Genomic DNA, 129,443 nt, shown 5'->3' with positions numbered 1-129,443 from the left:
TACTAGGCTTCTTTGTGCGCGTGGTTTATGGACGCCGTGAGCCGCTATCTTCATCTTTCCGCTTTATATAAAGTATATAAATTATATATAAGCATATGGACTCAAAATCAGAAATCGAATCCTAGCCCAGATCATAGTCGAATATATATTTTTTATATGTATAAATTTACCTGTATATTTTTTCAAAAAGAATATCCATACAATGTCAAATAAAGAAATTACGAGTGTTCTCATAACATGGGCCCTTGGAGTATGGTTAGTTAGCATCCATTGTAGTACGTGTTACGTAAATACCGACAGAATTAAACATGTATCACCCCTCATCTTAATATAGTGACACTTAGAAAATTACATACTTCCTCTATGTGCTAATGTATGACGTTGGCCCGTTCAAAAATAAACTAGCCAACGTTATAAAAAAAGTTTGGAGGCAGTACATACTACCTAGTTCAGTCAATGGTTACCCGACTTATAGCATGCAAAATTAAGCTGATAGGTTTGGACGTTGGAGCTGATCAATCGAGGATAAATTAACATGTACGCACTACTAATTAGGAGTAATAACCTTCATGATCATTAGAGCCAAGCTTCGTCATCTGAGCCACTAACGATAGATCTGGAGAGCCTCGATCAAATGCACCAACTACTGGATGCTTCAAATCCTCCATCCCTTGGTTCTTGAATGCATAGCAATTAACTAACCAAACAGATATAAATTTCATTACAAACAAGCAGTGAAAAACAGATTATTATATATCAAAGTTAATTTCTGATAGCACAGATCGATATTTACGTACCATTTTCATTTGGCTCTAAAGGAGAGCAGAAGTAAGATTTTTGGTGGCCCAACAATTCCATCACTTCGGCAAAATACAGCGTTGACGTCCAGTCAGTTGAACAGGGTGCCCTCATCCTGACGGTGAAGTTGAAGTGATGAAAAGTCTTGTGGTAAATCTCCACATTAAAACAATGAAAGAGTAGTTCATCGAATTGGTAATCAAATTCCTACAACAGTAGCTGTGGTGGTTAATAAAAAAGCCTCGTATAATAATATAAACAATTCAAAAATCAGAGTTAAACCTTCAGATGAAAAAAAAAATTAGAGAAAAACCTTAAGATCATCTCTTCTTGCAATGTGCTTTTCAAATGCCACCATCACCTCCTCGCTCATCCAATTCTTTTCAGCTTCATATTTTTCTGGCAAAGACTGCCGAACCTTGATTCATCGTCACTACACGCTGACCGGTGTGAAAATATTCAAAAGTCTCCTCCAAACTATCAAAGGTATGCTCCTTTAAGTATTCCTCGTATTCGCGTATCTTCTCTGACCTAAGTAAAATCATATATAACCATATTGTCAGCAAAACTTTGTTTGGGAATTCCCAAACAAGTGCAAACCTTTTTGCTGGTACATGACTTCATCTATATTATCTGCCATATTTTGGTCAGGCTGATTGCGATTTAGTGGCAAACTATTATTCTTTTGACAATTACTGTAATGCAAATAGGGATGTTATTACAAGATTCGAATTTAAATATTAACAGAAAATCTAAAAAATATCATTGACAAACGTCTAAGTCTAAAAAATACCATTGTACAAACAAATTTGTCTGAGAAATACCGGATTTCCATTCATTTTTTGCCGTTAAATATACTATTCATACTATAGAACTTAACGGAAAAAGTTAATGGAACCCTAACGGTGATGGCATTTTTTAGACAAATTCGTTTGTATGATGGTATTTTGTAATGACAGGCGGGAGGCGAGACAGAGGACGCGCCGTGGAGACGTACGGCTGCGGAAGAAATCGCGTTCGTAGATGGAAATCGATATCTGATACCAGAGATATAATTCATACAAGGACTATACAGATCTAATCTAACTCTAATACGTAGTGACAAGAAAGCTGTTGTATTTCTCTGCACCTGTAGTTTTTTTCGTAAGATTTTTTCAAATTAAATCCAGGTCTCCCTTATGCCTCTACTCTCCTAACAAAGAGAAATACTCCAGAAAAGATGATCATTTTCGTTGCATGGGTGATTGTTTTGGCTTTTTATTTAAAAATGACATATTTACTAATAAAAAATAATTTACAAATAAAACTTTTATATATGTATTTAAAAGCCAATGCTAGAAAATTTTTATCAATGAAAAAAAAAACACAATCACCCCCAATAGCCCATCAAAATATCAGTGCTCATAAACCACCACTTGGCACCAACGCGACATGCAAGATTTTATTCTACTCAAAAATATTTCTAGAGGATGAAAATTGCCCTCACCTCTGGTGGCTCACATAGAAATAGCATTCTGGATATGAAATGGTTCGAATGGTAGCGCAGCCTGCAATTGCAGTGTAAAAAAGGAGTGAGGCTTGCAATATGTGTATTTTCGCCGTCGTACGAATGAAACATGTGCCAATTTGTTGAAATTGTGCTTTAATTTAATTGGCATGCACCAACTAATGTCCACCATATAATAGCATAGATTACCCTATATAATACCAGCCCCAAAACCTGAAGTAACCAACCTAAGTTGGACACGTACTCGTCACTTTCCATATAGAAGCATCCGTGGATGAATTGCATGTGCATGCATGGGTCCATTTTCCCAATATGCCCTCAACAAAACGTATGTGTTGCATGAAGGTCCATCACTTGTAAAGAAACCGATTTTAATTCAATTCCCAATGTGCATAACTTGCAATTTCTACCTTGCGAGTTTTTCCCTCCTTCAGCACAGTACAATACTTTGGTGGATTGTCATGGTATATATTCACTTCGTTCCTAAATATTTGATGTCATTGATTTTTATATACGTTTAACCATTCGTTTCATTCAAAAAATTGCAAAATGTGTAAAGCTATATATATATATACATAAAAGTATACTTAACAATAAATAAAATGATATAAAATAATTAATAATTATATATATTTTTTGAATAAGACGAATGGTCAAACGTGTATTAAAAAGTTAACGGCGTCAAATATTTAGAACGGAGGTAGAAGTTGGTTATATGAACAGAAAACTACATAATGTAGTTAATTATTAATGTAGATTAATTGTTAAGGTATATAGGTCGTGTTCTTGACTATGGATTAGCATATGATAATTTTTCTACAAGTCCATTTGTATAGTCTATCTCCCGTGCGTTATGATAATTTTTCTAGAAGTCCATTTTTTCCAGCTTCAAGTTTGGTCTCTTGGCACCGTATGTGCACGATCAGATCGAGCTAGGATTAATTGATAAAATCTCACGGTTACATACACACACCCTCCATTTATTTATTTGACATCATCGACTTTTTGTCAACATTTTCTTATTTAAATAATTTATATTATTAATAATTATTTTATAATTTAATTTTACTAAATAAACTTTAAGTACGACTTATAATCTTGCAAATTTACATAATATTTTTAAATAAGACGAATGGTCAAACATAAATTAAAAAATAACAGGGTCAAATAAAAAATGTATATGGACATGTAGTAAATGATTAATTCTCGCTAAACCAAGCTATAAATTGTATGTACTTCATGATTATATTTTTATTGTTATTAGATGATAAAACATAAATACTATTTTATATATGATCTTTTTTAGTTTTTGTCATAAAATTTTCAAATAAAAAAGTTCAACCATTGGACATAAAAATCTATAAATAAAATTAAAATGCGACAGAGATAGCAGTATGTAGCTAGGCCTCCTCAACACTCATCCTACAATCTCGAAGAAAACTACTCGCGTGAATTCAAGGCTGTCTGCCTATCGTGATCGACATGACGCATCAACCCAACGGATCAAGGGCCGGTTTAGAGCATCGAGCAGCTCATCTCTAGCCGACTACTGCCGCGTTAGTTAGTTGGGAAAGACGGGTACGTTATCGGTACGAAAAACATAGTAATAGATTAATACATGATTAATTAATTATTAAATAGATTAATCTGATTTATTAAAACAACTTTTCTATAAAAAGTTTTCGAAAAAAAACACCGTTTAGCAGTTCAGAAAGCGTGCGCGAAAAAAGAGAGAAGTGAGATATCTTACCGCCGTTGCCGAACATGGCCTACTAGCTCTAATTCATCTATAGTCAATCTAATAGCCAATTCATACAATAGTTAACTACAAAGCATTAATATATGGTCTCACATATCATACACGTATTCATCTTGGAACCCGTGCTGCAGCTAGCTATAAATTAGTAGCTCACTATTATTCTCTCTTCTCTCTTATCTTTTTAAAATATATTTACAGCTAACTTAGAGCATGCTATTGTACCTGCTGTAAGAGCAAGTTGAATAATATAGCCAACTACTGGCTACAAATTGTCTATAGCCAACTTAATAGTCAATTCATACAATAGCATATACTAATAATTAATATTTGGTTCCACCTGTCATACACACATATTTCATGGAGTTCGTACTGTAGCTGGCTACAAATCTATAGCCCGCTGGTCTTCTCTAAAGGGGTGTATCTGCTCTAAAGGGGTGTATAGTTAGGGAAATAAAAATTTTTGGTGTCATATTCGACGCTTCACCGGATGTCCCAAGTGATTTTCGGACACGAATGAAAAAAAGAATTTCACAGCTCGCCTAGAAACCGCGAGACGAATCTTTTGAGCCTAATTAATCCATCATTAGCGCATGTGGATACTATAGCACTTATGACTAATCATGAACTAATTATGCTCAAAAGATTTGTCTCACGATTTCTCATATAACTGTGCAATTAGTCTTTCATTTCATCTATGTTTAATGATCTATTTTTGCGTGTGATGTTTTTTGGGGAATATTTTTGGGAACTAAGCAAGACCTAAATTTAGTCATCCATATATTCATTTGGACAATCATATAAAACAGTTTCATACTTAATATCTCTCTGTACTCCAGTAGATCATCTATATGTGACATCATTTACATCTCTTTAGATGATGGAGAGAGAATATCCAAAAATAAACGATGGGACGGATGAGGTACTCTCACTTTGGGCAATGGAGTACACTACAAATAGGTAAAAAAATTAATTAAGTTTGGTTTAGACATAAATATATAAACACAAAGCGCCTTTTCAACTAGATTTTTTTTCTCTTCATCATATATATAATGTATTATATTGCATTGTTACGAATTTGTTGATATATATAATTGGTTTATTCTATTTTTATCTGTATGGAACTATTGTTGGGCTTTGTGCATTTTGATGTAATAATGGTCAGGTTATATGATATCTTAAAAAGTTACAACTAACTTCGTCCTTTATGGCATAATTGGTTTGGAGGAATGTTAGTACGTAGAGACAGGAAGTGGAGAAATAGGAATGCATACTCACACCAATTCATAAGAATTTTTCTACGAGATTTAAATAGATGGATATTTTTCTATGTTTTCTCTCTAAAGGCCAATTTTATTTGTTTTCCTACTCTTTAATCATACCAACCAAATGACTTATATAGGAATTATTCCTTAAGAATCAAATCCTTGGTTTTTCCTCAAAACTAACTAGACCCTTAATATTTGACATTGGGCAATATATTATTTTTGGTTGTTATGGATTATTTTTCTTTGAATTAAAGTACTCCTACTATATTATTTTACTTTGAAATAAAGTGTATTTTAGAGTTTTTAAGTTTGTCTAAATTTATCCATTATTATTGTATATGTTTTATTGTTATATATATATATTAGATTTATTACCATACATGTGAATTTAGATTAAAAAACTTATAATGCGAAACGAACTAAGAGAATAGCTGACTACTCGGTGGATCGTGCAACCGCAAAGAAAGACGGAATCGAAAGACGTTGCGAAATCGGATTATAACATGGCCCCCTTTGATTCAAAGTAATTTCATAGGAATTTTAGAGGATTTTATTTCTAGAGGAATTTTTCCTATAAATCCCTTTGAATCAAAGCAATAAATACTATGAAATCCTATGAAATTCCTATGGAATGTATTTTCCTATACAAGTTTTGGAGGAAATTTAACAAGAGGTTGATCCTCATGAAAAAAATCGTTTGAGTCTATCTCTCTTCAAATTCCTATGTTTTTACTATGGTCCAATCAAACGGTCATTTCTACGTTTTTTCCTGTGTTTTGCGATCCTCTGTTTTACACATGCATTTCTGTAAGAATCCTATATTTTTCTTATTTCTTTATTTTTTTATTCATGTGATTCAAATGGGCCCTAAAACATCGTGTCGTAGATTCTGACACCACGAATGGGACGAAGCAATCGCTTCGTCAGACACCGTATACGACTTGTATACGGATGTACCATATAGGTCTGTCAGTATATATATTTTTGACTGGTTTTATTTGACTTGAAGTTAGGAGAGATTACAGAGTGGCAAGACTATTAATTAATCAAGATTAATGATCAATTAATTAAGATAATTATATAATTAGTTTAATTATTATAAATTATTAGTAATGTGTCTATGCTAATGATACGGTGAAATAATATGTTCGATAATACGCTATAAAGTAAAAAAACATTCGAGGTGTCCAGCTAATAAGCAAAGCAAGATTTAAAGTATGTCCAGCTATGTATGATCTAACACTAAAAAACACAAAAAATATGATCTCCAGATAAAAAATCTCGGAATTAAAAATTAAAAATTCTACATAATTAAATTGTTCTCATGAAACCAGAATGAAGGTAAGTGATATATCGTCAGGATTAAATATCAGGAAGGATATGCAGCTGCTCCTTGGCGATGAAATTGCCAGGCCTGAGGATGGGCCGGATGTAGGGAGCGTGCCAGAATTACCTACACAAATTAGAACAAAATAATCAACGAAACACCTCTGAAAATGTCTTTTATGTACTTAACCATTTTCTGTTTGGTGAATTTGTATGACCTACTATTACTTTTTATGGTACTTTCATAAACTTGTGGGTTTCTATCAGCAAGGAAAAAACTTGATAATGAAATTTATTTTTAATTCAAAAGGTTGGCCAAATATCTTGATCATTGCTTGACTTATATCTGTATACTGTCAAAACATCGTAGTTGACTTAATTTTTGCATTTTGATCAGTCAATTCACTAAATTATTGCTTTGCATCCTTTTGTCATTATAATAAAATCTTAAATATGCGTATACAACAGCAAAAATAACATAATAAGACAACATTTAAAGTAAAAATGCAGACACTTTTTAGAGATGAAGAATGGTGAAAATAGCAAAGTGAATTTCAGGACTTTCAGAAACATGCGACCTGAGGGCTGGAAGTACTCCCTTCGTTTCATAATATAAGATGTTTAACTTTTTTACTCGGAATGTTTGACCATTTGTCTTATTCAAAAAATTATGGAAATATCGTCATTTATTTTGCTTGTGACTTACTTTATTATCAAAAGAATTTTAAGCACGACTTGTCATTTTTTATATTTGTACTAAATTTTTGAATAAGACAAATGGTTAAACGTTGTAACAAAACAGTTAAACATCTTATATTATGAAACATAGATAGTAATAACCCTCTACATATACTGACCAGACGGTTATTTTGATATTTGTATATTCTACTCATATACTGGTGTGATCTAAACAAGCATGTTTAGTACCATTTCCTGATATAATTTTTGGTCCTTCAGTTCGGATTAGATATGGTGGTCTTAGTACCTCTCTGCAGTTGTTAGTAGTTTATTATCAAATTTCAGGACCTTACGATCATTCATTACCATTGCACTTTTTTCAGGAGATTATTGTCAAGTTTCTTGACAGTAAACATCAACAGGAAGGTTGTCAAAAATAACGTATACTAAATTGAGAAAATACCCTGTAGGAAAAAAATGCATCATATACCCCTCCGGTAAAAACCATGCAATCATTTGTGGGAAGTTAAAATATTTTCACCATGGGTCAGCCCGTCGATACAGAATTGAAACGGATCAAATGTAGTCAGTATAAACTTATATTCAGAAAATGTGTTGAAGCAAAATTGAGTGATGTAAATGCTAATCCTTCAGCACCATAGAATCAGATAGCTCTTTAAATGTTGAAGATATTACACGTTAAAGGTATTGCTGCATAGTGAATCAACTAAAAGATATTGTAGGAAAATTTTAATTTTCCTTGTCATTCCAAACTATACACCATGGATCAGACTCCTATGATAGCCAACATTCAAAAGATTGAGTAAAACATCAACAAGGTTGGTCGTCAATTAGGCACCCACCTCCACCTGTACGTCATCCTCTGCACCACAGAAGATATACTAAATCAAACTACCACACAGTGAAAGCTCATTACCAAGTTTATTCTAACCCACTGATAGAGTTTTGGGTAATCAAAAGGAAGCTCATAAAGTTTATTGAAATATCGGACAATATAATTTAGTTGTTGCAAAAAACATCCATGCATAGTGGTGTATGGAATTGTGAGCATAAAGTTGCTGAATAAGTAAACACTACGAGGCAAAAAATGTTAGGTGGAAGAAAATGCCAAAGGCAGATCAGCGACATGCAACACGCGGCGACACGTCGGCAGAGAGTAGGACGGCGACACTTTACGTGCAACACAGTACAAGGATAAAATATAAATCTGGTGACCAGAGAAAAAAAGGAATGGGAATTGATGTTCTCAAATTACTTGCAAAATTAAAGTATAGAGTAATGGGTGGCAAAACTATAACAAAATAGGTATAGGATTTTAAGCAAAGAAACCAGAAAACATTGTGAGAAATGAACTGGAAATAGTTGTTTTTTAAGATTTAGTTTTTTTACTATGTAAGGATGTGTTTGGATGACATGATACGGATAGATATGCTTTCGCTGCCTGATTATTAGATGTGTTTAGTTGCTGAATAAAAAGAGGATACAGTAACCTATTAAAAAAATATTCCGCTCAGATACACGACGAAGAGCTCCGTGCAAATTGCCCGGATATAGCCGCCCACCCGGACAAAGCGAGCACAGGCCTCCTTCGCGTCACTCTCCCGTGCGAGACCGGACAAAGCAAGAAAGCAGAGGCGGGAACCGGCGCGGGAGCAAGGGCGGCGGCCGGCGGGGGAGCGGGTGCGGCGGGGCCGCCGCCGACGTCGAGCGACCGGGATGGCGACCAGCGCGGGAGCCGCGGCTGCCCTCAAGCTGGGGTGGCGAACGGCGTCGAGCGACCAGGGGCGGCGTGGGCGCGGGAGCAGGAGCGGCGGCCGGCGTCGAGCGAGGTGGGGCGATGGCCGGCGCGGGAGCCGCGGCCGTCGTCGAGCAAGCTGGGGTGTCGCTCCGCGCTCGGCGCGGGGGCGGCGGCCGGCGCAAGAGCCACGGCCGCCCTCGAGCTGGGGCAGCGTGGGCGCGGGACCGTTGTCGGCGAGCGGCGTAGAGCAGGGACGGCGACCAGCGAGGGAGCGGTGCCGGCGATGGGTCGACGACGATGGATCTACGACGATGACGATGACTGGGTGTTGATGTGCTTTTTTTCTTTCTTTCCTTTTTTTTGTTTCATGTACTGTATGATTTTTTTTACTCTTTTTTATATCTTTTCGTTCCATGCTATTAGAATTGATAAACTCAGATTGCTTCTAAGAGAGAAATATTGTTTGTTTTGGGGTATTCTCACGAAAAGTGATTATAACAACTACCAAACAAAAAACTAGCTCGACATATCCCCTTCTTATCCCTTAAACCAAACAAAAAATTAGCTAAATACTACTCAGCAACCAAACAAAAAAAATGTATAACCATATTCCTCAAGACATGAATGACCATATCCTATCCTTGCTTGACCATGAACCAAACGCATCCTAAACAAAGATGCAATCAAGTCATTGAATTATTTAGTGACCGAGTACAAGTGGTAGTGTTTGTATGATAGGTTATCATAAATAATCCATTACCACACTCAGAAGGTAGTAAAATCAAAGGAGCTATGATCTCTACATCCATAAGATCTTTAAGAAAGTAACAACCTATATATAGAAATTTGTATAGTTTAAACAACATGTGAATTATATATTATGAAAGTGTCTCTTACAATGGATCTAGAAACATAGTAAATCTTATGATGTTACATTATACAAAGTTTGGGGGAGGGAGTACATATATATTTCCTTTGGCAGCTGCAGGTTGGGCAGAGTTGTGAGAGAGCAAGGAGGCAAGAGCAATCGAAGGGAATGGTGCCCATGGTGGAGTGTGGATGCGCGCGGCAGCAGTGGGCCATTGACCTAGAGCACAGAGTAAACATCATGCCCTAGAGTTTATCCATGGGCATCTAGCTAGAGATCAAGATGGGGAAGGTGGAAGAGCTCACCGCGCGACGACGAGGAACTGGGAGGATCGGTGCAGCGCGTTTGGGAAGGAGATCGAAGAGGCCGAATAAAAATATATAGACGGTGCGCGCGTGGGTGCAGGCCGGAGAGCGCGTCCGGGATTCCGGGAAGAGGAAGACGACGACGACCTCGCTCTTGGATCATTTTATGCTTGAAGCCTCCCTTTAGGTCGGTTTGAGGGTGGAGTGGCCAATGGTCTGCACCATGCCGTATACGTACGTGTTGGCACGATCAAGCTAATAGAATTAGTTAAAGTTAAAGTTTAATTGCTTTGTGTAAAGTTTCCGTACATTGGATATGAAACCTATATATATTAATGGTTAATATATTAATTTCTACTTTATAATCGAGAGAAAAATATGCTCGTGCGTGTGTCCAAACCTTGCTTAATTATTACTATAGCTTAATTAAGTGATTGATTAGGACATGTTGGAGACCACACGTGAGAAGAGCTTAGGTGCTCCGCATTTCTCCTTCGCTGCCGCCGCCTCCTCGCTCCCCGATCTTGCCCTTGTCGCCTACTCCGCCCACACCCGCGCCGCCCGCGGACGTGGACGTCCCGGCGGCTCGACGCCCTCGCCGGCGGTAGCTGTCCACGATGGGCCCGAAACGGCAGTGGCGGCGGCTGAAGGGGGAAAAGAAAGCGGGTGCTGCGGCGTTGGAGGAGGAGGTCGTCGCGCGGGAGGAAGAACCCTCCGTTGATGTAAACGCGGCGCCTGCGGACACTGGCAGCGCCACGACGTCGGCGGAGAGGCAGAGGGTGGCGGCGCGTTGCCCACCGCGGCGGGTGGTGGAGGTTATACTTATACTGGCCCAGAGGGTGGAGGGGGAGGGCAGTTCGTCTCGGGAGGAAGCGCGTCACCGCCACGCGCGGCGGCGACGGCGCAGTGCGACCCACGAGCGGCAGCGACGTAGGAGGACGCGCCACCGCCACCCGCGGCGGCGGCCGCGACGGCGGAGGGCACGCCACGCGAGGCGGAGACTCTGCGGTGCTCGCCACGAGGAGCAGTGACGGCGCCGGGCGCGGCGGTGACTGCGCAGAGCGCACCAAGCGCGGCGCCGGCGGCGCAGAGCACGCCAGACGGTGCTGCGACGGGGCAGACCTCGCCACAGGGGGCGGCGACGGCACTGAGCTCGCCATGCGCCGCCACAACCGTGAAGGTGATGGAAATTTGCTCCCTTTATTTCTTTCTTTGCCTCTCTTACGCTAATAACGAAATATATAGAAGCCTAAGGGGGAAAATTAACTATTGTTTCTTGATTGACCTGGCTTAAAGGATTTGCTACCATTCCTCTACGTATGGGTCGGGTCGATCACGAGTAACCATCTCTGGCTCACTTGATACACGTTGGTAATTAAATGCCATGTAGCAATATTTTTGCTTCCCTCTAACGAGACATGAAACCTGATCGACCCTGTAATCCTGTATGTCAGGACACAGCAGCTGCTAATCCAGTGCAGGCAGGCCACCACTTAGGGATGGCAATTGTCCCCGCAGGGTCAGGGCCCCGCCCTTTCGGGGGCAGGGGCGGGGGTATTTTGGCCCCATGGGGATTCGGGGCCGGGGCCTCGGTTTTATCGGGGGCGGGGGCGGGGAAGGATTATCACCCGCAGGGACCCGGGGATCCATATCAGACTTTAAAATTTGAAAGGTCTGGTAACTTAAAAGCCCAACACACCAAAAACCCTAATCTGGCCCCCTACGCTCTCTCGGTCTCTCCCTCACCCTGTCTCTCTCTCTCTCACCTTACTCTCATGCGCGAGACAGGGAACGCGGCGGCGACGACCGTGCGGAGGGGCGGTGACGGCAGGCATGGAGGCCAACGGTGGTGGGTGCGAAGGCCAGCGTTGGCCGTGCGGACTGCGGAGGGGCGGTGGAGGCAGGCTCAAAGGCTGGTGTTGGGGCCGGCGGCGGGCGTGCAGAGGGGCGGCGGCAGCGGCGGGCACGGAGGCCAGCATCGTGGCCTCTAGTCCGGGGCGGTGGCTGCGGGCGCAGAGGCCGACATCGGGGCCAGCGACGGCCGTGACGGGCGTGGAGGCCGGCATCGGGGCCACCAATCCGGGGCGACGGCGGCGCGGAGGGCCGGTGTCCTCGTCTTCCTTGTCTCCGGCGACGGTGAGTCCATGCTTCCTCGACTCCTCGTCTCCGACTCTCCGTGCATCATTGTGCGGGGCGTCGAGGCCCCGTCCAGGGATGGGGATCCGCTGGGGACGGGGCCGGGGATGAATTTGGCCCTGATTTTGCTTTCGGGGCCGGGGCGGGGTAATGAGTTCGGGGCCAGGGCCGGGGCTGTTCTTGCCCAACCCAGCCCCGCCCCGTCTCGTTGTTGTCATGCTCTGAGTTTTACCCTAGCTAAAACTCAATTAAATAATACAATAAAAATAATTTGTTTAATTAAAGTTCAGGAGAAAACCTAGTGTATAAATTAATTTAATTAATTGGAAGCTCTTCGCAATATTCTGAAATGTCTCGAAAGCATTTGAAATTATTAATAGGATTTAAACTCAAACTGAAGAGTATAAAATTTTGCCCAAAAAGTTAATCTAAAATTCGGTAAAAGTGGGGTTTTTCTTTTCCCTCCTTTTTCTTTTTTTTCCCTTCCTTCACAAATTGGGCCGAAGTCCAATTTTCCTCCCCTCTCTTTTTTCTTTTTTTTTCCTTTTTCTTTTTCCCCTCTCCCTTCCCAGGCCGGCCCAGCCAAGCCGGCCCACCTCTCCCTCTAGGCTAGCCCAGCCGAGCAGGCCTTCCCGCCCGTGCACGCCTCCCCTTCCCCCTCCGCTTGGGCCGTCGGCCGCTCGGCCCAGCTGGCCGGCCCAGCGCGCTCGCGCCGCGCGAGTTCGCGCTGCCTCCCCGTCGCGTCCGAGCCGCCGCCGCGCCGCCGCCGACTCCAACTCCTCCACTGCAACCGCCGCCGCCGAATCCGACTCGTCGCCGACTCGGTCTCCTCCCCAACAGCCGTCCCACCCTAGCCGACGCCTCTCCCCTTATAAAACCCCCTCGCACGAGCGCCGTCGCCGCCTTTTCCTCGTCCGCCCAAACCGCCGCCGCGCCCCCCTTCTTTGCCACCGCAGTTGATCTCATGCGCCGCTGCCGCTCTCGCTTGCCGCCGGCCGTCACCCCATGTCCCGCATTCTCGCCGACTTGCCGCCGCCGTCCTCGTCGCCGGAGAGCCGACGCCGCTCTCTCCCTCCCTCCTTTTCCTCTCCGGGGGCCGTCGTCGAGGTCGTCACCGCCGTCGCGCGCGTGCGCGCCTGGATCCTCGTCGTCATCCCTCCGCTCGCCGACAATCTCGCCTCCCTCCTGCCGCACCGTCGGCGTCGTCCTCCCCAAGCCACGGCCATCCTCCCCTTGACACCGCCGCTCCCCGCGTCACCGCGGTTCCCGAGCGACGCCGCCCGTCGGGTCGTCGCCGTTCGCCGCCGCCCGCTGGCTCGTCGCTAGTCGCCGCTCGTCGCCGGTCAACGCCCCACGCCCGAGCGTCGCCGCCTCACCCCGCCGTCCGGCCGAAGCCGTCCCTCCCCTCTCTGTTCTGTGCGACCGACATGTGGGGCCCACGCGTCAGCCGGTCAACCCTTCCCCTCTCTCTCCCTCTCGCGCTGACCAGTGGGCTCGGCCTGTCAGCCCCTCCTCCCCTCTCTCCCTCACCGACAGGTGGACCCCACCTATCGGCGCGCCTCCTCTCTCCTCGCTGACGTCAGCAAGCCCTATTAATTGCGCAATAATTGATTTAGGACTTTTCTGTTTAGTTAAAAAACCCAGAAAATTTCTAAAATTCATTACTAATTCATCTAGTCTCCATTTAGGTCCATTCAAGTTTCATTAAATCTAGAAAAATACCAAGAATCCATTAAAAATAGTTTCTTTCTCTGTTTCAGTAGTTTTATAATCTGTTTTTGCTTGTTTTGTCTTGTTTGTTGTAGGTTTTGACCCCGTCGTAGCGCCGATCATTCTGGAAGTCGTCACCGAAGTTCCTCGTGGGTCTGAGCAAGGCAAGTGGCAGCCTCCTTTGAACATATTGATCCCATGATTATTAAATCCCCGCTTTATATTCAAACATGTATTGTTTTATGCAAATCAATTTATTTTATTTATCTATTGGGCTATTACCTTTATACCCGTTGATCCCCACTTATTATTATTGTTATCCCAGGGTTAATTTAACTAGAATTAGGGTTAGTCAATGCTTAGCCATGCTTAGTTCAACTAGCTCACCAATTATCATTTAATTAATTGTTAGACTTTGATAGACCTTTAATGGTTATGATCATAATTAATTTCGCGATGTGGATTAAATACAATTAAAATATTGCTTATGGTGTGCTGTGGGTGCATGGTTTTGAGAGTCGTGCCCATGGCAATTAAGGACCGGTTCTCAGGAAACCCTGGAAGTCTTACACGTACTAACCACAAGCTAGAATGGGCAATGCTGAGACTCGTAGTCTAGCTTGTGCCTATTCGATGTACCCAAGCAAGGGTGGGTGTGATGGAGTATGGATGGGAATCGTGGTGTAACGATGGTCCTATGCTGCTTCCGAATTCACCTAGACACAAGAGGGGGCTGCCCGACTTGGTGTAAAGGAGGGGGCAAAACCTGAAGTGTGGTGCGATTATCTAGGGAGGGTTAGGTGAAAGGTCTTATCATGGTTTCTGTACTAAGCTATCGTGGTGATACGTTGGGGCATGGTAACATGCTTGGGAGCCATGTCTTGTGAGTAAAGTTGTACACCTCTGCAAAGTAAAAGCTATTCAAATAGCCGTGCCCGCGGTTATTGGGCGAACTGACAGACTCACTGGGATTAGTTGAATCATTAATAGCTTGAGTAATTTGGAACTGGTTTGACCCTGTGCAATGTGGTGTAACGTTGGCAGTGGTTTGGGTCTGTTGCAACGTGGTTTAACGTTGGGTAGAGGGTTGACCCTGTTGCAGTGTGGTGTAACACTGCACAGTGGTTTGGGCCTGTTGTAACATGGTGTAACGTTGGACAGTGGATGATTATTTTAAATGTTTACTTTACTTTTATTTCAGTCTATTTTATTTACTATTTTGCCAAATTACCGCAGCTTTTGTGCAATTTAACCTTAGCCTATCCTTGAACCCTATTGTATTCATTATTCTTCCTCTCTTGGGTGTTACTTGTTAAGTACTATGGTTTGTACTCAGTATTGCTTAATTTTTTCCCCACCAGAGCAAATGTCAGAGCCTAAGTCAGAAGTCAGAAGGTTGTTCCGAAGGTTGAAGTGAGGTTCAGTCCACCGTCAAGAATGTCTGTGGTGTGGAGCCGTCATCGCCAGCTGAAGCTGAAGATTAGAGTGTTTAGTTTGTTCCTTTTTCCGCTGCATTTCGATAGATAATTGTTTTTATTTTTTTAAGTTGTGGAACTGTGTATTAATTTGTCATAGTGTGTACTCGGGCTGATTCCTGGACCGAGATTTAATACATGCTATTGTTCAGGAATTTGGTGTTAATTTCTGGACGTGACAGTTGCCAACCCTACCACCACTTCACTCATCTATCACTTGCCTTGGAAGATAGGCGGAGCTACAATAAGATGTGTCATTTAATTTGCTTGCTTTATTCAAATTGAGGTTAGGTTGATGTGAGTGTCTTAAGTTTAAATTTGACGGGGTGCACATATGGTGAATATATGCATAGGGTTCACAGCCACCTCCAAGTCATTATATAACTTCAACACAATATTCCTGACTCACATTATAATTTAGTTTACAACAAAATCAATGGAGCAAGGAAATCATCGATTTAGATTTGGCTTTATGTTAACACACTCTCTTCCTCGCATGCATGAGTGTATTGCTGTTATGTTTGGAATTTCCTTTTGAAAAACATCAAATAAATATGGATATTACGAAATTACAATATTACCAAATACTTTCTATGCAATATTGTGGTTCGAAATGTCAATATTTTGTGGATATTGATATAAGTTTAGCTACATCAAAATGTGATCATAATGCAAAAGATTATGATGTATGCCCCTTAAGCAATATATCTCCATTGGATCAAAATTTCAGCATTTCAAAGTGTTGCCTTGAAGTTGTGGTTGGAGTTGAAAAGGATTTATTTTATCAAAAAAGCTTCAAAGTCTTGTTTTCAAAGAGTTATGATGATCAAGTATAATGGGACAAAATGAAGTATGATGTTTTCTTGGTTAACATTATGACCAAAATGAAGATTTCAGAAGTACTTTCGCCTGATGGTGACACAACAAAGCTAGGTGCCAGGGAAAAATTTTGAATTTCGAGAAAAAGGGTAAAGTGTTTTGTTTATAGCATGATTTACTCACTCTCTTGCTTACAACATGATTTACTCACTCTCTTATTTTGTGTGATGTTTGGTCTGCAGATTAACCAAGTGTGCAATGTCTGTGGTAAGTCATTTGACTTATAAGGGTTTCATCCAAGCTGCTGAAGTGAAGAACAACTCTGTATTATCAAAAATGTTATTTCAAATCTAAACTGTGTCCATCATAACAAAACAGAGATGGTGTGGGCTCCTACTGGGAGTGGAAAGGCATGCACAATTGTTGCTTTGGTTGAGGCTATGGCGTATCTAAAACTGAGAGTACTACTGTGCTTGCTAAAGATAAGGAATGTCCTTAAATTCCTAACAAGTCTAAAGAAGAACTCTGCACTATCTAACCTTTTTGGCGGTCTATTTTTGCTCAACAGTCTTAGTGGTGTAGCGGACTACAATGAGTTTGAGATCTTCGTAGAGAATAAATTTGAAGAAATCTATTGTTGCTTAGCACTGTGCAAGGGTTGGATGAGACAGATGGCTTGCCTATTAGATGTGGATGGATATTATCATATACATTGTCCTCAATCAGGTCATTGCCTAAGATGTAAGAAGAAGGGGTTACTAACATTCTCTACCAGTTCTTTTATACATAGATTTGACATTATATGAATCAAGGGTGAGCTGACTAAGATTGATAGATGTCATTAGTAACTTCTTGAATTTTACCAAATTTGATGAAAGAGATGATTATCGGAAACTTTGCATTATGCACTCTTCTATTGTTATCACGACTCCTGATTGTTCAACTTAGTTGTATAGGCTTAAATTGGACCCGTTTGATGTGTTCATAGTTGATGATGCCGGAAAAGTCAATAAAATTGAATTGCTTGTGCCTCTAATTGTTCCAGTGAGACATTTTATATTTTTTGGTGATTATCTTCATTTCCAACCAAATGTTAGAAGCAAGGTAATATATCTCTTTGTTGCTATTATTTTATTATCATGACTATATGACACAATGGAGTGCCTTTTGCTGATTGTTAAATTTGTGGTACAATTAGCTGTAGTGATATTCTATATTTTGCCTTTTTATTTTGAACCAAGACAATCTTGTAACTTTCACTCGTAAATTGTTAGATTTGTGAAGAAACTGGCTACGGAATAAGGATTTTTCAAAGATTGCATCCCATGGTTTTCAAAATGCATATACTTAAGGAAAAATATGTGATGCATCCTTTTATTACTCAATTCCCAAATAATTATTTATATGGTGCAAAAATTGTTAATGCTCCAAATATAAAGTCGATGTTTTTAGTGTTTAAATATCAACTGATTCATAAATTGTTTTATTATAATTTTATAGTAATTATGAATTAGGATGTGTTGAATTAACCAATTAAAACAAATTATTGATTAAAATATGATAAATAAATTATTTTTGTAAAGTTAATTCTTATTATGAGTTTATTATATTTTCATAATAGTGAACACTAATTGTTATATCAAATGTTTGAATCTAACTATATTGTGCATTACTTGTACGTAGCCATGTACCCACATATTATATTCCATAACCAACACATTGTCATCTTCCAACATATTCTAGGTTTAATGAAATTGGCTAAAATTTCAGTAATAAGCTATGAGTGATGAACTAATTAATGTCATACATTTGTTGTAAAATAAATTTTATTTTGATATTTTGATATTTGTTCTTATACTATATTATATGCCTTATGAACGCTAATAGAAGACTTAAAACTGTTATACTGTGTATGACTAGCAATGTAGCTAATGTTGTTAGAAACAAATTAAAATCGAAGAGTGAAATATATGGCATACTAGATCTACGAGTAAGCTCCATTGATTGCTTGGAAGAAGAATTGTGTGATATTATAATTTTATCGACAATTGCTAAAGATAACACAAAGGAACCACTTTGTAGATATTTTAGCTTTTATTCAGAATAAAATAGGTGATCATGTTACGTTGTATTTTCTTGTTGTTTCATTTGATATCTGGTTGTTATTTATATCATATATCGTTTGTTAGTTACTAACATTATTTACTTTTCTTAATATGTATACACATGCATATTCCGTTAAAGCCTAGGGACAACAAAATCTTTAATAAAATCTTAGAAAGCATGTTTAGAAACTAAACAAGACTTTAATTGGATTATGGATTATGATCTATGTAGAGACTGTGGATTGTGTTTGTTATTACAAACGTTATATTCTAATAATGGGACAAAAATAATAATTACAATTAATGAATATTTCAATTAGTTCGAATAAAACATTGTGTCTACATTAAATGACAAGTCAGTAATGTAAGATGTTTCTAAACCTAGGCCAAACTCAATGAACCGAGTGCTAGAAAGTAGGAAGCAAAGAATAAAGAGAATAAACTTATATATTCCATTAGTTGTTTATGTTTATAAGTATTCATAGAGAGAGGAAGGGGTGTGAACATGGTGAAGGCATCCAATTTGTGACATGTGTTAATTGATCATCCACTTATCTTATTTTTTCACTCTTTTCATTGAACCAATTGGCTTTTGGTAATCATTCTTTTGATTCATCTCGTTAGAAAAACTACTCAAAACCCTCTAAAAAATTTGAGACATATTTTACATACAATATTCTTGTCTATTTAATAATTATATAAATGACCAAGTGATCTAAATTATTTATAGATTGGATAAGAGTTTCTTTGGTTCGAAGTCCACATAGGACTAAACATATTTTAGCTTTTATTCAAAACAAAATAGGTGATCATGTTACGTTGTACTTTCTTGATGTTTCATTTGATATCTAGTTGTTATTTCCATTATATATCGTTTCTTATTTACTAATATTATTGACTTTTCTTCATATGTAGACACATACACATTCTATTCAAGCCTAGGGACAACAAAATCTTTAATAAAATCTTAGAAAGCATGTTTATAAACTAAACAAGACTTTAATTAGATTATAGATTATGATCAATGTAGAGATTGTGGATTGTGTTTGTTATTACAAACGTTATATTCTAATAATGGGACAAAAAATAATTAAAATTAATGAATATTATAATGAGTTCGAATAAAACATTATGTCTACATAATGTTTGAAAAACTACTCAAAACCCTCTAGAAAAATTTCAGGAAAAACCACTTTGTAGATATGCCACTAAAGTTGACATCATATATCGTTTACATTTATTATATTTAGACATATTTTACATGCAAATTCTTGTCTTTTTAATAATTATATAAATGAACAAGTGATGTAAATTATTTTTAGACTGGACAAGAGTTTCTTTGGTTCGAAGTCCACATAGGACTAAACATATTTTAGCTTTTATTTAGAACCAAATAGTTGATCTTGTTACGTTGTATTTTCTTGATGTTTCATTTGATATTTAGTTGTTATTTCCATCATATATTGTTTCTGAGTAACTAACATTATTGACTTTTTTTAATATGTAGACACATGCACATTCCATTCAAAATGTAGGGACGACAAAATCTTTAATAGAATCCTAAAAAGCATGTTTAGAAACTACATAAGATTTTAATTGGATTATGGATTATGATCGATGTAGAGATTGTGGATTGTGTTTGTTATTAGAAACGTTATATTCTAATAATGGAACAAAATTAATAATTAAAATTAATGAACATTACAATAAGCTCGAATAAAACGTTATGCCTACATTAAAGGACAAGTCAGTATTGTAAGATATTTTCAAACCCAAGCCAAACTCAATGAACCCGGTGCTACAAAGTAGAAAGCAAAGAATAGGGAGAATAAACTTGTATATTTCATGAGTTGTTTACGTAAGCACGATTACAAGTATTTAATAGAGAGAGGAAGGGGTGTGAACAGGGTGAACACATCTAATTTGTGACATGTGTTAATTGATAATCCACTGATCTTATTTCCTCACTCTTCCCCTTGAACCAGTTGGTTTTTGATAATCATCCTTTTGATTTATCTCATTGAAAAAACTACTCAAACCCTCTAGAAAAATTTGAGGAAAAAAATACTTTGTAGATATGCCTATAAAATTGACATCAGTTATGACCATTTCGCTATAAATTAGTATAATTTCACATAAAACCATGTAAAAAATAGTATATTAAGTTATCATATATCATTAATAACCCCTCAAAAATTTCTAGCCTTGGCTTTTATATTGCTATGAATATATATACATATATAAAGCCTCTATCCTACTACCAGGTGTAGCTACTTCCTTCACGTCTAAGGTGCAGAAACACCTCCATACATATTTCTACTCTCTTCCAACAGAAAGTACAAACTCTATACATATAGTTATATCATTCATATGAGATTTAATAGTGTTTATACTTTTTGTTGGGTGGAAGCAAAAACAGTTATGAAAGTATTTTTTATCATGGACGTGAAGGGAGTAGCTACCTGATAGTAGGATCTAATTTTCATATATATATATATATATATATATATATATATATAAGTTTTATTCATACATTATTATTCATTTAAAAATATGACATTTGGCTTTTTTATTGACAAAACGAAAAGATAACCCCACAGAGGGTGCTATCCATCTCTAAAATGTTGTGTCGACTCTTTAATTTGTCTAACGCTGTACAGTGATAAAAACTGGAGTACTCCGTAGTTTGCATATGGTTGCATGTCCAAATCTACCACAAAGGCCAGCTTGGGTTCAGGTTCCAAAGCACCTGCAGACTCAAAACCATGGGCTGTCTTCCTCCAGCCCACCATCTCCACGTTGGGCTGGGTCGGGAGGCATGCTTAGCACTAGAACAGCGCAAATAAAAGGTGTAGCTATGCTCCCTCGACTATCGACCGAATTTGATTTTGCTCACCCAACCACAAATTAGATATGCAATGCTCCCTCAACAATCAAAACCCGTGTTGATGTGGCACTTACGTGATAGTTATACTAGAAATAAAAAGGTGTAGCAGACATGCCAGCCACAGGCAAAAATAATAAAAGAACTAGTGAGGCCCACACTTCAAGCTTATTAGTGGTGCATTTTGTGTAAAAATATTTCATATAAAACTTCCTCGTCAATTTTTTGTAGAGTAAGTTTTAACTTTATAATAGTTAAATAATCCCTTCTACCCTTAACTAGCTATCATAAAAATCATATAATATTTTAATTTAGCTATCTCAGACAGCACATCAATCAACCGAATATCTCACTTCTGCACACATTTGATTCTGAATTAGAGACAGTGGCTCAGTCCTGCAAATATCTCTGAGTTTCAGATGTTTGCATCCAGCCCACAAATATAACTGCAATTTTGCTCCTTATTACCGTACTGCTTTGAAACTCAATCCACAGAGATTCTAAAAGAGAGGCCTTTGTTCATCATGCATGACCATTGACCACAATGCAAGCAAGCAGCAACCCAACTGTTGTAGATACCTTGCCCAATGCTGCAAGCTAGCCGTCCAATTGGAAAGCATAAGCAACTACTACTAGTAGCAAGTACTCCTACACAGGAACATGGAGCATGAATCAAGCCTCGGAAGGAAGAAAAGGAAGCTTGGATCCCAAAAAAAGGTGGTTTTTTTTCTTCACTGATGCTAGTAGGTTTTACATAAGCGCTTGTAACACAGTAAAGTTCTTGACCGCATTTTCTAAAGTTGCACACAGCTATCTCACTCTCACAGTCTGACTGCCTGTGGGTAACTAGCTAATTGGGTACCACATCACCTCATCACAACTAAATCACTATTCTGGAGAGTTCCAAGGCAAATGCCTTTTGAAAAGAATTTGCAGATCTCATGACCTAATGATGCAGGGTTATCCTAAACCCCTGATCCAGTGGCATGGATTCCAAGGACAAATGCTGAATACATGACAACGATAAATTAAGAACAGATCTATCCAATTCACACGCATTACTTGACTGGATTGCATATACCACATTGGTTTGCCCCATTCCTTGCTTCCTCTGTCTGTCAGTAAAAGGATTCTTCAGTCTACTGAAAAAATGTGCAATTACTTGTGGTGGATTAGTTTTTACTGAAAGACCAGTCAGATTCCATATGGAAAAACTAATCAAATTTTAAACAGAGATTGTTTTCAAATTGCTGGACCACAAGCCCACAACAGCATGTGTAAAGTGTAGAGAAGATCATTATGCAAGTTTGTTTGGCTTTGACTCTAAGCCTGGAGCCATACATACACAAACCCTGACATTGTGCACACATATTCAGAAACAGGTGAACTGTTCAGACTTGCAGACTGATCAAGCAAACAGTAGCCATGCATGCAAGACGCTTCACTGTGTTTGTTCAGTCACCCACATGGGGGCTTCATGCATGTTGCAAAGCTTGTCCTTGACATGTCTCCTTCCAACTCCCATTTCTTCAACCTAGTAGTATGTCATTTTGACATTTACTCCGTATTTCATAAGAACTACTAGTGGTAACAAGTGTACTAGCAATGACAAAGAATACTTGGTACATCATCTCTCTATTTTCTTTCTTTCATTAATGATGATACCTGTGGTTTCCTCGGGAAGTACCAACAGTGCAAGAAGATACATAGGACATGTGTGGATAATGGGTTATGAAGGATGAGATTGAGAAATTTAAATGGATGAGAGGGTTACTATGGATTTAGGTGGGAAGAATTAATGGATGGTTGGGATTTAAATATATCTTTTGATGGGTGGAAAATCATTTTCCAAACCCATTAACCAAAAGGTCATAGAAGCTTTGACCGTATGCAAGTATCCTTCACACCAAACGGATTGTTGCCATGAATTATTTACTCCACAACTTTAATACATTTCCTAAAAATCCTTTCTTCTACCCTATTGCTTAGACTACATGTTCTAAGTTATTCGTTAAGTTTATTTCTTAAAATATTTAATTTCTCTCTCTATATATAATGAAGTATATGATCCACGACAGTAATTCCAATCAATGATCTATCTCAAACGGGGCCTAAAGCATCATCAAGGGAGCACATGGGCTCTGCTTTTGTGGTTGATGTAAGATAAAAGATTATCTGATTTGTATGGTATTAAATAGTATAAATAATAAAATTAAATACTATAAAATAAAAATCTATTCAACAAAGATAATATGGTAAACTTCTATATATTTTTTTTTTAAAAATATATGTTTTTTAATAGTTCGAAAAGCACACAAAAAACCTGGTAAACTTCTATATATATTTTTTAAAAAAAATATATGTTTTTTAATAGTTCGAAAAGCACATAAAAAACCAAGAAATAATCTAGGCTAAAAAAGGCAGCCATGATGTTTGTACATTTGATTCCTCTGAAAAATCAAGTCCAATTGTTAAATGCAGAATGGATTGAGGAGCTTTTCAGAATAAATAAATAAATATTTTTGTCTTATATAATTTGTATGGATGCATTAATTAGTTGCATGGTAGATTACATATACCATTTCATCTACTAATCACAATTCACTTGTTTGACCTATCCAATCGCAGGAAGTACCAAAGGAGCATGCACGTACTTGGTATCCAATGCAGTTGGGATGATACTAAGATAGGGTTAGTTAGCTCACGCATAGTTTGGTGTATCTGGATTAGTTGAAATCTTGTCTCCATTAGGATTTAGATTAGGGATCACATATTTTTTTTTCTAGTTGGCATCCACTAACCTGCAAAACCCAACCCATCAACAGGAGATGCAATCTAAACCGTGCTTCATATTTTATTACTATGACTTTGTTATTAGTACCAATCAGATTGTTAGGTACAAGTCAGAGCAATTAACCTGCTAAACGTGGACGGCAGAGGTGCAAAATGTTAAACATAAAATTCTTAAATAAAAAAGGTGTTTTGTTCTAAAGGTTGTTCTCTGTCAAAAGAGCCAGGGGAGGATAAGAGTACATGATGAAGAAAAGAAAAATACTTTGGATGTTAGCAGGAGCTATGAATACAAACATAGTATCCTATGAATGAGTGCTGTCTATGATAGGACTTGCTACCAAAACTTAGTTCTTATCCTGTTACCCAAGGATGTATTAACGTCCATGTATTCATTATCTAAAGCTTTAAATTGATTTTAGATTGCAGATAAGCTGAAAAAAATGTTACACTGTGTTTTTGACACTTTGGTGAATTTTTTTTATTTTGAGAGAGAGAGATGAAGGTGATTGAAGTTGTATTTAGGCCTTGTTTAGTTTGCAAAAAAAATTTGCAAAAACATTACATCAAGTTTTTAAGTACACATTTGAAGTATTAAACGTAGTCTAATTATAAAACAAATTTCAGATTCTGCCTAGAAACCGTGAGACAAATCTTTTGAGTCTAATTAATCCGTCATTAGCACATGTTGGTTACTATAGCACTTATGGCTAATCACATCCTAATTAGGCTCAAAAGATTCGTCTCACGATTTTCTCCATAACTGTATAGTTAATTTTAATATTTATTATATTTAATGTTTCATTTAGCTGTCCAAAGATTCGATACGATATTTTTGGAAAATATTTTTGGAAAAAGTTTTCGCACTAAACCGACGTGCCTACCCCAACTAACCACAGTGACTGGACAAGATGACGTCTGAATCATTGGAACTTTTCTTGAAAAAGGAGAACTTTGAGGAGGAAGATTCTCTTCTCTTGTGTCTTCTGCAATTCCATTGTCATGCAGCAGCAAGTGTGCTTCCTACTAGTATGATGCACTGCATCCAAAGCTTATCAGGATGACATCCGGTGCATTTGACCTCTTGCTAACTGCTATGCAAGAAATGTATTATCTTAAAAAAAAACAAATGACTAAATGAGTATACAGTTCATGAAAGAAGGATGAACTCTGCACATTGCAGATGGGTTTTGCATGTATATTATGTGTAAAAAAATGCTTTACTTTTGTGTAAGGCTTCAGTTTGATATGTTGATCTGATTGGTAGCACTCCTACATTTTTTACTGAAGTTTGGATCTATTTGCAGTTGTGCAGTGTATTCTGCAGTCAAATTCTGGGACCATTTACTCCTATCATTTATCAACGGAGTACACGAAGCAAGATACTTTATCCTAAAAGTATACCGGATTTTCTATGGCACTTCAATAAGCGTTCTTGACCAATACTGTACAATCATCAGCTTACAAAAATTAGTTAACTAAAAAGTACAGAATACATGTCCTCAGAAAAGGTAAAAAATACACTTGGTGGGAATAAATTAAGAATAACTATCATGAAGGAAATACAGGACCAAATGTATGAACTAGGGGTCAAATGTTTGACTTTTTCATAAAAAAAAGCCAAACAACATATCTACAAACGACCAATAATTTATAAATAAAACTTTTATATACGTATTCTTAACGATTTAAAAGTCAATGCTGAAAAATAAACTTCAGTAAAAAACCTCAAAATAAACTATAAATTTAAAGTTAAATATCCACATTTTGACATATAAGTATAAGCGAAGTGAAAAATGGTGTAAATTATAAAGTCAAATAGTAGAGGCAGTAAAAAAAATAGCGCAGCATACTTCTCAGTCTCACTACACTGGCACTGACACCCATCTTACTCTTTACTGCCAAAATCACTTCAAGTTCTGAATCATGTTATTTATTAGCATTTCATTGGTGATCACTCCTACATTTTCAAATATCATACCAACATATTATGTTCTGTATGTATCCAGTATTCCAATTACAAAACATACCCTTTTGAAACCTTCTTCGGAACACAGAAATTTCAAAAGAAACAATTCAATTTATCCAAACTTCCTTTAAAAATCCTTCGAAGTGAAAGAAGCGCCGAAGCCTTCAAAACCAACCTTTTTTAAAACCTAAAACAAAGTCATCACACAAATCTGCTCCAACACATCAGAAAGTTAGTGGTACCATCTTCCTTAGCCAAACTCCTGCAAATCCGTTGCCACTGTCGCTGCTTTCAACAACCAAAGCTAAGATAAGCAAGAACACCTCCATTAAAAACAGAACTACCACTACCAGTGTACCACTCAAATCCAGCAGACAGCACAGCAAATGCAGTGGCAGAGAATTTCTAACCAAAAGCTGGCAAATTTTCTCTCCCTGCCACAGACAATCCGGCCACCACCACCACCTCTTCCTCCATTTGCGCTCTCCCTTCGTTTTTCTATCGAGTGGTGGGGTGCATCGCTTGGATTTTCTAAAGCCAATCTCCCACCTAACTGTCTTCTTACCTGGAGTTGCCATGCAGATGCAATTGCTAGTATTCTACTGCCATTGTGCCACATGATCTGCCTCTCTCTCTCTCTCTCTTTCTCTCTCTTGGAGTTGGAGCCCAAAAGCATTAATGGACATCTTCCTCCTCTTCCTCTGAATTGTTTCCATTGTGTTTTGAGTGTGGTGATCTTGGAAAGATCCTTTTATTGAGACTTTCCAGTGGTGTTGTGTAGTGCTTTACTGCTTTGTGGTGGTGTGTAGCTTGCGCCAACCTTGCGTGGAGTAAAGCTTATGCATGGGGCTTTAGAGTTTAAGATAGGATTCTTGCTCTCCCTTTTCCCATCCAAGGTGCTGCATTCAGCTCCGGGCTTTTGGACTTTAGTAATTACTGCTTGCTACCTCAACTTTCGGCATCAAGATCCAAGAAAGATCAGGACCAAAAGGTCTTGAGCTGCAATCATTAGGATTTGGATTGTTGGAGATTCTTCTCTCACAGCCCTTAGTCCTCTCTCCTTACTGTTCTTGCTCTGGCATTGGATCAAGAATTCAATTCAAGAGTACCCTGTTTCTCGAGGGAACAAGGGAAGAAGGACAAGCTCAGGAAGAAGCAGGTTCTCCTCAAGGTAACATGCTAAATCCTAATATTGCTGAAGTTTCTTGGATTTCTTTGATTCTGTCCCAGGTCAGGAGGTTGCAATATTATTTTCATTTTGGTTGTGCAGGAGTAGTTTTGGAGGAAGAGATTACGGTCAAGGAGGAGCTCTAGATGCAACAATCATAAGGTGCTGGAGGAGATGTTCATTACTGTTCTTGTTTCAGCTACCTGTTTAGATTCCATTTGAAGTACATCCATTGATGTCTTCCTGCTCTGCATGCGGCTAATCATTGCAAAGTGCTGGGAATCGATTCCTTCAGCCGTGATCATTCTTTCTTGATGTGAGTTGTTTGAGATTCCACTTCACAGCCCAAGCTGATAATTGGAGTCCTTTTCAGCTTTTGTGGGGGAGAAAAGGCAGATGAAGCTCTGCATAGGCAGGTTGGGAGGCTTCTTCTGCTTGAATCATCTCCTGTGAAGAACAAAATCTCTTAGTTTCTTTGGATGGAGAAGGAGGCAATGGAGGGTCATGTGATTGTTCCACTGGAGAACTTGAGCTTGGAGCTCCCCAATGGAGGAATCATGCTCAACCATGAAAAGGACATTTCAGCTCTGCAAGGTTTGCACAGACATCACTTTCTTCAGTATTTCAGTACATGTGTCGGTGCACAGGGAATTTGCGACAAATAGTGATATAATTCTTTGATTTGATTTTGTTTCAGTGGAGATTTCTGATCTACGATCAAGGCAGAGACATCTTGACCACAGAAGGCAAGAGGCACTGGACAAGCTCATAGACCTGAAAGGTACTGTCCAATGTCCATGATACTAGATTGCATTTGGTCTTGTTCACTGCGTAGTGCGTAGAACTACTTCTTGCATGTGCATGTCCAAGGAACTCAGTTTGTCTAAAAATTCAGGAAGTATCAGGGTGTTCTGCCGGGTCCGACCATCGATTTCGACCAACAAATTCTCGACCAAATCACCAGTTACAGTCGAAAACGAGAAGATTGTAGTTCGATCAGTGGGGATCAAGAAAGAGTTCAGTGTTGACAGGGTGTTTGATGAGGAGTCAACGCAAGGTAGCTTGCTCTTACTAGCTTGTCACTGCACACTGCTCTTGTTTACTCGAGCCAGTCATTTTCTCTTCTTCTTAGATGTAATTGGTTAGAGTTCTTGTTGATAACTCAGAGGATGTTTTCCAAGAAGTGAAGCCAATTCTCAGATCTGCACTTGATGGGCACAATGTCTGCATTCTTGCTTATGGTCAAACTGGGACAGGAAAGACATATACAATGGTACGCTGATGCAGTTCAGGCCATATTGGAAATACAAATTCAAGAGAAATCAAATCTGTATTTCATCTTACTGGAAACTTTTTGCAGGAAGGAACTAGTGGCAAGCTTGGTATCGTGCCTAGAGCGATTAAAGAATTGTTTTCTCATGCTTCTCAAGACAGTTCAGCCACGTATTGTTTCTTCATAAGCATGCTTGAGGTCTACATGGGGACTGTCAAGGACTTGTTGGCTCCAAGGCAACCTCTCTTCAGATCCTCAGAATTCAACACGGCATCGTAAGATTACAAATTGATCTGTAAATTACTGACCAATATAAATCGAAATTACTGAACTGGAAAATGTATTCATGTTTTTATTGTATTTTTTTTTCAGAATTATCAGCATACTATCAACTAAAAGTGGTGCTGTAGAAGTTGAGGGGCTTACAGATGTTGCAATACAAGACCTCAAGAAGGCCAACCAGTGGTACTGCAGAGGACGGCGAGCACGGTCGACATCTTGGACAAATGTGAACGATGTTTCGAGCCGATCACACTGGTGGGTTGATGAGCTGGTCAATTACAAATTTTCAGTTAGTGCAGTATGGTAACTTGGACAGTACCCAATTTTATGTGCCTTAGCTCTGTTTGTGTGTAGCTTGACAAGAATTACCATAAAGAGAAGTGGAGGTGCCACTGAAGAAGTCAGCAAGCTATGGCTTGTCGATCTCGGTGGAAGCGAGCGGTTGCTAAAGACCGGTGCATCCGGGTTGACAATGGATGAGGGTAAGGCCATAAACCTCTCTCTGTCAGCCCTTGGTGATGTCATTGCTGCACTTAGGAGAAAGAGAAGCCATGTTCCTTACAGGTAAACAACTCAAGTATTCAGTCACTTTGTCAAATAAGTTCTGAGTTTAAATTACATTTATGGTTTCAGTACTTTGTTACATTATTATTTTTTATATTTTGTAGAAACAGCAAGCTTACCCAGATTCTAAGTGATTCTCTTGGTAAGGATATTTTTTCTGAATAATTTGAAGCATCTAAAGTTCATTTGAATAACACTTAACATTGTTGAATTTCTAAATAACAGGTGACGGTTCAAAAGTTCTGATGGTAGTACACATCAGCCCTTCTGATGATGATATTGGTGAAACAGTCTGCTCACTGAGCTTTGCCAAAAGAGCAAGGTCAATCGAGTCCAGCAAAGAGCTTTCAGAAGTAAGTATCAATATTTAACGAGATTCTGTGATCATGAGGAAATGTTTCTCCTGATATGTAGAAATGCATCTTTTTATGATTTTAGGACATAAAGAAGCTTAAGCAGAAACAGATCGCAGAGCTTGATAAGGAGATACACGACGCCGAGCAAGAACTCAAGGATCTCAATGAGCATATAAGGAAAGCTGAAATCTCACTTGAAGAGAGGAAGAAGCTCTCATCATCTGCCTGTCAGGCTCTCAGCGACGAGAAAGGGTCACCAAGAAGCACACTAGTGGTACTAGGACACATAGATTCTGCAGAGAGCCCTCAGGCAACTGAGAAGACAAAGAGCAGGGTGTCTCATGGTCATGGATCAGTTCCTCACTTCATGTCCTCAACAGTTTGCAGCAGGCAAAGACATAGTTCAGCAAGCCACTCTGCTACTAAACCAAGGCTGACAAAATCAGTGATCAGGTACCCAGCTGAGCTCAGTGGGAGCCAGTCCTTCAGCTACTCAAGTTGCAAGAATGCAGCCAAGGCTAAGTCAGTGGCATTCTCATCTAGTATGCCTAAGATGAAATGTTTGCTAGTTAAATCTGATCAAATAAACATGAGTACCAACAGCATTGATTCGACGGCAGCGTCGGCGCCTCAACGGAGGGAAAGCTTCAGTTCCAGACCAGGTCAGAGAGCTCCTTTGCATCAGCACAGGAGAAGGATGTCTAGCCTAACATAATCTTACATATATACTGATTGAACAGTTATGTTTTTTTAACACCCTGGTTAGTGGTGAAATGTTTATTTATGAAAGTTTTGTCTGTATTGGGCGTGTTTGATGGCTTGTTTTTTAACGACGTAGTTCTTAACCTGTAAGTATTTCAGGCCCTTCCTTTGCTTGTTTTTGGTTTGGAATGGAAGGGCAGAAGAATGTGGGGGTCATATTTAGTAGTACTGTAATGGATTTAACTGATGCTTTTGATTGCTATATGACTTTGTAATTTGACATCAGAAAAAAAATATACATAGTAAAACTAATAAGGTATTATGGTGTTACTTTCATCATTTTGATATACAAAAAGATCTACATACCAAGAAGAATCCTTGCATTCGCTCTCTTTAAATTAGAAAATGTTGAATCACATGTACATGGCTGCTGTAAGAAAATAGAATTTTGTATTTCTTCATGAAAGGCATAGTCAGGAGATCATATCTGAAATTTTCTTGCCAGTATCTTGGTGTATAGTATATTAGCATAGAGCTATATTTTCGATAAGTAACTTCAAGTTTCTGAGATTGAAATAAAGAGTTAAAAAACTGCCATAAGCAGATGAAATGAGGTAAAATGGAACATATGGTAACAAGTTTGAATTTAAGAAACAAGGGAGCAACATGACCTTATATTTAGAGTTTCCAAGTCATACCCAATACCCATCCTGGTAATGAACAGTTCTGTTCATTAACAAGTTTTCTTTCCCCTTTTTTTGACCACTAAAGTTCAACTTGTTAATAGAACATTACACAACATTAGCAGATAGCAGCATGCACAATCATTCAGTTGAACTGTATGTTTAACTTTCAGAGCCCAGAAAAACTTGAAGTTTAGAATTAATATTACTACACAAAAGCATATAACCCAGGCCACTTTCATTAGCATTGTTTTGTCCCCTGATATCATTTGGCAAGAGAGACTTTTTTAAATGTCCCTTATCCCTTTGTCCTGATAACGCAGATCATGTTTCTTTCTCTCACTGCAGCAAGATTCTAATAGAGGTATAATAGAGTGGTAGCAAAGTTCCAGATGCAAGTCTGCGAATGATGTTATATCCCGAACAGCTAGGATGATGTCTTAATACTGTAGTTCACTTGAAATTTAGTTACACCAACTGAATACAAAAAAAAAGCCATGCTAGTTTTCTTTCTCTAAATTATAAACCTATTCTCCTATACTGAGAACTCAACCTAATTTTTGGTTCAGATCTGAATATTCTGAAAAGGACTACAAGTTTTGTTGCATCTGCTTGTCTAACCATTTTTTCTTACTATTTCCTTCCTGAAAACTTGGCTGCATGTAGTTGTTCTAGAATATTTGTTGTAGGCACTTGACAAACGTACTTGGAAAAGTATGAAGCTATCTCCAGAAACCATTCTGAATGTTGAGCACAATAGTATGCATGTAACATGTATGCAATAAGTATATTATGGCCGCCCAAGAATATTATTCGCATTTAACCTAGGTGACTTAAGAATGTGGAATCACTAAATTTTGTTAACACATTTCCTTTGCTTATCATGGAAGTCATCTTTATGCCATGGGGACATGTAAATTCAGCATCGAAAAAAATCTAGCTTTATAAGGCCTTGTTTAGTTCCCAAAAAGTTTCTCCAAAAACATCACATCGAATTTTTGGACATTTAAATGGAGCATTAAATATGAAAGAAATGAAAAACTAATTACACAGTTATGGGAAAAATCTTAAGACGAATCTTTTGAGCCTAATTACTTCATGATTAGCTATAAGTGCTACAGTAACCAACATGCGCTAATGACGGCTTAATTAGGCTTGAAAAATTCGTCTCGCGGTTTTCAGCCGAGCTGCGAAATTCGTTTTTTCATTAATGTCCGAAAACTTCTTCCGACATCCAGTCAAACGTTCGATGTGACCCTTCCTCCAAAAATTTTTGCTATCTAAACATAGCCTAAGTGTAATTCTTAAGTTGCTATGAGCTATGGTAAAAGCAACCCTACAACAGCAGTAGCCTAAACCCTGAAGCATCATGCTGAGAGAACAGAGAAAAAGCAGAGACACAATCAAAACTATCTAGTCCTTTTCAGCTAATAGTGCCACAAATATCTTCCTTTTTCTCACATACAGAGATACAAAATATCTATGGCATAAGGAAACATGCATGATGCATCCATCCTCCTTGATTGATCCCAAAATGATGGCCATTCAAGTTTCCTGCAGGCAACAGCAACAGCAGCAGCAGCTTGTCATATTAATTATAACCTGCCCCTACTTTCTCTTGAGTGATCCCAACCAATGACAATTACCTGCTACTGAGGCATCTGAGATTGTCCATCAGCTCCAGAATATGATGAAGGGAAGTTCAGAGTTTAGACAAATCTGCTGTACTATCTTCGACTGCAACAATTTGCAGAACATGCCAATGCAGAATCTAGCAACTGAAGAACCGCAGCGAAGTTCATGGACGGATTCATCACTCCATAATCCAACCCAGATGGTTTCAAAGAACAATCAGTCATCAATCATAGTCCAAAGAAATCAGTGTCTAGAGATTCTGACAGTGAGACGCTCGACAAGTACATACTGCATATTCCCTGGATCTCAGGGCGCACCGAGATTTACACCAAATTGCATCCAAATCTCTCGCTTTCATCTCCCAGATTCAGATCTAATTCGCCCAACCAAATCCACAGAGAAGCCATAAACATAATACTACTTCTGTACTATAATAATTTTATTTTTTGTTTTTCCATGTCTGACCACTCGTCTTATTTAATTTATAAAAAACTTAAAAAATAGTCACGCATAAAATATTATTCATATTTTATCATCTAATAAGAATAAAAAATATTAATTGCAAAAAAATTCAAATAATATAAATAGTCAAAACATTATATTAAAAAAACTGAAAAATGAGTTTATTTTGGGATCAAACAGAAGGGACTACAGTGTTCGACGCAAAGGTTGACATGTGGGCCTACACGCGAACCTGGGCCCACATCGACAGGGAGCACGCCACGTGGCCCACGCGCGGGCCCACGTCCCTGTCCGACTGGCAGTGGGCCAGCCGCACCAGATCCCTTCTCTTCTCCTCCCTCTCTTCGCGTGCAACAAAAAAGATCGAGTTTTTATGTGGAAACGAGAAGGAGAGGATAAATTCTTCTCCGGCAGTATAAATTCTCTTCGAATTCCTCTTCTTGCTTCAACCCCAAGGAGCTGGGGTTCGTCTCCCGCCACCGATTAAATCCCCAATTCTTTTCGCTCCCACCGTTCTTCGGGAATCTCCACCCCCACCCGAATCTTGCAGTTCATCGTTTACCGCCGATTTGTTCTTCTGCTTTTGTGGGCGAGTAGCTTATTGTGCAGTGTTGAGCACAAACGCGAAGTTATTTTTTCCCTCCCAATTCCGCCGCCTTCGTCACTATCTCGTGGAAGATTCCGGGTCAAATTTGGACTTTTCGGGTGTGGGTTGCGTGCGAGCGGTGGTGATTTCTTGGAAGGCAAGCATCGGGGAGAAAGATTGGGTTTTGGGTTGGAAGCGGCGGAGGAGGAGGTGGAGTGATGGAGGTCGGGTTGGGGATGGGGCTGGGCGAGCCGCCGGCGGACTACGGATCGATCGCGGCGGTGGGGCTGTTCGTGGCGCTCATCTGCGTCTGCATCGTCGTCGGCCACCTCCTCGAGGAGAGCCGATGGATGAACGAGTCCATCACCGCGCTCATCATCGTGAGTCGAGGAGTTGCGATCATCCGTGGTGGCTGTTTGTGTTTGAGATTTTGGCCGCTGATGGTGGTGGTTTCTGCAGGGGCTGGGCACTGGTGCGGTGATTTTGATGGCGTCGAGCTGGAAGCATTCGCGCATACTGGTGTTTAGTGAGGATCTGTTCTTCATTTACCTGCTCCCGCCAATCATATTCAATGCAGGGTAAGTTGTTTCATGCGAATAAGATGTTCTAATATGGTGCTAGAGTTGTCTTTGCAAAAGTAGTGATAAAGGAAGAAGTAGCAGACTAGCAATGCAGCAATTTAGTTGAGCTGATCTGCATGCTGGAATGTGTTATGGGTTTTGGTAAATGATGCAGCTATTACTTCTTTCCTTGAAATATTATGCTAATTAAGACATCTAATTGTTTTTCTTCAATCTGTAGTCTTTGGAAGGGGAAGTATTACTTCTTATCTTTTCATTTGAAATTGATTTTGTTAATTAAGGTATCCCTTGTTGTCAACTTCACAAACATGGTGCACATAATTATACCAATTCAATGCTCTAATCTTAAATGCTACTTTTTGACAATAGTAAGAAACAGTGGTATACATTAAATTTCATGAGTACATCAGTTAAAGTTTAACCTTAATCGGCTAGCTGATTTATGGCTTACCGTTTTGTTTTGTTTCCTGAAACAGGTTCCAAGTTAAGAAGAAACAGTTTTTCCGGAACTTCATGACTATTACATTGTTTGGTGCGGTTGGGACCCTGATCTCTTTCACTGTAATTTCCCTCGGTAAGTTGTTTACCTCTTTAAATTTAACCTGAAATGTTGCTTTGTGCTCATCTGATTCACTTGTATATTCTATCACAGGTGCTATAGGACTAATATCAAGGCTGAACATTGGTTCCCTTGATCTTGGAGACTATCTTGGTCAGTTCTTAGACCTAATGCGCAAGCATTTCGATTGCATGTCTGTGTTTCTTGCTTTTGACTTGATCTATATGTGAACTTTTTTCAGCACTTGGGGCAATATTCTCCGCAACAGACTCTGTATGCACCTTGCAGGTGTTGAGCCAAGATGACACACCCTTGTTGTACAGCTTGGTTTTTGGGGAAGGTGTTGTCAATGATGCAACATCAGTTGTGCTTTTCAATGCAATCCAGAACTTTGATCTGGCAAATTTCAGTAGTGTTAAATTCTTGCAATTTATTGGCAACTTCCTTTATCTGTTTGCCACAAGCACCTTTCTTGGAGTGGCTGTAAGTTCTCTCAAGCTCACTCCAATCTTTAGCTCTGTCAATATTTATTTTTGCTAAAGTATGCTATGACTGCAGGCTGGACTTCTTAGTGCTTTTATCATAAAAAAATTGTACTTTGGCAGGTTTGTACTTAACACACTGCATTATTTGGTTCATACCTGCATGATGAATCAACAGATATTCTGAAATAATTCTCTAATCCATTATTTCCCCCCTTTAACTGTACATTCATTCCAGGCATTCCACTGATCGTGAAGTTTCTATTATGATGCTCATGGCTTACTTATCCTACATGCTGGCTGAAGTAAGCACCCTGTACTATGAACATCATATAGATACCGCACATTTCAGCAACATTAGCTTAAATGTAATTGTACTTGATACTGACCTGTTTCTTTTTGGGGCAGTTGCTTGATTTGAGCGGTATTCTCACAGTGTTCTTCTGTGGTATTGTAATGTCGCACTATACCTGGCATAATGTAACAGAGAGTTCCAGGGTCACAACCAAGTAAGTATCTCTATGGTTTATTTCAGAAAACTTGCCATCCCATTTTCATTTTTTGGACTCGATGATTCCAAATCTGCCATTCTTTAAATTATGGACCTCACTGATGCTTCTCTAATTACTCAACAGGCACGCCTTTGCCACATTGTCATTTATCGCAGAGACTTTTCTGTTTCTCTATGTTGGTATGGATGCATTGGATATAGAGAAGTGGAAGATTGTTAGCGAAGCATACAGGTATGCTCTCTGTGCTTGTTTGTGTGCGTGTGAAGTAAACATATGAAATAGTTCAGTTCCTAATTAATATATGGTATTTCTTTTTCCTGTGAAGCCCAATGAAATCTATTGCCTTGAGCTCCACTCTTTTGTTCCTGGTGCTGGTTGCAAGAGCTGCATTTGTTTTCCCACTATCATTTTTGGCAAATTTGACCAAAAAATCTGAAGGGGGGAAGATATCTATTAGGCAGCAAGTGAGTGTTTTATTTAGCAGCATCTTAGGCTTGTTATGTTCTCTTTTAATTCAGGTTACTTACTACATGATGTCGGTTATTCAGGTTATCATTTGGTGGGCGGGTCTGATGAGGGGTGCTGTCTCCATTGCTTTGGCCTACAATAAGGTTACACCTTATGTCTGATACATTTGATCTGTGCTTTGGCTTGTATCATGGTCAAAGGTTGTGTGATCTCGAAATGTCATATTTGCCTTGCTGCCTGGTAAAGACATGCAGCTGGCCTGCTTATAAATTGATTGATGAAAAGGCTGTTTTTTTGTGTGTTAATTGTTTTTTTCAATCTGTGTGCTGATCCAAAACTTGTCACTTTGGCACTTGCAGTTCACAAGGTCAGGCCACACTCAGCTCCCTAGCAATGCTATTATGATCACCAGTACAATCACTATTGTTCTTTTGAGCACAATGGTAAGTTCTCTCTCAAACAATCACACTCCTGTCCAGTACATCCTTTGATTTAGCAAGTCACAGCTAATATGAAAGCCATTATCCAAACAATGTCACGACTCAGTTTTGGTAAAATCAAATATCTTTTGTTTTTCCTCAGGTGTTTGGGCTGCTGACAAAGCCATTGATTAGACTCCTGATTCCAGCAAGGCACCTCAGCAGGGAAGCGAGTGCGCTTTCAGATCCACCTAGTCCAAAATCCTTCCTTGATCCACTGATCCTAAACGAGTCTGAGGTTGATGCTGAGAATGGTACTGGAATTGGCATTCGCCGACCGACGAGCCTCCGTCTGCTCTTGGCGAGCCCGACACGCTCAGTCCACCATTACTGGCGCAAGTTCGACAACGCCTTCATGAGGCCAGTGTTTGGGGGCCGAGGATTCGTCCCATTCGTCCCTGGCTCACCAACTGAAAGGAGTATGCCATTACTCCAGGCAAATGATAACTAGAAAACTTCAACAAAGGATTCTGCCATTATCCAGGGAAATGAGAGCTAGAAAACATAAACAGCAACTGATGCAGTTTCTGTAAATCTGAGGTAGCATTGTTCTTGGTAGCTGGTACATGCTTATGTATTATATGTAGGTTATTTACCTGATCTGTACATAACATGGCTGTGTATGTAGCCTTTGTAATTTGGCAAGAATGGTGCTGAAAATTTTGCCACGATTCACACAATATTCCATTCACTCCCAAATTAAACGGATCCAACTAAAAATTTAGCCCATTCACTCCCCCCCCCCCCCCCCCCGGCTAATTTGAGAACTCCAAAAGAACAGTACATCAACTCCCAAATTAAACGGATCCAACTGAAAATTTCCATTCACAGCAAAAATAGAAGGGATCAACTAAGAAACACAGTGAAAAGTTCAATCAACACAACCTTCTAAGAGCTAGCAGCACGGGCAGAACAACAACATCAAGCTCCTTCTAGGAGATCCCAGGAACCATTAGAGAGGGGATCTCTAAGAAAAGGGAGCAAGAAAGGCAAGATCTTTAATGCATAGCACGAAAAGAGAGCTCCAGAGCTCACTGCTACTTCTCACCCCATTCTCTTGCCTCCTGCTGCCGTGGGTAGCTGCCCCATCGCCGCCACGAGTAGCTGCCACGCCACTGACACACCTAACTGCAAGAAATTGGGCATTATACCACTTCCAATATTTGATTTTGCTAAAATACCACTCCGCGGAATCGCACATTTAAAATGCCACTCCGAACTCGTGTTCAACATTTATTTTACCATTTTAACCATTCTGGCCATTTTTGCTGGGTTTCCTCACATGGACGGACGAAAATACCCCTATAGGCTGATGAAGTGGCAGGAGAGATGCCACTGCTCTCGTCTTCCCTCTTCCCCGTCCGGTCTCGCCGTATGGAGAAATTGGTCATCGCAGGCCCACGATAGAGACGATAGGCGGCTTGGCTCCAACGATGGCGTATGTCGTCGGCCTCTCGTCTGCATCTGGGTTGTCGTCTTCGTCACCCTCATAGCTCTCTATGTTGCTGCCGGGTCGCCGAACATCGCGTCGGTATCGACAGCGTCAAGCTGCGGGGTGGACGGAGGCGACACCGAGGCAGGGGGACAGGTGAGACGAGGACGTCGGGACGGCCGCAAGCTGCGGGTCCTACTGTGAGGGTGACGACGAGGGCGAGGGTTGCAGCAAGGCGATGATGCGCCAGGAGCCACTGTGACAGTGGCGCACGACGACCGGGGGTCGTTGACGACCGGGGGTCGTTGCCTCGTCGTTGTCAGAGAGGAGAGGAGAGGCTGAGTGGATCCCGATTTGGTTTGGACAGTGTCTGCCCCGATCTGAACAAGCCCCAAGGGTGTTTTCGTCCTTTTGGGACAGGAAACCACTAAAAATGCCCGGATTGACCGAAATGGCAAAATAAATGTTGAGCATGGGTTCAAAGTGACACTTTAAATGTGTGATTCTACGGAGTGTTATTTTGGCAAAACCAACTATTCCGAGTAGCATAATGTCCAATTTGTCCCTAATTGTTGTGCCATTCTTCATCAGCCCCGCATACATAGCCAGCTCCTTCTCATGCAATTTTCGCAGGAAGAACGAGAAAGAGATTTGGCGCGATGTGGTGAGCAGGAGGGAGGGGGAAGGGAATTTTGGTGTGACGGGCGGACGAGCGCGCAAGGAATCATGGCGCCAGTGTCGACTTGCAGCGGCCTTTACCATGTGTGGTGGAGGTGTCCACTTGCATGGGAGCACGAGCTTGAGCCGTCGATGAAAAAGACGACGAGTACACTCTCTTTCCTCATTTAATAGTTGATATGTCGGTTTTTATAATCTCTCGCATGGCTATATGGACCGGTTGGCTTAGAGCAGGTGCAATAGCAGACTACAAGCCAATTATAAACATATTTTAAGGAGATAAGAGAGAAGAGAGAAGGAGAGAATACCAGCGAGCTACAAATTTACCGCTGACCGGCCGGGGGTGGTTGGCGGTCCGACCGCGGCGAGGCCAACATGTGGTCCGCTTTGGGCAAGCCGGAGTGAATGCCCTGAACAGAGGTGGACTGGCCCCGGTCTTGAAGGCATTGGCGAGAGGGCGGCTTCGCGCCATGAAGGCGGGAGCAGTCCTGCACCGCCCTCAGGCGAGGTGCGGTCAGCGGGCGTCGGCCTCCCTCTCCACCTGAGAGGGCCACAGGTGAGCGTCACTCTCCCTCCTCTGGGTTCTCCCCAATCGATCTGTTCTGAGCCGCTGGGAGATGAGGGGGGATGTGGCTGGAAGCCCTCACGGGAGTGGATGGGGGCGGGGAGCGGGTGGGGGAGCTGGCTGGGGCTTGCGGAGCGATGGCGTCGCCGCCGGCGACCTCCCCTCGGCGGGGGTCGCACGAGCAGGGGTCATCCTCCTCCGCTGGTTGCAGATTGCTGGTTGGCAGAAGCTATCTAAGAAAGCCTAAGAAAGAGGCATTTAAAGAGCTAAAACTTCAGAAATCCTCTGATGACATACACAGCTAGCTTATTTCCTTGGTTAGAGTAATATAATATACTCTCTTCTCTGGTTCTCCCCTCTAACCCATCTGTGAAAGAGTCCCCATTCCATTTGTTCTAATTCATATTTTGTTTTCAATATTTAGTTCGAAATTTCTGACAGAAATCTGAAATTTCACAAGTTCCCCCCCTTTCACGACAATTCAAAACCCTGTGCAGCCAACAATCAGAGCAGAAATATAACAAACCACACACTGGGGTAAATTAATTGACTCGCGAGAAATGTTTTTGCACTTGTTACATGAATGGAAGGATGGGACCACAACCTGATGGTTCCACACTCGTATGCTCAAAGGAGAGCGCACACACTGATCAACTCAAGACACACATGCATGCAAACATGTAAGCAAGTGCCCTGATGAAACACACACAAATCCCTGATACATGAACATAGCTTGCATCGATGGAATCAGCAGCCATTGCTCAAGCTACCACGCTAGCATGCGTGCATTGATCAGATGCATGGCACATTGATCATGCATCATGCAGCAATTAAGCAGCTGGTAGCTAGGAAATTATTTAACATATAAACTGACACGCACACAACATTATTTCACGGATACATGAGCATTACATATTTACAATTCACAGGGACAGACCACACGCATATACATGAAATTCATCCTGGGAGCTGGTGATCATGGAAGGATGGAAGGCTGTAGGATATGCGTGGAAGAAAATCTTCGTTTTGTCCTGCGGCAGGCTAGTACTTGTTCTTCAACAACCATGAGCATGCTGAAAACCTTGCATCATTGGGGTCTTCTTGTGCCCTTCCATGGTCCTGGTCTTGATGCTCCAGCTGCCTGAGGGTAAGAACAGGTTGGTTTCTATGTGCTTTGATGTCATCCCTCACCTGATCAGGGACATGGTCACCAGTTAACTCGAGCTCCTTCAGATTGGGAAGGTTGGTGATGCCCGAGAGTGAATTCATCTTGGTGAAAGACCAGATGATCTTCTCGAGCTTAGGAGCTGCTCTGTCGGTGAATTGGATCTCAGTGATGCCAGAGCACTTAACAATAAGAATGGCGAGCTCGGGAAACTCATTGTTGTTGAAGATAAGCTGGCTTTCGTCGTAAGAGTGTTGCGAGAGCACTAGGCAGCGGATTCTTGGTTTCTTGCCAAGAATTTGTAGGTTAGAACGATCCAGCCAGGTAGAATGAAGAGTCACCTCTGAAACTTTTTTGGCATTCTCAAGTGATGAAAGAAGCAACGACTTGTTGCCCTTCAACTCAAGCTGCTTAAACTTGAGAAGGTTGTTGGCCCCAGAAATAGACATTATGTTGGCGAAGGACAAGACGGCCTTCTCAAGCTCTCGAGCTCCACCAACTTCAAAGGTTATGTCTGTCTCCATGTTGGGGCCCTCAACAAGTAAGTATTTGAGCTTTTGGAATTTATCCTTCTTGAAAGTGAGAATGCTACGAGTGTATTTCTTTTGAGTTTCTACCTCTTCAGAGAATGAAACGAGGAACCTGTTGCTCTTCATCTCGAGCTCTTTCAACTTTGGAAGGTCTCCAAGCCCAGAAAGAGACTTTGTGTCGGTGGAGGACAGTACAATCTTCTCGAGCGCTGTAGCTGCTCCATTCTGAAATTCAATGCTGATCATGTTGGAGCCCTCAACAAGAAAAGATATCATCTTTTTGAATTCATCCTTCTTAAAGGTGAGAGTTTTGTCTGTGTATCCATTGTGTCTGAGCCTGAAATACCGTAAGTTGGGTAGCTCACCAAGAACCTTGAGATTGCCTTGGTTCAATGAGGTACTACTCAGAGTTACCTTGGCAAGCTTACTGAGACCTTCAGCTAATAATGCAAGAAGCTGACCATTGTGTGTGTAACCATGGATTCTTAGACTCTCAAGAAACTTGGGACGGAATCTCAGGCAATGACGAATGTGCTGTTGTAAATCTCCACTAGATGCAGTGGCCTCTCTTTCGGTATTGGGAACAATAGAGATTGACAAAGACCGGAGGCACTCATAAAGGTCACTGATTGCTTTAAGTAAATTCTTTCGATGATTGTCCTTGTCGTTGATAACCACACCGAGCTTTTTTAGCTGCCAGAGCTTCCCAATGTCTATCAACTCTTGACCATTTCGTGAAGCCTTGACATTTGACAATACCTCCATGCCTGCCATCTTTTTTATCTCGTTAGGAACTTGGACACTGGAGAATAATGGTGCCTTCTTTTGAAAGGAGAATGATGAAATCTCATCACTGATCGAATTTTTGATCTTATCATTGCTTGAACTAATCAAATCAGTATGGCCAGCTAGCAGGCGCTTTAGCTTTACAAGGACAAGATCTCTTGTTGCATATGCAGGCACCTTAGTTTGCCGGATATCCAATACCTCCAGCTCGTAGAGATTGTTGATTTCACTAGGTAGCATGGTAATATCTGTTCTCCTTAGGCTTAGATACTTGAGTAGTAATATATTGCTACATATGTCCTTGAGGCAGTGTTGGTTATTCTTGAAGTAACGACAACATTCTAGATCTAGCACCTTAAGCATTGACAATTTAGATGATCCATGGAGCTTTTTCAAGAAAGTATCAATTCTATCAGAGACTTGGAGTTGGAGATCATTGAAAATGGAGAAATGATGAGCCAAATGTTGTGAGAGTCGTGGTTCTAGAATGTGTTGTTTCTTGGCAATCTTGGTAATAAAGTCATGAACAAGATCACTTACAATACAACTCTTTACCTTCCCTTCACCATCAATATCGCCGGGATATACAAGCCACCGGTCAATTAGTGCTTCAAAACATCTCTCAGCATGACGTACGGCACTTGGCCATTGTTCCTTAGCTATCATCCCTTCTGTAACCCAACGTCCTACTAAGGTTGACCGTCTAATGCGGTAACCAGGAGGGAAGATTGCTAGGTATAGCAAGCAGGACTTGTATTCTTTGCGAAGATCATTGTAGGAGAAATTGATCATCTTGTTGGCATTAATGGCCAACGATTTTTCTGGATCCATTGAGGCAAGCAACTTGCGCAGATCTTCATTGCTCCTTTTCGGATTAGTGTACATGGCATGAGTGAAGATTTTCATGCAGAACTCATCTGGACACTTGTCAACTACGTCGTGGAAAATTTGGTTGACACCTTTATTCATGGACTGGCTTATATACTGGAAAATATCATGGTACATGCTAACAATAGAATTGGTTATGGGCTCTCGCAGTGGATAGCAAATTTCTTTGGCCCTTTGAATGCTTGTGGTGGTCACTATCAGTGCACTTCCTGAGCTTGTCAGAGGGTTCAAAGCATTTCTGATCTCCACCCACTCTGGTACATAGTTACCATAATCTTCAATGATAATCAAGGTCCTTTCACATTTCAACTGTTCTTTAATCTTTTCAACTACTATTTGGATCATCAACTGTTCCTGAATATTTGATTCGATTTGTGTAATCTTTTGCTTGGTTTCTTTGATTGCACTGGCGTATTCATCCTCCTGATGATAACCTGACTTATGTGGTGAGGCTGAGGCTTGCTCCTGCTTCACAGGTTTGCCTTCAGCTTCCGGCAACTGGGCAAGCTGATGTTGCTGCTCCTTTAGGATGTCTTGTAGCATGTTTTGTATGATCCTGTAAATGATTTCTTTGATCTCAACACTGCTGACTGAAGTAATAGCAGTAGCCGAAACATCATCAGGAGCTGCTTGAATACCATCTGAAATGCCAGAGCTAGCAGCTTCCTGGGGCTCCTTGGCTGGGAACATCTTGTGTAGTATATGTTCATATTTGGTCTGCTGGAGACTAATTGGGAACACAGTTTTGGCTTCTTGTTGTTTCCCCTGTCCAAGATCATCCTCCCTTGTTTCGCCGGGAGACGGAGGTTCTGCTGCTTCAATATGTTGTTTAAGTTTCTTGGCCGTTTCCTTGACAATCTTTTCATGGTCCCATAGTAGCATATTTACGAGTTGGGGGAGACTTGTTGCTAGATCAGAGGTTTCACCTGGTTGAATGAGAAGATGCAGCGCCTTCAAGAGAATGCCCAAGGGTTTTTGAATCCAGAGAGCATTAGACAATGTGTCGATGGCGCCGTCGATGGCAGCTTCTACTGCTTGGGCATGGTCGGTCTCCATTTGTTTGATCTTGCTCTCGATCTGTTCAATCTTTGTCTTCATCTTTTTAATTTGGGAACCTGCAGCGATTTCACTAATAATGTTGGATCTGTCCCTCCAGGCGTTGTCCCGCACATCCTGCTCCTGCGCGTCGCCATGATTTTTCTGTTGATGATTCTGCTCCTGGCATTCACGCAGGATATAGCAGAGGGTGTCAATGAGTGTTATGGGATTGCCTTTTGCCACCGTCCAGGAAGCAATATTAATGAAAGGGATAAAAAATCTAGTATTTCTCAGCAGGTATTTCTTATGCACATTGAGGATGTTGATCCACACTGAGCGCCTGAAACGGGTGGTCGCCACAAAAGCCAAAGCATCACGTGCATTGGCCCCAGCGGTCTCTGGGTCTGGATGCGGTACAACAATTGCGATCGATGGTATGCTTTGACACCAACGATCTCTAGCGGCTGCGGCACGGGCATCGCTATCGAGCCACTCGACTATCTTGTCGCCGCAGTAGTCATCCAGGGAGCGAGAGCGAGCGAGCTCCAGTGCTCTGTGATGTAGGATAGAGCTGCCAACCACCGTCGTCCTTGTCTTCTTTGCACTCGCTTCGTCGTCGTCGCCGCCGCCGGGTGGCTGCTCCTGCTTGGTCTTGATGGTGACCACCACACCGTACCTCTTGCGGCGCTGTGCGACGTCGTACGCCCGCTCCTTGAGCTCACGCAGCTCGATGCCAGCGTAGTGCTGGTTCACCATGTTCTGCACCAGCCAAGGTGCCCAGCAGAGGCTTCGCCGGAAGACGCCGACCCTTGCGCCGAGGACCGCGGCCGGGTTACCGCGCTGGAGGTAGATGTCGACGCAGGTCCTGCAGTCGCCGGCGAGCTCCCGGACCTGCTCCATCCACGTCTGGACCTGCAGGTCCTGATCCTCGCCGGTCTCGGCCAGTCGCTCGAGGAAGCTCCGCATGCTCTCCATCTCATGCTTGATGAACCGCACGTCGCTCTTCACGCGCCCCAGGAAGAGAGCCTCGTTGCGGATCTGCCCCAGCAGCGAGCTCACCGCGGCCACCGCAACCTCAGCCATCCGGCCCCTGCCCCAGGAACCGAGCTGGATCGGGCAAAAGGTTTGAATTCTTGATCAGTTTACCACATGGCACATGCCAGCTCATGCATGCATTACGTGTGGTTGATTTGCTAATCTGTCAATGGATCGCATGAATCATGCATGGTACATCGATCGTTGAGTAATTTCACCTATATTCTGCTGGCATGCATGGTTACATACCTGATTCCATGCGTGCTAGCTGCACGCCAAGAATACTAAGCAAGGAATATTTACCCTTGCCCTAGCCTTAAGGAAGCTAAACTAATGTCTAATGGCACGCACAACGCTTTGGTTGGCCTGCATTGCATGCACACTTTCTCTTTGATTCTTTTCCATCAAGGAATGAATGATAGCCGCTTGATTCCTTCTCTTTCTCTCTTTAGGGCACTCCATCAGGCCCTTTAGTCCTTTACTTCTTTATTACTATCATTTATCCTTTACGTACATTATTTGATTGTGCGACATTGTCTTACGAACAACGTTGGTCACATAATCATTCCAGGTAAAATTGATTACAATGCATGGCATATACATATGTCATGTGTACATAATTTAATGGATAGTCGGAGTCCTAGAAAAAAATATACTCCCTATGTATTTTAACAAATACTCTAATACTATTAACTTATTGGCCTGTCCATTCGTTTTATTCAAAAATCTTTTTGGCACATGTTAGAATATTTACCTTGCCATAGCATAAGGGAAATAATGGCTAGGATCATAATGCTTTACTTGTTCTGCAATGCAGGGTTTCTTCTCTCTTTTTAATTCTTTTTGTCAAGGAATGATATTTCCTTTGGTCACTTCGTTCTTTAGAGCACTGTCTACCGGCCCTTTACTTCTTTATTCTTTATCCCTTTTAATTCTTGCTTTGGTTGTGTGCTGTTCCAATCTTGCTTGTAGCATTGCCTTGCATATATCCTTTCCTTGTCATGTAGATCCCACACTGGGCCCTTCTCCAATGTACTCCGTATGTGCCTACTACAGTTAGCTAGCCCATCTAGCTGGGGCGGCATTTCCTTGGGATGATCTGATATATTGACGGACTACCTCTGCTATTGCCCGAGTTTGATTTTGCTTGTTCAACCGCAGAACTAAATTCAAAGACTCGCTTAGTTATCAAAATTGGCTTATTTTGCCTTCAATGGGTTCTTTCGATGATGGTTTTGTCATATGTGGTGGTTGCAGCCATCACTTTCAACCATTTTGCCTGATATGATATGTTGAGTTGGTCCGCTCGTCCTGATATAGCGTCTACATGATAATTCTACCAGAAAAATAAAATAATATGGGCCCACGTATCAGTCACAAGGAAAAAAACTATTAGGACCATGTAACACCTCGCTTTCCACGAGACGTTAAAAACTAAATTAACAAAAACCTACCAATGAAAATTTTTGTTCCATGGTTGAGCATGGTTGCAATTTCCAAAATTTTAGAAATTTCTACGGGCAAAAATTTCAGTAAAGAAAATTTGAAAATTTTGCAAACTTGCTCTTTCACTCCAGGCAACCAAACCTTATCCATCCAAGCCACCCACAACATACACACCCCACGCATAGGCGACGGCAGCGGCGGGCTGCCCGCTGCCAGGAGAGGGCAAGGCGCCGCCAGTGCTGGCGCGTGTGGCAAGGGGAGGCAAAGGCGGTGGCAGCAGGAGAGGGCAAGGCACTGGCGTTGGCACACGCGGCAGGGGGAGGCACTGGCGTTGGTTGCATCACTATCAACCATTTTGCCTCACGAGATACATTGACTTGGTCCACTTGTCCTGACGTAGCGCTTACATGACAATTCCACCAAAAAAATAAAATAATATGGGGTCCACCTACTAGTCATAAGGAAAAAACTAGTAGGACCATGTAACTCTCCGCTTTCCATGAGACGTTAAAAACTAGATTAATAAAAACTTAGCTGTGAGAATTTCCGTTCTATGGTTGAGTCTAAGTGTACCAAGTTCTCAATTAGTTTCTCTTCCCTTAGGACTTCGAAATATCGACCCCAAATATTCTCATACTAAGAATAATTCCAAAGTTTGAATTCCCATATTCAAATTCTCCTCTAAAGGCTGGATGGTGAATCCTAACAATGCTCGGGGTCAAGTCAATTCTAAAAGCTCCAACTTGGAGGTCAATTCCCTATCTTTTGAAATCCTATCAAAATCCTTGAAAACTTGAGATCTCAAACCTGGGATTCAAATTTATTTCTCCTCTTTAATTTCAACCCTTGACCCATTCCTATTTCTCCAAGTCCGAGCATTACTTTGAAATTGTCTAAGTTGACCAATTGTCTAAATTCAAATATCCTGTTTGAATTCAAATGCTATATCTAAATATCAACTCAAGTATTCAACTTTCTATTCCAATTAAAATCTTGGAACAATTATCAAACCCCCTCCTTTGGGATGTTTCCTGGTACCAAGCATCGAAAAGTTCTTCTTTAAATTATTATCATTTTGGCCCTTTTCTATCATCTATGTCTTTGATACGTTGAACAATTATTGATTATTAAATTAATTATATGAAAATATGAAATTACACTTAGTTGTCTGTTATATGTGCTATATATTACTCCTCCAGATCTTTTTATTTGTCATCATTGACTCTTGGGTTTATGTTTGATCATTCGTCTTATTTTTAAATTTTCTGAAAATTTGCTACTATAATCGGTGCTTAAAGTTTCTTTATTGATAAAACAGATCACAATAAAATAATTAATAATTATGTCATTTTTTTGAAAAAACAAATGGTTAAACATAGATTAAAAAGTCAATGATGTCAAATAGAAAATCGTAGACAGTATAACACTATTAGTTTAGAATCAAATATAACTTTTGGTTATAATTTTATTTTCTTCCCATTTCGAATACCCAATCTCGAAATCCTGGGCCCGCCACTACACTAAACCCATCCCTGCCACCTCTATGCACCACCACTAGAACCATGGCCATGTCGACCACCGACTGCCTGATACAACAACAGCTTTGTCTAGCACTGTAACGTGATCGATCGAATTGATCTAGTCGGATGTTTGGTGGTGGATGTTAGTATGGACAGCTTAAGTTTGAACCCTATATAGGTCATCGTCTTTAATGATTTTGAACTGATATCTTCTGCGGTTGTGACGTCTTGTATCTATATCGACTATCTTGGACATAGTTGATGAAGACAATGGCCATCATGATTCCGACTTACAGGTCTCCCAATATGAATTCATAGTAAAATCCTTCTCTTGATGTCATTTCAATAAAAACTTTCGGAATTCTAAACCCCCTACCTAGCGCACCAATTGTCGAGCTCTGAGATCCCAACTACGATATTTAGGGGATGTAGGATTGTCTACTACCAAAGGAAATTCATGATGATGCATAGAGAAAATAAGACATGTAATTTTATATAGGTTTGGGTTCCATGGAGGTAATAGCCCTTCTACTATTTGGCCGGTTGGTTAGTGCTTTCCACCATATCAAACTCACAAGTACAAATCATGGGTAAGAAAGCCTAATCTAATATAGTCTTCCATAACATTGTGGCATTGTCATTGGTGGTAGCTAGTTGTCTACAGGCTCCTACCGTATCAACTCAATGAAATTGTTCATGTGGCTTGTATTGGTTTCTATTGATCTCCTTGGCTTGTATTTGGCTTGTCTCGCCCCTTCTAGGGGCTTTGTATTTATACCCTCGGGTGCCCCCTTATCCAAGTAAGACTACAGAGGTCGTTATGGATAAAATACGAGTAGTACTAGTCAAGCCTAAGTAGTACTATATATCTCTTTTCTTTTTGAGGACACATTCCTTATTTGCTCACTACTCTATCCATATGCATAGGGTTACTTTACATATAGAACATGCTACATGGTACTGTACCAAGTTATATACATGCACATGGTATCCCATATTGATATATCTAACAAGTACCTTCTCAAAATTGGTAAAAAACTTAGTAGCTAATGCAATTTGGTACCTCGAGATATTTAGTAGCTAAAGGTATCAAGTTTTTGCACTAGAAAATATAAGCTTTTTTATCCTCCTTAAAATGGTACCTTGAGATACCAGATTTTGTATGGTAAAATCATGGTACCTTTAGGTAATATTAGTTCTTGAGATACCAAAAATTTTATACTAAAATTTGGTACATTATCAAAGACAGTAAACTTTCCTAGAAAATATATAATAACATAAGAGCAACTCCGACGGTCTCTCTAAATCTCACTCTCCATTTGCTCATTTGGCAAGCTTGGCAAAAAGATTCCACTCCATATTTTTCTATTTGCTCCAATGGCCTCTCCATATATCAGTCTTCAAGTTTACTAGGTTCGACATGTCACTGGAGGGTCTGGATGATGGTGGAAAGAGAGAGGTAGTAGGTAGTGGGGTCCATGTTTGGCAAGGCTGAATGCCTTGTTTCTGGCTTGCAAAATCTAACGAGTGAGAGGATGAGTTTGCTAAGTTGGATGCTAAGATAACAGTCTTCGCAAGTCCGTTGAAGGCCAATATGTTTCCAAGTTTGCCAAATTTTAGATGAAGATGCATAGGGATAAGACTGTTGTAGTTACTCTATGATATCATTTTAAGGATAATAAAAAAGTTCCTAGTAGATAGATAGATCTACAATACCAATAAACATATCATTACAATACCCAATCAAAATATCACACAAGCACACCACACTCGAAACCATAACATCACAATCGAGGAGAATCCAACTCCCGAGCATAAAGTACAACTATGTATGTGGCCAATAACAAGCAATGCAGAGATCTAGTAAACAAGAACACACGCTTAAACACAGCCGCACAATATAGACAACAAAAGTAAGACCGCATGGAAAGTAAGAGCACAAATATGCAGCAAATAGATAGCAGAAAAAAAAGAAGCTAAGTATCTCTACTTAGGAGCAGAGATGTTGCTTGCAGAAGCAGAAGAAAAGGCGGAGGTAGCAGTTCCAGTAAGTTTAGGGCGGTTGGGAATCTCCTTCATGTCCTGTTGGATGCGCTCTATCTTAATAGGTTCACATTTTCCATTAAGTTCAATCTCTGTCAGGTTGAGAAGGTTAGCAATTCCAAACATATCAACTTGGTCTTCAGAAGTGGAAGTCCAAGCAATTTTCTCAAGCTTAGGAGCTGCACCCTGGTCGAAATAGATATCAGTGATGTCCGAGCCCTCGACCACAAGGAATTCCAGCCTCCTGAATTCCTTTCCCATCAATGCAAGTTTCTTCTGTTTATATGAGTTAGCCCAGAGCCTGACATGGCGTAGGTTGACAAGCTGACCTAGGAGCCTCACATCACTTTCTTTCAAGTAGGTACGCCACAGGGTTACCTTGAGAAGACGAGGAAGCCTTTTGATCCAAGCAGGCAGTCCAGATATCCTGCCCTTGATGAGTAGACTTGTGAGAGATGTGGGTGGTGCCTGCCTCACCTCGTCACTGTCGAGATCTGCGACTTGATCAAGATTTGCTGCAGCAACACCAGCACTACCACCATCACAACTCCCCTTGGAGGAAGAACGAGAATTGTCATCGCCATGATCAGCAACAACATGACGCTTCTTGTCGAGTGCTGATGCTGGTTCGATATGGATTGACAATGAGCACAGGCACTCATGCAACTTGCTGACTACCCGGAGAACTTTGAGGAGATGAGTCTTGTTGTCGTCATCATGAATGACCACACCTAGCTTCCTTAGCTGTTGCAACTTCCGGCCAATGTCTGTTAGCTCCTCCATGTCATTCAGCTGAGAGACCTCGACATGGGACAACACCTGCATGGATGTCATGCCCCCGATCCCACGAGGAAGGTGAATGGTGGAGAAGGACTTGTCGCCGTGTTTTTGATTATCAGTGTAGTGGCCAGCAAGGAGATGAATCAACTTTGGGAGGGCAATGGTATTTGCAGGGAATGAGGCTATCTTGGTTTGCCTGATGTCAAGCGTCTCTAGGTACCGGAGCTTGTCGATTTCCTTAGGAAGCTCAGTTGCATCAGTGTCCCTTAGGCTTAGATACCTGAGCTGGAATATCTTGTCACAGATCTTCTTGAGGCTATGCTTCGTCAGTCCTCTACAACCCTCCAGGTCTAGCACTTTGACCAGTCCTAGCTGGTCTGACGATGATGCAGGCAACAAATTGAGAAATGTCACAACATCCTGTTGCTGCGATGAGTTGGTCTCGTCGTCCTTGGAAGCCGTGGTGGTTTTGCGACCACGGAGGACTCTCCAACAGCGTGTGGCGATGCTAACTTGTGTAGCAGTAGCAGCATGCTTCTCCTGTAGCAGCAACAGTCGAAGACCGGTGCGATGGGTGGAAAGGCGGAGGGCCAGATCATGAGGAAGATCAGAGCTACTACTGTTGCTACCCTCAATGTCGTCGACGTCGCTGGCCATCTTGGTGACGAGCGAGAAGACGAGTGGGTGCATGGTGCAGGTCTTGACCTTGCCGGCAGGGCCAACCTCGGTACGGAGGAGGAGGCCACGGGCGATGAGCGCGTCGAAGCAGCGCTCGGCTTCATCCACGGCGCTCATCTGCCCATCTCTCCCATTGATGAAGCTCTCGGCAGCCCAGCGCCGGACTAGTCTCGTCCTCTTGAACTTGGTGTCTTGGGGAAACACGTTGAGGCACAACAAGCACCTCTGGTACTGGCTAGGCAAGTCTTCTATAGAGAAGATGATCATGTTCCTGGCATTGTCAACCCTATTGGAACTGGAGTGTTTAAGGAGAAGTAGCAGTTTCTCTAGCTCTCCCTTGCTCCTCCGTGGATTGGCGTAGAGAGCGTTGAGGAACATCATGGTGGCAAATGAGTCCCAGTGGCATTTCTTGAGGATGGCATAGATGGTGCCCTGCAAATGCTCGCTGCTGACCAGTTGAACAGCGACCTTCCGTAGAGCCACGAGGTTGGTGCAGAAGTGCACCTCATAGCGAGAGGAGTTGCCGGTGAGCATGAAGAACCAGATCGCCGTGTGCCATGCGTGGAACTGTGCCGTGTGCTGTATGTAGGGCGTGACGACGACGGCGCTGTCGCCGTGGTTGGGCAGGGCGGAGGTGACGTCCCACCATGACTCCTCGTCCTCCGGGTCGGCAAGGACAATCAAGAACCGCTTGCCGTCGAGGTGCTTGCGGAGCTCCTTCTTCACCTTCTTGTTGTCCCACTCGGGTGCCACCTCGTCAGCGACAGCGCTCGAGCCAAGCTGCTCGTGCTCCTGACGAAGCACCTCCTGGAGGATGATCCGCAGCCTCTCCTCGGGCCTGGAGTGACGCTTGGCATTGACCCACACTCTGGTCTTGAAATGGTCGACCGCGATCGGGTCCTCGTAGACCTTCCTCGCGAGCTCCGTCGCGTGCGCCTCATGGCGGTCGTCGGTCTCGTCGTCGTCCGGAGATGGAGGCGGTGGTGCAACGATGGCGAGGACTTTGGGGCTGTGGCCTTCCTGGCTCAGTTCGTCGACGAACTTGTGGATGAACACTTGTATCAGCCACAGGAGCTGAGCCCCGATGTACCTTGCCTCCGCCCTGGCGATCTCCATCGGCTCAGTCGCCTCCTTCACCATCTCCAGCAGGTCTGCAGCTGCGGCGGCGTTGGATTTCTTGCCAGCTTGCAACGACGACGGCTTGTCGTCGGTGGGCAAGAATAGGTCTAAGAAGTTGCTGGTGAGCACCTTCACCTCCTCCTTGGCCACCTCCTTCATGATCTCGTTCAAGTATCCATAGGCCTCAGCCACGTTCCCTGGGTTGTCATGGTGAAGTAGCTCCATGACCAGCTTCAAGAACTCCATCTTGAGATCGTCCAGCGACCCGCCGCCAGTCATCAGTGCCTCCACCAGGTGGTGAACGGTGACGGCCTGGTTGCGGAGGCGGCGCCGGCGGTCGCGTCGCACGGGCTGGCCTCGCAGCTCCTGCGCGCGGACGTCGGTGTCGAACAGGTCGGCGGCGCCGGCCAGGGCGCGGCGCCTCCGGGCGTCGTCCGCCTCCTGCTTGGCGACATCTCCGGCAGCGGCTGCTCCAGGAGCCGCCGCCGCCGGGCGGCCACGCGCCGCGGTGGCGACACCGTACCTGGCGCACCGGTCGCCGACCTCGAGCGCCCGGGCCTTGAGCTCCTTGATCTAGGTGGCGATGCGGTGGCGGTCGGAGACGGTGCGGGCCAGCTTGGGCAGGCGGAGGAAGGAGGCGAGCAGGCCGGCGGAGGCGCGGCCGGCTCCGAAGGTCTGGACGTAGCGGTCGAGGCAGCAGCGCGAGTCGAAGGCGAGCTCGTGGACCTGCCTCGTCCACGCCCGGACCTGGTTGCTGGGGTGGTTGCCGGAGCTGGCCTCGGCCTCGGAGGCGTCGAGGAGGAAGCCGTTCATGCTCTCCATCTCCCGCTTGATGAACTGCACGTCGTCGTGCACGCCGCGCAGCAGCTGCACCTCCTCCGCCAGCACCGACGAGAGCCTCCCCAGCAGCGCGTCCACCGCACTCTGGGCACTCCCTCCCATCATCTCCATGGAAATCAATCACTTGAATCCTTGGCTAGAGCTAGCTAGTGATCACCAACTCGATCACTTAATTATGACTTGATCAACTAGCTACTGTGACCCTATCTATATATACACACACGTTGGATCCTCTCGTGGAGCATCTTCATGGATGCATTGGTCAGTTAAACAAAGCACACGGCAGAACAAGAAAGACGAATCAAGAGGCCAGCTGTATATCGGATCGGATTCACTGTGCATTGCACAAGTTATACAACACACACTCAAGCATGATGCATGTAATGTAAGAGGCCCGACCAGCTATATATCGGATCGGATTCATTGTGCATTGCACAAGTTATACAACGCACACTCAAACATGTAAGAGATGCATCGTGTTCGTCCCGCAAATGAACCAAAAACGAGAAGTCATGATCATCCCTCTTCGAAAAAGGGAGAAGCAAAATGGATTCGATCCCATACACAGCTGGCCGGTCCCTAAATATTTGACGCTATTGACCTTTTATGCACATTTAGACCGTTCGTTCTGTTAAAAAATATACATAATTATTAATTATTTTTATATCATTTTATGTATTGTTAAAATATATATTTATGCATATATATATATCTTTACATATTTGATAAAAAAATTTGAATAAAAAAATAGTCCAACGCGTATAAAAAAGTCAACGACATCAAATATTTAGGAACGGAGATAGTAATTTTTCATTTAACTGAAATGTCGGTCTACAGATTTCTTGTGATGGCTTCAGTCTCGTTCTGAAACTCGTAACTACTCTCGCTGTTTTCTTTATTTGATGCCCTTAATAATTTTTAAATATATATTTGACTATTCGTCTTATTAAAAAATATATAATTATTAATTATTTTATTAACGATTTGATTTATTATTAAAAGAATGACTTATTTTTTTTGCATATTTACATAAATTTATGAATAAAATGAATGATGAAATGTTAACAATTTCAAATAAAAAACCGAGAAAGTATAATTTAGACCGGAAGACCAACCGAATACCCACACCCCAGTTTGAGCTCAATTGGGAGAGAAGTACAGTGTAGCGATTCGTGTGGTGCTGGATCGGGCCACTACTGGGCTTTCTATTCTTCATCGATTCCATGGAGAGCCCATAGTCCTACACGCATGCATCCGAATTGTGTAGGCCCATGATATCCAGCCCACCTTGAGGCCCTCCCGTGCCTTTAGTTAGGCTACGGCAAAAGGGAGGTGAGTTAGGTATCCGGCGCAGAAAAGATAGATTAGTGTATAATTAATTAATTAGTAATTGTTAAAAAATATAAGATAGACTGATATGATTTTTTAAAATAATTTTTCTATATAAAATTTTCACAAACAACGCTTGTTTAGCCGTTCGAAAAAAGTACGTGTAAAAACGAGAAAAATATGGGATTATAAATGGGGAGACCAAGCGCGGTCTTAGTTACTCTAACTGACTGAAGTACTGAACTTCTCCTATCCAGCTAACACGTACAGTATGTTTGAAAAAACTCACAAACAGTACAGTCACTCGCCAGGGCTTTCCCTGCCTTTCTTCCTCTTCTGTAAACCTCAGAAAAGCAAAAGCTAGCAAATGTATAATCTCTCCTTAGCTATACGGCTTTTTTGCTGAATTGCTAGCTAGCTCACTGGTTAAGCTGATGCAGGGCATGCCGTTGCTAAATGATCACACACCCGCGTTGGAATTAAACAAGCAGGGGGTAATTGTTTCACTCTTTTAGGAAAAAAGTCAAACAATATTTGCAAACAAAAAATAATTTTTAAATAAAAATTTTGTATACATGTTTCTAACGAACTAAAAATAAAAACTAAAAATAAAAAATAAAGTATGATGAAAAAATAAAAACTAATTCTATTCTCTATGCGTCGAGTGGTAATGATCTATGATATTTTTCTCGTAATATATGTTGGTAAGTGGGGTAGAAATTTTATTTATAGCTATTGTAGCCTAACTGTCTCCCAACAATGGTACCATCCTGTGTAGTTTAGTGATCTATATAATCGCCTATGATTGATATGTGTTATAGTAGATGAGACCTATTACAGTATGAATTGTAGGTACAGGGGCGTCCCGGGCCTGTGCGAGGTGGGTGACCGTACAGGGCCCCCGAAAACCATAAGTCCCAAGATTTACAAAGTATACAAAGTATATATAATAGTTTTGGGTTTTTTAATTAGAAACCCGTCTAAGTTATCTTATATAATAAGTATATATAATAGTTTAGTTCTTCGAGATTTTATTCCACAAAAAAATAAAGGTCCGGTCTAAATTCTAAATTTCTTGAAGTGACATGAATGTTTTCCTAATACAACCATTGCATAAGAGTCATTAATTTTTTATTTTGGTACTTGATATTAGATCTGCTTAGTGCTCTGAACTTACCCTCAGTACGGGCCCTGGTAGGTACATGTGATGGACCTAGTATATGGGTTGATAAGATGCATCGATATTGGGGCTGGGCGTGGTTATCGACCAGTTGTCCGATGATCGCACTATATGAGCTTGTTGCTAGTGGAAAATGAGTCAATGAGATTGACTTAGATTTGGCCTAATTTGATTACGCTGAATAAGGTTTCCCACGAAGAAAGATAGAATGGATCTGTGTATAAAAGGACAACCATATCTACCCAACCTAAGATTTCGTTTGCGGATTTATAATATTATTGGGAAGAAAATGTTTCTACACTTAACTTGTTTCTTTTTCCTAGAGAATGTCGTGGATAGTATGGCCATGTGCTTGATACATGTCGCGTTCTAAAGCACCCTAAAATTTTCATGCCTTTTTAAATGGTTCTTGAGAAATTGTAAAAGTCAAATTAGCCCTCAATTTTTAAAGAGTGAAGTGTACCAGTGGTCACTAAACTTGTATGCATGTGTCATTTAGGTCTCTGAACTCTCAAAATGTATTTTTGGGTCTCCGAACTTGTCCGGGGGTGTCATATAGGTTCAAACGGGCTCCGTCTCGCTCAATCCGCTGACGTGCCATGGCACGGTGGCGCCTACGTGTTGGTGGTGCCACGTGGATCCCATATGTCAGTTTCTCTCTCCCCTCCTTATTCTTTCCTCTCCCTTCTCGTAGGCGTCACCGTAGCATGCCACGTCAGCGGATGGAGCGGATCGGAGCACGTTTGGACCTATATGACACCCCCGGACAAGTTCGAGGACCCAAAAATATATTTTGAGAGCTCAGGAACCTAGATGACACATGCATACAAGTTTATGGACCACTGGTGCACTTCACTCATTTTTGAAAGACATCAAGATTCAACTCGAATGTGTGAGTGGGAATTTTCGTTGAATTCCTCGCGCCTCCAAATATTTAACCAATTTTTACTTGTTGAATTCTCAGGGCACCACAAATATTTTTAACCATAATAGCTCTTTTAAGATTTAATTAAAAAGAGAAATTAAATTAAACCACTTCCCAACCTTTGGGCCACTTTTGACCCTCTCTCCCTCCGGTGGCCCGGCCCAGCCCAGCCCGTCACCCCCACCTTCGGCTTCCCCTCTCCCTTTCTCATATCTAGCGCCGACTAGCCTCCCCGCCGCTCACCCTCCTCAATTTCCCATTCCCTCCTCTTTCTCAACCTCTCTTTTAATTCCTCGTGTTACTTGCTAAGTGTAGTATAATTACTCATAAAATAAGGGCAATTTTACCATATGAGAACACATCTTTATGTATCAAAATTTATACTACTGAGATACAAAGTATCTAAAGACATGAAATTTTATACAATGTAGTACTTTTAGTACTTACTCGAGGATTGATAAAATTGCTCAGTAAAATAACGTGGTTGCCATATTAGCTTCCTAAGACTAGTCCTAATACATGTTTTATGAGGGTGTCATACACATTAAATATGGTTTCACATTAGTAAAATTGTTAACTTTGCAGGGTCATTAAATGAGGGAGTTTTATGAGATGAGAGATGTGTTTTATCCCCATAAAACTCATCTGGTTCGGTTACTTAGTTTACAGTCTTCTAACTATGCCATGAAACTATGCATTGAGACTGATCTAATTCTAGCATGCATGCATGCGTGCATTCAATTAAGTTGGGAAAGTTAATTATGACGGTTGATCATGTTTTCATTTTTTGCTGATATTAATTACAATAAGCAAATGGGTAATTTTACATCCTTTAGAAAGTAAATCTAGTTACCACAACTTACACTTAATTTTTTATACCTCAAGTTAAAACGTAACTTGAGGCATCAAATTTTACAGTATAAAATATGGTATCTCCCTATACTTTTTTAAGAATGATAAAATTATTGTAAGCAAACATATTTTTATTTGAAGTGTAATTTTATCATGCTTGAGAAAATACATTTAGCTACCAAAATTTATACTCCAAATTTTAATACCTTAAGCTGTAAAGTATGTAGAGGTACTAAATTTTACACTAGAAACTAGGGCAGCCTTGGCATTTTCTCAAGTACAATAAAATTACTCTTATTCAACATATTATCAATTATGAAGGGAGGTAAGGCAGAGCACTGCCAAAGAGCTATAACACAAAACACGGAGTAATCACACCCTGAACAAAGAACAAATAACCATGCACACAAATATGAAAGCCAGGAAGCAGGACTAGGAAACAAAACATCTACTTGTTTGTTGCAGCTGCAGTGACCGGTTGGATTGATGAAGAGTTGAGAATTGGAGTGTGTTTAAGGTTAGGATGGCATGGATTCGCTTTAATGGATTGCCTAATGCGATTCAGGTCACAGTTGCCTTTGAGCTCGATCTCTTTCAGGCCTCGAAGGTTGTGGATCCCAAGATTTTCCATCTTGCAGGTGGAGCTCCAAACAATCTTCTCAAGCTTAGGTGCTACTCGTTGTACGAAATGGACATCAGAGATGGTGCTTGATCTCTCAATGATGAGAATCTCAAGGTTTTTGAATCCCTTTTCAAAAGTGAGCTCCTTCTGGTTGTACGACTCGCCCAAGAGCCTCATGAAGCGCAGGTTGAGAAGATCTCCCAAGATCTTTACATCAGAGTGTTTCAAGGAGGTGTCACACATAGTTATGTCAGAGAGTTGTTCTAGCTTTTGGAGCCAAGTAGGAAGGCCGGCTATCTTGCCACTGATGCTAAGGCTTGCAAGAGATACCGGAGGCGAGAATAGTTTTGATGTTTTGTTCAGATCAGGAACCTCACCATCATCTTGTAGACGGATTGACAAAGACCTCAGGGATTCATTTAGCATCCCAATCACTTTGAGCACAAGGTAAGCTTGCTTGCCATGGATAATAACACCAAGCTTCCATAGCAGCTGCAGCCGGGCTAAATCTTCCAGTGCAGCCTTGTCGTGACTGTCAGAAATTTGGACATGGGATAGTATCTGCATGCTTGTCATGTTCTTGATTCCACGAGGAATATGGATTGCAGTAAATGATTCAGGAGAAAGCTTGTCATCCTTGCCATGAGAAATATTATCCTTACTTGAAGTTGGAGGGTCGGTGTGAGTGTGACCAACACCAGAAAGCAGTCGCGCCAGCTTTGGGAGAACAATGGATTTTGCAGGGAAGGAATCTATGTTGGTTTCCCTGATGTCAAATGTCTCCAGTTCTTGGAGCTTGTTAATTTCCTTGGGCAGCTCAGCGACATCTGTATTCCTTAGGCTAAGATACTTGAGCTGGAATATCTTGTTGCAGATGATCTTGAGGTGCTTCTTCTTCAGTCCACGGTAGCCTTCCAGGTCCAGCACTTTGATCCATCCTGATTCAGTTGTAGGAAACAAGTCGAGAAGCATTACCATGTCTTCCAGGACGGAGTCTTGTGGTCTTGGCCCTGGTCCTGGGACTTGAGGCTCCCCACCGCTGTCCATCTGCATCTTCAACCCCTCGCTCACTCGTCGTTGTACCTTGTTAGAGAGTTGAATTCTACTGGCGATGGAGAGGCGACGAGCCAGGGCGGGAAACAGGTCGATGCTGTCAGCAGCACGGCCATCGTCTTTGGACAACCAGGCAATGAAGGACAAAACATGTGGGTGGACCTTGCACATCTTGACTTTGCCTGAAGGGTTGTCGGTGTTGTCGTCGTCAGGATGGAGAAGGCCTCGATCAATCATGGCGTTGAAGCAGCGCTCAGCTTCGTCCGCTGCAGCTAGGCCGTCTCTTCCCACGATAATGCCTTCTGCGGCCCATCGCCTGACCAAGCTTGTCCTCCTGATCTTGAATCCCAGGGGGAAAATGGACAGGTACTGGAAGCAAGCCCTGTAATGGTTCAGGTCGTCGTAGCAAAATTTGATCATGCATCTGGCGTTGTTCACCGTGCTGAATTCATCCAGATGACGCAGCAGGTTCTCCAGGCTTGCCTTGCTCCTTTGATGATTAACATACAGAGCATGAAGAAACATCTTGCTGGAAAATGAATCCCAGCGACAACGTTCCAGTATATCATTGACGGGGTCGTGCAGATCTTCCCCTCCATTGTCGCCGCCCCGCAGCATCTCTTTGGCCTTGTTCCGTGTTGCGAAAAGATGAGAGTAGAAGTAGACTCTGTAGCGAGAGCGCCTTCTCAAGAAGCAAAGGCTGAGCAGGTACCACCCGACGTACTGGTATGCTTGCTGCACCAGTGGACTTAATACGATTGCACTCTCCTCAGTGACATCAGACGGCAAAGCAGGCAGTATCTGCGCCCATGGTGTTTCATCCGAGTGGTCAGCAAGAAAAATCAAGAACTTCTTCCCTGTCAGGTGCCTTCTGATCTCCTGTTGCAATCTTGTCATCTCGCCACCACCGTCATCGCGAGAAGACGATGGATACTGATCAGGAGGAGGCTGTTGGCCCATTCCCAGGCCCAGAACTTGCGCCTGCTCCTGCACCTGCCGGAGTATGCTCTCAAGCCTGGCGGTGGTCTGCGAGTGTTCCTCGGCGTTGACCCACACGGTGAAGTCGAAGAGGCCGCCTTGGCGGGAATAATCATCGAAGACCCTACGTGCGATCTCCGTCGCACGCCTGAGCCCACGTGGGTCTTCGTCTTCCAGGTCTTCGCGACGAAACGGTGGTGTGACAATGGCGAGGAGCCTAGGGCCGTGGGTATCTTTTTTTTCGTGCAGCATGTTGATACCATTGCTCTTAAGTGCTCGCCGTACCCAACCGATGATCTGATGCTTCTTCTCTGGAGGACCCGCAGCTGCTTCTTTGGCCATCTCAGTCTCAGCATTGTGGTGATCTTGAGGGGAAATAAGTTCTTCCAACGTGGAGAGCAGCCTTTTCAACTCCCCTCCGAGCACATCTATGGTGTGTTTCACTAAGAAGGCAGTAGCATCGGCCTTGTTGCTCATGAACTCCGTCAACAGGCCCTCGGTGGTGAAATGGGGCATGTGCAGGTGCAGCTTTCGCTTGAAGTACTCGAAGGTATGCCTGTGATGCTGGCGGCCGCCATCGTGTGCATCCTCCGTCTGGTTGCCGCCGCCGGTGGCCGCTATCCAGTCCATCACGTGCCGCGCGTCGGTGTTCACCCAGTCCGTGGCGTCAGCTATGGCGCGGCGCCTCCGCGCGTGCTCCGCCGCCTGCTGCTGCGGCAAGACCACAGGCTGCGCGGCGGCGGCTTTGACGCCGCCCGGACCCGGGGCCGGAGCCTTGACGCCGTACCGCTGCCGCCGCTCCCCCACCTCGCGCGCGCGGGCCTTGAGGTCCTTGATCTTGCTGGCGGTGCGGTGGCGGCTCGGCAAGGTCATCGCCAGCAGCGGCAGCCACCGGACGGAGCCGAGGAGGCCGGCCGACGGGCGGCTGGCGCCCACCGTCTGCACGTATTTGTCGATGCATTTCTGGGAGTCGTAGGCGACCTCCCGGACCTGCCTCCGCCACGCCATGACCTGGTTGTTGCCGTCCTCGGCGCTGGCCGCAGCGTCCAGGAGGAACCCTTGCATGCTCTCCATCTCGTCCTTGATGAACTGCACGTCGCCCCGGACGCCGCGCAGTAGCTTCGCCTCGTCGACGAGGAGGCCGCTCAGCTGCCCCAGCAGCGAGTTCACCGCACTCTGCTCCATTTCTCTCCAGCTAGCTAACTCTTCTCGTCTTGATTAATTTGGAATTAGCTAGCAAGCCAAACACATATTTATACCCAATGCATTATGCATTGCAGGATATATATATAATATTCATGGAAGAAGCAATACGCGTACCACTATTCTTTAATTGATTCAAAACACCACGCAATGCCATGGGAATCGAGTTCCAAGTATTATTCTTGGCTTCCTACAGTGTTCGCTACAGGTCATATCGAATCGAATGCACACACCTTGCGTATTGCCGGTCCTTAGCTTTGTCCTCTTTGTAGTTGTTGGCTACAGGGTGAAACCATGAGTTTTCTAAACCACTGGCTCAAATGATAGAGTATAAATTGTTTGGATAAATCTTAGCTAAAATTTAATACACTTCTAATGCAACTTTTAGCCAGGCATGAGGTTTAAGCCTAAGCCGCCCCATGCCTGGTTCCGCCCCTGGTTAGCTCCCTTTTAACACACTCAAAACCTTTCTTTTCGCGAAACATGACACCAGCGCACAGGGACGGATCTAGAATAAAATATAGGGGGTGCCACCTATTTATTTTCTAGTGCTTTGAACTGATCTTAGACTGTTACGGATGCCTAAATTTAAATTGAGATGGTATATATATGGTAAAAATAGATAAACCCTAGTAAAAACATTTCTAAACCGGGTGCCTGGGCACCCCTAGCTATATAGCAGCTCCGCCCTTGCCAACGCACCCCATTTTTATGGGCAACTCTAAATACAGTCCATCATTGTTTTTAGATTAAAGAAGTCACCCTAGGATTCGCTGTCGACCGATACGTCATCTACCACTAAAAAATAATTTATCATAAATACGAGCATCCACATCAAATGTAGGATTTGAATCTAGATGGTAAGTTTCACTACTTTTTGAAAATGTGGCGTGTATTAAGCACACTAGATTAACAGATTTGGCATCAACACTTGGGTATCAACAGTACATTCTTAAAAAGAGTCGACAGTTGGTCTTTTAATAAAGCAAGTATTGGATGAGAACACCCAGTGCATCGGCCTTGAGCCATATGTCATACCCGCGTAAAACCACCCGGTGCTATTGTACTTGGGATGGAAACACTCGGGGTTAGTCTATTGACTATGCCTCCTGGCACCTATCAAATTCATATTTGAATGCAGTCCTATAAGACTTCATCTTCAGTTATTTTTAATCTAAGGGAGTCGGAGGCTACACCTAATAGGTGCATCTATTCGATGCACCTAGGATTTCATCAATGAAGCCCTCCACAGTCTCTCTGAAATACATCAAGAAGAAGGGCAACACTTGGGAAGAGGAATCGGGAGAGTTAAAGCACTCGGAGTTTGTCATGAACCGTGAGGAAGACTGCAGCTGAACTATGAAGCGCTTGGGGACTACTGTGGATGATATGTTTACCAGGTGACCTTACATAGAAGGCATAATTAGTTATGATAAAGGGTAGTCGGAATCAATGATATATCAGATAGACTATAACTTTGATAATATGCTACCTTGTATCCTATGACAGGAAATATAATCTCAATCAAGCAATATCATGTACAAATAAGGAAACCAAAGCCGTATTTATTATGTTCCCTACCTTGTAGCTTGGTTCCTCGGTATATAAGCGAAGATAAGGGGTTCCTAAAGGACATGTGAGATCCCTTGATATTAAACACCCTACTAATAAACAACACTCAACCATGACCTGTAGGAGTAGGGTATTACTTTGTAGTTGAAGGCCCGAACGTGGATAATCCGTTGTCTCCTATGCACCATCATAATTTTTGTCTCATGCGTCACCCCATATATTTACTACTGGTACAAAATATCGACATAACTTTTACATTGTACAATTAGTAACAAAAGATAGGAGTAGAAGTCTTCACGGAATTAGAAGTAGGGCCTATTATCTGTATGCTCCTATAATTTAAAAGATTAGGTGTAAAAAACAAAGGGGGTGTTGCAAAATAAAATAAAATTTTAAATTTTAAAAATAATATCAAATCAAATTTGAGAAATTTCATACCTTTTCGAAAAAATTTAAACCTAAATAACATATAGTTTTGGTTCAAAATTTTATGGTGAAACTAATGTATGGATTTAATCATATTTGTAAAATAAATTCAAAAGTTTATGTTTTATTTTCCCAAGTTTGGCATTAAATGATTATATCTCTTTCATTTTAGTGTACATTAATTTAAGTTTAACCATGCTTCAGCATCGCGGAGCAATTTTTATGCACACTTGATGATTAATTATACAATGAATTGTGCAATAATATATGATTTATGTTTCGAGTAATAACATATGCACTATGTTATGTAAGACATGTCCCAAGTTCGGATTACTAATAATCAATACTAAGTTATTATTATAGATCCATACCTGAGAAGATCCTAGATAGGAGTATAAGTTTTTCAATCAACATCCCGCTAAGTTAAGATTGAGTTTATTTAAGCATTATAATAAACTATAGGTCTTGTAGTCTCAATGATGCAAAATATTGTTATGACACATTGCTTTCGGGAGCTATTTTGTTTAATTTTACTTATTTGCTAAACCTCTAAATCAAGGAGAAATGTTGGTTGATTTTTTTGGTTAAACATCGGATAACAGAAAATTGAGATGGATAGGCCGGGATAAATAAAGTTAAATCCATCATGATTTACCCATGTCCTTATCTAACAAGAAAAAAAAACAGATAAGAGATAAGGCGAAGTTTGTTTCGGTGATCAGTAGAATCTAAACTTTCTAAATAAATTTGAGATACAATCCGAGCCCCGCCGATACTATATAAAGAGAGGAACAAAGGAGGGGGAGACACGCAACTCTTCTGTACCTGATCTAAAACCCTAATTGCCCAATCATCGGAAGCATTGAAAGGAGATCGTGAAGTGATCTTAGAAGAGAGAAATGAAGAAAAGATAGAGAAGGAGGAAAGAAGGAAGAACACAAGATTAATTCAATTTCAATAGCTTCTCAACCAGGTCAGTGAATTAGTTTAATTCTGCATTAGCAGAGGTCATCATAACCCAAAAATACGTGTGACTCCATCTACACCCTGTAGCAAGTGACATGACATGGTAGCAACTAACTTAGCCTACACTTTGGAAATATAAAATGGAATGGCAGCTAAAGTTTGATGGGCTAATGTCCAACCCAAATCCCAGACCAACCTCCATGTTTCGAAGAAGGGCCCTAACCCTTCGATAATCCAAAACTAGTTGTGGTGTGAAGGCCAACCCTAGCTAGATAAACAACAAAGTCCTAATCCGATCCTATCCCAATTCAAACCTTCAAGCTAGTCCATGATACCACGTTGTTTTGGAAATAGACTAATAGAGAATGTTTTATTTATTTATTTATCTATTTGTAGCAGTTAGGACTTCAGTATACTCACTCGGTTTTTTTTAATTGACGCCATTAACTTTTGAATCTACGTTTGACCATTTTTATCGTATTATTCAAAAATTTTACATAAATATAAAAATTATAAATCATGCTTAAAATTACTTTAGTAATAAATTAAATCATAATAAAATAATTTATATTTTTAATTTTTTTAAATTAGACGAATGGTTAAACGTAGATTTAAAAGTCAACTGCATCAATAAAAAAGGTAAGGGTACAGTACCTCACACTACTAGTGGTAGTAGTGTAGTAAATTTAAATCTAACTATGTATTTCTAATAAGTTTATTAAAAATTTTATTTCAAATTTGGTAATTTTTATTTATCAATTCATCTATTTTAATATGATATATGATATATAAATTTATCGTAGTGTTATATATCTTAATTTTCATTTTACCCCTATAAAATTTCTACTACGCCTACTACGATGTAGTATAATACAATTAGAGTCTTCGGATCTAAAGCAATAAACGGCTCACAATTATTTGAGGGTACATTGAAAAATCAAAAAAAAAAAGGGAGTAGTCGTTTTAGTACTGTGTATATGTTTGAGCTCAGCAGTGAGCACTGAGCAGTGTCACATGAAGCAACTCGTGTGGGCCGAGCTAGCAATAATGCGGCTCCAACGGCCCACAAGCAATCAATTATGGCCCACAAGCAAGTATATATTTTGTATTTTTATTATTGCACATACACTCACTTAAAAAGAGTATATCTGACATTCTGTCAACTATCTGGTAATTAGACGCATACGTCCAAGTCTGAATTGGGTACTGATCGATCTGAACTGAGGCATTTGTACAATTGTACACTATCGGCAGAAAATTATCTGGCCGTAGACCAGGAAAAGTGCTTGGCAATGTATTACTGATGGAAATTAACAAATCATAATAACTTATTTCTTTTTCCTCCTGGACTTTGTAAAGATAAAAAATATTTTACTTTGCATAATCACACATGCTCATTTTTGCACTGAAAATTACAAATCATTTGACCAACTGAAAAAAAAATTGTGATCGAAGACAAATCTCATTAATTCTTCTACACGGTTTTACACACAAGATACAACTTACAGAGAAGAGATTTGTCTATATTATTCGTCACTGTGGGTACGTAGATTGGATCGAAGTACTAGTGGAAATAGTATTGTAGTTTGGACACGTGTCGTGCGCTTGCACACGCCACGTGTGTCATCTTCGCCGCCTGAGATAGCCATGCATGCACGGTGGCGGCGGCGCCGGCGGCCGGCGGTTTCGCTCTCACGGGTTGACGTAGACGTCGAGCTCGAGGATGGCGTTGGGGTGGTCGAGGCTGACCGTCTTCCACAGCACGTACCCCGTCGCCATCCTGAACTGCCCGGTGCCGCCGACCACCGAGAGCTCCCTCACCGGCGCGCCGATGTCGTCCCTCCCGACGACGGTGACCGAGCTGCCGGCGTAGGGGCCCGAGGTGAGCACCACCTCCATGGTGACCAGCAGCTCCGGGTTGCCCACCGACGCCCAGATGTACTGCCCCTTGGCGCGCCCCACGGCGGCGGACGACCGGCTCGAGCCCGCCGTCAGCACGTCGTCGATGACGATCGTGTCGCCGAAGTGGCCGCCGGGCCCGTTCAGCACCTGCACCGCCGTCGGCGTCGCCCCCGTCAGCACGTCGTGCATGTAGAAGTGCAGGTGCTCGGCCTGCCCGCCGGCGAGCAGCGCCACCACCATCAGGGCGAACGCCGGCAGCGCGACGGAGGAGGAGAGCTTGCCGGACGCCATGGCGATCGACACGGTGAGAGACGTGCGTGCCGGCCATGTGCTTAAATAGTGCATTTTTTTGCATTATTGTTAATTACTTTGCTTTGATTATTTGGTGGATTTAATTTGGAGGGATACGAACAAAAGTACAGTTGATGCATCATATTTTGCACGGCTGGACGCTTCTGCTTCCCGTACTGTCGCTCATGGTCCAGTGTATTGTCGGTGGATTGGCCTTCACAGATAAGCAAAACAAAAATTGCTTCATGCTGGCCTGGCCCAAATTAATTGAGAAAATCAAAATTTTGCCACAGTAGAAGCTGTCTCTTTTCTTTCTATCCACTTTTGCAACAATCATTCTTGATTCATACTTACATAGCAGTCACTGTATTTATCAGATAATCACTTCTAGGCAAAAACAATAGGACAAGTTGAATGAATTCATCTCTGGCAAAAACTGCTAGTTGTTACTCACTAATGATCATATTGCATTGTAATTCTACATAAAAAGAAGAAGAAAAACAGAGATGCATGTAGGTGACTACTATGTTCTGAAACTTCTTATGGGCAAGGGTTGGGATATCTAGCATGAACTTCATTGATCTCTGCAACAATTTCCTCCGAGAGATGAACCCTGGTGGCCTGAAGAACTTCTGTGAGTTGCGAAATTTTGGTTGCGCCAAAAACAGCCGATGCCACAAGGGGGTGCCTCAGAACAAACGCTGAAAGCAACATTAAGAGACAAGGATATGAAAGCAACAGTAAGAGAATGCGACTTCAAATACTACAAAAAAATGATGAGTTGACATACCAACTGCTAGAATTGCTGGAGAAATCCCATGCTTAGCAGCAATTTTTGTGTATTCCTGAGTTAATTTATAAGAACAATGTAAGCACTGAGATATTTTACAAGGACAACAAATAAATCACCAGACCACCTTCACAGCAGCTTTCATTTTCGGGTTCTGAAGATTATATCTGGATTCGCCTTCAGAGTATCTTCCTATAAAACAGGAGGACTAATCACGATTCAGTGGTGCAGGACGAAAATAAAGATGCAGGCAGTATGTGCAACTTCAGACCTTTGAAAAGATTCATTCTTGCATCTGATGGGCCGCCATCATCCCACGAGTAATACTTCCCTGAAAGAATACCCATGGCCATTGGGCTGTAAGCTAGCAAGCTGATTCTGCATTTTTGCATATTCAGAAAGAGAACTTCAGTATCAGTTTGAAGAATCTTAATTTGTATAGCGAAAAGCATGTGACGAGCACATTTCGCAAATTTATCATCATTTCACAGAGTGACACACTGGGAAGGAAGTGGTGAAGATAAGAGTCAATGTCAGGGTTATACAATAGAAACCTCTCGTGGTGACAGCATTCTGCTAGCCCAGAATCAAAATTTCGACATAGCAGGTTATACGAGTTCTGCAAAAGAATTGCAGAAAAAGATATGAGCGTGTGCTCATACTAAGTAAGGTGAATTGTAGGATCAGAATAAAGGTGTAACACTTACTTGCACTGTTAGAATCTTGTTGTGCAGTTGGGAATTTCTACTCAGATGAAGGAACTTCATCAACCCATATGGTGTTTCATTGCTAAGGCCAATGTACCTAATCTAACATAAACAATGAATAAACCTGCCAACCATAAGTAGTAACGTTTTTTTATAACAATGAATAAACCTTGCAACATACCTTGCCAGCATCTATGGCTCTTCCAAGAGCAATTAGCTGTTCTTCTATTGGAACTGATACATAGTGACGGCTTGGATCATACTCTGTATCCCCAAACATTGGAACATAGCTGCAAGGAAGCGCAGAATGGCCAGTTAAAACCTGAGAATGCATAGAAACAGAAGGTAGCAACATGGAAATACAGTATTTCACAGCTAGTTGGCATGTAAGCGTGTTGCACAGACCGATCAGGCCAATGTATCTGGTAAAGATCAATGTAATCCACTCCCAGCCTCCGCAGACTGCAGCAACATCCCAAGAAACACAAGATGCACTCAGTATATATGCAAACAGAATTGCAGAAAGATCTCTCCAATCTACAAGCAACATAATACTTGTGAAGCATTGCGATGATTGCATTGCTATACATCAGGGAGTACACATTCAACAAGGAGTATGGTATGTCATGCAAACATCTCAAGTTCTGAACAGAACAAGAGCACTAGAATTGGAATTGTGAACAAGATATTCTAATTGACCAACCTGCCATCGATCGCCTCCGTGATGTTGCACAAATCAAGAGACAGAGGCCCATCGCGGATCCACGTCATCTGCCCGGAAGGCCCCGCGACCTGTCCTACCAATCCAGCATCAAGAACAGCAAGAAACGATGCTAATACACCCTCTGTGTTAAATAGTTTTAAAAGATAACATCATTGGATTTTTGACTCACGTCTGACCATTCAATTTTTTTTCCGAAATTATGTCTAAATATATGAAAAGATAAAGTTATACTTAAAATATATGTGTAGTACTAAATCCAACCACAGCAAAATAAATAATAATTACACATGTTTTTCAATAATGTTTTGAAGAAGAGGAATGATAAAATGTATAGCAAGCATTTTCAGTTGAGTTGTGTGCAAGTAGTAGTGCTAAGCTGAAAGACGAAGAAGCGTTGACCGTTGACCTTGGTGGCGAGGACGACGCTGTCACGTGGGGCCCGGCGGGCCCGCAGCCAGCGGCCGAGGAACTCCTCGCTGCGCCCCTGCGTCTCGCTGCGCTGTGGGACCGGGTACCTGGAAAATACTTTGCATTTTATTTTTCAGAAAAGCCCCTCGATTTGTTGTCTAGATAGAGAGAGTGAATAAGTCCGTACATCTCGGCGGAGTCGAAGAAGTTGACGCCGGCGTCGAAGGCGGCGTCGAGGAGGCGCAGCGACTCCGGCAGCCCGCTCTGCTCCCCCATCGTCATCGTCCCTTGAATCCACCCACGCGCAGAGTCAGCACAGAACGCCAAGAGAGGGGAAGAGAAGGATTTTGGGGGCGGCGGCGGACCAGACCGAAGCAGAGGCGGGAGACGGGAAGGTCCGGGGCGAGGTGGAAGGTGGGCATCGCCGACATCCTCCACCGCAATGCAGAAGCTAATCTCTTTGTCCCTCCATGGAGGAGGAAGACGAAGCAGCAGCTGCTCACCACCCTATCCGCTTGACCCTTCGTCGCCAAGAAATTTAAAACTTGGGTATTAAAATGTTAGGGTATAGTACGGTATATATTATATATAACATGAAATGTCAAAATTAAGTCATATTTCATTGAATTGGTCACAACATAGATTTGTATGTACATTACCCAATTTGTAATCCTTGTAAGTTCATTATTTTTTTTTTTTGCACTGAACAATTTCTTGTTGGAATATAGTATGTTACTCTGTTTCCAATGGATTTGTGTGTCTCTTTGTTTTTTCTTGGTATATATTTAGCTCATCTGTTAGGAAGAAAAAACATGGCAGATTACTACTACTCTATAGCTAATGTCCTTAGACTAAGGAATTAAGGATCAAGAGCTATGTTTTGGGGTTTTGTGTAAAGCTTCTATAAGAAATATACACTGATGGCTGCCGTACAAGTCCAATGCTGGATTCTACTATGGTCATACTGTTATTGGCTTTCTTTTGACTGGGGTGGTGTTTTAGATTAAGAAAATTCTTAAGAAAAGTGTCACGTCAAATGTTTGTCCGGACGTCGGAAGGGATTTTCGGACACGAATAAAAAAACGAATTTCACAGCTAGCCTAGAAACCACGCGAGACGAATCTTTTAAGCCTAATTAATTTGTCATTAGCATATATTGGTTACTGTAGCACTTATGGCTAATCATGGTCTAATTATACTCAAAAGATTCGTCTTAAGATTTCTTTCGTAACTGTACAATTAGTTTTTTAATTCATCTATGTTTAATGCTTTATTTAGGTGTCTAAAAATTCGATGCGATGTTTTTAGAAAAAAAATTAAAAAAAAAACAACGCCTGAGGCAACCAAACCTGAATATTGGGCTGCAGCGCAGGACGCAGCCGCGCCCTCACCCTTCGGCCTCCGGTGCTCGCTGGCTCACCGCCGACGCCGCGCGCCAGCGCGCCGCCACCCGCCGGCCGCAGCCAGCAGACCGCTCCCCGCCTTGCCGCCGCCCCGCTTCCACTGCCGGGTGCCGACCGCCCCCGGCGCGCCCCTCTCCGGCCGGCTCTCCCTGCCGAGCGCCGCGCCGCCGCCAGACGACCTCTCTCAGCTCTCTGCACTAACCAGACAACCGAGCAGCAGCTGCTGCTCACCACCCTATCCGCTTGGCCCTTCGTCGCCAACGTCCTGTTTAGTCTTCGAAACTTTTCCCAAAAACATCACATCCAATCTATTTTATATTTTTTAAATAATAATAATTAATAATTAATTAATCATGTAGTAAACTATTACGACGTTTTTTGCGTTAGATAACTAACTCACCCTCACCCCTCCTTCCTACCGAATGGGGGCCTTAGTCCCTCAGATAACCTAATCTAAAAGTCATGCTTCTATGAATATTTGTTTCGGATTTTAGTTTATTAGCATCGGGCTTTCACAGATTCGACGAAAGCCGGTTGGTTTAGGTGGTTTTCCGATGTTTTGACATATCTGTAATCAATTTCTGGTTGGAATTATAAATAAGAGAGAAATGGGTTTGGATGGATAAAATAGATAGAATTCTAAATTAGAAATAATTAATAAAACGAATGGTATTATAAATAGTAATCGAAATGATTATATTTTACATAAATTCAAACCCCACAGTTGCTTATATTTAAAACAAATGAAGTAGTAAATTTGATCAAAATTCAGTCATAATTTGTCCAAAACCGTGACACCGGCCTGGCCTAAATCAAACGGTCAATCTGTAATGTAAGCCCTGTGCATCCAGCACGACGAAAACAATTTCTTTTAAATTGATTCCATATCATGTGTACGACAAAATCATGGAGTATCAAGTATCAACCACTCATATCATCAACATGTACGCATTTTATTTCAGTTCACTGGTAGTCTTGTCTCATCAAGCAGCTTACATGAATGGAATAATGAAACCATTACATTACATTACATTACTCCATTAATTTTTTTCATGATCAAGCATTACCGCACTGCTATTACCACAGGCAGCAGCAGGGTCCGGTGTTGCAGTCGCCTCCATGGTTGTACCCCATCGTCTTGCAGTAACTGTCGCACTCATCGACGCACTTGAGGAGGCAGTACTCGTAGGCAGGGCCACCTGCGGCTAAACCTGCATTACTCGGCGATGACATTGCATGATTAGCTTTAGTGACACTTGACAGACTAAAAAATTAATTAATCCTCTAGATCACTTTTTCATCCCGTAAAAAATTGCACCATCTTTATCTATCTGCTTCTATTTATACTGGTATGTTGAAATTTGAATTTTCAGCTTTAAATTTGGAGTTGATTTTAGATGTTTTTCGCTATAGTTTATTTAGATTTCTAAGGAAATATATATATATATGTTTTATTTATAAGTATCTTTTATTTGCAAACTTTAAAAAAATAGCAATGCCCCTGATATGTCAAGATCTAACATTAGCGGAAATGGTTTGGAGAAGACGGAGCTGATTACCAGTGGAGAAGAGGGTGGCAGCTATGGCCACAAAGATGAGGACTCCGAGGATGACCGAAGAAAACTTTGCTGCCATCTTGATTAACTCTGGCAATCTAGGTACCCTGTGCTTGGATTCTTGAAATGGGTTGAAATGGTTAATTTAACTGTGGTGGAGCTGTACGTGCTCTCGTTACAGAGTATATATAGCTTGGGATTGAACTTATCTGATAGAGTTGTATTTATTGCATCCAATTTGCTAGCTGCATATTTGGATTGAACTTATCTGATAGAATTGCATTTATTACGTCTAAATGGATACCCTGCAGATTTACAACTGCAGTTTCAGTGAATTTCTATTTTTCCATTGCAAAAAAAGTAACTTTATATAGCTTGAGTGGTGGCGTGGTGGGGGCGGGAATGGGTACGGGTACGGGGTACGGGTAGCTAGAGATAGAGATAGTATAACAATCAATCGTGAACACTTTTAAATTGAAATATATATATAAACTGAAGGCCTCGTCTAAAATTATCCATGAGAACTCGTTCACATCTGTTGCTCGACAAAATCTATGATTATATAGTTGGTAATAAATCGGGCTACAACCGCTTAATGGGATGCACATATCTTATTATATCTTATCGGTCCATATGTACATATGGATATACATATCTTATTCTATATATACCAATCAAATTCATATAGAGCCTAATCCATATGAATATCCATAGGCGGTGTTTCTTTTTACTAGAGTTAGAAAAAGATTCCCTTTATATGTAAAATAAACCGGTGGATAAAGTATCATTTTTATAATTTAGTTTTGTAAAATACACCATTTACTACTTTGGAGTAAATACGGCTACGTGTGAAACGCGGGACGCATGGCGTTAGGAAACTAGCAATTTTATCATTCTTAAAGAGTTACCAGTACCACTGATTTCTATATAAAATTTGATATCTAATGTAATCTACTGTACCTCTTCAAGGATGGGAGAGCTCTTAGGGAACACGATAGCGGTGAAGCAGATAGGGTCTAGAATGGCGACTGTGTTCCTGTTGAATCACAAACTTCTTTATAATAGCAAACAATTTTCGACATCTTTAATTTTGAAAAACAGTTCTCGACATCTTGGTAGCATGCATTCCAAAAAAAAAAGAAAACCCCCTTCACCTTCAACCCCTCCTCTCAGTAGTTACCTTAAAAAGTCTTAACAAATAATCAAATCTAAATGGATAGTCGTACATAAAATTAAATTAAAGTTAATATACCCTAGAGAAAATATATGTTACACATTTATGGAAAATTTATTTATTTTATTTATTTAGGAAATATTATTTTGTATATTTATTTGCAGAAAATATGGCGTCCAACTAGTCATTTTGACAAAGACAGGGTGCATATTGGGGGTGGTCCCGGTGGCACAAAAAGATTATGTAAAAAAATAAAATTAACTTTTATGAAGAGAACAAAAGGTGAATACACCCCTGATAATATGTGATATTGAATTTTGAATAATTTTAAACATGTATTGTATATTTGATACGGTATATTTAAGGTATTTAAATAAATTTATATGAGCTCAAATTTATAATCCTAGATACTCTAATGGATGTGTATCCCCTACAATCTTTTATGTGCTGCTCTATGGAAGAAAAATGAGGGGGAAAACCATGCATAATTTCTGTTCTTGAAACATAGGTAGGAGGGGTCCGGATCTTCTACTCCCTCCCTTTCAGATTATAAGATTTTTTTGGTTTGTCTAAATTCACTCATGTATCTATGTATATATGTCTAGATTTATTACCATACAAATAAATCTAGGCAAAGTTAGAAAATCTTATAATATGAAGCGCGGGAAATACATTACAATAGATAACACTATTCATGCGAGTGGAACCATTAAAAAATGTTGCGAATAGTGCTTCAGGTATTGTAGCACTTGATCTAGACCGTTCATTTTGATCTAATGATAAAAAAAATCTAAATTCATGCTACTATAGCTCTCTGCAGTAGCTGCAGTAGCACGTGTTACTTCATAGGATCCCGATTCGGGCAGGAGCAGCTCTAGAGAAGATGTCCCAACTAAATTATACAGGCAACAAGCAGAGTGTCGTTTCCACTGCTCATCATGGCATTTCAGAATTCAGACACATTCACTCCCGTAGATTTCAGTATTTTCCAGATTTTTGCTGGAACTTTATTTAAACACATCATGGATCATTTCACAGGAACAAGCTAATTATTCAGGCAAAGCAGCAGCAGTCCATGTAGTCTGGCTCCATACACTGGCCTCCCTTGTAATATCCTTTGTTCTTGCAGTAGAGGTTGCATTCAGGGCGAGTAACGCACTCCGCGTACTCTGCTTTCCCTGCATCCAATCAAGATTTCAGAGTTATTATAACTTTTGTTTTTCAAAAACTTAGGCCTGATTTGGAATAGATGAATTTTAAAATACTTGCAGGAAAAAAAGGCTGATTCCTACCCTGTGTTCCAAAAGAACTCTTGATTCTGAAAGAGCAGAAGATTTTGGCCGAGGAAAAGGAAGGATGAACTTGCCAGTGAAGAAAAGAAGAGCAGCCATGGTAACTGCAGTGAGAAGGATCATCAGAAGCACAGAAGCAAACTTCATCACCATCGCTCCCATCAGTTTATCCCTTTCAAAAACTCAAGAAAAAAGAAGATCTTTGGTCAGTTTAGTGGTGCACTGATGTCTGCATTGCAGATTTGCAGTGTGCTGAAGATATATATTCAGTAACAATGGTGAGTGAATCCATACCCTGTATGGTGTACCCCAATTTATTGCTTATTTGGATTTTGTGCAATTGAAATGTTTGATGTTGTGGCTTGCATGCAGAAGATAACTGATATGGTGAAATCAGATCTTTGGATTCTAGTCATTTGAACATGCAAATGAGGCCAAGAGATGCAGTCATTCTATTTAGTGATTTGGTCCACACATGTGGCAGATTCATATATCAGATACAACCAAAAGAAATTGCAGTACTCTTGCCTGGTTGAAAGACTCCAAGGCTTCTTTTCATCTTCATGCGTATACTATGATAATGTACTTGCTCAATGGTCCAAGGGTTGCTTGCATGCTTGTATCTGTTCTTGCCAATTTTGGACAATGATCCAGTAAAATTGCACAACCCCGGCCCCTGTGCATCATAGATGAAAAGCGCTGCTTAAGATACATAACTATAGCCTGTAAGTCTAACTGCAGTGGCAAGTTACTCTAATCTTATACATTTTATTTTGCCTAACGGTTTTTTATCATCATTGAAAAGTACCTTGAGTTATGAAAAAATTTAGTGTAAAATTCTAGCACATTTAGATACATTATGCCTCAAGTTACTAAACTTTTACAAAGTATCTCGAGATATCAAATCGTTTCCCACCATTGGATCTAACTGAGTAGGATGTGCACTGTTAAATTCAACGATCATAAACGATTTGATATCGTGAATTACTTTTTATTACTTTTTAGTGGACCGAAGCAAATCTTATTGAAAAAAATGGTATCTGAAGGTATTTTTTTAAGAATGATAAAAAAGCAATTTGCCTAAGATATGGAGGAGATCAAATCAAAACGCTGTTACAACATAAAAGAGCTTCCTGGAACACATTATTTTTTTTTCATCCTGGCTTCAATTTTCATATCCAATTGACGTCACATAAAACTAAATTTGTCATTAACATCACGCTCTACTCTAGTTCTGTTCTGCATGCACATCAGCTGCATACAGCCATAAACATGCATGGTGGCAACACTATCAAACTAACTTGCCTAACCTGCAAGTGTTGAGAGCTTGACAGGATCATCTTTTCGTGGCCTGTTCGCTACTAACATTTCCATCTTTGTGGTTCTTAGAATCCATTGCTCAAGAGTGTGCAAGTAAATTTCGACCAAATTTGCATTACCGCAGTAAGGAACAAGAAATCAAACAAGGCACGCTATCTGGGAAACGTTATCTGTTACGCTTGTTGATTGAGAATTTACAGCCTTAAGGTTTACTCTGTTTGGTTCATACATGCCACAAAAATTTGCCAATCATACCAAAGGTTAGATGAACAAATTTGGCACCATGCTTTGGCTAGCAAACCAGAATATTAGACTCTATCTGAGATAGCTGAAATTGATGGTTTGATGTATAATCTAATTTTTGTATTAGTTATTTGAGGGGTATAAATAAATGTATTAATATTTTTAAGAAGATTTTATATAGAAGATATTTGCACATAACAAACCATTTAGGAGCTTGGAAAACATACTAATAAAAATAAAAAACCATTTAAAAAACAGGGCCTAAGGTTTAAATATTTACTAACAACAGAGTTCGACTTGTGTAAAACAATTTTTATTATACAAATGTACAGCCTTCTTATTTAAAATGTGCAATTTTAGCTTTCTTAGAAGATACCTCAAGATAATATATTTTTTTAATGTAAAATTTAGCACTCAAGTTAGTAAGTACATGGAGGTAGTAAAATTTTTCGCTAAATATTTGATAACTTAAGTTACTTAGGTACCATAAAATTACCCCATAAAACAATATACGGAGATGTAGATACAGTCTTGGGTGTGCACTTTCATACCACTAATTTATATTAGTACATCACGATAATATCTAATAAAATTATATTACTGTAGAAGTACTTATAAATTACTAAGTATATATGCTTTTTATGTTCTCAACATAAATATTTCGTGAGTTGTCAGGGGATAAAATTTGGATCAGATAAAATCAACGATGTTATATATTTAATAAATACGAAGTTAGCGAGTATGGGTTTGCATCCTCACGCAAGTGTACGTTTTCTCAAACAAAAAGAGAGATGCTAGGAAAGTAAATTAAAAAAAAAATCTGTGTGTATCTCGCGGCGATCCTGAGCTGTGAGCTCTATCTCCTGACACGACATGCGTGCTCCTGTTTGCTTTGGCTCTTCCTCCATCAGTTTACGTAGCGGAACGTGAGCCTCTCACGACACTCTCTCTTTCGACGACGGTTTTTATCCCGTTCCAAAATATTAATGTTTTTTTATAAAAGTTAAGATTATAATTAAATGATTTTGATACCTTTCAATAAATAAGAATTTGATAAAATAAATATACCTGCGATGAAAAAATTTACATAAAAAATATTTAGGTGCTACGGAGTATCAGAAATATTTATATTACGGAATAAAATTTAATTGAATTCTGGTCAGTAGATTTTGCAACGGAGGGAGCAGGTAGCTAGCAGACGAGGGCCAAGAGAAACGTCTGTGAATCGCGGCGTGGTCAGTGGTGTGGAGGCTTTGCGAGCCACACAGCCTGTACAAATACACCCCACACGCTCCCACGCTCGTGACAGCCAGAGCTTGCACACATCAATCTCCTCTCTCTCTCTAAACTCTCTCGATTTCTCTCTCTAGAGAGTGAGAGAGCTTCAGCTTCTCATGTCTCCAACCGCGCAGGCACGCACGTTTCCAGTGATCTGATGATCGTGGTGGGTGGGTGCTGTCCATGCATGTTCAGCATCTGATTCTTGGTTTCTTCGTCGATCTTCAGGTTGCGGCGGCGCCGGTGCAGGAGCAATGCGGCGGCGCCGGTGGGTGGAGGGGTGGTGGCGCGGTGAGGTGCCACCCGTCGCTGTCGACGGAGCGGAAGGCGTCGATACGGGGAGTCGTCGGGGAGCTGCTCGGGGCGGCCGGCGCCGGCGCGGACAGGGGCCTCATCTCGCTCGGCGTCGGCGACGCGTCGTCGCACGCATGCTTCAGGCGCGGCGGCGAGTTCGCCGCCGAGGCCGTCGCCGACGCGGCCAGGTCCGGGGCGTTCGACTGCTACGCGCCGTCGTACGGATTCCCGGCCGCTCGCCGGTGAGTACACATATGCCTGCCTCCTCCTTGCAAGTGTTCTTGTAGGTGTGAATCTTTCATGTTTTGAGTGTGCTAATTTGGTGAAAACTTGTTGATTTCTTGGCATTTCATAGTGTTTTGAAAATTAATAATCACAGCAATCATAATCATTAAAACATGTTGGATTAGGTGATGCTAATATGAACTGAAATCAAATGTGCTGATGCTTACCGGAGGTTTATTATCCAAATTATAATGCTGTTTGGCAGCTACAAAGCTTTGGTTAATTTCATTATATTGTGAAGCACATTTAAAGCGCCACACTTATGTAGTTTTCAAAGATATGAATTGACAAAATTTTAGCTAGCCAACATGGCAGGACAGTAGGATTACTATCTTTTCTTTGACTCTGTAAAGTCAAAGAATATCTTTTGTTCCTTTCAGAGGTAACACCATATAGCTTAATGTTCAGCACACAGTAACTCTACATAATTGGAATATAAGTTATAGGTGAGAGATATAATTCAAGTGTTCCTCTTATCCTAAATAGTTATATAGGAATTTTACACTACTCAAAAGAACATTTGGCAAAATTGTCCAATTAGCTTGCTAAACAGCTCATTCTACACATTTGGATCTGAAATCCTCAGAAAACTCCACTGTGTATGCTGTAGTTTGAGAATGACATTGGTCCCTTCTGTCGTCTTTTCTTGTACAAATGAGACGAACAGTTTATCTTGTAACTGTAGTGCTTCAAAATTGCGACCTGTTGCTCGTGGACCTGTTGGTACTGCTCATGTGCAATGATCGTATAAACCACACATCAACATGCAAAACACATTATCCGTGAAAATGATATGAATCTTGGCACCATCTTGGACATTGCACCATTATTGTGCATTGTATCATGTTCCGTAGGATATACCACATACGTTCCAGAATATATCAGAGTGGTTTCATAATGAATTCTTGAAGAGCTATCAGGAGCTACCGTACTGTTTAGTACAAAATAAATTTCTAATACTCCCAAATACTTGGGATAATCTTTCAAATTTTACATGCATATATCTGGATGGCTGAAAAAAATTACGTGGTATCACTTGTTAATTACCTCCTCAATAACTTTAGAACTTATCTTCATGTAATCAGGAATTAATTTTTTTGCCATTTCATTTCTCTCTCACTGAATGCCTCCTTGATGCTGGGAAGTGCTAACCCAATCTGTGCTTGTGCGCCGGGATTGATCACGAACAGCGCCGTCGCCGACCACCTGTCCGCCGGCGCGCGCCACCGCACCCGCGACGCCGACGTGTTCATGACGGTGGGCGGCTCGGGCGCGATCACCGCGATCACCACGGTGCTCGGCGGCGCGCCGGGGGCGAACATCCTGCTGCCGAGGCCGGGCTTCGCGCCGTACGAGGCGGCCTGCGAGCTCGTCGGCGCCGAGCCACGGTTCTACGACCTCCTGCCGCGGCGGGGCTGGGAGGCCGACCTCGCCGGCGTGCGCTCCCTGGCGGACGGCGCGACGGCGGCCATCGTTGTCATCAACCCCAACAATCCCTGTGGCTCGGTGTACTCCGCACAGCACCTTTTCCAGGTCAGGGATTTAACTCCGTATTAAATATTTTTTTCATAACACAAATGCATCTAAATCTTTAATGATCACTACAAATTTTGCTACTCAAATACCATGTTACTCAAATGCTTTTACAAATTTTGCATTGATAGATAAAGATGTAAATGTAAAATTGTTAGGGAAATTTTGCTGTATTCGAAGATGTATCACTTTTTTCTAGTGTAAAATTAGGTATCTCTGATATTAAGTTATTATAGGTCTAAAATTTTATAATATAAAATATGATACCATTTTGGTAACTCTAAAACACCGTAAGTCGTTCTTCTTGTTGCTCTCAAGGACCGTAAAGTCGCTCATATCTCGCTGGATTTGTAGATTGCTGAAACAGCAAGAGAATTGGGGATTCCAGTCATAGCAGATGAGGTATATGCACATATGGTGTTTGGTGGGAGCAAGTTTGTGGCAATGGCCTCCTTTGCACACATTACACCAGTGATCAGCATTGGAGCACTCTCAAAGAGATTCATGCTACCAGGTTGGCGTCTTGGTTGGTTGGCCTTCTGTGACCCCACTGGTGCCCTCAAGCATGTAAGGCAGCAATCTCCTTTCATGTTTTCACATTATTTTTGAATGAATTTCATATATAGATTCATAATTTTGATCTTCAAAAGGTCAGAACTGCAACAGAAATGCTACTGAATGTGACTTCAGGCCCTGCCTCCATAATTCAGGTCAGAAATTAAATAAACATTAATTTCTTACATACTACTGTAATGAGTGCATGCTGTACTAAAGATGGTCAATATTTTGTCACACAGGCTGCACTTCCTAAGATTCTCTCAAATGAGCACACTGAATTCCATCGAAACATTGTGAACTTGCTTGAGTCTGCAGCTGATACTCTTTACAGAAGAGTGAACCAGACTGAAGCTCTGCAATGCTACTCAAAACCTCATGGCTCCATGTTCATGATGGTTTGTTTGAAGACACCTTGATTTCAGCTATTTCTAATGATTTATTGCCATATCATTTGAATTGATGCCCTCAAATTATTCAGGTTGAAGTGAACACTTCCCTTCTATTCGGTGTTGAAGATGACATGGACTTCGCTCGTGAATTGATTAAAGAAGAATCTGTCCTAGTTCTGCCTGGTATAGTTTTAATTGCTAGACTTACAATCTCACAATTTCTATTATTTGTTTTTTGTGGGTACTGACTATGAAATCTGGATAGTTTGTAATCTACCACCTCCATCCCATAATAACATCATTTTTCGATTTCTGTGCCAAATGCTTTGACTATTCGTCTTATTTAAAAAATTTGTTAAAAAACTTTAAAAATTAGTTACGTATAAAATACTATTCATATTTTATCATCTAGTAACAATAAAAATATTAATCATAAAAAAATTCAAAAAAGATGAAGAGTCAAAACATTATATCTAAAAACTGAAAAATGACCTTATTTCAGGATGGAGGTAGTAGTTAAAACCATATAATTTTCTCTTGATTAAGATGAAATCATAATTATTTTTTTAAAAAAAACATTTTTTTCATTCCTTCAGGTTCTGTACTTGGGCTAAAGAACTGGATTAGGATATTCTTTGGGGCACCAACTAGTGTGATAACTGAAGCCTGCGATAGGATTGAGGCATTCTGCCAGAGAAGAGCAGTTCAAGTAAAGCTACTGAAAAAGAAGTTCTGAAGCCAACAATTAGTTTTTTTTTCTGGCTCATTATAACATGTATAGAACCTTTTGTATCCATTTTATCGGATTTTTTCTTTTAACATAAATGATGTGAGAATTGTATATAGAGTAATTAACAGATGCTGGCTGAATTATAGCTGATATTTTCATAATGTAAAATGTTTGTTCTATAGTTGAATAAAGCTATGGGAATCGTAATTTCAATTTTGAGTCCCACCTCATTTCGTTTTTTGGAAGAAAAAGTGAAATGACTTACTTGCAAATGGAAAATAATTTACGGGTAAAACTTTTATATACATGTAAATGATGATTCAAAATCAAGTACTGTAATAAAAAAAACCATAAAATCAACTTGGCATCAGGTCATGCATGAAGGAAGGAACACCTCCCAAGGTCAAACATGGACTAAAGTTTTCTTGAGTTTCATTAGTTTGCTTGTATTGCAAAGTCTAAACTCTTTTGAACAAGAGGAATGATATATTTGTCCTATAGTTAACGGTGTCAAACATTAAAAATGGGAGGAAACAAGTAACTCCAAGCAAGATTCAAAGGCTTTTAATTTCAATTTCTTAGAGCTTCAAGTGAGTTTAGAAGGAGAAAAATCGACACCTCCCAAAATCCAAACAAATAAGAAACATTTACCCACATAGTTTCTGCTTATACTGAGAAAAATTGAATTTTCAACCTTTAATACGGAGTTGACTTTGAGGTTTTTTGTGGTACGTTATTTTTCATCCTTTGATTTCAAATTGCTAAATACATGTATATGGTACTCCCACCATCCATATATCAATGTATATGTTTTGTATATAGCTCTATATTTATTAGCACACAAATGAATCTATACAATACCCGAAATTCTCATAACATAGAATATAAGAAATAATTTTATTGACAAATTATTTTTTATTTATAAATATATCATTTGACCAAACGATTAGTCCCAATATTTCAATGCTTCGTACGAGAATAATGTTCGGTAAATTAATACATTACGTATATAAGGATTATTTGCGTACATCAGGTTCGCCGTTCGCCCGTCTTAAGCTTATTAACACTTCACCGGACACACACACACACACAAAACAGAAGAGAAGAGATTGTCACACGTGTGACTGTACATGCCACGTCGATCAGTACGTTACGTCACACGTATGCATGCACGCTACCATATACGCTGACACGATGCTGACGGGGCGAATGACGTGTCCATCCTCACGGGTTGACGTAGATGTCGAGCTCGAGCAGGTCGGGGCGGATGGTCCGCCACAGCACGTACCCTCTTGCCATCCTGAACTGCCCCGTCCCGCCGACCACCGTGAGCTCGCGCACGGCCGCGCCGGTGTCGTCGCGGCCGACGACGGTGACGGAGCTGCCGGCGAAGGGGCCGGAGCTGAGGACGACGTTCATGGCGACCATGAGGTCCATGCCGCCCTGCGACGACGCCACGATGTACTGCCCCTGGGCGCGCCCCACCACCGCCGACGTCGACGCCGGCCCTTCCGTCAGCACGTCGTCCATCACCACCGTGTTGCCGAACATGCCGCGCGGCCCCCGCACCACCTCCACCGCCGACGACCCCAGCAGGTCGTGCATGTAGAAGTGCAGGTGCGCCGACGCCGCCGACACCTGCTGCCTCGCCGCCGGCCCGGCCGCCACCACGGCGAGGACGACGCAGAGCGCCACGGACACCTTCTTGCAGGACGCCATTGCCGAGACCGATCGAGGTGAGGGTAGAGGAGCTAGCTGCATGGATGCTGCTTAAATAGCAGCAGCATTGCAGTGCAGCTACCTGCAGCTGCTGAGATTGCATCTGCTTCGGTACGACATAATTGACAGGTCCCATGGTGCCTTTGGTGCTGTCTGTCCATGCATAAATGGTGACATGCCCATCGTGATCTTCGCTGTACCTGTCCATGGCAGCAATTTGGAGGCCATGACTACATGCACATCACATCAATCGAATTCAGGAAATGTTTTCATCTCCTGAAAGGGATATGCAGAGACCCGGAAATGTAATCTTATTGTTGGGAAATCTCTAATTAATAAGGATATCTTATTAATTCTCTGTACCAAAATTTTCTAACAGAAAGATAATCCATAATGCAACCACACACACACTCTCTCTCTCATTTAAATCATTTAGTTAGAGGAAGAGAGTGGAATAAATTATTGCATCAACTTATCTTGATCTCCATTATGAAGAAAATGTTGTGAAATTAATACCCCCAAGACAAACGATATACAGTGAAGTGAGTGGGGTATAAACAAACGAACAAATCAGAACGGTTGATGCGTCATGTTCAGCACAGGTCGATGTCTGCGCTGTGTGATAATCCCAGTGTGTGGGTGTGTCGGTGCATAAGATAATCTGCTACAGATCAATGAGCAGTGATCGTCTGATCGCGATCTATGAATGTACAGTGAACATAACCGAAACGAATTATGATACTATTTACTGGATAAATCATCGAATGATCGATTGTCTGAAGTACAGTTATTCTGTACTTTGATTCTCCTCTAAGTAGCTAATATAGAGATCGCAGATCTCGTCAGTACTTTTTGGTCGAGGGCAGGGAATTGATCAGCAGGTCATCACTTCTTTTCAGTTGTCTTATGCTAGTAGACCATCTATGCAAAACAGCAGCTGTATCTGTTTTATCTTCAGTAGGAAATTCAGAACAGTAATGGAGGCCCAATTTGGATTCCTTTTTTTCTATTCCTCTTTATTCTGAATGAGTTGATACATTTAGAGAGAGACAGTTAGACTGTAGTACTAGTAGGTTGTGCACTTTTAATCTGTACTACTGAATATGTTTCATCATTCAGTAGGAAAACTTCTTTTGGGGTGTGTTTGTGCTAGTTTCGCTCTCTTGGGGTCTCTGCACGAGGCCGATCTGGCCTGGCTGTGTCCTATACCAAAACTCTTTTTCTTCTAATTTATTGACGCATAAACGAGAAAAAAATCATTCAGTAGGAAAAATTTCAGAACATAATTAGATAAGCTCCCGAAATTAATGGATCAAAAGTATCCAACAACAGAGCAGCTGGTGAGTTGCCTTCCAAAGAAGATGGACGTTTATGTTGTGTTCTGTACAGTGTACTGTATTGGCGTAGGGACCGCACGTTCCGATTGTCGGTGTATTGGTGCCATATGGACCAGCAGTGTATTCATTCAGACATTATCAATGTTGCAAATGTTGGGCCCGTGCAATTCATTCAATGATCGATGTTTCTGCTTCCACAAGGCCCAGGAGATCTGGAATAAAACGGGTAAAGGCCTCATCACAGAAAATGGGGCAAAAAGTCTGTTCCTAGTTCATCATCTTATATTTTTAGAGTAGATTTTAAACTTTGCACTATTTATTTCTTCGGTTATATCATTATATAAATAGCTATTAGAAAATCAGGTAATTTTTTAATCTTTATCAACAAGAGAACTCAGCCAAAGTGTGGTACCTCTCCTTGACATCACTACTAATACATCTTGGATCACTACTAATACTAGTAGCATAGGAATTGGGAGATATGGAACAACCACGGCGCTCGAATCTGCAGGAAGCTGACAGTGAGCTCAGGAACCTCTCCTTGACAAGATAAAGCAAGAAGTGATAGCAAAAATTGCAAGTGCAAAGAAAGGCAAAGAAGCCCAAGGAGTTCATATCTATGGGAGAGTAATCCCCTGCCAGCTTGCTAAATATTAATCTGTAATTACCTCCCCTGCTCAATCAATACAAAAGGCTATTCTGCCTTGCTATATGATAAAAAAAACAATAATCGAACTGGCAGTTTATGGGCTGTCTATGATTTCACTCATTACATATCATGGATGTTGCCATGTAAGTGTTTTCATAATTTTGTAGAAAGGGAAGCATGTTATTTTATATTAGATTAGATATATCGAATATTATGTGTTAAGAGCAAACTAGCCTAGCTGACACATGTATTTTTTAGAAGGCCTTAGCCCATATGTAACTTGCATATACTCTGTTCTCTCGATTCCATTTTGGGCTTTATCGTAAAAGGAGGAGCACCACCATTTGAAAGCAGCGTGCCATCTTGTGGAGACAAGTTTGATGTAAGAGATTTGCTCGGGTAAAATAAAAAAAAATATCTTAAGGTGCCAGTACCTCACAGTACTAAATCGTTTTCTACCATACTGTAAGCTACCGATACCTCGAGATACTTTTTGTTGAACTTGAGTAAATCTCTTCGTGTACATATTCACCAAGCATGAATGAAAGTTTACTAAATAGAATTTATGGTTGATGTTTCCTATAATCAAGTACTGTTTTATGGTCTCGTATGCAACGAAGTAGTAACAAGCAATGGCTGCGTGCATGATATGATGTAGAGGTGGGAATTTTATTCCATTATCTGAAAAAATACTCTTATTCTCAAACTAATGGAATTTAGGTGGTTGTTGCATTTGACAGTAAGCTCTGGATCAGATCCAGAACTCCAAGCATTTCTTTTCTGTGATGAACTGATCTGATTGTAAAAAATACCTTTTACTGCTGCAAGAGGGTTGGTGACTCATACTACCACATAGGACTAGTGAGAATAAATTTGACATCCAGCAGTTTATAGTTTGCACCATGCCATTAATCCTGACTAAGGCCAAAATGGAAGATCTCTGAACAACAAGCAACTCAAATTCAAGTAAACATGCAGCTAAATGATATGCTTCGTATTAAATTTGGCTTCATTTCACACCACCAAAAGGTTAATCATCACATAGTAGCAGCACTGTGGCAGATAACAAAAGATCGAAGCCTGGTTATTTTCAAGTTTGTATGTACTGAACTGAACTGAACTGAAGGCAAGGGTATCAGAGTTTAACTGTTCATCGTCTACTAGCAGCAGCGTAGACGACAGAAGCAGCGGCGAGCACGGTGGTGGTAGCAGGATGGCACATCCATGTCCACACGCCATTGCTCCCCCTCTCGAGCGCCTCGGCGACGGCGAGCCGCCGCCGCTCGATCTCCCTGCTCAGGCCATCCATCGTCTGCTCCTTGTCCTCGTGTTCTGAATTCAGAGTCCCAATCTCGCTGTTCTTGTTGCTGACGTAGCTCTCGAGCTCCCTGAGCTTGTGCCTCAGCTTGGTTGATGTGGATTTCTCGGCGTCGAGCGCTTTTAGGATTGAGCTCTTCTCGTCTTGGAGGCGGGAGGATTGAGCGCTGAGATCGTTGCAGCGGCCATGGAGCTTGGAGATTGAGCTGTGGAGATTGTGCAGTTCGGCCTTCAGTTGCTCAGATTCGTCAGATTTGTGCTGCACCATGGATACGGCAGCGTCCTTCTCGGCTTGAATCCTGTTCGCCTCCATGTTCATTGTGTGCAGTGCTTTCTCCATCGTTGTCTTCTCCGCGTCGAATGCCGCCGCCGCCGCCTCCTTCGTGTTCGTCGTCTCGTCAATCTTAATCTGGAGCTCGTTCACCTTGGCTTCTGCCATGCGATGCTTCTTTTCAGCCTCTGCAAGCTCGGATCGAAGCTTCTGTGACTCTGTCTTCGCTGTGGTTAGCTCTGTCTTGCTCGCCTCAATCTCTGAGTGCAACTCCGAGCTCCTTGCCATGGCGGAGCAGAGCTCAGACTCCAGAGATGCAACCTTCGCCGCCATTTCTGCTTTGCTGGAACTCAGAAGGTTCAGCTCCCCCAATTTTACCGCAAGATTCTCCTCCATCTGCTGCTTGTACTTCTCGGTGTTCTTCCTGAACTCCTCGAAGCTTTCTTCCACCTCGGCCTTCTCATACTCGACGTGCCGTGCCGAGGCCTTCGTCTCCTCCAATCGCTTCTCCAGTTCACCACTTTCTGCACGGAGCCGGGCGCTCTCCGCCTGCAATTCGGCAGCCATGGACTCCGATTTAGCGAGCTTGGAGGAGACGGTACCCAGCTCAGCCTCCTTTGCGTCGAGGAGCTCCAAGGCGCGGCCCTTCTCCGCCACCGCCGCCTCCAGCCGCACCGCGACCTCGCCCCTGGCTGCCGCCGCCCGTGCCGCCGCCGCAGCCGCGGCATCGAGCGACTCCCGCGCGGCACCGAGGCGGGCGCGCGTCGCCGCGGCCTCCTCGGAGGCATCGGCGAGCACCCCCGCGAGGACCACCCGGAGCACGTCTCGCTCCCCGGCGGCGACCGCGCCGGCGTCCGCCAGCACCCCGTCGAGGCGCGCGGCGAGCGCGGCCACCCGCGCCCGCTCCCCGGCGGCCTCCCTCAGCAGCACCCCGTTCCTCTCCTTCAGCTTCTCCGCCTCATCGTCCCCCGCCGCCGCCGGCGCCTCCTCCGCCATCGTCTCCCCGCCGACCACCTCCCCCTCCACCGAATGAGTCAGCGCAACCTCGTCATCCTCCTCCTCCTGCGCCGCGGCGGCAGAGGAGCCCACGCCCACCGCCGCATCCTCGTCGACGGCCGCCACGGCGGCGGCGGCGGCGGGCCTCTTCTTCTTCCTACCCATCGCCTAGAGAATGAATGAATCGAATCGCAACCTCCTCCACTCCTCCACCCATCCATCCGCAGCCACATGCCCCGCGGTAAATAGCGCCGCCCGCGGTGGCCGACGGGTGGGCCCGGAGGAGGCCTGACCCGACCTGTCAGTGCCCGGCGAGTGGCTGGAAGGCGGAGAAAGCGCGGGGGCGGGAGGCGAAGCGCGCGCGACCGTTGGAGTGCGTGATTTGTTTTTTTTTAAAAAAAAAGGAGAGAGCGATGGGTGTTGGAAATGGACGGTGGGGATTGGCTGGAGGCTTATCGGGATGTGCGCGGAAACAAATGGAGGCGAGCCCGAGCCCATCGATCGCTGCTGTCGCTGTCACCAAGATGTGGTTTGTGGACACTTCTCGTGCCCGATAAAATAGGCATTAGAGCATGTACGATACCGGGCTATAAGTTAAGTATAAGTATATTTTTAAAAAATAAGACAAGACAGAAGAGAGAAGGGAAGTTGTCTATTAATTTATAGTCGGCGGTACACGAGCTCTAGGACAAAATATGTGTATGACATATGTGACGATGTATTGATGTTTTGTAGGTAACTATTGTATGAATTGACTATTAGATTGACTATAGATGAATTGGAACTAGTAGTTGGCTATACTATTCAACTTGCTCTTAGGCCAAGTTTTAAAAGATAAGACTGAAGTTCAATAGTATAGTTAACTACTAACTCTAATTCATTTATAGCTAACTAATAGTCAATTCATATAGTAGCTGGCTACAAAACATACACTACCATGTCCCACATATCATAGACACGCTGTGTCTTAGAGTCCGGTGTAACTGGCTACAAATTTATAGCTCACCCTCCTCCTCTCCTCCCTTGACTCCTTAAAATATGTTTATAGTCAACTTATAGTCTACTATTGTACCTGCTCTAATACCATTTCGAAAATGACATACGGAGAGGGTGCTTATTGTCACTTTGGCCATGCTCGGGAGGAGTATGAATGAGCTTTAGTTATTCGGCGCGTAACCGTAGTAATAGATTAATACATGGTTAATTAATTATTAATTATAAAAAATTAGCTTAGGAAGTCGGTTGGTTGGCTGCTTTTAATTAAATGTCAGCTGTTCATGCAAACTAATGCTCAAGACTTCAACTTAGGCCGCGTTCTTCACCCCGACTAAGGCCTTGTTTAGTTCCTAAATTTTTTTTCAAAAACATCACATTAAATCTTTAGACATCTAAATAAAGCATTAAACATAAATAAACCAAAAAACTAATTGCACAGTTTTGAAAGAAATCTTGAGACGATTCTTTTGAGCCTAATTAGAAAGTGATTAGTCATAAGTGCTATAGTAATCAACATGTGCTAAAGATGGATTAATTAGGCTTAAAAAATTTGTCTCGCGATTTACAACTGGAATCTGAAATTTGTTTTGTAATTACACTACGTTTAATACTTTTAAATATGTATCCAAAAACTTGAGGTGATGTTTTTTTAAAAAAATTTGCAAACTAAACACCACCTAAGTTAACTTATCACCCTCGTTTTTCGCACGTACGCTTCCCGAACTGCTAAACGGCGTATTTTTTGCAAAACTTTTCTATAGAAAAGCTGTTTTAAAAAAATTATATTAATATATTTTATATTTTTTAATAATTAATAATTAATTAATAATGTACTAATTTATTACTACTTTTTCATACAGGACCTTATCCTCCACCCCACTAATGCGGCCTTAGTGTTAATGTGACCACGGTCCTCGATCTATCGAAAAGGCTAATGCACGCCGCCCGCGCCCCGTGCGACCGCGCGGCACTGCCGGCCCAACCACAGCCCACCTGCCTCTCTTTTTTTTTTTTCTTTACTTTATAAATAGGGATTTAAGCTTTATAGGTAAGAAGTTTACACGTATAAATTTATATGTATAAAGTTTTTTCTATAATAAATATATACCTATAATTTTATGTGTATATATAATATTTTGTATCTATGTAGAGTTTTATATGAAAAGTTTGTATATATGTGTATATGTATATAAAGTTTGTATGTATAAAGTTTACATGTATAAATTTATATATATATATATATATATATTTCTATATTAAGTTTATAAAAATATATATAAAGTTTGCATGTATAAATTTTAACTTTATGGATATAAAATTTTTTACTTTATGCGTATAAAGTTTGTATGTATAAAGATTTTTTATATTTAAGTTTATATCTATTAATTTTTGTGTATATGCCATTTTTATATGTATGTATGCGTGTATATATCTAAAGTTTCCATGTATAAAGTTTACATGTACAATGAATGTGTGTGTGTGTGTGTGTGTGTATATATATATATATATAATGTGTATAAAGTTTATGTTTATAAATACATGTGTATATATATATATGAGGAGACAAGGGTATATACCATCCGATCGCTGGCACGCCGCGCTCATTAGACCCGCCCTCGATCTATACATATATGCTTACTAGCTTGAAGACTTTAGCTTCAGATCTCCTTTCATGTGTATGTTGTGTGCAAATCATTTACTTTTAGTGAAGGGCAGAATCTAAACTTGTACCACTTTCACAAATTCAGCATAATAATGTGTGCTGCGCTTGAACGTAATCGATGAACAATGACCGGTCTAGCACAAGGAGAGAGGTTTGAGTTCGTAGTCTTTAGGTTGGCACTTGCATTTATGCCCTTCATAGTATGGATACCGGATATCCATATAGATGTTTATGTCTACAAATAACGGTAGACCGGATCCAGTATATATGAGATTGACTAGAGCTCGGGTAATATATTGCCTTCCATCCCACAATATAGTATAGTGTATAGTTCAAATTCGAATAATATCATGTAAATGTAAGTACGATAGTGTAAATAGAGTTCTAATTTTGGGTGATCCAATTTATGTAAATTTTTAAAATATTATAAATATGTCCTACCAAATAGATTACAAATATAAAATTGATTGAAAAATTAACCACATAACCTTTCAAAAAAAATTAACCACATATTATTAACAAACTTTTTGGGTGAAGCGGCAGTCGGATCATCCGTAAGATGTTGGCTGAATCAACATCATCTGTAGAGCACCCCATGACTTTATCTAAATTAGAGTTTTCTTTTTACTCTATAAAAGGATTTGGTTTTTGCTAATCATACCATGCATCTTTACCGTTGGATTTGATTCTTTAATTTAATATGCTTCATATCTCACAGTATTTATTCTGTTTTTCTCCAACATCTCAACAAATCTAATTATAAGCATAAATGCAAGTATAAGGATGAACATAATAAAGATAAAATGATAGAGCTCCATCTTATGCATCTGTGCATTTTCTCTAGTTCGGCAGATTGTCACGTGTTTATCTATATATGAACAAAGTAAACAAAATACAGCTTTAGGGAGTCGGTTGGTTTGCCGCTTTTAATTAACTGTCAGTTGCAAATGTAAGCTAATGCCAAAGACTTCAACTTAGTGTCAAAGTGACCTCAGTCCTCGATCTATATATACATGCTTATTAGTTTGAAGACTTCAGCTTCAGTTCTCCTTTCATGTGTATGCTGTGTGTAAATCATTTTCTTTTAGTGAAGGGCGGAATCTCAATTAGTACCACTGTCGCAAATTCAGCAATAATGTGTGCTACGCTTGATCATAATGTATGGCCAATACCTGTGTAGCACAAGGAGAGAGGTTTGAGTTCGTAGTCTTTGGGGTGGTTGTAGATCAGATTAGTATATATGAGATTGACTAGATCTCGGATAATATGTTGCATTCTATCCCACACTAGAGTATAATGTCTCATTAAAATTCAAATAATACCATGTAAATGTAAGTATGACAGTGTAAATAGAGTTCTGATTTTACGTGATCCAATTTTTGTTTTTTTAAATATTATAAATATACCCTAACAAATATTCTACAAGTATAAAATTGATTGAAAAATTAACCACATATTATAATAAACTTTTTCTTTTTTCACTTCTTGAAGTTATTTTTTTACATATATATATATATGAGTCTTAGATGATGATTTGTTGGATAGCCCCAGATCCATTGAGACCATCCTAAATATGCCTCTGGATAAGTAAATCGAATTTGTATTCTGGTAGTTTGTATACTTGTAACCTTGCCACTCGATATATAAGGCAAGGCATAGAGTCCCTCAAGAGTATAATATTCAACGCCACTCAATACACATGGTGGAATACATTCATCAAATAGGAGTAGACAAAACATTATTATCTAATAGGAGTAGGGTATTATCTTAACTGGAGGACATGAACCTGTTTATTCCTTGTCTCTTGCATTTACATGTGCAACTCCTAATTTATGAAACGCCAACACATGTCAATCTTGTTCTAAGGCTTGGTATTGTTTCTTTTTTTCTTTTATGACTTAGCATAAATTAGTCATCACACTGATAGGTGTTCAAACTATCACAAACGGGGTTTCTCATCTCAGTAAGTTGTGATCATTGATGATGTCCTATACCAATTACAGATGAAAGATTCCACATTAGTATTATCAAACAAAATTGATCCGACAAAATTCAATAGCTAGGACCAGAGCACAATGGATGACATGATGTAAATGGATGATATAATTTGTTTTTATAACATTTTAGGGGCTGCAGTTAATTGTAGGTCAAATTTGGTACCAGTTGTTTACAAACAAAATGTGCGAACTAAAAGATTTGCTTCTCTTTAAATCAGAATTTTTTCTTAAATAATTAGTTTCTATTTTCTTTAGATTTGTGTATTTGCCAAGAAAGAAATATGTCTGCATTATAAGCGTGACAATAAACTACACAAAACCAATGAAGGTGCAAATTTTATAGGAAATTTCAGATTCAACTTATTCTCAGTCATCCATTGTGCCACATCTGTACGTTTTGGTTGAAAGAATTCACGCACTATTTTTCATAGCATAATTCTAGACCCAACGTTACATATTGAATCCTTGGTGCATCATATCATCGTACGCCTCATATTTAACGGATGAACAGGCTCAAATCAACTTTTGAGAAAGATTACTCCTTTCATTACTTCAGATTATTAATTAATTGGATCCCATCTGACGTGCTCAGCTGGTTCGTTTTCTAGGCACATGAGAAAAACCTAGCTCATGCATGAATTAAGTTTGATGAGTGGATGCCTAATTAGCCTGCTGCAATCATCCTGCACGCATGAAGATCATGGATTAATTGGCATATGGTGCAGGTGGTGCACCATTGTTATCAAAGCAGCAACAGTCGAGATCAGGCCCATTCTGGTAGCATCGGCCATAGTTGTAGCCTTGTGGCATGTCACACCCCGTCGAGCACATCATGTGGTCCAGATGCACCTGCGCTTTCCCTGCATCCATTCCATCCATCATCTACTCTTCTCCTACCTCCGTTTCATAACGTAATTCTTCATATTATCTAGATTTATTTCGATACAAATAAATCTAGACATATATATAAATAATAATATATATGGATCAATAAAAAATCAGTCTAGTCATAGCTACAAAGACTTATAATAGAGAACAGATGGAGTAACTTATAATAGAGAACAGATGGAGTAGTTCAGCTGTATTTCTCCGTCTGAGTTGGACACAGACAGGCGAAGAAGAAGAAGAACATCGATTGACTCACCAGGTGAAACGATGAACGCGACGATGGCTATGGCAATTACAAGGAGCTTGGAGACGATGGATGAAACTGAAATAGTTGCTGCCATGACGATGGATTGCTTAATTGTGGCGTTCGTTGATCAAATCCTGATGATGGATTGCTTAATTGTGGCTCTCTCTCTCTCTCTCTCTGTCTCTTGTTTTGAGATATGTGGAATGGCTATCAAGCGTGTCGCTTGAGCGTATAAATAGTGATGGTTGATTAAGGGAGGATTAATTCGTCCTAACGTTGATTGGATATTTTTCTAGTCCTAATATGATCGATGAACACTTATTTCTAGGCCTAATACGGAACACTTTTACAGCTAGTATAATGTAATACATTAACGCATTCGAAAAATAATGGACCTTATTTTTGCTATGCTTTTACCCACCACATTTGAAAGTGAAATATGAGGAATTATAACTTGCAGCAACATCAAAATCAGAGAAAAATACTCAGGCAAACATTAATTACCCCCCCCCCCCACACACACACACACATAATACTAGTTATTTTGGATAAGGCTAAGGTCAAACTTTTAGAGCTTTAACTATAAATAATTTTTCAAATATTTACTTTAGAAGTATGGATACTATATGTATTGTTTAATCTTAAAACATATTTTAGTAAAATTATATATTTGTTCATGTTTTTATATATACTTGGATAGAAAATAGTAGTCAAAACTAATTTTTGAGATAATGTCTTAATCAAAAATTTAGTACAAATATAAAAATTGACAAGTTGTACTTAAACTTATTTTTGTAGGATCGAACAAGATCAAACAAATCTACCAGAGGGGGAGTGAATGGTAGGGAAAAACAAAACCCAAAAATCTTTCGCGGAATAAAGGATTACCTCTGTCGAAGAAATTGACGAAGACTTGCTACCTTGATCACGTCGCTCCTGTGTCGCCGCTATCTTGATCGCGCCGCTCATGTGCCGCCGAGCAGATCATCGAATCGCGCCACTCCTATGACGTCGATCGGATCGTCGGAATCCAAAAAATCACCAGTAGATGAAAGTCGAAAACGTAGATTGAATGATCTTGACTTTATTGCATCAACTGGTATTTACAAAGTGCACCAACAGCACTCCTATCAAAATCGTCGATCTAGAATCAACAACTAAGTCTCACAAAAGCACACCGGGGGCATACCCCTCGGTCTCTATTTATATCGAAAAGTCTATCACCAAATAGTAGTAGGACTCCTTATACTAATATGGCTCATCTCTTAGTTTTCCTAATCAAATCCAACATGCCAAAATCAGCCGTGCTACAGTAGTCCGACTGCTACAGTACCACCGCGCGATAGTAATCCGATCCGGTTGCTACAGTGCCGCGTGCTACAGTAATCCGGTTGCTACAGTACCGTGCGCTACAGTATCCAACGCTGCTACAGTGTCCGAACCTGTAGCAAATTCCTTTCCTTTTCTCATCCAGTTTTGATCCGATTTACTTCCCGATTTTTTCGGCACTTACACACACAACATGTGAAGCCCGTTACGATTCCATCCCACACGGTGTTGCTCCACCATGTGCCAACTCGTATTCAATATCGTCACCTGGCATCCTCGATCGTCCGGACCTCAGCTCCTCCCTGAGCCTAGTCACGATCCCACCGCCATTGTCCGATATTGACCTCAAGTCACCTGCACAACTAGAGACAAACCAACCGTTTCCGAGCACAGATATCGCAACCTGACTCACATTAGTTACACACACTCGCACCAACACCTTAATTATTTCCAAACCAAATTCAATTTATAAACCAAATCGCAAGCCAATTGTTCATCAGAAAATATTAATCATGCTTATGATCTTACAATTTTGATAACAAAGTAAGTCACAGGCAAAATAAATGATATTTTCATAATTTTTTGAATAAGACAAATGGTCAAACATTGCATGCAAAAAGTCAAACATCTTATATTATGAAACAAGGGAGTAATTTATTTCATGACTAGATTCTATTTGAGTTAATTCTTGGAAGTTGTTCACGGTCCCATGTTTATAGGACATGTGTCATCAATTATGATTGTTAACTTTCTATCATGTATGTGGCTCTGTTAGATTTTTAACAAGTTGATTTTTGTACGCTTTATGTAGTACTCTAGGTATGCGGATACATGAGTGTTAGACCTGTAATATATACAAAAACACAAAGGACTAATATTTTTAGAAATTCCGATAGTCTCCCATGTAAATAGGGACATCCACGAAGAGGTCTATTACCTAGGGTCATGCGTATGGTTGTTATACTTCTCAATCGTGGTTTCAGACCATCATAATGTTAGTCTAGACTGTATATTTAGATTTAAGTTTTGCATATGGAAGTAAGAGGTAGCATCTCAAAGATGATAAAAATAACATCTAAGTTAAACATGAACTTTAAAGTAAATTCATCTATTATGTATTTATTTCTCGCACGTGGAAATGTAAATTTATCGTGAGTCATGCTTCATATAAGTGCATAACCATTACTAACAAAATGATACTACAATTACACAAATTAGAAGAAAGTGTGTTGCAAACAATCCACTAAGAAAAATACGTTATATAATACGATTGTTCGTTGAGTTAAAATGAAACAATCATAAACTAGTAAACCAAAACAATTCATATGTAACCAATTTATGAGATGTTTTAATATTCTCTCACTCTCCTTTCAACTGCTAGTAAGATGGTGTGAACGTGAAATGCGACACAATACTAGTAATTAATTTACATGCGGTAACTTTATCTAATATCTAACTAATATAATAGTCTTAAGTCAGCCTATTTTGGAAGCGCAAATGCAAAATACAAAACTGAGACATGTTTTTTAAAAATTTTAAGAAAACGAATAGAAATGTAATCCATACATTCTAGATTTATGACTCACGAGACATTTTTAAAACTAGTTAATAAAAAATTGTTGTATTTGGCTCTCTCCAATATGTTAGCACGCCGAAATTCCATTTTTGCATGGTATGGAAAATATAATACCTTTTGTTCTTCTGTTTATATATAATCATTTACAGCTGAGATAAACACAAAATGCGCTATGTGGTATATAAGCTACATGTACATATATAGCTGTGAAGTAGATGCATATTAAGCATGTGTTTCTGCTAAGAAATATGAAGGCAGAAAAGCATGTGAAGCTCTTCTTCTCTGTGTGAGAGAATTTCATTATAAGCAACAGGAATACCAAGTCGTGCTTTGCATGCTCAATACCGATATGCATCTTCTGTCCTGCTCATCCGATTCTGCTGTGTGCAATGGCCGACGAAGACGAGCTGTGTCAATTCCTGTGTCACACACTACTATATTTCTCCGGGGTTCTACATAATTTTACGAGTCATTTTAAGGTGCTCATTTTTACTTATAAGGTGGTAAGAGTTAATGATGAATCGTAGCGTTTGAATGTTTATTAGTTTTCTATAGAGATAATATATTCTTTAACTCCTAAATAAGAAATTTCTAAACAAAGGAAAGCATTAATGCATATAATTACCCTTCCAGATTAAGGATGCAGGCAGAAATTATGGTTGCAATTAAACTCAACTTTTTACTAGTCATTTGATTTATTTTCCTTTCTTTTTGGTACTAAAACATGTGGTTTATTGATAGCAGGGAATAGTACATGGGGCACGTTGAAACAAAGTCCTACAGCATTGGGTTTCTGTTACACAAGCTCATATATATGGGTTTCTTTGATATTCGCTCAAGACAAAATTACTAGTACTGTGCTCATGTGGTTTCGAAGAACTCTATTTATCTGTAAATTTCACAATGAGCGCATAAGCTTTGCTCGTTGGGTAGTCAACATTCGCATGGATAACCGATTAAGCATGTGACTTCTCAATCTGTTCCATAATATACATGCAACAGGCATTTGCTAGAGCCTGAATGCATGCATGTCAAGGCCCAAATCTAGAGCTGAAATCGGCCGAGCATTACGACAGCCCAGACTAGCAAGTGAGTCAAGGATGCAATTTGAATCTTATGCCAAAAATATAAGCATAAATACAAGATTAGCTAAAATTAAACCCACAAAGAAAACAGACATCATGGGAATCATCTTCCACTAGGAACAGTCTCCATGAATCCAATCTGAATAGTCACAACAGCAGGCAAAAATCCCTTTTCTGTTTTGTCTCTGTCATTGTGTGTGTTTTCAGCAGGCAGCAAATGAGCAAAGCTCCATCATTCCATTGCACTCTGCAATCATCTCACAGGCCCCAAATTCCATTTGCAAACGAGCAAACCATACACACAAAAATACACGCATCCGTGAGCTGAACGCCTGAAACTCCAATGTGCAATGGCTGCCTGCTGTCTCCTGCTTCTGATGAAAACTCACCTTCACTATCACTGCCTCACTTCACTGTCACTCTCATCCCCAGATGGACCCATCACTCCAAACAAAATGCAGAAAACCCAAGAAAAACCCAACGAGCAGGCTGGTGTAATGGTGTTGGAGTTCCAGCTTCTTTTGCCTCTTCTGCTCTGCACTTTACTCCTTTTCTCACCCTGCCATGCGTACCGGCAAAGCAAAAAAAACATTCAGAGTCTTCAGGCTTTCAGACAAGCAGCTAGCACCGTGTGTGCGTGGTGCTGCTGCTTCTGCATATAGATGCCAAAGGCAATTGGCACTGGCCCAGCACTACTCAACCTAGCCAGTGTACTCACTGTTTGTGCATTAGTAGCAGTAGTATTCGGAGCAGAATGGTATGCTGAATAATACTACATGAATAGAGCAACAAGTGATCAGCTACTGAGATGAGTATAATTCATCAATCACATCACTCATTAGCCATTTTTTTCCATCGTCTAATTGCACGGCATGCTAGTATTAGACGTGGTCATGGATCATGGTTCATGATAATGTGCAGCATTATGCAGGACAGATCCATGGAAGATGCAATGGAACAGAGGCAATGATACCTCATGATAATTCACATCACCACTATATACACACACAGGCATCATTCTGCTCATCTAGTGCTATGTGAGCAAGACAATGAAGCAAAAGAAAAAGATTTGAGGCCATGATGGTCAAGAAAGAAGGTGAGAAAGGTTCGTTTGTATAGAGATGGATCATGCATGCATGTACTGATGTTCAGTTCAGATGTTTGGACAGAGCAACAGAGCTCTCCAACATGCAGCCATAGTGTGTGACAACCAATTTCCAGCATACTATATGGCAGTACCATAACTCTCTAGTGTATTTTACTTGTAGTATTATACTACCAGTAGAAAAGAGTGTTTTTTTACTTTGTTAGTTACTTAATTAGCATTATTTTATTTCTTTTTGCAATAAAGATCACAATAAAAAGTACAATATTATCTCTTTAAATTTCTACTGCATCTAATATTGTTGATAGTATAATTTAATCACAGTCGCCTGATAAAAATAAATTAACGGTATAGATTAATAGTAAAATGCACCGGATTCAGTCCCGGCACGGTATAATATGAAAGTCTCGGATTCCCAGAGATTGAGACTGTAACTTTGTTTGTAGCTTTGTTTAAAGGTTAACAGAAGGGAAAAAAAAAACAGCAGACTCTCCAACAAAGCAGGTTAGACGTGTTTGCACAGCTTCGCGGGAAGGTAGAATCCCATATGGAAGACGGTTAACACCAGATCACTCTGGTGAAATCTTCAGGTCCTAAAGTGAATTAGGGAAAGGAAGAAAGGAGATGATGAAAGAAAAGAGAAGATTATCAGCTCGAATCTTCAGATAAAATTCAGTGAAGAATATGTTGTATAGCCTCAGTGCTTTTAAGCTTGCTTTTAAAAACAAAAGTTCTTTCAGGTTTCTACAAGTATCTAGCTACAGTGCCTTTCTTTCTTCTAAACTATAGTACCATTGGTAAAGACTAAAGAGTCCTATACATACTATGTCGTTTTTCTGAGTTACATAATATGGTGTATTTCATACTCGTAAATTAGATTAACTCACTTATTTTTATATTTATAAGTCAAAATTTAGGTTTTTAACCTTAAATTTGGGGTTGATTTCGGATTGTTTTTTCACCGAATTTTATTCTCCAGCTTTCGGTTTTAGATTGTTAGAGCTCTTGGAAAAAAAAAACATCCCCAACCGCTCATCTATCCTATCCTCTATCCTGAAAATAGAGGATGATGACAAATCGAGTTCCAACAGAATGGTCATCCTATCATCTATTTTTAGATGTCATTCATATTAGGAGAGAGAACCTTTATATTTGGATGATTTCTCTCCATCCTCCAAAGAGATATAAAGGAGATCATATATGGATGATCTAGTGAAGCACAAAGAGATATGAAGGATGAAACTAGTTTAAATGATAATTCAAATGAAGATATGGATGATTAAATTTAGATGAATGGGTAGGGATGCTCTTAAAAATACATATATATTTTTATCCACAAACTTTTTTTTTAATTTACAAAAATGTCGTTCGTGGAAAAAGCCCGCTATTTCTAGTAGTAAGAGATACATCAATCTTCAGCAAATCCTTACTGAACTGTACAATGCAAAACCATTTTCGTTGTTTGTACCGAAATATTTCTTCAATGCTCAATATTTTAGTGGTTATACTCTGACATTGTATTTCCATTTTGGATACCAAGATCACATCTATAGCTCGTACAGAAGTAATTCGTGTTAATTCATATCAGATAAATTTTCGCTCAGATCTCAACGAATTTTCTGTAAAGTACTGGTCCTTGTTCACCATCAATTCCATAGTAGGACCTGTTTGGATCAAGGGATTTTCAAACAAACCTAAAAGGTTAGCATATAATTTAGTCTAGTAGGTACAGGAGTATATCAAGATCAAAGTTATTCAAGATGCAACTCATCATAACAATTTGGGCTATTTTCAGTTGTTTGCATCAACAGCAACCCAAATTACTTACAATTCCATACAGCAAATTAGCCGCTATTCTGGTTTGAGTTTCACAAAATTTAGAGTAATTCACCAAAGAACAATTTACCATAAATTTAGAGGAAGAGCAACATATCTTTTACACCAAACCTTTTCTATATAAAATTGCATCATTAGCACTGAAATACATCATCCACCGTTCATGTTTAATTGCAACAAAATCACAGCCGTGTATCTAAAGATTAACCCCAAAAAAAAGATGATTTACAGCAAAACTATTATTCACCACCATCTCATGAGCCATGAGACCACAATTAACCACTAATTAAACCCCTCCAAAACCCAATGCTTAAACCCCTCCTTAAACCCAGCTTAGCCCTCCTAACCTCACCGTCTCCGGCCGCCGCACTGCGTCGTCGGCCGGCGGCGCCCCCTGCCGCCCTTGGCGGGGCAGGCCGCCACCACTGGCGGCGGCGGCGCGACGCAGTTCCAGTGCGCGCACACGGCCGCGCTCGCCGGCACGCCGCCGACGCCGATGCCGGTCAGGAAGTTGTCCTGCAGGAAGAGCACCCGCATCCGCCCGCCCTCGGCCGCCGCGGCGATCTCCCGCGGCACCGCGCCGGCGAACTTGTTCCCGTTGAGGTAGACCGCCGACGCCGGCGCCAGCTCCGGCGGGACGCGGCCGGAGAGCGCGTTGTGGCTGAGATCCACCGTGGCGCCCGCCGGGACGCGCCCCGCTGGCCGGAGCTCGCCGGAGAACGCGTTCTTGCGCAGCTGCAGGTAGCCAATGCGGAAGGAGAACACCTCCCCGGGCACCTCGCCGGAGAACCAGTTCCCGCCAAGGTCAAGAAACGACAGCCTCGGCAGCCTCCGGAGCACGGCGCCCACGCGGCCTGACAGCCTGTTCCCGGCGAGAGACAGGTACACCAGCGTCTCCGGCAGCGGCGGGACGCCGCCGGTGAGTCGGTTGTTCCGGAGGTCGAGATGGACCAACGGGGAACTCACCAGCTTGGGAATCTCGCCGGAGAGGGAGTTGTGGGAGAGGACGAGCGTCCGCAGGCTCCTGATTAGGAGGAGCGACGGGGGTATCCGGCCGGAGAAGGAGTTCTTGCTGAGGTCGACAGTGCGGAGCAACGGGGAGAACGTGGCGGGGAGGTCGCCGGAGAGGAGGTTCCCGGAGAGCGCGAGGAACCGTAGCCCCGGCAACGCCGCCACCGCGGGAGGCAGCTCCCCAGACACGCGCCCGGGGACAAGCGAAAGCGAGGTGAGCTCCGAGAGCCGCGAGAGAGCAGCGGAGGGAAACGCCCCGGACAGGCCCGGCGCGCCGGCGCGCGGGTCGCCGAGCGCGAGCGTGACGACGCGGCCGTCGCCCGAGCAAGAAACGCCCGCGAACGCGCAGGGGTCGCCGGTGAAGTCCCACGACGCGAAGAACCGTGACCCGGGCATGTCCGAGAGAGCCCTCCGCACGGCCTGCAGCGCCAGGTAGTCCACCGGGTGCAGCGTCGCCGCCACGGGCGCCGCCGCCGCCACAGCGAGGACGACAGCCGCGACGAGCAGCATCGGGCGCCGCACCCGCACAGCTCGCGTGGCCACCATGCGTGCTCACGCTCTCAGCAGCAGCAGGACGAGGCGGAGGCGGAGGCGAGGCGGCTATGGCAATGGCAATGGAGGACGCGAGCTCGCTCACTGAGCTCTGAGCTTGGAGGAGAAGGCTATGGGGATGGAGGCGAGGGCGAGGCGAGGGCTACGCGCTTTGATAGCCGTGCGAGGCCAGCGGGCGGTGGGCCCCGCGCTGATGATTTCCACTGACAGGTGGGGCATCCCCCTCTCATGGACCTACATGGCAGCGGGTGGTTTTCAGTAGCGAGGTGTGCTTGGAAAACCGTGCAGTGGGTGGTGGAGGGTCAATGCGCGCGGACGAAAGGCATGTTGTGACTGACAGGTGGGCCCGGTCGCGCAGTTCGGTGGAGCTTGTAGAGTAAGCTCTGCTAGCTGTGCTTTTTTTAAACCCATCGTGCAAACCAAGACGGACAGCCGCTCGTGTGACAGACACGTGGGGCCCGGTGTTATTCCGGGCCCACGTGTCAGACTTCCGTGTATCCCTCCCACAGACCGCGGAGGGACCTTACGAAGGGATCCAGCACAAATCAGAGCTGGTACAATAGCAATGTTATAAGCGCGCTATAAATAGAGAAGACAATTTGGGTACGGGTAACGGGTACCTGACTCAACGGGACGAGTATGGGTATAATTTTTTATCCGTATATAATACTTGTATCTGACCCGCATCGATGCAAGTATGGGTTCGGACTTCAAGTATGTTTTTCCACCCGCGGGTAACCTGTCGGGTACCCGAACAGCCCATATATTAAATTTTGTCTAAAAATTTATTATGTTATTCATAAAATAATATTTGTGATGTACTATTTTTTAACTAAAAATTTTGATATGACCTATGTATTATGAGCAATATATTGTATTTGTTAAATTTTTCATGTGTGATGCAATATTGCATAATAAGCAGTATATTTAGTTTGTTGTATATGTTGGAATGGTTATGTTGATGTGCTTTTGACATGTAAAATGATAGACCCGACGGGTACCCAATACCCGCCCAGTACGCGACGGCTACGGGTATGGATACAAACTTTACCCACCGGTACGAGTACGGATAGGGAATTCTACCCGTAGACTTTAAGTTGGTGGACGGGTAATTGCTCTACCTGCACTAAATCCGATCCATTGTCATCCCTATCATAAGCATATTTTAAAGAGTTGAGAGGGGAGAGAGAAGAGATGTGAGCTATTAATTTGTAACCAGATGCATACGGTCTTCAAGACAAAATATATGTATGACATGTGGGACCACATATTGATGTTTTGTATGTAACTATTGTATGAGTTGGCTATTAGATTGACTATAGATAAATTGGTGCTGGTAGTTGGTTATACTATTGAACTTGCTCTCAGGGGTGTTTAGTTGGAGAAATAAAAATTTTTGGGTGTCACATCAGACGTTTGATTGGATGTCGGAAGGTGTTTTCGGACACGAATGGAAAAACAAATTTCACAGCTCCCCTAAAAACCACGAGACAAATCTTTTGAGCCTAATTAATCCATCATTAGCGTATATGGGTACTATAGCACTTATGGCTAATCATGGACTAATTAGTCTCAGAAGATTCGTCTCACGATTTCTCCCGTAACTGTGTAATTAGTTTTTCCTTTTATTTATGTTTAATGCTCTATTTAGGTGTCTAAAAATTCAAAATTCGATGTGATTTTTTTGAGAAAATTTTTAAAGACTAAACAGGGCATGAGATTTCACTCGCATAAGGCTGTGGTCTTTTGTTAGATAAAGATGGAATATATATAAAAGAATGTTTAATTTTTAAGATGACTATTTCATATTATAAATAATGAAATTAACTTTTATAAAATTAAAAATCTACTTTAGAAATATAATATGATTAATTCTATATTACATTTTTAATATATATATATATATATATATATATATATATATATATATATATATATATATATATATATATATATATATATATATATATATATACTATTTAACGGTTTGGAAAACATACACATGGAAACTGATAAATAATTTGGCAAAAGGACCGAAACTAAGTCGAACTGAGGTAGCCTTTTGCCTTGTGGAGAGCTTTTGAACTACTCATTAGATATATATATATATATATAGTATAAAACACACCATCTTATATGCTTATGTTTATAAACTAAAATTTAAATTTTAAACCATAAATTTAGAGTTGATTTTAAGGTTTTTTACCGAAGTTTATTTCCTATCACTGGCTTTAAGATTGTTAAGGCTATCTGTATTATACAGAAGTGTTATTCATAAATTATTTTTTGTTTGCAAATATATCGCTTGGCATGAAAAAGCAAAACAATCACCTCTAGTAGTTTATCATTTTATCTTACTATAGTGTAGTTTCATTCTTGTATCTTTCATCTTTTATCAAGCAAAAGAACACAACTATATATTAGATAGTAGTTGATAAAAGATGAAACATTATCTAATTTATTAGTTTATGTCTAATTATACAGGTTGTATACAATAAAATGATAAATCTAATGTTATATCAGTGATTTAAATAAGATAAACCACTGCCTCCGTCTCAATTTTACTGTTTTAACTAGTCCCGAAATAAGAAACAAATTTATTGGGAATAGATAAAGTAGAAACAATTATATTGGGATTTGATAAAGTGAAAGCTACTGTTCATTCTTTTTATTAATATATGTGTGATGAGTGAAAAATAAAATTATTTTGAAATAAATGGAGTAGTTCATTTACAAATCAAGCGAAACTGGGCTTTTTTAATTTGGTGTTTTCTACCATATTTAATACATTTTTATGTTCTATAATTATTATGTGTAACAAGTACATAAAGTTTTATGTAAAACAAGTTGTATACAGCTTAGGAGTATGTGTGTGGGCAGTAGACGAATAAAGAGATGATGACTGTTGTGCATGCCCTAGAGGTAAGGGGTGTTTGTTTATAGGGGCTAAACTTTTGTCTCTTATCACATCGGATATTTGACACTTATTATAAATTTATTATAAATAGTAAACGTAGACTATTAATAATCTCATCCATAATTAGACTAATTTGCGAGACGAATCTAATTAACCTAATTAATCCATAATTAGCCTATGTGATGCTACAGTAAACATTTGTTAATTATGGATTAATTAGGTTTAAAGAATTCGTCTCATGGATCAGCTCTCATTTATGAAATTAGTTTTCTTATTAGTCTATGTTTAATACTTTAAATTAGTGTCAAACATTCGATGTGACATGCGGCTAAAAAGTTCAGCCCCATCTAAACAACCCCTAGAGCAGGTATAATAGCAAGCTATAAGTCAACTATTAGCATATTTTAAAGGGATAAGAGGGGAGAGAGAAGGGAGGTGAGTTACTAATTTGTAGCCAGCTGCACACGGGCTCGAGACAAAATATGATTATGACATGTGGGATCATATATTGATGTTTTATATATAATTATTATATAAATTAACTATTAGATTGACAATATAAGAATTGGAGCTAGTGGTTGGCTATACTTGTTCTAACGAGCCAAAGAGCTTCCTAGTTATTCACATCAAATATCACTAGTGCCACACGTGGCATCCTACTGGCGCGGCCTAGCTGTACTGGGCCGTGCCACTGTGGCCACCACCACCCTTCGCCCTCTCCGATCTCCGTATCGCCATGTTGGCAGCAGGTACACGTCGGCACGTGTGGACAGTTGCTGCTGTTTCTCTTCCCCCACCCCCACTGACATGTGGTCCCGGGAACAAAAAAGGGTCCCCACATGTCACTGTCACCCCTAGGGGAGGACGAGGAAAAGGGCGCCGCTTTGACAGTCGCACAGGTTGGTCAAGCACACACAGTGAAGGCTGTAGCCTAACCTGTGTCACTGTCAGGTCGGTCCCACAGCTCCTGCACGAATCTCCAGGCTCCTGATGATCTGTTTTTCTTGTCCTTCTTTTTACCTTTCCTGGGGAGAAGTGACCATTAGGAGTAGATGACACTAAAAAGGGTGAGAATTTGCCCCAGTTTGGATTAGCTGCAGGTGCAGGAGCAGGGGGCTTTGGTTTTGCACTAATGATGGGTAGAACAAGAGAGACAAAAAGTGGATTATAAAGCATGTGAGCAATTGTGTTTGCTTGCTTTTACCCTAATGTCCCTATCAGGTCAGAGTATCTACCTGTCTGTCTATATGCATATGTGTATATATATCACCTTTTCTCTTGCATTACATGGCCTTTGATGCTGTCTGCAATGCTTGCATGCAGGCATGCTGGTTACTGTTAAGCTAGGCTCCAATGAACTCCATGTTTAGCTGATACATCCATGGATGCTGTGACAAATCACAAAGGATGCTAGTTCAGGTTTGTGTACCTTTTAACTTGATGAAGCAGCTCCGGAAGTGACATTTGAAACTATTGTCACGGATCATTCTAAACTATTTGTTAGTTTTATTTATCGAAATATTTAATTACCACTATGATAAAGTAGATAGACTGTGGTAGTAATCCAATCGTTAGATGTAAGAGCTCCTACATGTGAACAGTAAAAGTAATGAACCGGTGCATTGATTTCTGATGGGTTGGTTAGTTTTTCAGTGATTTGATTAGACGGCTACGTAATTGTAGTCGTCCTACTAACAGTATACTCATGTCTTGGCCTCCATGGCTCTATTGGAACTGCTATACATTGATTCTTGATAAGATGTATCTTGATTTTATATCAATAATGCTTTAGACAGTTTTGTAAATGTAGCAGCAGTATATTAGGTTGCTTTGTCGGTTTTCCAGTAATCTGATTAGACTTTGGTATGAAGTTTATTCATACTACCTTTTGGTTTTACTTCACAGCGATTGGTAACCATTGACTCCAGAGTAAATGTCTCTTTTGTCAGATTGCTTTCAGTTAGTAGATGGCTCTCATCGTTGTAAATTGTCCTGGCGAAATATTAGGTCATCTTGTCGTTTTTTCAGTAATTTAATTAGACTGTATTGATGCTATGTAAACCTATAACTGCTTACTACTACTGTAATTGCAAACTATTGGTTCCAGAGTAAATGTCTCATTTGTCAGAATGCTTTCAATTAGAAGTAGATTTGCTCTGTAGATGTGCTACAACTGTAATCATCTCTGTAATTTCTCCTTTTGTCAGCTGCTCGCCCAATCCTAGGCCAGATCGATCTATCCTACTATCTGCAGCTACATCTCTTTGTAGTACAATGTCTTTGCTGTTCCTGCTGTATTTGCCCAAGCATGTGAACAGCACACGCACCCGTATGAAAACTATAAATCTTCTGTCCTGAGAGGTAGGTTACAAATGGACAAGACCAAATTAAAGATTCAGCTCCTACCCTGAGGACAGTTCTCCATTTGCAGATTTGCATCCAGATACATCATACATGCAGCGAGTGCATGTACTCTACTTGCAGCACTACAGTACACCACACTAGTGCGTGCTCGTTCTGAAATACTCCAGTCTGAACCTGAAGCTTCGTCAGTGTTGGTTGCTCTTGCTGTATGCCGATACAACAATCTCTGCAGCATGTGTGCGTGCATGAATTTCAGTTAATGCATGCAGCGGTAGGGCGAGCCCAAATTAAAAACCAACCAAAACCAAATCGATCGGCGCATTGAATCGATCAGTGTGAGTCTGCAACCTGGTTACTGATGATTTACTACTGCTGTTGCTGCTGCTGTTAACTGATGCTGCTGCTACTACTACTGCTGCCTGCTTGTTCTTGGCAGGCAGTAATAGTAAGAGAGGTGGTAGTATTATTCAGGTTCAGAGTTTTGTTTTAATGAGCCATGGCACGCTGGAGTCCGGGGGGACCGAAACTCCTGCGATTTTGGAACGAAAGGTTCTTCAAATTTGAATCGTGTTTTCTTTTCTGTGATTTTGAACAGATTCAGAATGTTTTGGCGGAGGCACACTGGTAGATCGGAAAATTTTAGAAAAGAATTTTGGTCTGAAATTGTGGACGAGACATTCGTCAGTTTGGTGGTTAATTTTCTCACCGCCGCGTCCTGGTGAGGAAAGATAGCGATGTGCGTTGTTACTATGTCGCAGAGATTGCGCTGGTTTAATTTGCTTGGACAAAATATGTTGGTTAATTAAATGCACAGGGATTAATTAACTACGGAATGTATGCTTGGGATCATGCTGGCAAATTAAGCGCATTTGCAAGTAGATCAATTATTACTGTCTCCGGTCGTAAGATAGGCATAAGTTCCATATGCTTCCTATCTATAACCCCTCTGTACAAGACTCGGTCGTTTATTTTAATCAACTCGCTCGCCACGTTGATCTCATCGAAAAAAAGATAGGCATAAGTTAGGCTGATGCAGCATTAGATGAACGAAGAGACAATGATCAAGTCTTTTGTTAAGTTTATAATATCACATAGAACAATTAATCTGATGCAGATGCGTATAGATGATCGCTGTCTCACTGCATGCTATGGATTACGCTCCGAGCGGGGTTTAACTTTGGAGATTGAGCACACATATTTACATTGGAAAAGTTTATGATAAGTTACCGGCATTGTCTGGTCTATACCTGATACGCCATAAAACGGTGTATAAACAAACAAAAACAATTTATGCATAAACCTTTGATGTCTATATTATTCATGCTTTTAAAAGTAAATGCCGAGAAATAATTGAAAAAACAAAAGATCAATTTAAAGTTAAGTTCTAAACTCAGCTGATTAGAAGCTAAAACGTAAACATCTCTTAATTGCACGGTGGATTTGTTCGCTGAAATGCAAAATCAATCGCAGGGCCACCAAAATTTTGCCTTCTCAAATGACAAAAAATGTGTGAATCAGATCAAAATCTCACACGTACATTTCGATCAAAAAACAACATGAGAAAACCATAGGTACAAGTCAGGAAACGAACTCCATGTCTGCTAATTAATTACTGGTATGAACGACAGAGAGATGGTGATCTATTTCTGCTGACGTGGTGGTGTTCTCCCATTCGAAGTCGAAGGCGAGCGCCTCGTGGCGCCTCAGATCGTCCAGCTGGCGCCTCGTGGCGGAATCCTGGCCGTTCGTTACGTGGCGATCGACGGCGCGATGGTCCGTCGCCGTTCTTCTGGGCCCCTCGCTTTGTCGATGCTCTTCGTTTCCTTGGAGAATACGTGTAATCTACACAAACAAAAGGGGTTGACTCTATATTTCAAACACAATAAGATTAATTCTTACCATCTTCATTTCACAAATAAATTTTTTTAGTATTATCTAAATACATAAGGATATGGTACTAATCAATTGAGACATATCTAAAATATATATTAATTAATAAATAAATGTAGATATAGCTAAAAACTCTTACAGGACAGCAGGGAGTACTTCATGTAACAAGAATTAGGACTTAACACTTATTAAAGTCAAGATGGATTGTGTAAGATGTCATTAAAAAAATTCTGTATCCTATTCTTGATTTGTTATGCCTAATTGGTATGAGGAATTTCAAGTCTATCGGGGGGTTATCTTTAGAGTGTTTAAAAGAAAAAGATTAAACGGCATATTTACAAATAGAAAATAATTTATGAATAAAAGATAAAGTTAGAAAATAAATTTCGACAAAAAAACATAAAAAAATAATTTATGAAAGTTAAGATGGAAACTGTTGGGCCGGCCGACACAAATGAACATACTGTACGTACCTGGCTCATCTGCGGCCGGAGCTCCGGCGAGGCGTGGATGCAGAGCTTGGCGGCGCAGGCGACGCTGGCCAGCTGCTCGCCGTCGTACCGCCCGCCGAGCGCAGGGTCAACCATCTTCCTCACCGCCGCGTCGCCGTCGCCGTCGCCGTCGCCGGAGTCCAGGAACGGCCTCGCCTGAGCTCACGTGGACACGCACGCCGCCATGAATGATCAGTTTGATGATTGGCTGGTGCCAAATGCATGCATACACGCACATGTGCAAGAAATCAAGACGGGCGGAATCGTACTCGTACGATCGAGATGGATGGGGGAGACAGGCGATCACCCCTATCTTTTCGCTTAAACTTATGTTTATAAACAAAAAAAATTTAAATATTTAACATTAAATTAAATTTGAAGTTGATTTTTTTTTATTTTTTCACCGAAGTTTATTTTGCAGTCTTGTATTTTAAATTACTAAGAATACATGTATAAAATTTTTATTACTAAATTATTTTTCATTTACAAATATATTTTTTTAATGAAAAAACAAGCGATCTGTGGTACGGATGTTGGAAGAGAAGGAAGCTAGCTCGTAGGTGGTATTATGGTAGGTTGGTGATGGTAGCTGAGCTATGTAATGGACGGCGTGCGTGCGTGCGTACCCATGTGAGGAGGCTGAGCTTCTTCTTGGCGTCAATGGCGCGGCGGCCGGTGAGGAGCTCCAGGAGGACGACGCCGTAGGCGAACACGTCCGTCTTCTCGTTGAAGATGCCGTGCGACGTGTACTCCGGCGGCAAGTACCTGAAAACCTATCTTTATTTCTTCTAGATATGATGTTGCTATATATACGTACAGTCATCAGAAATTGAATCAATCTTTAATGACTAAATTTCGTAAAACTATAAGTGTTTTGATCAAATTATTATAAAACATCGATTTAAGGTGATGTATTATAAAACTACAGGTTTAGCACTAAACTTATCACAAAACTACAGAAACTACAGATTTTTAGTATTGAAATTTATACAAAAGTATGTATTTTAGAGTTTAAATCCATGACTACTATTGTGTTGGAGCTATGAACATTAAAGTTTTGTGATAGAATTAGAGATTTGTTTTGGTTCAGCAAAAAGTATCTTGAGGTACTGGTACCTCGAGGTACCAAATCATTTTCGGTCGTTGGATCTAACCATACACATCCTACTCAGTTAGATCCAACGGTGAAAAATGATTTGGTACGTCAAGCTATCGATACCTCGAGATATTTTTTATTGGACTGAAGCAAATCTCATAGAATTAACACTAAAACTGTATTTCTAGGATAACTTTGCTACTAAATACTACCTCCGTTTTACAACGTAAGATGTTTGACTTTTTTGGTTGCAACGTTTGGTCATTCGTCTTATTTAAAAATTTAGTACAAATATAAAAAATGACAAGTCGTGCTTAAAGTTCTTTTGATGATAAAGTAAGTCACAAGAAAAAATAAATGATATTTCTATAATTTTTTAAATAAGACAAATGGTCAAACATTACAAGCAAAAAAGTCAAACATCTTACATTATAAAACGGAGGAAGTATGTAGTTTCGTGATACCCAATATAAAAGCACTAGTTTTATGATAAACTTAGTGCACTAGATCTGTAGTTTTGTGATTTCAACGGATTAAATATGTAGTTCCATAATATTTTAGTAAAAGTATATGTAGTATTGTGAAATGTACTCATCTTGAATTGATCCCTTGTAACGCAACTAATTATAAATGCGGGTCAGCAAAAAGCATAAAAAATGAAAATTTTGCATCTGAATTAAATGATAAAAGTATTCATGGTGATTTGAGACACACCCGAATGTGCCTTCGAAGGTGGTCACTTGGTAATGCGTCATGTTGGGCGGCAGCCATTTCGCGAGCCCAAAATCACATATCTGAAAATTAAGCCCAAAAATCAAAATCACCGTATGCACATTAAGCAAGGCCTAATCAAGACTGTGTTTTCCCTTTTGAACACAATGGCCACACTTATCTCTGTTTTTTTTAATACATAAACATACTGATTTAATATTCTTCTTACTCAAATATTTAGCACAAATATGCTGTGTTTGAAGTGATTTAAGTAAAATGGAGGTTATCTACTTATCTGTGCTGCCTCGTGTTTTGTTTAGAATACTTTTAACGAGTCACAACAAAATACATTATACTTATAAATAATTAAGTAAGATAAATTATCAAACGCTGATATAAAAATATCAAAGCACCACATATATATCTAAAACAGAGGAGTAATTACCTGTATCAACATTTGCAAATTACCTACCTTTACAATTTAATTTGAAAAACTATGCGCTGAAATTTAAAATCTTTGCACGCAGTTCAAGCAGAGTAATTTAAAATTTTCAAAATTCAAATTTTTTTGGGGGTGTTTGAAGTTAGTAGTTATGTTTTACCATTGGCTCGTAGTCGTCTTTGAGCAGGATGTTGGCCGGCTTGACGTCGCGGTGGACGATCCGCCGCGCGCACCTCTCGTGGAGGTACTCCAGCCCGCGCGCGGCGCCCACGGCCACCCTGTACCTCGCGTCCCACGGCATCGCCTCCTCGCCGGCGCCGGCGCCGTGCAGCCTCCCGGAGAGGCAGCCGATGCGGGAGAAGGGGAACACCAGGTGCTCGCCGCCGTCCACGCCGACGCCGACCAGCCTCGCGATGTTCGGGTGGCTCAGGCTCACCACCTGGCCCAGCTCCGACAGGAAGCTCTCCACCCGCCCGCCCGTGTCCTGCGCCGCCGCCGCCGATAGCCGCTTCACCGCCACCAGCTCGCCGCCGGGGAGGCATCCCCGGTACACCTTCGCGTGGCCTCCTCTGCCGACGACGTTCTCTGCATCCATGCACACGCGCGCGTCTGATCAGTTCTTGATCGAGCTCGAGCTCTCTCTCGATCGGAGACGTCGATGGAGACGACGGCGAGCGGCGCCACCTTTGCTGAAGTTGCGGGTGGCCTTCTTGAGCTCGGCGAGGGAGAAGGTGCGGATGGGCGGCCTGACGGCGCAGGCTTGACTCCCGTCGGCCGGCGCCGCCGCGCTCGCCGCCCACTGCCACGCGCCGCCGCCGCGGATGCTGAAGCGCCGGAGGAGGGTCGACGGCATCGTCGGCGCCAGCGACGGGAGCCGCCGCATGGTCCTCGACCTCCACGCCTCCGCCACGCCCTTCCACGGCTGCCTCTCCTGCCGCGCCGGCGGCGTGCACGGCTCGTCGTCCGACGTGCTGCCGGACGCCGTCGCCGTCGTCCCCACACTGTGGCCGCTGTCTGTCGTCGCCGTCGTCCCCGCACTGTAGCCGCTGCTGTCCGCCGTCGCCGTGGTGCTTTCGCCGCCGTCGAGGACGCTTCTCGGTGACACCGCCTCGTCGCTGCTGCTCCGCCGCGACGGCTCGCCGTTGCCGGAGCGACCTTTCTTGTTCAAGATATCACTGTGCATATTTCCACAGATTCTTTGATCGATCATAAGCAAAGAAATAACATAAATTAACCAATTAAACTGGACTTAACTTACAGAAAAACAAAAGCAAAAATCTTTACCAATTGACAAGATCAGAGACGCCATTCTGCAACTCCATCTCCATAAAAAAAAATTCGGCTAATTAATCTGCCATCATCGTGGCTTGCAATTCATGAGTAATTAGTTGATAAATGAAATTCCCTGTCCATATTACTTTTCTGCATGCAAGAAACAAATCACTTCTCTTCTTCTTTTGGTTAATCGTTTTGGTTTTGGGGAATTAAGATGCATGAGAGAACAGGGGATCGAGTTGTTTTGGGGCCTTCAAATTTTGGCGCGATATCTACGCAAGGCCTCTTCTTCAACTTGGATAATGAGCTGGAGTTTCAGCTCGGTTTTGAACAATAGAAATTTTACAGGAAACCATCCAATTCAACTCTGTTTCATATGAACATAAAAAATTCCACACGTTTCAAACGGGGCCTCACAGGTTGGCTGTTACAGAAAAAGAACAAACTAAAAAGCGTCATGGTTAGATGGATAACCTTGTAGTTTATGGTGAGCTGTTATCCACGAGATTATAGTATTGTATTTTTCTATCTTTTCATCAACACACAGAGGAGTAATTAGGAAATGAGGGGTGATTGTTTGGCATGAAAGTTCAAATAGTATATTTGCAGATGAAAAATAATTTGTTAATAAAACTTTTATATACGTATTTTTAACGATCTAACAGCCAATGCTAGAAAATAAACTTCGGTGAAAAACCTCAAAATCAACTCTAAATTAAAAGTCAAAAATTCAAGTTTTGGCTTATAAGTAGAAGCAGAAGCGAAAAGAGAAGGGTGAAAAAAAGTTCCAACTTATAGAATGTCTACATTCACCTCTAAAAGTTGGTTTATTTTAGAAGAAAGAGAGTATCAATTTCATCTGTCTCCATTTGGTACTTGATAATTAAGGGGGGATCGACTAGTTGATTTTAATAAGATTGCGATGTTATATCTCTAAAAAAGTACATTATGATATATGCTTGTTGCTAGTCATTGCTTCGGAAGTATAGAAATATCTGTCCTAATGATGCTTCTGAAATACAAATGGGTTGATGGTCTGGGCCTGTCAAATCGTCAGTTAGAAAACAATTCTCGACTCATATCTGACTCAGACTCGACCATATTCTTTCAAACTTGACCTTAATTATACAGTAAAAAAACTCATCAGCACCTACCATTAGCACCAGCAGATGACAGAAGTGTTGTGCATGTGCATCAACGTGATCACATTTCAACAATGATCGATGATACACCAAAGATTCATCCCCGAATAGCTTGGGGATGTGCTACTTGGTATACAGTATATAGCATCTCCATAGTTCTTGCCATGTTTGTTTCCTATTGATCTCTTTGTCTGCATGAGCTGTCCATTGGTAAATTACTCATCAGACAGCTCCAGATCCATGTGGGTAATCAAGTGTTTACTTTGTTTATGCCTTGATGACAAAAATTAGCCATGTTCTCCCACCAAAATAGAGAAAACCAACCTAATTGTAAATTTGAACTTTGCATCGAGTTCCATATTACTATATTTCCATCAAATCAGACATGTACGTCCTTATTCCAAATTTAAATTAAAGAACTTGCAGTTTGTAAATTAAAGATGTCAAGATCAGTAGTTGCTACAATCATGACCTTTGGCATTTGTTTGCATCCTTACATATCAGACCGAATTATCGAAAATTGACAATACAGCGACTAAATTCCATATACGAACAACAAAAATATTGTTCTTCTACAACATGTTTCACAAGGAACAGTGCATGTATGTCACTCCATTCCTCAATGTCATGTGGATCTGAACTCACATGTTACAAGACAACTGGAGATATGCAAATAATTCAGCCGCAATCCTTCTCATTTTACACCATAAAGTATTTTTTTGCCCAAACTGATTCTGCTTTTTCTAAAGAAATGGTTGGATATAAGCCAGAAAACTCCAGATCTGGCAGCTTGTAGAAAATTCTAAATTTCTAAGCAAAGCAAGTGTCCAGCTTGTGCCATCCATCTCCCAATAAAACTGGAAGCCTTAATACCCATGGAACACATGCATAAGCTTCAAGGTTAAGCACTCTGATCACTCTCTCATGCACAGTTAGTTACACGTACAGTGTTGATAAGTATATATGCAGCTTGGCAGCAGAGCTGAAGATTGTAGCTTCATTTCAAGCAAGAACTGAAAAAAGTTCCAGTTTTTTTGCATCAGTTAGCAGCAAAGGCCGTAGCCATGGGAGCTTCCAGTTGTGCAAGCGAGCCCCTCCTTCCCCGGCCCGGCGGCGATGGATCGCTGGCCATGGTCATCGCCAGCACCGGCGTCGCCGTGCTCGGCTCCTTCGTCTTCGGCGTCTCGGTGAGTTCATTGCTAATAGCATTTCTCACATCTTGGAAAGGCATAAACCAGAATAGGATTGGAGAACACTTGTGATTTCTGAATTATCAAATGCATTGGCATGCAATGCTCTTGCAGATTGGCTACTCAGCACCAACTCAGTCGAAGATCAGAGAGGATCTTCAGCTTTCGCTCTCCGAGGTGCCGAATTATTCGCTACTTCACTCAAATAGTATATCTGAATTTTGTGGCAATGTCATTCTTAACCGAAGTGCTACTTCTGAACAAGTTTCCGAAAAAGAGGAGGGCTATGTCATTTTCAGTTCCTGATCATGCTGTCCTGCTATTCTCCGCAGTACTCGGTTTTCGGATCAATAATAACGATCGGGGCAATGATAGGAGCAGTTGCAAGTGGGCACCTTGCTGACGTTACCGGAAGAAAAGGGGTATATATTATATATATAAGCCTGAATAATCTTTTCTTGACAATGCATCAAGAGTTATAATTCATTAAATAGTTTGCCTATGAAAATGTTTGTGATAATTCATCAAGAGTTCTATAATCATTAACTACAGGGCAACTTTCCGGTACATTTTACTAGTATTATACTATCAGTAGAAAAATGTATTTTTGTACTTTGTTAATTACTTGATTAGCGGTATTTTGTAATTTTGTTTTTTCAATAATGATCACAATAAAGAGAACGATATTACCCATTCATATTTCTACTACACCTAATATTGTTGGTAGTATAATTTAATCATAGCCATCCGATAAAAATAGATCAGCGGTATAGATTAAATTCTACTACCAGTAAAATGCACCGGAATCGACCCCTAACTATAAGATTTGTGATGGAAGCAGGCAATGAGGGCTTCTGCTCTTGCTTGCATTGTCGGTTGGCTTGCAATCTTCTTTGCACAGGTAAGTTTTTCATCTTCTGCTGTACATAAGTCAGATTGTCATTCAACTGCTTAACTGATTCACAACTTTTCAGAGTGCTGTTTCACTTGATTTTGGGAGATTCTGCACAGGATTTGGAGTAGGAGTATTTTCATATGTGGTATGAATTATCAGTAAAGGACATCACTTAAATACTGCTATTGTTCAGTGAATCATCCGAAAGATATTGCTTAGCATCACTGACAGGGGCTCTTGTAACCGGACAGGTACCTGTTTTTATAGCAGAAATAGCTCCGAAAGCTCTTCGCGGTGGACTTACAACACTGAACCAGGTAATATTTTCTTTTAAAGAAACTAAACAACCTGAAGTTCTGCGACACAGTGCTTCAGAAAGATTTGTTGAACTAGTATTTGAAATCAAATTTGTGTTTGAATTGCAGTTGCTGGTGTGCACTGGCTTATCTGTTACTTATATTGTCGGTACAATGGTGACATGGCGCATGTTAGTCATAGCAGGTACTATATTCATACGAAAAATCTCATACTATCATCTGTTCATGTTACAGCAATGTAGTTATAACTTCTGTTCTTGATATGTACACAGGACTTGTTCCCTCCATTGCTCTCATAATTGGTCTGTTCTTCATTCCTGAATCCCCTCGGTGGCTGGTAAGATGCTGAACATTTGAAAAAATATATCAAGATTTTATTCTAAATTATCAATGTAACAACTCAGTGCCAAAATCAAAATCTCAGGCAAAGGTTGGACGGCAAAAGGAGTTTGAAATAGCACTCCAACGCCTCCGCGGGAAAGATGCGGATGTGTCCATTGAAGCTGCAGAGATCAAGGTTTCACATCATTAACAGTACATTGTAAGACACAATTATGCTGAAGAAACTTATGACATAATCAGCAATTACTCAATGTATGCAGGAATTCATTGAGACCATTGAAAACCTTCCAAAGGCTGGAGTTCAGGATCTTTTCAACAGAGCCTACATCCGTCCTGCCATTGTTGGTGTTGGCCTGATGGTTTTCCAGCAGTTTGTAGGAATTAATGGAATCCTATTCTATGCCAGTGAAACTTTTGTATCAGCTGGTAAAGTCGCAATTTTTTTCACACTTCGAAACACTTGACTTTTGTCAGTTTTGAGACTAATTTGTTAGTTCATTACTTCAGGGTTTGCTTCAGGAGACCTAGGAACAATCTTGATGGGGTGTATCCAGGTGAAAATAATAGACATGTGCAGACTTTGATCAAAATTTACCTATTGACAAGTAAATGATTTGACTGCTAGCTGCTAATAACAGGCACCGATCACAGCAGTCGGAGCATTACTGATGGACAGAAGTGGCAGAAGACCACTGTTGTTGGTCAGTACACTGAAATCTTCTGTACTTTGGAATGTTAATGAAGAAACTACTGAAAATATAGGCAAAAAAATTACTTTAGCCTTTTCTTTTTTGTCTCTCCAGATTTCAACATCAGGACTCCTAATTGGCTCTCTCATGTCAGCGATATCCTTCTACCTAAAGGTAATATTTTGCAAGTTCTAGTAATTTGATAGTCTCTTAATCCTTTATGCCCATTTTTAATTTTCTTCGGAGAAAGCGCCCATTTTTGCTGTATTGAGAAATCTAATGTGAAGAAGATTGTTCATTTGTTTTAGATTCATGGGCTTTTCTTGGAGCAAGTGCCTATCATCGCACTCACTGGCATATTGGTACAGCGAAAAATTATTCACTGTTCAATTAAGTCATAATTTATCTGAAGTTCAGTTCATGCTAAAATCCATTTTCATTACTGAAACAGATTTACATTGCTAGCTACTCAATAGGAATGGGGGCAGTACCATGGGTCATAATGTCAGAGGTAGAGTGGCAAACGTTTCGCCACCAAATTTCTATGTCTTCTTTGAAGATTTTATCAAATAGTAAACGAATTTGGCGTAACATTCGCATGTTTGTTTTTTGTGTTGGATGCAGATATTTCCCATAAATATAAAAGGAATTGGTGGAAGCTTTGTGACCCTGGTGAACTGGTCCGGTTCATGGGCAGTTTCTTTTGCCTTCAACTTCTTCATGAGCTGGAGTTCTTCAGGTGAGCTCAATCTGCAGCTATGTTTAGCTGCTAACTTTAAACCTGTCTTCGGTTACAAACTTGAAAAGTTATCAAGTTGGAGATTCTCAGGTGTTATAACTTGTGATTCATGCAGGGACATTCTTCGTTTTTGCATTAGTTTGCGCCGTGGCCATTCTGTTCATTGTAAAGGCAGTGCCAGAGACAAAAGGCAAAACTCTGGAGGAGATTCAAGCCTCAATGAATAGTAGTAGCACATAGTTGCCAAAGGGGCAAACAGAAGCCCTGGCACTCTTTTTGTCGATCCATGCACTTGTTGAGGGCATGTATCCGTATGACAGATCTTTTCTGCTCTGTAATAGAATTCAGTTCATCTGCTTCTGTTACCTCTTTCAAACAGTGGAACATAAATATAGTGAAATAAAAGGCTGAGATCAATAGAATTTGAGTTTGACAACCAGAGGACCTTTTTACATGAGACAGCTAATTTTGTTCTACTTTTCTGATGGGAGCATGAACAACACAATTACAAGCTGGTACTTTCGATTTAGTGAATTGATTACAAATGATGCTTGACAACATCAGGCAGGGTAGGCCAAGTTTGTGAAACCAGATTTGGTCAACCCGTGGATAGACCCATCACAAGTATACATAACATCCTGCATTTACATGTAAAACATACCAAAAATGTCACCATGATGAAACACCAAACTCCACGAGGATATATTGAGATCAATGACACAAGAAACAGGGATAAGATGTAATGCTTTTGAACATGATTCCCATGAGCTTAATTCAGTTTAAAAAATTGAGATGCGCAATTCCCTATTTCCCTGAAACATCACCCTACAATGGAGCCATAAAACCATACATTTCCTAAATAATTAAGTACTTTATGTTATATTTTTTAATGGAAATATGCACAGGACTAGTCTTACTGATTCCTCTGAGTACAGGAGATAACGCTCAAATGGTCATCACAACAAAATTGTAACATCAACCTTTCAGCCATCAGTACATAACTGCTCCAACTGCTCTTCCTCAAGTTCCATTTTACTTAGAAAGCACTCTCTCTCGAAAAGCAGGAATTCCTGAGTAAATAATAAAACAACATTTTCGTTGGCATCAGGAAGTTCAAAAGTAATTCACTGAACAAATAAAAGAGTATAACACTAACCTGCAACTGCTGCTGGCTGAACAGATGCATTATTCCAGACTCTGATGAAGCAACCAACTCGACGAGCCTATCACAATGATCTAGAGAATCACCTGCTTCAGATAGAGCAATGGATGCCTGAAAAATATAAGAAACATGTATCAATATATTAGATATATACCTATATACAAGCAGCACAGTAACAATCATTCGTCTACAACTTAATGTAGTTATATATACAGGTGATTGGATATGTTGCTACATCACCTGCATAGATCGTAGAACAGTTTCTGGCAGGCAGCATCTCCGACAGAGCCCACGAATGATGTATGCAGCAGTGCTTTCTACTGAACCATGTCCATCAGAATACCAAGCATCAAGCCGTGATATTTCCATTGAAACTCCAGGTTGAAATCGATTGAGTTCACCTGCCATAACGAATTATTCACACAAATGCTACAGAATATTCCAAATCAAAGTATCATAAAGTGTGGATAAAGGTTACCTTCGAACCCAGCAGCCATAATTGCAGCAAGAAGACCTCCATCATTGGCTTCATGAAGCCCAAAACCATCACCTTCCACTGCTAGGCACCGGAGAGAAACTTGAATACAGCAAGGATCTTTAGATGAAACATTCACATCCACCTGTTTCATTGATTAGTCAGAAACTGCAGCACAAACTTATCTAAACATTATGTGTAAGTTGAAATGCAAATAAGTTACGAACATTCAACAATCCTTAAAGGCAAGTTGCAAAAAACAATGAACATGGACTAACATTTCATCCTTTTATGCTCAAGACTAAATATAAGTGGTGGAACCAACCTTCACTTGGCGATGCAACACTTCCGCTTCACTAACAGTAGAGTAGAGTGCACTTGTCAAAGCAGTGCATGATGTTGCATCCGGGAGCATGCACTCCCCAGAAGGTAGGCAGAGTATTGCAGTTGCATGTAACTCAAGAAAAACCTGTTCTGAGGGTTCAATTGGACTACTCTCAATAGCATTTAACCATGGAATATCTTCCCCTGGTTAAGCATAAGAGCAAAAAAGAAATGGTAAGAAAGTTGAATAGATAATTTCATATGCTATCAGAAGTTTTAAGTCTTGATGAGTATATTTGGAGGCATATCATGTCAATACAATTGTTCATCAACTTACTGCATAATAACAAGAATGCCAACTCCAGTGTTTCTTTCGCTGCAGCAACAGCTTGACTCTTTTCTTCTTCCGAAAGCATTTCAGGAGAAATAGATGCATTCTCCATCTCAAATTTAAGCCAACTACGGTAAGTAGCATCCAGGGAGTAATATTCATGCTGTTTGGACATACAGTAGTGGTCAACAAAACTAACAAGATTCATCGAATAAAGCTATCAGTTCAACATAACCAATAGAATATGCAAATCAGGAGAAAAGGAGGCATCTTACCCAATCATCAAACTCCTGTAAGTTATCAGATACCTCTGGATCTTCGAGTGAAATTAAAATTTCCTTTTGTTTCAATGGTTCCGCGAGGATTGCAAGCAACTTGTGTGGTCCTACTGGTAGTTCAGGAACTCGCCTCATTGATATAAGGGAAAACTCTCTGAATAGTGTGTTGCTGATGGAAAAAGGAGTCAAAGATAAAATACCATGGACAAAAGAAAAAATAAATGAGTACCCTTTCACAAACATGCAGCATAACAACGAATATACAATATGGAATTAAACAAAACGATGTCTCCAAAATTAATCTGGCATAATAATCAAAGAATCAGTTACCTGTGCATCAGCGCCCGTATCAGAAGCTTTCCACTTATCATCTGAAATTCTGGAATTGAAGATGGCGGTGTGAAGCAAAGCCACTGAATGACCATTGCTTTCTGGAGAGCTTGCAAGTGATGCCGTTGTGCGACATCAGAAAGATCTTCATACTTATTGCGTTTTGGTTCACGGGATCTTGAAAGGACCCTGGAGGAAGTTGAAATTCCAGTTACAACATATCCATGAAAACAGGTGAGCCAAATATCATAAAAGTGCATTTCATTGCCATATGTAGCCCATGAATCACTGAACCTCTCGATGATCTCTTCAAGAGAAGCCTTGGATGCATCTCCAGATGAGAATGGCAAATACTCCACAGCAGACAGGAAGAGCTTGTACATGGTATGCAAGCTGTTGCCAGGGGAAAAAATAAAGCTATTTAACCAAAGTCTTGCAACTTGCAAGGGCAGTCAGTGAAATAAGTATCAGATATAACAAGATTGAGAATATTTTAACATGAAACAAGGAATCACAGTACACTGATACTACATCCTTAAATATCGCAACTTTTAGCTAGGTATCTGGACAAATGCTTGACCAGATAGATAGCCAGAAGTTGCTACATTTTGGGAAGGAGGTAGTAAACATCAAGAGTAAAAATATAGTTGCCACTTGAATCTCAACACTATTGTATGGCGTTCTATAGGAATATGCTTAGGCAAGCTCAAAACCATATAGGCTTGATACTAAAATAGAAGATCAAGCTGATAAAGCTTGTGCTATATATCAAAACCATATTCTATCACATAAATATCACTATCACATACCGTCTCCGTTTCACAACACAACACTTTCTACATTGCCTAGATTCATATGGATACTAATGAATCTAAACATATATAAAAACGATATAAATTGGCATGTAGATGAATCTAGACATAACTAAAAAGTCTTACAATACGAAATGGACAAAGTAATATTTTATCAAGGTATGAATGGAGGCCTAAAAATCTAAACACTGTTATTGATTTTAACAATAGCCTTCAATAAAAACTATGTCAAGAACAAAGACGAGAAGCTTAGAATATATAGTCAATTTACCCCCTAACCGCAGAGAAAGTATATGGTAACTATGTCATAATAATACCTGCTATTTAACCTTAGCTCCATCATTTCAACAAACAACTCAATGCAAAGATCTCGTTCAAGCTGAGAGGCATATACTCCAACCAACTCCTCTTGCTGCTCTGAAAACAAATACCTCACATACCTGGAATAATCAATGACTTTTTCTCAACATGATTGGATGAAATAAATAAAGACAAGACAAATATAGAACACTAAACATGAGAACAAAAGAATCAATTGAGGTAGATAAAACCCTTGGTTAACCGTTAGATAAGACAGTTGAAGGCTGAAAGCAATGGAAGTAAATTACTAAATCCTAATAAACATAATTACTCCCTCAGTCCCAGAAAAAACAATTTCTGGGGATGAACCTGGGTGGGTGTCCAGGTTCATCCCCAGAAGTTGATTCTTTTTGGGATAGAGGGTGTAATATCGAAGGTTGAACAAATGGATATCAAGTAACAACAATACTATTTGAAACTGCAGGCAGTATAAATTGCAGTGCATTTCATCAACAATACTTACATGTTGATGATGAGATCACCAACAGCAACTAGCTTTTCCTCAAACTCATCTTCCATTTCATCACTAAAAAGGTATCTTAGAACAAGAACAATATGTGCCCCGAAGCGTATCATATCAGGACCATCATGGGGCCTAAGTAAACAGAGAAGTTATTTGTGAAAAAATGAACATGCAGGGAAAGTATTCGGAAACCATCTCTTGTAAAATCATAAATGAAATACCTGGATATGTTTTGGTCATCTTCAGATGATGACACCCATGACCACAAAAGGTCAAGAAGATGAGCAATATTTCCACTCATGAGATTCATCTACCAAATAAACAAATGGGAAGTGGCCATTAGAGAGTGGTTAAATAACTTGTTATATTTTATTTACTATTATAATGGATGACTAAGCAAGGAGGGTGGTTTTCTTGAATGTGTCCATGTATTCGATTTAATATAATGAGAATTATTTCTTTTGTGAAGAATTGAGTAATAGGAGATGAAATATAAAAAATTGGACGAGTGGAAGAAATAGACAATAAATATAATATACAAATGCTTGGAATTTAAGCACCATAGACAAGTAGAAGACTAAAAATTTAATACCTTGACTGAACTAGTCTAAAACTGGCTTTAGCAAGTAACTGCAGATGAGTTGTTCCCAGTTTAGAGCATTGTAATGAAGAATAGTTTACCGAACTTAATTCTGGCATACCATATTAGACAAAACCAATCTAAGAATGAATAAAAAATAGTTTGCCGTTCTAGCGGGTGTATCTTACCTCGATTTGTCGATGCTGCTCCCGGCATGCTCGAGAAACAGTTTCATGGACATGGTCACTGCATCACAAGAATGACATATATATAAGTACACAAAAGAAGGATTGGTAGAAGTGCTAAGCAATGCAGTGTTAATACCTAGAATGGAGTTTCTGCAGAAGCGCAGCTATATCACGGGGTTGCTGATCAAGAACACTGTGTGGCCAACTTTCTGGGCCAGCTGCGCTCAACATAGGTTGGGTTCCATTCATCTCATCATCAAACTTGTTTTCTTCTGGTCTACTGGTTTGGTACTGAGACAATACTAGATCTGCTTGAACACCTAACCAGGATTTTGTCATTGCCCAACAAGCTGACTAGGAAATGGAAGAAAAAATGACACATTATATGGAGGTGACACAGCAGAAGTCAAGGAAAGAGTGGCTTCAAAAGTTCAAACAAAATCAAATTCAAACTCAAAACATGAGCTGAATAAACAGCATACCTCCCAGTCAGTACAGATTGGCAAGATGCGCTTTAAGTTGCTGCATTGTAAAGCATATACAGCCATCTCATATCGGCCACCATCTTGTTCAGCAATTTTCTATATAAGTATTGTCAATTTCAGAGTTAGGCTTGCAAAGCATTATGTGTTGGTTACAAAAAAAATGAAATAAATTTGAAGAAAAGAAAACAATTACAGAGCTAAATTAACTGACAACACAACAAGCATAGTTCAGAAACAAGAGCATGTTTAACCTCTGAAGCACAATATGAAGCCCATTTCCAAAGACACCACTGCCGTCCAACACCGCTTTCTAATTCGATTGCTTGCAGTGTTCTAGACTTCCCATTCTTCTGCATGGCCTCCAAGGAAGGAAACAAATCTATGCCACCAAAGGGGCAAAGAGTCGCAGCTCTCCATGCCTTAAAACATACTCAAGGATCAATGTATGACCAAAAAAATGTAGAAAGGTACATTATAAGAAACACATAGGCTACAGCTAACTAGCCTACCTGACCAGCAGACCGACACAGTTCAGATGCCTCTTCTAGCCTTCCTGCTCTCAAGAGAGTCCAGATGTCTTCTAAAAGCAATTCATCTTGCTTCTGCTCCCACATAAAGAAAAGGGCTAGCCATTATTACTTCATTAGAGATGCTAAAGAAAATGACTACTGAAGCAGCTTTATTTTCTAAATAAATAGACACAGCATCACTAATCCAGTGATTTTGCTTGAGTATAGTTAATAGACAAAATGAAACTTTAGACACGGTAGAGTTATCCAGGACCTGCTAATGAACTTAGGGAGGTCTCACATGCCTTGTTGCACTACTATTCAATATGCAATGAATGGTTCTGGTAAAATTAAACATACCAACTACAATTCTATTTATGATACTTCAGTAACCTACCTTGTCATCAGGAAGAAGTTGGGCTCCTTCACGAGTTGGAGCATCAAAATCCACATGCTTCACTATAGTAGTATCATTGTTTTTTCTCTTTAAGTACCTCTGTGTACGATGCCAAACACCAGAGCTTGGTAGGTATGAACCAACATGAGATCCTCTCACCTAAAGGGCATTTGATTCCATGTCAATTACGCACACTACACAATTCCAACCGAATTCTCAGCGGAAAATGAAGAACACAGAAGTGAAGTCTTCAGAAAATAATAAGCCACTGTTACCTTTTTCTCCAAATCAAGAGCTTCAGAAGCAAGACCCTCAAGCCAAAGTACAATTCGCAGACATAATTGTGCTGTAAGGTCTGTTGCAACAAAGCGGCAAGCCTCTTGGTGGGAAGTAGTCGGTGCCTATTGACAAAGATAATGCAGACGTTATGTGATTTTACAGTCCTAAATTCAGTGGACAAAGCATGTAGATAAATGAAGTAAATTCATTAGCATCTACATATGTCTCTTACCACAAACAGCTCTCCAGGAAGCTCCTCATTTCCTGTCATGTAGCAGATGAAATTTCATGGAGGGCACAATGAAATGATTACCTAGAGAATACTGATCTACAGTTTCCGTTACTGCAAGGGATAAAAGGGCCTAGAGAACAATATATTTAAGTGATTGAAACTATTACCTTTCCCATAGAGGTACCAAAGAAGAGACCAAGAAGCAGCCTCATCCAGTAACAATTGTGCTTTTTGCTGCATAAGTCTGTCCTCCACCATGCGAAGCTTTCCTGTGCCAGCAGACCTGAATATTGCATGGCATCGCCCAGATACCAAAGAATAGGCATCAGAACTATGGTAAAAGTATTGATCTTTGCAACTGTCAGAATTTAGACACGACTGGCTCCATCGTTTACCCTTCAGCAATTTGAATTTTAGAACTAAATTTCGGAGTTTATTTTGGACTTTTTTCCATTGTAGTTTATTTTACATCATTTGTTTTTAAATCATTAAGGCCAGATATATAAAGTTTTACCCATAAATTATTTTTTGATCTCTAATAAGCCATCATGCTTATAATAAGCATAAGAAAAACAATAAGGTAGGGTAGGAAGTATTTGGAATAATCATGCATAAGATTTATCAGCATGGCATGATACAACAGAACTATGAATATTGATAGGACAGGACAGAAATATTGAATAGTATGAGTTATATCTAAGAGTCAGTGACAGAATCTAGCAGCTCATAGAAAGCTATACAATCGAACATGGAACAAGTGCAAAGCAATAGAAAACCTTATCGACTCTGAAGCATTTCGACATGTCCTCTCAAATTGTAAAATAACATCTGGGAAGGGCATCAATCCTGCAAGAACAGTCACTCATCAGAACTAATTAACCCCTTCAAAGTAAAATAAACCATTAAGTGGAATTGAAATTAAAAGGAGTTACTTCAAGTTGGGCAAAGCAAGGATATAGCTAACAAATATGCATTTCTCAAGTTAAATTGGTCACACAAAAAAAAATGTCACCTTCTGGTGCTTCTGTTAATATTAACCATTTGTTTGGCTATAGTACTGTACAGTAAGTATTTCTAGAAAGCACATTTTTAAAAGTAAATCGTGGGCCTGATTTGCAAGCATCACCTGCTAACTGTATTATCTGGGTTGTGTGCGAGCTAGCTAATAGAAGAGCCTTTGTAGTTTCTTTTTTGGTTGATCGAATTAAAATTCACAAACAAATGCAATGGCATTGGGTGAAAATTAGAGGGACAAAACAATGTAAATAAGCTTGGAAACTACAATCTATAAGGCACCAAAGAGACATCCAAGAAAAAAGACATGAGTAAAGGCAACAACTTGTGCCAAAAACAGATGCAGAACAGTTCATAAGAAGCTTTCGATCTAGATTAAATTGCTGTAATGACCTTGGATTGCAGAATCAAGGAGGGATGCAAAAATTGTAGAAGTTTTTTCCCCTTCATGTGGCATATCCTCCTCCAGCTTGACTGATTTCAATGTTGAACGCACCACCTGCCTACCAGAACTGAAACCTGGATCTGAGGCATCCAGCGATGCCCTTCTTTTTGCTGATCCAAACAGCTTAGATCCATCCAGGCCATCAAAATCAGAAATATCATCAGCCTCCTGCTTGATTTCTTCAAGTAGTAGACCAGCGTTGGGCCGTCTCTGTATGCTGTTTCTGTCATAGAACAGCCTTGCATCTGAAAATTTGGAGACCGCAGACCCCGACAGTGGAGATGCATTTGAAGAAGATAACCTCTTTCTGTTTAAATTATAAACGAAAGAAATTTAATCAGCTAGTATAGTAGCCACTCCCAGTAAAAAGTAACAGGTTTTCACCATTTTATACAACTAAGTTACATTTACTCTTTTTTAACAACTTTAGCTATGGAAAGCATTCAACCATACATTAAAAAAATCATTGAATAAATATAAGCTAGAGTAATGATCAGATCTTGGCTTGGTCATAATAACTAGCTTTGCACAGATGTTTGCAAGTATAGCCTGCTTGTACATTGAGCACTTGAAAGCAAAACGAAGCTTGCTCACGTGCTCTTCAATAGTCCATAGCCTCAAGAAAAAAGAAAATGCCACATTTGTTGAAACAAAATGGATATTCTGAACTGCTGCCAAGCTGAGGCGGCAGTAATTAGCATCTGAGTCTAACAAAAGAGAACTACTTAAATATATCATTATCAAGCACAGCCAAAGCACATATAACCCGAACAATCGATCTCCCCTCGGTCAATTTCATCACATTTCCCCCGCTAGAAAAACAACCACGGAACCACGCTCACTCGCAGCAACGCCGCATCGATGCCACTCACCCTCGCGGGCGGGCGGGCAGGCGAAAAAGAGGACGTCTCACCTGTATCGGCGGTACTCCTCCCGGCGGCCGGACGACTCCGGGTCGAAGTAGCTCGGCATCGGCGGCGGCGGGGGGTCCACCTCCATGGCCGGCGCCTCGGGGACGGCGGCGGTGGCAGCTAGGGTTTTGGCACCCCCTCCCTCTCCAATGGCCGCCGCGCCGCCGCCCAGAGCTCCAAACCCCCAAACCCTAGCGCCGCCCCCCTCCTTTTTGGCTCGACGAGTTCGTTTCGTTCGAATTTCCCCATTTTTTCCTCGAATTTTCCGTCAAATTTAGAACTGGGCCTTTTGTTTGTGTGGGCCTTCTTAATGCGGGCCGAGCGGGAAAGGATATTTCTGGCCTAATAATAGGCCCATTTGAACCAGACCGCGAATTCGTGATCCATTTTAGGATAGACTGGGCCGCAGAGAAGCACAATTTCCACGTGGACCTAATAAGAAGGCCCATCTGATCCGGATACCAAATTCGCGATTCATTTCATGAAGGAAAAAGTCCACTTTGACTCCCAGTAGGCCAAATCTAATTCATGCCCCTCAACGAGAAACCGAATATAATGACTCCCTGTCTCCCTCAACTATAAAAACCACTGCAATTTAACTCCCCTAACGGTTTTAGAAACTATTGAAACCAGTTCAATTTGACTCCCCCAACGGTTTTGGAGTGTGGTTTTGTTGACGTGGCGGTGACATGGCGGTGTTGATCAGTCTTGGTCTCACGTGACGCTTATGTGGCATTAGAATTAATAAAATAACAGTGGACCCATATATCATTTACACACAAAAATATATGTCAGTGGGTCCCACATGTCAATCCCTCTCTCTCCAACCCTTCTTTTTAAGTAGAGTCGGTCGCGAATTATCGATACCTAACATCTCTACCTATAAAAGGGAGAAAAGTGAGATAAAATATGTCTACAATCCATATATACATAAGTGAGATCGATAAAGTGTGCGTGGGGTGCGAGTGATGGACACACACGAGAAGCTCGTGCTAGTGCGATTCCAAAACCGGGTACAGATCTAAATATCTTATCTCCTGTACATGGAGCGATGGCCGCTCTACGCAAAGATGCAAGCTTTAGCCATAGGCCCCTTGCTAGTTGCTACCCTAGCGATGCATGGCATGGCAGTATATGCACACAGCAAGCATACACACAGTGCTCGTAGCTAGCATACATTGGGATGTGGTCGCCACTCGCCAGAAGATAAGAGAAGATCGACGTATCGTGCGTACGTTCTTCCCCTATTTTAGGGACTAACATGTTTCTTTTTTAAATTTACCCGTATATATATATATATGAATTTTGGGAAAATTAAAATAT

The 129,443-nt window shown here is 41.0% G+C and overlaps 14 protein-coding genes, 1 long non-coding RNA gene and 1 pseudogene across 19 annotated transcripts; 4 read left to right on the top strand and 12 right to left on the bottom strand.

The window, feature by feature from the left end:
* Positions 1 to 576: 576 nt before the first annotated feature.
* On the bottom strand, positions 577 to 1,414 carry LOC107305242 (annotated as a pseudogene).
* Positions 1,415 to 26,593: 25,179 nt separating this feature from the next.
* Positions 26,594 to 30,585, top strand: LOC102711384 (kinesin-like protein KIN-14O). Its single transcript, XM_006663016.3, has 12 exons — positions 26,594 to 27,324; positions 27,424 to 27,483; positions 27,695 to 27,915; positions 28,019 to 28,102; positions 28,217 to 28,378; positions 28,488 to 28,594; positions 28,682 to 28,869; positions 28,967 to 29,131; positions 29,231 to 29,440; positions 29,545 to 29,582; positions 29,666 to 29,793; positions 29,879 to 30,585. The coding sequence occupies exons 3-12, from the start codon at positions 27,801 to 27,803 to the stop codon at positions 30,509 to 30,511; spliced, it is 1,830 nt and encodes a 609-aa protein (XP_006663079.1). The 5' UTR covers positions 26,594 to 27,324; positions 27,424 to 27,483; positions 27,695 to 27,800; the 3' UTR covers positions 30,512 to 30,585.
* Positions 30,586 to 32,427: 1,842 nt separating this feature from the next.
* On the bottom strand, positions 32,428 to 33,243 carry LOC107305309. Its single transcript, XR_001551434.1, has 3 exons — positions 33,106 to 33,243; positions 32,828 to 32,997; positions 32,428 to 32,735 (listed from the first exon to the last, which is right to left on the bottom strand). It is a non-coding gene; the product is annotated as an uncharacterized LOC107305309 (long non-coding RNA).
* A 411-nt stretch (positions 33,244 to 33,654) lies between these two features.
* Positions 33,655 to 37,666, top strand: LOC102711105 (sodium/hydrogen exchanger 2-like). Its single transcript, XM_006663015.3, has 13 exons — positions 33,655 to 34,244; positions 34,324 to 34,442; positions 34,922 to 35,019; positions 35,098 to 35,157; positions 35,246 to 35,487; positions 35,563 to 35,609; positions 35,725 to 35,791; positions 35,895 to 35,995; positions 36,122 to 36,229; positions 36,324 to 36,462; positions 36,547 to 36,609; positions 36,826 to 36,909; positions 37,049 to 37,666. The coding sequence occupies exons 1-13, from the start codon at positions 34,083 to 34,085 to the stop codon at positions 37,394 to 37,396; spliced, it is 1,638 nt and encodes a 545-aa protein (XP_006663078.1). The 5' UTR covers positions 33,655 to 34,082; the 3' UTR covers positions 37,397 to 37,666.
* Positions 37,667 to 40,176: 2,510 nt separating this feature from the next.
* Positions 40,177 to 45,110, bottom strand: LOC102708010. The gene has a single exon (XM_006663570.2). The coding sequence runs from the start codon at positions 45,108 to 45,110 to the stop codon at positions 40,662 to 40,664; it is 4,449 nt and encodes a 1,482-aa protein (XP_006663633.1). The 3' UTR covers positions 40,177 to 40,661.
* Positions 45,111 to 50,014: 4,904 nt separating this feature from the next.
* LOC102707724 (disease resistance protein Pik-2-like) lies at positions 50,015 to 52,927 on the bottom strand. The gene has a single exon (XM_006663569.2). The coding sequence runs from the start codon at positions 52,925 to 52,927 to the stop codon at positions 50,015 to 50,017; it is 2,913 nt and encodes a 970-aa protein (XP_006663632.2).
* A 5,295-nt stretch (positions 52,928 to 58,222) lies between these two features.
* LOC121055691 (disease resistance protein Pik-2-like) lies at positions 58,223 to 61,612 on the bottom strand. The gene has a single exon (XM_040528578.1). It carries the CDS (start codon positions 61,610 to 61,612, stop codon positions 58,223 to 58,225), a length of 3,390 nt encoding a protein of 1,129 aa, XP_040384512.1.
* Positions 61,613 to 65,940: 4,328 nt separating this feature from the next.
* On the bottom strand, positions 65,941 to 66,789 carry LOC102707166 (dirigent protein 21-like). Its single transcript, XM_006663567.3, has one exon. It carries the CDS (start codon positions 66,785 to 66,787, stop codon positions 66,287 to 66,289), a length of 501 nt encoding a protein of 166 aa, XP_006663630.2. The 5' UTR covers positions 66,788 to 66,789; the 3' UTR covers positions 65,941 to 66,286.
* Positions 66,790 to 67,079: 290 nt separating this feature from the next.
* On the bottom strand, positions 67,080 to 70,938 carry LOC102710823 (protein tas-like). 2 transcript variants are annotated; one of them, XM_015842335.2, is made up of 13 exons: positions 70,766 to 70,938; positions 69,787 to 69,937; positions 69,604 to 69,703; positions 69,415 to 69,523; positions 68,988 to 69,076; positions 68,690 to 68,746; positions 68,466 to 68,574; positions 68,285 to 68,386; positions 68,132 to 68,196; positions 67,849 to 67,955; positions 67,705 to 67,769; positions 67,578 to 67,632; positions 67,080 to 67,488 (listed from the first exon to the last, which is right to left on the bottom strand). In XM_015842335.2, the coding sequence occupies exons 2-13, from the start codon at positions 69,845 to 69,847 to the stop codon at positions 67,328 to 67,330; spliced, it is 1,080 nt and encodes a 359-aa protein (XP_015697821.1). In that variant the 5' UTR covers positions 69,848 to 69,937; positions 70,766 to 70,938; the 3' UTR covers positions 67,080 to 67,327. The 2 variants fall into 2 exon arrangements, with proteins under 2 accessions (XP_015697821.1, XP_015697822.1); XM_015842336.1 differs by lacking the exon at positions 70,766 to 70,938 and having other exon boundaries at positions 69,782 to 70,459.
* Positions 70,939 to 77,865: 6,927 nt separating this feature from the next.
* LOC102710536 (nicotianamine aminotransferase 1-like) lies at positions 77,866 to 81,662 on the top strand. The gene is made up of 7 exons (XM_040528577.1): positions 77,866 to 78,218; positions 79,452 to 79,794; positions 80,149 to 80,361; positions 80,445 to 80,504; positions 80,592 to 80,747; positions 80,831 to 80,924; positions 81,338 to 81,662. Exons 1-7 carry the CDS (start codon positions 77,866 to 77,868, stop codon positions 81,475 to 81,477), a joined length of 1,359 nt encoding a protein of 452 aa, XP_040384511.1. The 3' UTR covers positions 81,478 to 81,662.
* Positions 81,663 to 82,455: 793 nt separating this feature from the next.
* LOC102710249 (dirigent protein 21-like) lies at positions 82,456 to 83,228 on the bottom strand. The gene has a single exon (XM_040528938.1). The coding sequence runs from the start codon at positions 83,188 to 83,190 to the stop codon at positions 82,696 to 82,698; it is 495 nt and encodes a 164-aa protein (XP_040384872.1). The 5' UTR covers positions 83,191 to 83,228; the 3' UTR covers positions 82,456 to 82,695.
* Positions 83,229 to 85,853: 2,625 nt separating this feature from the next.
* LOC102709968 (centrosome-associated protein CEP250-like) lies at positions 85,854 to 87,969 on the bottom strand. Its single transcript, XM_015842245.2, has one exon. The coding sequence runs from the start codon at positions 87,923 to 87,925 to the stop codon at positions 86,327 to 86,329; it is 1,599 nt and encodes a 532-aa protein (XP_015697731.2). The 5' UTR covers positions 87,926 to 87,969; the 3' UTR covers positions 85,854 to 86,326.
* A 12,622-nt stretch (positions 87,970 to 100,591) lies between these two features.
* Positions 100,592 to 102,049, bottom strand: LOC102706891 (probable inactive leucine-rich repeat receptor kinase XIAO). Its single transcript, XM_040529072.1, has one exon. It carries the CDS (start codon positions 102,037 to 102,039, stop codon positions 100,831 to 100,833), a length of 1,209 nt encoding a protein of 402 aa, XP_040385006.1. The 5' UTR covers positions 102,040 to 102,049; the 3' UTR covers positions 100,592 to 100,830.
* Positions 102,050 to 108,761: 6,712 nt separating this feature from the next.
* LOC102706609 (receptor-like cytosolic serine/threonine-protein kinase RBK2) lies at positions 108,762 to 112,752 on the bottom strand. The gene is made up of 6 exons (XM_040529100.1): positions 112,641 to 112,752; positions 112,117 to 112,541; positions 111,518 to 111,597; positions 110,334 to 110,472; positions 109,690 to 109,863; positions 108,762 to 109,168 (listed from the first exon to the last, which is right to left on the bottom strand). The coding sequence occupies exons 2-6, from the start codon at positions 112,255 to 112,257 to the stop codon at positions 108,932 to 108,934; spliced, it is 771 nt and encodes a 256-aa protein (XP_040385034.1). The 5' UTR covers positions 112,258 to 112,541; positions 112,641 to 112,752; the 3' UTR covers positions 108,762 to 108,931.
* A 2,507-nt stretch (positions 112,753 to 115,259) lies between these two features.
* LOC102709688 (sugar transporter ERD6-like 16) lies at positions 115,260 to 119,054 on the top strand. 2 transcript variants are annotated; one of them, XM_006663011.3, is made up of 17 exons: positions 115,260 to 115,560; positions 115,678 to 115,740; positions 115,896 to 115,985; positions 116,405 to 116,464; positions 116,538 to 116,603; positions 116,710 to 116,775; positions 116,884 to 116,959; positions 117,048 to 117,112; positions 117,200 to 117,292; positions 117,378 to 117,543; positions 117,625 to 117,671; positions 117,756 to 117,818; positions 117,921 to 117,980; positions 118,115 to 118,168; positions 118,258 to 118,317; positions 118,431 to 118,545; positions 118,661 to 119,054. In XM_006663011.3, exons 1-17 carry the CDS (start codon positions 115,438 to 115,440, stop codon positions 118,783 to 118,785), a joined length of 1,392 nt encoding a protein of 463 aa, XP_006663074.1. In that variant the 5' UTR covers positions 115,260 to 115,437; the 3' UTR covers positions 118,786 to 119,054. The 2 variants fall into 2 exon arrangements, with proteins under 2 accessions (XP_006663074.1, XP_015698008.1); XM_015842522.2 differs by having other exon boundaries at positions 116,402 to 116,464; positions 118,661 to 118,807.
* Positions 119,055 to 119,091: 37 nt separating this feature from the next.
* LOC102706333 (nuclear pore complex protein NUP107) lies at positions 119,092 to 128,350 on the bottom strand. Of its 3 annotated transcripts, none has more exons than XM_040528661.1 (25): positions 128,123 to 128,350; positions 127,158 to 127,516; positions 126,527 to 126,596; positions 125,918 to 126,033; positions 125,751 to 125,782; positions 125,515 to 125,640; positions 125,240 to 125,398; positions 124,843 to 124,935; positions 124,585 to 124,752; positions 124,331 to 124,429; positions 123,985 to 124,202; positions 123,849 to 123,906; positions 123,302 to 123,390; positions 123,081 to 123,212; positions 122,575 to 122,697; positions 121,740 to 121,838; positions 121,446 to 121,634; positions 121,113 to 121,284; positions 120,844 to 121,000; positions 120,508 to 120,710; positions 120,186 to 120,327; positions 119,948 to 120,108; positions 119,702 to 119,818; positions 119,526 to 119,615; positions 119,092 to 119,183 (listed from the first exon to the last, which is right to left on the bottom strand). In XM_040528661.1, exons 1-24 carry the CDS (start codon positions 128,206 to 128,208, stop codon positions 119,529 to 119,531), a joined length of 3,255 nt encoding a protein of 1,084 aa, XP_040384595.1. In that variant the 5' UTR covers positions 128,209 to 128,350; the 3' UTR covers positions 119,092 to 119,183; positions 119,526 to 119,528. The 3 variants fall into 3 exon arrangements, 2 of the variants coding, with proteins under 2 accessions (XP_040384595.1, XP_015698007.2); XR_005812703.1 differs by having other exon boundaries at positions 119,095 to 119,183; positions 119,463 to 119,615; XM_015842521.2 differs by lacking the exon at positions 119,092 to 119,183 and having other exon boundaries at positions 119,279 to 119,615.
* Between the last annotated feature and the right edge of the window lie 1,093 nt (positions 128,351 to 129,443).

This window comes from Oryza brachyantha, chromosome 11, assembly GCF_000231095.2.
Source record: "Oryza brachyantha chromosome 11, ObraRS2, whole genome shotgun sequence".
Lineage (NCBI taxonomy): Eukaryota > Viridiplantae > Streptophyta > Magnoliopsida > Poales > Poaceae > Oryza > Oryza brachyantha.
Note: the sequence above shows the minus strand (reverse complement) of the source record. Positions and strands in the feature narration are given on the sequence as shown.

Coding starts and splice junctions, on each gene's coding strand:
- LOC102711384 (XM_006663016.3), top strand. CDS start 27,801: ATGGAGAAGGAGGCAATGGAGGGTCATGTGATTGTTCCACTGGAGAAC. Junction 28,379..28,487: donor TGATGAGGAGTCAACGCAAG/GTAGCTTGCTCT, acceptor TTGATAACTCAG/AGGATGTTTTCCAAGAAGTG. Junction 28,595..28,681: donor CAGGAAAGACATATACAATG/GTACGCTGATGC, acceptor AACTTTTTGCAG/GAAGGAACTAGTGGCAAGCT.
- LOC102710536 (XM_040528577.1), top strand. CDS start 77,866: ATGCATGTTCAGCATCTGATTCTTGGTTTCTTCGTCGATCTTCAGGTT. Junction 79,795..80,148: donor CCGCACAGCACCTTTTCCAG/GTCAGGGATTTA, acceptor CTGGATTTGTAG/ATTGCTGAAACAGCAAGAGA. Junction 80,748..80,830: donor ATGGCTCCATGTTCATGATG/GTTTGTTTGAAG, acceptor CAAATTATTCAG/GTTGAAGTGAACACTTCCCT.
- LOC121055691 (XM_040528578.1), bottom strand. CDS start 61,612: ATGGAGCAGAGTGCGGTGAACTCGCTGCTGGGGCAGCTGAGCGGCCTC.
- LOC102710249 (XM_040528938.1), bottom strand. CDS start 83,190: ATGGCGTCCTGCAAGAAGGTGTCCGTGGCGCTCTGCGTCGTCCTCGCC.
- LOC102708010 (XM_006663570.2), bottom strand. CDS start 45,110: ATGGCTGAGGTTGCGGTGGCCGCGGTGAGCTCGCTGCTGGGGCAGATC.
- LOC102711105 (XM_006663015.3), top strand. CDS start 34,083: ATGGAGGTCGGGTTGGGGATGGGGCTGGGCGAGCCGCCGGCGGACTAC. Junction 35,158..35,245: donor TGATCTTGGAGACTATCTTG/GTCAGTTCTTAG, acceptor AACTTTTTTCAG/CACTTGGGGCAATATTCTCC. Junction 36,230..36,323: donor ATTGTTAGCGAAGCATACAG/GTATGCTCTCTG, acceptor TTTCCTGTGAAG/CCCAATGAAATCTATTGCCT.
- LOC102709968 (XM_015842245.2), bottom strand. CDS start 87,925: ATGGGTAGGAAGAAGAAGAGGCCCGCCGCCGCCGCCGCCGTGGCGGCC.
- LOC102709688 (XM_015842522.2), top strand. CDS start 115,438: ATGGGAGCTTCCAGTTGTGCAAGCGAGCCCCTCCTTCCCCGGCCCGGC. Junction 116,604..116,709: donor TAGGAGTATTTTCATATGTG/GTATGAATTATC, acceptor GTAACCGGACAG/GTACCTGTTTTTATAGCAGA. Junction 118,318..118,430: donor CATGGGTCATAATGTCAGAG/GTAGAGTGGCAA, acceptor TGTTGGATGCAG/ATATTTCCCATAAATATAAA.
- LOC102706891 (XM_040529072.1), bottom strand. CDS start 102,039: ATGGTGGCCACGCGAGCTGTGCGGGTGCGGCGCCCGATGCTGCTCGTC.
- LOC102710823 (XM_015842335.2), bottom strand. CDS start 69,847: ATGTCGGCGATGCCCACCTTCCACCTCGCCCCGGACCTTCCCGTCTCC. Junction 69,704..69,786: donor CGTCTCCCGCCTCTGCTTCG/GTCTGGTCCGCC, acceptor GGTGGATTCAAG/GGACGATGACGATGGGGGAG. Junction 68,747..68,987: donor ACGGAGGCGATCGATGGCAG/GTTGGTCAATTA, acceptor ATGTTGCTGCAG/TCTGCGGAGGCTGGGAGTGG.
- LOC102707724 (XM_006663569.2), bottom strand. CDS start 52,927: ATGACTGGCGGCGGGTCGCTGGACGATCTCAAGATGGAGTTCTTGAAG.
- LOC102706333 (XM_040528661.1), bottom strand. CDS start 128,208: ATGGAGGTGGACCCCCCGCCGCCGCCGATGCCGAGCTACTTCGACCCG. Junction 124,936..125,239: donor AACTTCTTCCTGATGACAAG/GTAGGTTACTGA, acceptor ATGTGGGAGCAG/AAGCAAGATGAATTGCTTTT. Junction 124,203..124,330: donor CAATCTGTACTGACTGGGAG/GTATGCTGTTTA, acceptor TCCATTTCCTAG/TCAGCTTGTTGGGCAATGAC.
- LOC102706609 (XM_040529100.1), bottom strand. CDS start 112,257: ATGCCGTGGGACGCGAGGTACAGGGTGGCCGTGGGCGCCGCGCGCGGG. Junction 109,864..110,333: donor AGCTCAGCCTCCTCACATGG/GTACGCACGCAC, acceptor ACGTGAGCTCAG/GCGAGGCCGTTCCTGGACTC. Junction 109,169..109,689: donor TCCGGCCGCAGATGAGCCAG/GTACGTACAGTA, acceptor TTGTTTGTGTAG/ATTACACGTATTCTCCAAGG.
- LOC102707166 (XM_006663567.3), bottom strand. CDS start 66,787: ATGGCGTCCGGCAAGCTCTCCTCCTCCGTCGCGCTGCCGGCGTTCGCC.